At 36.4% G+C, this 106,549-nt stretch overlaps 5 protein-coding genes, 1 long non-coding RNA gene, 1 other non-coding gene and 3 pseudogenes across 8 annotated transcripts; 6 read left to right on the top strand and 4 right to left on the bottom strand.

Moving 5' to 3' along the window:
- Positions 1 to 2,871: 2,871 nt before the first annotated feature.
- LOC132642857 (pectinesterase inhibitor-like) lies at positions 2,872 to 3,492 on the bottom strand. The gene has a single exon (XM_060359884.1). It carries the CDS (start codon positions 3,482 to 3,484, stop codon positions 2,960 to 2,962), a length of 525 nt encoding a protein of 174 aa, XP_060215867.1. The 5' UTR covers positions 3,485 to 3,492; the 3' UTR covers positions 2,872 to 2,959.
- Positions 3,493 to 6,353: 2,861 nt separating this feature from the next.
- Positions 6,354 to 13,525, top strand: LOC132641964 (argininosuccinate synthase, chloroplastic-like). Its single transcript, XM_060359134.1, has 10 exons — positions 6,354 to 6,539; positions 6,805 to 6,863; positions 6,964 to 7,045; positions 8,423 to 8,564; positions 8,790 to 8,838; positions 8,981 to 9,163; positions 11,561 to 11,635; positions 11,760 to 11,945; positions 12,523 to 12,611; positions 12,712 to 13,525. The coding sequence occupies exons 1-10, from the start codon at positions 6,473 to 6,475 to the stop codon at positions 13,262 to 13,264; spliced, it is 1,485 nt and encodes a 494-aa protein (XP_060215117.1). The 5' UTR covers positions 6,354 to 6,472; the 3' UTR covers positions 13,265 to 13,525.
- A 212-nt stretch (positions 13,526 to 13,737) lies between these two features.
- LOC132641966 (wall-associated receptor kinase 3-like) lies at positions 13,738 to 42,068 on the bottom strand. 2 transcript variants are annotated; one of them, XM_060359136.1, is made up of 3 exons: positions 41,158 to 42,068; positions 15,588 to 15,644; positions 13,738 to 14,009 (listed from the first exon to the last, which is right to left on the bottom strand). In XM_060359136.1, the coding sequence occupies exons 1-3, from the start codon at positions 41,957 to 41,959 to the stop codon at positions 13,969 to 13,971; spliced, it is 900 nt and encodes a 299-aa protein (XP_060215119.1). In that variant the 5' UTR covers positions 41,960 to 42,068; the 3' UTR covers positions 13,738 to 13,968. The 2 variants fall into 2 exon arrangements, with proteins under 2 accessions (XP_060215119.1, XP_060215120.1); XM_060359137.1 differs by lacking the exons at positions 13,738 to 14,009; positions 15,588 to 15,644 and adding exons at positions 38,952 to 39,220; positions 40,847 to 40,903 and having other exon boundaries at positions 41,158 to 42,058.
- On the top strand, positions 33,703 to 38,580 carry LOC132641965 (argininosuccinate synthase, chloroplastic-like). Its single transcript, XM_060359135.1, has 7 exons — positions 33,703 to 34,037; positions 34,234 to 34,282; positions 34,425 to 34,607; positions 36,374 to 36,448; positions 36,572 to 36,757; positions 37,545 to 37,633; positions 37,734 to 38,580. The coding sequence occupies exons 1-7, from the start codon at positions 33,865 to 33,867 to the stop codon at positions 38,284 to 38,286; spliced, it is 1,308 nt and encodes a 435-aa protein (XP_060215118.1). The 5' UTR covers positions 33,703 to 33,864; the 3' UTR covers positions 38,287 to 38,580.
- Positions 37,334 to 37,468, bottom strand: LOC132642941 (U1 spliceosomal RNA; annotated as a pseudogene).
- Positions 42,069 to 43,115: 1,047 nt separating the features above from the next.
- TRNAN-GUU (transfer RNA asparagine (anticodon GUU)) lies at positions 43,116 to 43,189 on the top strand. The gene has a single exon. It is a non-coding gene; the product is annotated as a tRNA-Asn (tRNA).
- Positions 43,190 to 54,602: 11,413 nt separating this feature from the next.
- On the top strand, positions 54,603 to 55,719 carry LOC132639938 (uncharacterized). Its single transcript, XM_060356318.1, has 3 exons — positions 54,603 to 54,814; positions 54,875 to 55,021; positions 55,128 to 55,719. The coding sequence occupies exons 1-3, from the start codon at positions 54,603 to 54,605 to the stop codon at positions 55,717 to 55,719; spliced, it is 951 nt and encodes a 316-aa protein (XP_060212301.1).
- Positions 55,720 to 57,707: 1,988 nt separating this feature from the next.
- Positions 57,708 to 71,539, bottom strand: LOC132639939 (uncharacterized; annotated as a pseudogene).
- On the top strand, positions 63,644 to 67,355 carry LOC132641967 (uncharacterized). The gene is made up of 3 exons (XR_009583034.1): positions 63,644 to 63,963; positions 64,254 to 67,166; positions 67,279 to 67,355. It is a non-coding gene; the product is annotated as an uncharacterized LOC132641967 (long non-coding RNA).
- Positions 71,540 to 71,894: 355 nt separating the features above from the next.
- On the top strand, positions 71,895 to 80,944 carry LOC132641968 (protein root UVB sensitive 3-like; annotated as a pseudogene).
- Positions 80,945 to 106,549: the final 25,605 nt, after the last annotated feature.

Here is a 106,549-nt window from a genome sequence, read left to right on the forward strand (position 1 = left end):
CATATTCCTTTAATTTTGGTAATTATATTCTATATTGAGTAAATTATACTTCTAATTAATGTCGTGAAGTTTATTGCAGTGTCAATATTATCATTGATGATTTTGTTTTAAGAAAAAATAAGGAGTTCTATATTACTAAAGATCCCCCCTCCTTTTAATTAAATCATGAAAACGTGGAATATGCACATTACCACCAAAGGATGTGGTGTAGTGGATGAGACTACTTCTCCCTCAACTGAGAAGTCTCGGGTTCAAGTCCTGGGTGTGGAAAAATCCTTAGTAAGGAACGCTCCCCCCAGAAATGGGTTCTATACGGCACGAATCCGAATATTGTCGAGCTTCAATGCGGGGGTACCGGGCACCGGATTGGAAACCAGAAAAAAGAATATGCACATTAAACTTTATAAAAAACGTTAATACCCTTCTTTTTCTACTGTTTTTTTTTTTTTTTTAATTCAGGTATTAGCTAGATTAATATGACAGAGCAAGGAAGTGTTAATATACGGAATTGAACTTTAGACTTCAGAGGGTCAAGAAATATTTTGCTGCATAGGAGATTTGCCTGGCAAGGAAAAGGAGGAAGAAATGGAGCCCTAGTTATTTATGACGATTAAAAGAGGTGACATATTTTTTTTAATAATTTTTAAAAGAAAAAAGGTAAAAATGCACATAAAAAATAAACTGGAAGAGAATTAAGTTGCGGCTTTTAGAATTTTTATTTTATTTATTTAGAGCATTTAAATAAGAGGATAAAACGCAAAACTCTAAAAAAATAGATAAATTCAAATCTTGAGACGGGTCATATATATTGATTCAATTGATATTATTGATACTTTGTGAATTGTGATGAGATATTTTATTTTTTTGTCTACATCATGTTCGAACTGATAAATTTAATTTATAAGATTATTTAAATAGCTCTTTCATGCATTACACTTTTATGACGCTTGCCTGGTGGTTGATGGGTACTTTTCAAGTACTCGATCAAGCTCATTTCTGAGTTGATACTTCGAAAATTTGAGTCTGATGCAAGGCGAGCCATGCAAAGTTAGAATTATGTTGCTTTTTCATTTTTGTCATTGAATTTATTATTCTCGAATACTTGAACATAATACGTGTGAACATGATTTCGATAACTCATGCAGAAAAAGTGTTCTTTTTGTTAGAACAATGGAAAAGGAAAAAAGTATGTCACATCAAATAAAAAGGAGCGAACTAATACAGAACATGATTACTACATTGCTAAAGTTCCTCTCTAGCATATCGTGCACATTAAAGAACATGTAAAAGTATGTAGTATGAGAGGATAAACTACCAAATTTAATCAGTGCATCTACAACAAAGTTTCCTTCCCTTAGATAGTGGACAATTGTAGCATTAAGTTTCTGAATTATTTGTTGCATATCTTCCATCTCTTCTTGTACTTCCCAGGGGATAGAACAATTGCCCTTAAACAAGTTGACTACAAGGAGTGAATCCATTTCTATAGGAGAAGGTTCTGTATGTGGTTAAATTCACACTAGTGTAAACCCTTAGAAACTGCCTTGACTTCAGTTGAATTATAAGGAAAAGAAATCAATTCCTTGAGCATAAGCCATAACAAGTTTCGAGTGCTTAAAAAGAGTTATGGATGCTTATTAAACCATAACAAACGATACAGTTTATTCAAACATTGTGTTCATTAATACAGTACAACAACATACTGTATCATACCATACTGTACATTAATGAACCACGCGAAACAACCATCCAAACAGAGGGTAAGGAAACACATTAGTGTGAATTATTCTTTTATTCAAAAGCGACAAAAATACCAAGTTGTAGTACTTTGGATAAGTTATTACTATGTGTTTTCACATATTTATTCTTTAGGCATGAATTATTTTCTTATTCGAAATAATTACAAAACTACCAAGTTATAGTCTCATGATGTAGTCAGTGGCGGAGCCAGGATTTTCATCCAGGGGGTTCAAAAATTTTAAAAGGTAAATATACGAAGAAGTCAGGGGGTTCAACATCTATTATATATACATAATAAAATAATTTTAATTTTGAAAATACACTGTAATTTTTCGCCGAGGGGGTTCGGATAACCCCCTGGACATATGCTGGCTCCGCCCCTGGATGTAGTACTTTGGATAAGTTATTGCTATGAATTAAAAATCACGTTTTTTCTTGAGGCATGAATTTTTCTTTTATTCCAGATTGACAAAACTATTATATCATCGTCATTTTCTTCTTCCTCTTCTTCTCTTCCTCTCTTCCTCTTCCCTCTTAATTTGTAAAGTCTCGTAAATTTTCATTATTAATTCGTGCTAAAAACGAGCTTAAGAGAGTAATTTAATTTGCCTTGAAGATGTTGTTGACCCACACGAGGATAACAAAATCACGGGAACACTTGAATATAATTGTGACACAAATTGGATAACTGTTTGAAGCAAAGGCGAACACCTGAATATAATTATGACACAAATTGGATAAGTGTTTGATAAGAGGCGAATTCAGGATTTCAAGAGGCAGGCTGCTTAAAAATTCTTTTTTTTTTAAAAAAAAAAAGACGCAAAAGTTCATTTAGTTAGATTCAATCCCGTGACCATAAGGGATTAAACCCAGCACTTAAACAGTGCTCCACTCAGTGTTGTTTGATCATGTGTTCCTTTAATTTATATTAGAGATATTTTAAGAATTATATACATAATATATCGAGTTTAGTCAGATGACTATGGATTCACGTGATTCATTTTTTCTACATAAATTCGCAGGCGAGGCAGTGAACCGCCGCCAAGTCACCAACGGTTTGACTAAAAATATAGAAATACATAAGATCGTCTAGTCTGCCGTCAATAAAACAAACAAATTTAAGTGCTGGGAAATATAAATTTATGATTTATTAACTTTCATATTTTTCAAGTTGATTACAATACCTTGCATAAATCTATAAATTTTTATGTATCTAACCTTACAATAGATTGCTAATAACTAAAATAATACTAATAAGTCCTCGAAGCTTGTCACTAGCATCTTTGAGTTGGGGCGCTTCAGCAGGTGGTTCTGAAAAATTATCATCACAAGTAGAAGGACCATCCGAAGCAGCAGAAGCATGAATATTTAAACCGCCATAGTCTTTAGACTTCAAAAAAGCTGGCAATCCTCCAAGTTCATCAACGGCGTCATCGTAATTCTCCAAACACGAATCATATCGTGTCTTTAGTTTTGGATCTGTGGCCTGTTTAAGCAACTTATTAACAAGATCCTGTGTGGATTGTGCTTTCTTTAGTGATATGTCTATTGAGATAGTTGCAAGGCTTTTGAGATTTGCACATTTGGATCGAGGATCCGCTCTTAAAGCGGATAGACATATAGCGGGTTTTAGTGTTTTCGAGCAAACATCGTTAACCAGATCAGCTCTCACGCTTGTTGACATGGAGGAGATTAATAGTAGAGAAACTATCAGAAACAAGACAGAGTTATATGAGAGTGCCATTTTGTATATATGGTAAAATGTTTTTGTATCATAGTTTGTGATGTGATAAGCACTTTATATAGTTGTGTCTTCCATTTCAAAAAGGTATGGAATTAAAGCGTGCAGGCCTTTATAGTTTGGCCAATTCCATACACTTTCCCAACTTATTAGGCCTAATAGCATTTAAACAATTATTTTATATTTTGAGAGGAAAACGTTTAAATCGTTTACTACTATTTTCACGGAACTTGTTACTCCCTGCGTCCTAAGTTATGTGCCAAAGGTGAATTTTTGAATTCAAACTTCTAAACTTTGATCATAAATTCGGACATAGAAGTTTTAAGTTCTTTGAAATAAAATTTATATATTTAAAAATTATATAAATAGTATTATAATAAAGCACAATAATTTACAACTTAAAATATTTAAAAGAGATATCAAGAAATTCCAATTAAATTTTTTTTGATTGACTCTTAAAATTTCAACTGTGCCACATAAATTAAGACGGAGCGAGCATTAGGTAAGATCAACATAGCATGTCCAAGGAAACTGGATATTTTCAGGAACCTTTATTATTAGAGAATTTTTTTATGTTTAATTATTTGATATTCGGAACTCACAGATTCAATTAATTCAGATTTGCGTAACATTTGTTTATTTAAGGGAAGGCCCTCTCTTTGGAAAATTTCACCATTCTAAGGCTCAAGAATCTCGTTAATTTATTTCACCATATCACTTTATGATTTGGGACAAAAATAGCTTAATCCAATATAATGTAATTTATCATGCTCGTTTGATGATCGGATTTTCTTGGTGGACATTATTATTAACCTATTCGGGCAAAATAAAGAATAAGATTTTTGAAAATGACAGCCATATTTTGTCTACAACTGAACTCAAATCCTTCAATACTCCACCTAAAATAGTACTACTAATTCAAAAAAAAAAAAAAAAATCATACCACGTTTTGCTACACTTCTAAAATCATTTTATTTTAAAAATTATTTTTTCCAAAAGTGCTTTTAAAAAAAAAAGGACTTTTGGCGAAGAGCAATTTGTGTTTGCCAATATTTAAAAATCATTTTTGAGTAGCAATTAATGTTTAGCCAACATTTAAAAAAGTGCTTCTACGTGTATTTTTCTCAAAAGTGCTTTTGGGCAGAAGTTATTTTTTTAGCTTCTGAAAACTACTTCTGGTACACTCTCCAAAAGCATTTGTTTTCTGCCAAAAGCTTAGTCAAATACCTCACTTTTTTTTTATTTAAAGTAAGCACTTTTGAAAAAAAAAAAAAACTTGGCCAAACAGACTATAAACCCTAAAACCCATCTCTCTCTTTTACACGTGCAACTTGGGATACAGACAATGATTATGGCATAAATCGTGTGATTATTTCACCTCTTATTTGGTAGAAACAAGCAAATTTTAATATTGTTATATCACAATCACGTTTATTTTATACCTCTCTTTACATGAATAATAAATTTGGATATAATTTCATCATAAAATAACGTATCTATCGTTCTTCAAAGCTACCGTTCTACAAAGTGGTGGTTAGACCAACTATGTTGTATGGAGTGGAGTGTTGGCCAGTCAAAAACTCTCACGTTCAGAGATGAAAGTTGCGGAGATGCGGATGTTGCGATAGATGTGTGGACATACTAGGAGAGATATGATAATAAATGAAGATATCTGAGATAAGGTGGGAGTTGCCTCTATGGAGGATAAGATGCGGGAAGCGAGATTGAGATGGTTCGGGCATGTGCAGAGGCTCCAGTACGGAGGTGTGAGAGGCTGGCTATGGATGATTTTAGAAGAGGTAGAGGTAGGCAGAAGAAGTATCGGGGGAGAGGTGATTAGATAGGACATGACACAGGTCCGACTTACCGAAGACATAACCGTAGATAGGAGATTATAGAGGACACGAATTAGGGTAGAGGGTTAGTTAGTAGATGAATGTTTTTCTACTTATCCTTGCATACCGACAGTCGTAATATTACTCTTGTAAGCCCTTGTGTTTGATAGTAGTTTGCCATGTGTTATAATGCTTTGGATTGATTGTTTTTTTTCACTATATCGTCCTATTATCTTGAATTATTACTTATTATTATTATTGATGTTTTTTCATCTATTATTGAGCTGAGAGTCTATCGGAAACAACCTAACTACCCGTCAAAAGGTAGGGGTAAGGTCTGCATACACTCTACCATCCCCAGACCCCACTTGGTGGGATTATGCTAGGTATGTTGTTGTTTTAAAATTTAAAATTAAATTTAAAAAATAAACTAAAAGTTTATCCACATATATCGAGTATCAAAATAAAAAATAAATTATAGATTATAACCCGTATATTCATTTTTTTTGCTACAACAATAACATATTCAGTGTAATTTCACAAGTAAAATTTAGAAGGTAGGGTGTACATAAAGTCTCATAAATTAAATATCTACAAATATATAATAATCTCATAATTAGTTATTTTCATTATTATAATTCTCACATTATAATTCAGTATAACTTGCTCACATATCAAATCACTCTAATATTTTTTAGGAGAAATAATGTCGTAGCCCTTTACAAACTTGTTTTTAGTATTACGACTTTCTTACGACAGATCTTGATCTTTACGCATGAAAAAGATGTAAACAGATCACTTTTTTCGATTTCAAATAGGTCCCCATTCCTTATTTTGGACTTTCTTCCTTAAAAAAGGGGATCAATACTACTTTTCAGTCTGGAATTTTTTTGTCTCTCACAGTTTTTCCTTAAATAAATAGGAGTAGGTAGAAACGTTGCTTTATGTATATTCTTTTTTTGTTTTATTGTTTATGTTTATTTAAATAAAATAAAATCTTAATTATTTATTTATTTAAGGGTTCTTTTCCAAGTGTGACACCCTTAAACCAAACCTACTCTTTGCTCGCTGTTTTTCCCCTCATATACTCTTCTTCAGTTCTTTTCTTTTCTTTTCTTGAAAAGATTATCAATTTATAAACTAAAATACTACTCAAATGGCTCAAGTTCAAGCAATTTCTTCATGTTCTTCTATGGATCTTCTCTTCAAGGGCTCTATAAAAAGTATCATTTTTTTTTAATTTTTCACCTTTTTTTTTTTGGTGCTTGTGTTATTAAAAATGGTTTTAATCTTATAAAGATTGGTTTCTAAGCTATTAAAGTATCATTTTTTCAAATTTTTTTGGAGTTTGGTTTTTTGGAGCTATAAAAAGTATCAATTTTTTTCTACTTTTTTTTTTTTTTTTGGCTTTTGTGTTATTAAAAATGGTTTAAATCTTATAAAGATTGTTTTTTGGAGATATTTATGATGACAAATTTGCAAATGCAGGTACCCCTAGGATTCAAGATAAGTTTTGGTGTTCTAAAAAGTTGGATTCTTTACAAGAGGTGTTCTTGATATCCTTTTAATTTATTTGATGTGTTTTAATGTTTTTAGTTGAAATTTATACTGATGGGGTTTTGTTTTTTGTTGTTTTGGTTATTGCAGCTTGGTGTAAAAGCTAGTGAATTTAATGGTCTTGGGATTTCTCATAAAAGTTCTAGCTTTGCTTCACCTTGTGCCACTCATGGTATTTTTTACTAGCTTTTTATTTGGTTTCTTGATAGATTATAGGGATTTTTACATTGTATAACTGCCCATCAAATGTATATTTTGTGTATATTAATTGTAATGTACTAAAAATGTACATGTTTTAAACTAATAGTGTATGTTCTTTTGTAGATTTGGCTAGCGAATGTAATTATTTTTGGCCAACCGACTAAATGTGTAACTTGCCCTAGATTATATAGGTCTGAAACATGTCTGTTCACATGTGAGCTTGATTCTTTTTCTTGTCTTGGTTCAAGCATGTGGCGATATATTTATTGTTAATGGTTGGTGGTGAGTTTAGGTTTTAGGTCAAGATATTATATTATTTAACAGTTTTTAATGCTGTATGCATTTCTGGAGAGGCTCAATGACTTGTGCCAGTCGGTTTGAGTTGTAAGACCTTAAGTTATTGCTATTCTAAAGCAGTATTCTTTGTGAAAAATCTAATCTTTATAAGGAAATACCTCGTTTGACTACATTCATGTTCTTGTGAAGTTGGAAGTGTTTTTGTTCTGTTCGATATATCATATCGACTTCCAAGCACACATACTTTCCCAGTTTCCCAGCAATGAATCATTTCAGTCCAGCTAAAATAGGTGCTCATGCATGTAATTTTAGTGATTCTTGTTCTAACGCATTGGGCTATGGTCTTGATTAGCATTTCAATGTCTTTGTATACACCTATATTAGCATTTGAATTCTCTGTATATAATGGAATATAAGCAGCCTACATAAAGACCCTAATTAGCCATGGCAGAAAATGTTTTCCATGAGAAGTATTTTTTGTCATTTCTCAATGTTTGGTTGGATATAAAGTTGGAGGAATGTGATTGTGGTGGATGCTAGGGTAGGGTTGGGGCGTGGGAATATTGTTCGTTGATTTAATGTAGACATGTTAGTAGGAGTAGGATTTGAGTGGAAAACGACTTCTTTTAGTTGACTTCAGCTGTTTTTTCCTCTTAAAAGAAAATATTTTCAATAACTTCAGCAACCATAGAAAATAAAGAAAACATTTTACATAATGCCAAAATTATGTCCAGTATGTACTCTTTCAACATTTTACATAATGCTAAAATTGAAGTCAGTATGTTCTCTTTCCTTTTAAAATGCTTAACTGTTGTCATTTTTTAATATTGCTAGACGACTTTGAATGCTGTAGAAAGTTGAACTTTTCTGCAGACACTGCAGAGAATTACTATCGAACTCGGCCATGAGATTTTATATATTCCATTGAAAGCTCATTGTGCAAACCATTAGGGGTGCCATCAAATTGCCTGCCTGGTTATCTTTGCAATTTTGTTTGGTTGCTGATTTTCAGTGTATAGCATGATGATGAAAAATTACTCGAATATTGCAGCTATCCAGGCAGTCTTGGCCAATGAGAAAGAGACAACAAACTCCAGTGCTGTTGGGGAAAAACCTCTTCGCAAAAAATTGAACAAAGTGGTTCTAGCTTATAGTGGTGGCTTGGACACTTCAGTTATTGTACCTTGGCTAAGGTAGCTCCTTTCTGTTTTATTTTATTTTCCTTAACAATAGTTTTGGCTTAGGCCATGTTCCTTCTGTTAAATATAAATATCCATAATACTTAAAAAAAAAACCGTAATAATCAAAATAAAAGAATATGTTTCCAGAATAAGTGAACAATGTTGTTGCATGGTCTATATGCGATGTTTTCATCCCTTCGTCTATTTCTTAGTAATATTTTTTTTATCGTTTTGCAGGGAAAACTATGGCTGTGAAGTTGTCTGTTTCACTGCAGATGTTGGTCAAGTATGTTTTTCTCTCTAGTCACCTATTGGTTCTTTATGTTCTTGTTGAGAACAAATTATAGAATTGTAGTGCATAAAGAAGTCAAAGAGACAAGTTCCTTTTAGTAAGAACCTATGTGTGAGATGAATTATTTGTTTCGCAGGGGATTAAGGAATTGGAAGGCTTGGAAGCGAAGGCCAAAGCTAGTGGAGCTTGTCAATTAGTAGTGAAAGATTTGACGGAAGAATTTGTGAAAGATTACATATTTCCTTGCCTGCGTGCCGGTGCTATCTATGAAAGGAAATACTTGCTTGGGACATCAATGGCCCGCCCTGTTATTGCTAAGGTGAACTGTAACTCTTAAATAATAAATTGAACCTTTTTGGTCATTTTTCCCTTCACCTTCCTAGGAAAAGAGAGGGAAGAGAATCAGTTGGAGAAGTTCGTGCTTATTTTCCAACTAAATAGAGGTCTAACACAAGTTTAGTGATCACTCACGACTGTCTTAATCTCATTTTTGGTCTCTGGTCAGTTGTGCATTTTTATGCAAACAAGTTCCTAGATATTAGAATCATAATTAGTTTGTAGTACCCCAAGTAAATAGTCTAAGTTGTTTTGTGACAGACACTTTCTCTTGCATAATTCATTTTAAGTGGTAATGTTACCTAAAACACAAGCATAAAACAAAAGAACCAAGAAAAAGAGGAAAAATAAGAGTTGCACAGTCAGTTAGAAAAAATCACAAGTCCAACTGCTCTTTTCGTGAAAATTCATCTTGTGAGAGAATGATTTACAGCTTGTAGCTCTAGGGCCTTGATCTGTGATTCTTGGGATAGATTGAACTTGTGCAAGGATTCTATGTAATTATTACAATAATTGGACTAAGCGTGGTTTTCTTCCTCTCAGGCAACTTCTCAAGGATATTAAAATCAGAGGATCTTGGAGAAATCCCAAGATTAGGTGCTTCACTGGGTGTAGGTAGGCAATTAACAAACCTAGTCAGTTAATGAAGGTGTTGTATGCACAATAGTTGTGCATGCATTAAAGAGAGTCAAGATTTTGGAAAATATGCATCATATTGGAAAAATAATTGTCTATCTCTAGCCTCCAAGGGTGTGGCTTAGTGGTCAATGAAATGGGTTGAATACCATGAGGTCTCAGGTTCAAATCCCAACAACATAACCAGTGTAATCCCACCAGTGGGGTCTGGGGAGGGTGGTGTGTTCGCAGCCTTACCCCTACCTTGTGAAGGTAGAGAGGTTGTTTCCGATAGACCCTTGGGTCAAGTAAAGCATATCAAAATCAGTAAGAAAAGGAAATACAATAGTAAGAAGCCTGTAGAAAATAATGGAGATCAGGTTCAAATCCCAATAGAGACCAAGTACACTAGGTTATTTCTTCCCATCTGTCCTAGCCTTGGTGGACAAAGTTACCTGGTAATACAATAGTAAGAAGCCTGTAGAAAATAATGGAGAATCAGGTTCAAATCCCAATAAAGACTAAGTACACTAGGTTATTTCTTCCCATCGGTCCTAGCCTTGGTGGACAAAGTTACCTAGTACCTGTTGCTGGTGAGAAGTGGAAGTATCCCGTGGAATTAGTCGAGGTGCGCGCAAGCTGGCCCATCCACCACAGTTATCAAAACAATCAATAATATGTCCCTCTCTGGGTCACTTTAACTTTTCTTGACATTGGAGTTTGTAGAAAGAAGATGGGGCTGTTTCTTGACTTTTGGCAGTAGGTTGTTTGCCTGGAAGATGTAAACTGCACCCTAAATGAATTTCCTCTGGTTGGATTCAGGTTTGCCTCTCAAAATGCGACCTGACTGTATGAGAGGAAACATTTCTTTTGGGGGAATGTTATAGGAAGCTGTGGCTGTTTGTTGCTGGCTCCTTCAAAATTAACTGAGAAGGGTTCAACAAATTTTTTATAGGATCCAAGCAATATAGTCTGGAGACATATGCAGCACCCACGGTGAATTTCCTCTGGTTGAGTTCAGGTTGACCTCTCTGAAGAACCTGTCTATAAAGGAGGAAATATTAACTTTGGTAGACATAGTTGCGTTCTTTTCTGGTGCGAAATGCTTCTGCAATCGCATTCTCTGAAGAACTATCTTTTCTGGTTGGTCTTTCATCTACATAATTGCCTGACCTGCAGGCTGCAGAGAAACAAATAGTTTATTAACGTGTGTGGGAGAAGGCTGAAACAGCCGAGTCATGGAAGAATAAAATCGGAAACTGAAATTCTTATAATTATAAAAGGGTCAAGGAAATCAAAGGTAAGTCCAAAATGGAGAGATTAAACTTGCATTTGCAGGAATTCTGATGAAGTCATTTTTGTTTCTTCATGATTCTTGTTTGGTTATGAAAATTTCTTTTGGTGCATTTGTGAACTTTACATGTGTGCTGAAGTCATTTTTGTTTCTTCATGATTCGTGTTTGGTTATGAAAATTTCTTTTGGTGCATTTGTGAACTTTACATGTGTGCTACTAGTTTCTTTTCTTTCCCTATATTAAATGTGTTCTGTTGTCAAGCTTTTATTATCAGCACGGGCATCTTCACTATGCATAATTGGTGGGGCCAAACTTTTCGTGTTCATATATTTGTCCACTAAAACATGCCTACTAACAGTCCAGTAAGGAAGCAGATATAACAATTGATAAAATGAATGTCCGCTTTTAGCATTGTTTGCTCTCGTTGCCTTACATTCGTTTCGGACTCTGAAATTAACTGATAATTGCAGGCAATGGTTGATGTCGCCAGAGAGGTTGGAGCTGATGCTGTTTCTCATGGATGCACAGGGAAGGGAAATGATCAGGTATTATCCTGGATCTTCTTTTAACTTTTCTATGACAATTTATCAGATCATCTACTCTTCAGCATCATCTTAAACCTATTTTTCTGAGCCCAGGGCACTCAACTATGCTTCTTTACCACTACAGGTCCGTTTTGAGCTGACATTCTTTGCTCTGAATCCCGAACTTAGTGTTGTTGCCCCTTGGAGGGAATGGGAAATTACAGGAAGAGAGGATGCTATTGAATATGCTAAGAAGCACAACGTACCAGTTCCCGTGACAAAAAAATCTATCTATAGCAGAGACAGAAACTTGTGGCACCTTAGTCATGAGGTAATATTAGTTTGTTTTCTACTTTTGTAGCTTGTGATACTCATTTATTAATGCTGATCGTTCTATATCCAATTACTTGGATGAGAAGTATTGGAACTTCTTTCATCTCCTGTTTTTTCCGTTTTGTTCTTGTCGAATATCGAATTTGTCTCAACTTGAGCATCATGCTTTTCCTTCATTGCTCTTGTAACTATTTTCTTTTCACTAGGAACTTTGACCAAACGAACAATCTGATCTTTCCTTGGACCAGTAGCATATTTAATGTGTGAAACAGAGTTCTATAAAGGGTACTAGTCTTAATTGAGAATTCTATAGGACTATCATGATTGGTAAATGAATCACATACAAGATGAATCTCTTCTCTTTATAAACTTCAGTGATTTCTTTAGTAAACAAGGAGATATTCTGGAAGACACCAACCTAGGTCATGGGCCTTCCTGATTGCCCATTGACCCTATTCAGGTAAGTTTAAAGAAAAATGTTGAAGTATTCAGGTAAGTTTAAAGAAAAATGTTGAAGTATGGCTATGTGAATAACTGATTATACCCGTAAAACTCATTTCAAATTGGTATTGAAGGGAGATATTCTGGAGGACCCTGCAAATGAGCCAATGAAGGATATGTATATGATGTCAGTTGATCCCCAAGATGCACCTGATCAACCTGAGTAAGAATCTTTTGTTTCTTTTTTCCTTATTTATTCCAGTAGTAAGGTAAGATCTGATGCATTTCTTTCCGCACTTGCAAAACTACTTCTAATTGTGCAGGTATGTGAACATTGGAATAGTTGCTGGTATTCCTGTTTCAGTAAATGGAAAGGAACTCTCTCCCGCAACTCTTCTTTCTGAGCTAAATGAAATTGGTGGAAGACATGGAATTGGACGAATAGACATGGTTGAGAATCGGCTCGTTGGGATGAAGAGCCGTGGAGTTTATGAAACCCCTGGAGGAACTATCCTTTTCAAAGCTGTGCAAGAACTCGAGTCTCTTACACTTGATCGTGAAACAATCCAAGTCAAGGATTCTCTTGCCCTAAAATATGCCGAGTTAGTTTATGCTGGCAGGTGGTTTGATCCGCTTCGCGAGTCAATGGATGCTTTCATGGAGAATATTACCAAGACTACAACGGGTTCAGTTACTCTCAAACTATACAAAGGATCAGTTTCAGTGACAGGTCGTCAGAGTCCTCATAGTTTGTACCGACAAGATATCTCATCATTTGAGAGTGGGGATATCTACAATCAGGCCGATGCTGCAGGATTCATACGGTTGTACGGGCTTCCAATGAGGGTTAGGGCAATGCTTAAAAAGGGTCTTTAAATTTGGTGTAGTGTTGACAGTTCCATCGAAGGGTCAGTAGAATCTTGTATTACGTAGTTTTTATTACTCCGGAGGCTAGTTTGTCGTTCAGATTGTTTTGCAGAAATTTAATATTTGAAAGTCCGTTAGGAAAAATTGTCTTGCAGTTTTGCTTTTCCCCCTTCGATTATCTTCTTCCATTTCTAGATGGTTAAACCAGTACTCTGTAGATGGGACATGACATTTGCCTCTTCAACCTTTTATTTGTGTTTGATTGCTAAATCTTGTTTGATTGATTGACTAGAACAACAAAATGTGGCAAGACTGCTCCAGGGTTTTTGTTCAGTGGTAAAAACGCAGCGCGTGACGTGTGACTTCACGAGTTTGAATCTTGTCAGGGACAAAATGTTGATATTAAATGGAGAAGGGTCGAGGGGCAGACTTTATCATCTATCGAGTTTCAAATTGTGTGCTAGCTGGCCAAGAAGAAAAAATGTAACAAGACTTGAACATGTAATTAGTAAACACAAAATATTCTTAATGTTAAGAAGCCATTAAATTCATATTAAGAAGCTACAATAATCTAATTACAGAGCCAAATCCAGGCTTCTGATCAATTAAGTAGTTTTCAGTCTAATCTTGGTATAAATGAATTCCAGAGAATATATATGGACTGTTTGCACTTTCATTCATGGTCCTGAAACTAAAACAAGATCCCCTTTGCCTTACATGAAAAGCATCATCATCATCCAAAGGAATAAGATTCCTGACAAAAAAAAGAAAAAAAAGAAACAGTCAAATCTTCTGAAATCTGTTAATGGAATTTAGTGTGTGAAGCTCCACCATGGGTTGAACAGAAAAGGTTCAATAATGTGAAACCGCTGCAAAGACAACCTAGCAACCTGCCCAGAGCCAACTACATTGTAATAACACCGGGAGGAGGAACAATCAGGATCTCGCATATGACAGTTGTTAGAACAAACTCCAAATCCAAGATCGAGAGAGGCCCGAAAGCCCTCAAAGAATGGAAACGGTAGCCTTTCCGTTGACTCTCCATTTGAAGCTCTCTATGCACGGGGTTGGGGAGAGGGCACGAGAGTCTATTGTGTGCTGTCTTACCCTGCATTTCTGCACCAAGACTGACTCTCCATTCTCTTAATAAATAATGCTTAGACACATCTATATTACATGTGAGTGGTGGGGATTAGTGTTGATTTCTTCCATGTTTTACTTTAAACATTTGATTTCAGAAGCACCTACCAAAACTGCTATGATAAGTATTGCGTGGGGCGTGGGGGTGGGGTTATGATTATTTTTATCTTTTAGGATAAATAACAACTAAATTTCACTTTACCCCTAACATTTAAGAGTTGAGAAACGATACACTCTCCATATATTGAATGAGAATGATAACCCTCTTATGTAATATTTTCCGGTGAAAATTTGCTTTTTTTTAATAAGATTTTTTTTCTTTCTTAGAATTAAATTACAAAAATATATAACTCTTATTATTGTCCCATTCACATATTCCGTCGAAAATAATGTACTTATCTTTTAGAATATAACAACTACTTGGAATAATTTGTTAATAAATTTCAAGCTATGTGGCATTCGTTTTATCAATAATTTTTCATACCATAAGTTAATAATAAATGTTGTATCAATAATTTTTCTTAATTTTAATTGGTTGGATGTAATTCGTGTTTAAAGATTTAGAGTTTTTGGAAAAAGATTGCATGAACTAAAATTTGAAAATTTGTTGGTTTTCTCTTAAAGAGCTATGCTATTTAGGAAATCTTTCGGACATACCTTTATTTAGGACATATATAAATCTCATTCAACGTGTGCATTTTTATGCCAAATTACAAATTTTGGTACAATTCTACTCTCCATACCAATTGATATGAGAATTTGACCAGATGCGGAGTTTTAAAAAAGAATTCTTAAAATTTGTGATCTGAAATAAATTATAGGATATATGTATGACTGACTATAAATCATCTTATTAATAGTGAAATAAAAATATTAAAATTATTTTACTCCCTCCGGTTCAAAATACTAGTTCACTTAATCTTTAACACATCTTTTAAGAAAATACTAGCTCTTAGCGAGAAAAAGATCTTTACTAAAAAAAATCTCATAAAAAAATATTATATAAGGAGTTATCGTTTTAATATTTTTAATATGTGTAGGGATATCTTTTTTCATCCGGTAAAGTGGAATTGAGACACAAAAAAGTTATGCAAAACGACAATTGTCAGCAAACATTTTCAACTAAAGAAGACTTTTTGTCCAAAAAGTTTACTCTAGGACAAAGGAAACTAAAAAAAGGCTTTGCCTTTACCTCCACCGCTCATTTCTGTTTGAATCTTGTGTCTCCATGTCCCACTCGAAGCATATCCTGAACACATCACAACACATATAGTCTAGCATTCAGACTACAAGAACTTAAAAGCTTTTGACACATGCGTTTATCCCAAATTTGAATAATCAATTAAATTTATGAGTGAGGTATATAATATGTGATTGAACTTTAATCTATTTTGGTTGAGAAAAAATGGAGTAGGATCAGCTATGAACAATCTAAATAGTAATCGATGATTTATACTAAATGTGTATGCCAATATATTGAGTATCGTTTGATTGAACAAATCTAAAGAGGAACACAATAAATCCGGACCAAAATCAAATATTAAGAGGGAGAGATTTATATATTTTGCTATTACAAATGTTCTAGAACTCAAGAAGTCAACCCTTGAAAGTAAGATAATGCCCCATATTTATAGCTTTGCCTTATGGGCTTCTTACAACATAAGCCCTTTGAATTAAAGAAAAACCCTAAAAAGGATAAGGTTGGGTCATACGGTCTGACACCCGTACGATTGATAGTACAATAGGGCAGAACGGTATTGACGCGTGGCAATTGTGTAACGGATCACCCGGACCAACGGCCATGATCAGCTCGGCTACGGAGAAACCGGACCAAACGATGTCCTTCGCTTTCTTCGGATCAAGCACTCCTCCGGTCCCAAAATAAAGTCTTCATGCTTGTGCTTGTTTCTTTCTTTCCTCGGTCTCCAATCTTACCGGTCTAGCAGATATCCGATTTTTACCGTATACAGATAGTCCCCACACTTTTCGGCCGTAGTTTTATTGGTGTAACGGGAAGTGGATGAATCAAGAAATCGGTGGCTCCATTTGTCCTTTGTTATCTTTTTATTTTGGCGGGAACAGTTGCGTCACGTCCCTCTGTCATCGGCCATGTGTCTCATCCCGGATGGTCGGCTCTGACAACCGCCGTAACGCACGTCGTTTCAAGTCATTTCTCATTAATTATGAGACACGTGGCATCCCCCGGTTGGCTGGGGTTTGAAACCGCCTCGATCCCATATCTATATAACGCCGTTTTCCTCTTCATTTTTACATTTTACCTTTTTCATTTCACTTATTCTCTGCTTTTACTTCTTCATCTCATCACTTCTAATCATCCTCCATATCAAAGATGTTGCTGATTCAACCATTTATCCCCTCTGATTCATCGCTTATATTACGTGAAAGGAAAAAACTCCGCCAACTTCTTCACTAACTGTTCTTGTTTTAGAGTGTGTTGCTGCTGCTTCCTTCTCATCCTTTACCATTTTGAATTCTTTCTTGACTGTTCCTTTACTCCATTTTTTAACTTCTTTTTCGAATTCATCCAATCTCCCTTTCCATATTTTCAACTGTCTGCCAACACCGAAACCACCTCCCATGATGTTCCCTTGGTTTCTTCTCAAGGAACCGAGCCAACCTCTCAACCCAAGGGGAAGGTCACATTCGAACCCACTGCTTTGGACATTGTACCGTCCAAACCTAATTACAACAAAGATTTCGAGGTCGAGAAACCTTCTCTGGTTTCCGACAGAGAGTTTGACGTAAGGCGGTATCCCTCGTCCATTACTAGGGACAAACTCGATTTAGTCCGGACCGATTGCGGATGGGATAATCGTCCGGTTCACATTTTCGCCCCCGGACCAAATGAGTCAGTCACCGACCATCGGGAGGATTTTTGTATGTTTATACTTATCCCTTCACCCCCAAGCTCGACCCCCCGATCGATCCGGTCATTTTAGATATGTGCTGGACTTACAACGTTACCCTGGCCCAGATTGGTCCGATAGTTTGGAGGACCGTGGCTTGCCTCCGGTTGTTGGCCAATAATACGAAAAAAGAGTTCACGCTGGCCCATTTCATACGGCTATACTCCCCGAGGTTGTTCCGGGGCGGTGTAATAAAACTCGCTAAGCGTAGTCGGAATCCGAATTTTTCAAAAATGGATGAAGACAGAGACCGGGGCTGGTTGGAGCGTTATGTCCAGGTGAGGATCGAGGACATTATTCCGGCCAGTAACATGCCTTTTCCGGAGCAGTGGAATGATAATCGTAAGTCCAGTTCTTCTAATAATTGCTTTTGAATGTTTTGTCAAACTCCAGTTCTTCCCTATTCTTACTACTTGTCCTCTTATTTATACTAGCCGTGGGTTGGATACCTCCGGCTGTCCGGAAGCTCAACGAATGAGTTACTGCTCTCCTCAGCCAACATACCCACGACGATCGGACATGGGGACTCCTTTCTCGTGGCCGATGGGTCACTCAAAACCACGGTAATACTTTGCTTCTATTGGTATTCCTGACATTTTTCTACCTCTTATTTGTGTAACATCTTCAGCTTTCAGGCTTGCCCAAGGGTTCTGTGGACCCGAGACCGGAATCAGTAGCTGAACCGGTTGCGTTGGCACCTGAGTTCGACTCAGCGGGTATATCCCGTATCCTTGCTGCCGCCAACAAAAGAAAAAAGCCCTCAGACAAAAGGCAGAAACCGAAGAAAAGGGCAAGGAGCGTCGTTAGGACTTTAAGGGATGAAACAGAGCCCGAGCTGTAGCACCCCCACCCCCTTTGGGAGGACACCCTTACGAAACAAAAGGCAATTTTACACTTACATCGTTTAGAAGGAACTTACGCCAAAAGATATTCACAAATATATTTAATAGCGGAAAAAGGCCCATGCGGAAAAATTTGGAAGTACGACATTTTTTTTTTGTGCGCTCCGAAAAATTTCTTAGATAAAATACAATATCAGAGTACCATTTTAAAATAGTAATTCCCTTCTCAAATAGTCAACACCCTTAAGAACTTTGCATTGAACTTTTATTTCCAAATCGACAACATTGCGGGTCCATACGATACACAAAACCCAAACTAGAGATTTTCACAAAACTAATATCATCCTTTGTACAGACAAAATGCAAATTCAGTATATGACATGACTTGGGTTAAAAACACACCCTAAAATAGCAAAACCAATCACCAAGTTTAAGTTACAAGCACATGGTCTTGTTTTCCACAAGCCTTCAAAATTTCATACATAAGTGTCACACATGTATCATGTACAAGTCCCCAAAAGGTTTACAAAAACTAAATGCATATGCACATGTGATCTTCACTAAGGCTCCCAAAAGTATACTCCAAATGGTCATCTTCATATCTCATCTCGCACATTACCTACGATAGAAAACAACTATCGCTAAGCATAAAACTTAGTGGTGTATAAACTTTGGGCTTGGAGCCATTAAATTCTCCAATTCCCTTGTTCGCTGTAGGTGACTCAATAAGGTAACAATAAGCCCAAGTGCACAAGTATATCAAAGTATCGAATACAAACCTTGGAGCGTTTCAAAATATCATTACTAATATACTAAGGCTCAAGTATCAAGAAAGCTTATAATTCAATTCGAGAGAATTGTCAAATAATCGATTTCGCCCAATATGTACGTCATGCCATCACACTAAGCACAATCAATATCAAGACGGGCCGAAGCCCCGAAATCAAGAAGGACCGAAGCCCATATCAAGAAGGGTCGTCGCCCAATATCAAGAGAATCAAGAACCATGTTGAAAGTGTCTTTCCACTCGTACTAAAAAATGGACGAAAATCCATCGTCAAGACGAAATGTAAATCCAAAGTCAAGATGGGCAAGATCCGAATCGAGGGGCATGCCAATATCGATGACAAGTCACCGTAACAAGAAGGACAAAGTCCCAACAAGAATGCCAAATGATCAAGAAATTCGTACAAGTGGGCGATTTAGCGAAAGTTTTGCAATACTTGAGATAATAATCATACCATAATATAAGACGAAGAGTAAGGAAACAACCCATCAAGATACTTCAAACTTTCAGAAAATAAAATATTTCAAGTTCATGTTTATACACGAACCTTGGCGTTTTACCACACAACAAGTTCTACCACAACTCGAGGAGTTCAAATCATCTACGCCATAGACCGACCAAAGTCCACTTCGTCAGATAATTCCTTTTAGCTTGTACAAGAGCATATATACCTTAAATACACAATCAAATATCTACTTAAATTCAAAAGTCCCAGCACATCACAACTAAACACGAAATCAACGAAAATCAGCCCAAACTATCAAAACAGAAATTCTGGACAGCGCTACTGTCTTGTATTGTTGCTCAGTTTCGAAGGGGTAAATGGAAAAACTGGAATTTGTGTCCTCAATGAAAGTTGTAGATATATGTCTTAGGGTCTCATAGAAATTCGAATCTCTCCTACAGAAATTTTGTACAAAAAGATATGCTCAAAATACTAACAGCAATCCATGTAGGATGTTCAAAATAGAAATCTGGACAGCACCTCCCCCTGAACTTCATCACCCCTTTTCGAGTAGCTAAAGGCAAAACTGGGTTTTACGGCCTGAATTAAAGTTTTAGGTCTATGAAATAGATTTCCAGAACATCTTGAAGCACTCAAAATGGAGCTGTATACAAGGAGTTATGCTAAAAACACTAACAGCAGTCCCAATCCAAAAACGGGTTTGTATACAATATCTTCATACACTTTATTCTCCCAAATTCAAGAACAAAAACTTATCAACAACATCAATAACAATATCAATAATTATTATACATCATAACTCCATTAATTCCACCCATTTAAATCCAACAAAACATCCCCCAATCCATAAATTGCAATAAGGCCACAAACGAGTTTATAATGCTATTTTCTCCGTTCTAATCCGTTAAAACTCCAAATAAACACTTTAATAACATAAAATAAATCTTATACATACCTTAGCAGTAGTTCAACCAAGAAAATATCCTTCCCCAAGGTCAATATTTAGCTTAAAATGACGATAACAACTCGTACTACACGTTTCTCTTCACGGGCTTTGGGATTCGGAGCTCAGATTTTGATCAAATCTTGGTTTTTTTTCTCTCTACTCTCTTCTCTCTCTTTCTCTAGGAGGTTCTGGATATTCTTTGATCTGAAAATGGGGAATGGAGCTGAAAATATCCCTTAATGGGCTAAGGAGTTGGGCCTGACCTGACTTGGAATCGGGTTGGGCCGAATTTTGATGTTCAGCTTGACCGTTCTGCATTAAAATGTCCATAACTCTTTATCCAAATGTCACCTATAAGCCCATAATATATGGTTGGAAAGGTATTTCAATTATCTACAACTTTAATTTTATGAGTTTTCCCAAATTCCCAAATTCGGATGGGGTTACGACCTCCCGAAGTCAGATCGCCCGAAACATAACTAATTTTTTTTTTTCCTTCTAAAAAAATTTTGAGGTGCTACTTTCAAAAAAGAAAATTTTGGGGTGTTACTGTTATATCCCGCATTTTCAGAGCATGAGCGTGACACGTGCTTCCTCAAAAAAATTGACAATCATGTTGTTGCTACATAATTTAAAATCACGTTGATAGTGTTGTATCCCGTATTTTTGAACGTCGGATTATTTGTAAGCTGAGGTGGGGCCCACACGTCAAGATTTTTTTTTGGAACATGTGAAAAGTTATATGAATCACATATGTAAAGTTAAACACAACTCATGAAGGACCCTTGGGCCAAATCAAAGTGGGAGCCCTCCAAACGAATATTTTTAAGAAAACGTTTTCGGGTGACCTGACTTCGAGGGGAAAAAAAGGTATTATAAGTTTGGAATTTGGAAAAATACCAAGAAATAGAAGTTGTAGATAATTGAAGTAGATTTCCTACCATTGGTCGTGGGTTCCCAAGTAACGTCGGTACAAGGCGATATGGACGTTTTAAGGTCGAAAGGTCAGTGGGCTAGGCCCAACTCGGGCCCAACCGGGTTAGGCCCATGACCCATGTTATTTAAGTGATATTTCAGCCTTTCCTTCTTCATTTTAAGACCTGGAGCAACCAGAAAATTCTGGAGAGATAGAGAAAAAAGGCCTTGGAGAAGAAAAACCAATTTTGACCAAAATCCGAGCCTCGAATCCCGAAGCCCATGAAGGGAAAACTTTTGTACGCTGCGTTGTCTTCAATTTGAGCTAAAAATCAACCAAGGAGGAGGGTGATAACGTGGTGGCTGAATTCTTAAGGTATGGATAAGGTTCCTTTTAATTGCTAACAAGTTTATTTAAAGTTTTAACGGATTAGAACGGGAAAATAGCGATATAAATTCGTCCGTTGGCATTGTGAATTATGGAATGAGATTTGAAGAGAATTTTTGATGAAAATAAATGTAGTTAACTTGTAGAATGTGGAGGATGTTGTTATTGATGTTATTTAGTATCTTGATTGTGGTTGTTGTAGATTCTATACTAAAAATAAAGATTTGATGGTTTGAAAGAAAGTTGTAATTGTTGAAGGGATGTTGAAGAAGTCAATGTGACATTAGTATGAATTCTTATATTGTATGGATAATAATGTTAACATGTAAATTTGTTGGTGTAGTTTGTGAATTTGGAAGGAAAGAAAATGTGTTGTCATTGTTATTGTTGCAGCTTGAGGAGTTTTCGGGTGAATTATGGATTTTGGTGGATTTTTTGCATATTTTGTAGAATGATATGAAATACTTTCGAATTGTATTTGAATGATCTTAAATTAGTAAATGAATATGAAAACGTTGATATTGGTTTGAAAGTGTGAAGTTGGAGTAGAAGTTGTTGCATTATGTAGAAAGGAAGACTACTTATGTTAGAATGTGTTTTGTATTGATTGTTGGTGTTGTTGGTATTGCTGTGGGTGTTGTTGTTGACATTTTGGCCGAGTTAAATTCTCGGGGATGTTGAATTTATAGGGGAGATGCTGCCCAAATATTTGTAGACAAGTATGGATTTAAGATTTGATTTCTAAAGGCTTATAGTTAACATTTGGTAATTGTAATTGTAGATTTTGGAGGAAACGGGATTTGAGTTTGGACAAACGTAAAAGGCAAATAAGGTATGTAAAGCTTTACCTTTCCTTCTTTTGGCATGTCTTAGACTTAATAGGTTTGGATACGAGCCTCGGGGACAACTCTATCTCTAGAAATCCGAGTTTGAATTTACCTCTTTTTCATTCAATAGAATTGAATTAAGTACTTCATGCCTTGTTGAGACAATTGCCTAAACATCTATAATTTGCCCAAACAGAACCGGATTACACTAAAACCTTCATAAGTGGCTCCATAAAGTTTTATGTACGTAATTTGGGTGCGCCACCTCAGTTGACCCGAGGTGGGCCCACTATTCCAAATTTTCTCCTTTTGTGCTATTAATTTGTTTTCAAGCAAATATTTAAAGGAAATCTCTAGTTATTGTTCCGTCTACTAAAAGGTAATTGTTTTAATTATTCCATTAAGTCCTACGATATATTTGACATGTACAAACGATCTCAAAAGGTTTTGTTTTGACATAATCTATCGGAATATCCGAAAGGTACGTACTGCGACCCTCGCCTAATTTCTTTTCTAAATGACCTATTGTTGGGACTATTCTATCGAGTCTTCGTAAATGTTTTATGATGCATATAGTTTCTCACTACTCTACTCGTGGATGCCTCAATGCTTCCTTCACTGAGCCCGGGCCAGGATATGTTATCACGCGTATTCCACTGCATTGTTCGCCGTGCCTCGATGTGAGGGGACAGGTATACATGTACATGGGTTGTGAAGTATGCCGTGCCATGTACACATATTCTGATATATGATGATATGATATGATATGGCCATCTGATATGTTTGATATGTGCACATTCTGATATGATATGATATGCTACGGAGCTATTCCCTACTCTGGAGTTATGCTGTGTTGTGGCGCCAGTGACGGGGTGGCGACCACGTTTTATCCACCGTGTCCCATAATGGGGCCGGATATGGCATATGTTCTGACATGCATTACCTGTGTTCTGGGAGTAAGCATTTTAATATTCCGGTTATTGCACTTATTTTTCTGTATTCCCTGCTCAGATTATGATTCTGTTTATTGTATCTCATGCTTTACATACTCAGTACCTATTCCGTACTGACCCCCTTTCTTCGGGGGCTGCGTTTCATGCCGCGCAGGTACACCCAGATAATGTAGAGTTATTGTAGAGGATGTTCCAGCAGAGTTGGCAAGCTCCATTTGTCCCTGGAGTGCTGCCGAGTCAGAGTTTGTATGCTATGTTTTTTTCTGGATTGATGTTAGAGACTTTGCAGACAGAGTCGTGGGTATAGTATGTCAGTTGTGTAAGCGGCTTCATCAGCCGATATGTCATTCTGTACTATGTATTAAATTTTATATATGATCACAGATTCTGTTTGATTTGGATAGCATCGGAAAGAATATTTTGAGAATTTATTATGTATTTTATCTTTATTTGATTTAAAAGCCTAATAAGATTTTGTGTGTCCCGAAAGTCAGTGGGTTCGATCGGCTCCGGATGTGGGGCCAGGTGCCCATCACACCCTAGTGGAATTGGGGTGTGACTGTTACACGAGGGTATCACCGTTTCATCACTTCCTTCAGCCGGGGAAGGACTTTCAGCTCCGGCATTACACACTGGTGGGGAAGAAATTCATTACCTGACTCCTCTAAGGTCGATTGAATTCGTTGATATTTCAGGTGATGCTTCTTCCGAAGAAACCCCCTGCAAAGGACAAGAAGATCGGGGAAGGCACCTGCTGCCGAAGCTGGTTAAAGAACTGAGCCGGTCCCCGAGATCGAAGTTCCAACAGCCTTTGGCCCACTGCCCGACTATGAGACCGCTGCAACTCCGGAGATCCTTGTCTTTGCCGAAGTTGCCGGGGCCGCTCCGAGTTCTCCAACTCCGGCTTCAAGGTCGGATGAGTTTGATGACATGTTCTCGGACACTCCTCCTGCAACCGGCGAAGCTGCTGGCTTCAGACATCTCCCAATCCCTCGAGCCACGAGGGCAGCCAGCCGGACCACTGAGACTGGAGCTAGCGATATCCTGGTGCGTGTCTTCCCGACCCCAAGCGTGGAACCCCGGAGGACCAGATCGGCCGTAATCACCGTTCCCGAGGATTGTAGCTTTTTGTCTCGCCCGGTGGGAGTAGCAAGCTACCTTAGTCCGCTCATCTCGGACAAATGGAAGATGAATGGAGTCCCATGACAGTGTCTCATTAACGAGGGCATGCACGCGGGCAATCAAGTAAGTTAATCAGTCCATCCTTTGCATAATTCATTGAGAATTTTAGTTTCTCGCGTATCCGAGTTTTAACTTGCTTCTTTTACAGAGTGTGGTGCTTGTTAACGAAGTCTTCGTCCATGCTCAGCAAGAGGTTGACGATCTCAAGGGCCAACTGGATTCCCAAGGTCGACAAACGGAGAAGTTTCTGCACCTTTTACGGGTGAAGGAGGATGAGCTGAACCGAGCAGTTACTCTTTCTAACCTCCAACCCCTCGATGCGACGAAGGCCGAAAACCTTCGGTTAAAGGATGAGCTGTCCGAGTTGGTTGAAAAGAACGGGCTTCTAGAAGCGGACAAAGTCGGCCTTAGCCAGGACAATATTCGTTTTTCCTCAAGGCTTGGTGAGCTCGAAACCACCATCTCTCAACTCCGGGGGGAGCTGGATTCGGTCAAGTTCGATGCTTTGAGCATGGCCGAGAGGCATCGGTTGCTCGAATCTGAGAGTGCCCGGTACAAAGAGCGGATGAGGGTGTTTGAGGAGAAGGCTGAGAAAAGGGCCCGGATATGCGATGAGCTAAAAACCGAGCTCGAGGAGACAGTTGATGCTAATGACCTTCTTAAGGCCGAGCTCGAGTCGGCCACTCAAATCTAAAAGGTCCTCGAAGAAGATCGGGATGATCTGGTGGCAAAGTTAGCCCAGGCCGAGGCCGATTTGGCAGAAACCCTTAAGAGTGAGGAGGTTGCCGAGGCTCATACTACTATTGCTGTGGAGTACGAAAAGTGGAAGTCTCAAAGGATCACCCTTGAGCAAGCCGGACATGGCTTCGCGGATCTTTCGGCCTTGATACTCGAAGATAAAAGGGTCAAGGAAGAGGCTAAGGGAGCCCTCGGGACTGACTCCAACGACTCCGAGCGGACAGTTTCCGAGCACTCCGGAACCAGCCATACCGGATAGACCACGGCCTATACTTAGCCTTTTGTTTTTTGCCTTTGTAAGGGTTTCCGATGTAAAAACCTTTGTATAAATAGAACATGCATTTTTCTTGATTTTCTTTATTCTTTTGTTTGAATGTTAGTTATGACTTTTGCCCCAATTGTCGGTCCGTTTTAAGGACAAGCAGACTCGGAGTCATTATTCCGCACTTTGCCTGAATTTTGGCTTTTTCTCTTCGTCCGATACATTTTGTCCCGGAATTTGATCGAGTTTTTACCCGTGGGACTTATCTTATATTTTGTGAATTCAGACGTCTCTGAATCACTATAGGCATTTTTAGGGACACTATTTTTTTTAGGGCCGATGTTTTTCGGACACCTGGATCCCAGCCTTAGCAAAATATGATATAGCAGTCGCCACTCGAGGGAGTTTAAAGACTTTGGCTCGGTTAATTGTGACCTTGTTGCCTTTGTCAAACTTTGGTCGTAGTGCCCGAAATAGGGTATATGAATGAATTAATGTCGAAATACGGCGATAATCACCGGGGTAGGGTGTTTTAGCAGACATCCGAAATACCGTAATCCGAACTTTCGATAATTTTTGTATTACAGGTATTTGTACATACATGATATGAGAATTTTGTTGCCTTCTGCTTTTGCCGCAACAAATACTAAATGGACACGATTCATTCCGATCGTTTGGTCTTTACATCGAAACCTAATGCAGAAGGTCCGGTCTTGGTTTTGCCGTAGCAAATACTGAGTGGACATGATTCATTCTGATCGTTTGGTCCTTACATCGAAACCTAATATAGAAGGTCCGGTTTTGATTTGTTGAGCTCCTCCGTTTTCCACTAATCGGGGTAAACCTCGATGTGGGTACAATAGTCCCCTAGTGCTTGTCCGAGCTGCAAGGTCGGACAAGCGCTATTGAGCCCCCACTCGTAGGCCGTGGCCCCGTTTTTTCGGGCGTTTGTCCTTGTCTTTGTCAAGTAACATGTTGTACTTGTTGCCTCATTAAAAATCTTGTCGGAAAACCCATTTTGGGACAAAACCGTACTAAGGAAAAGAGTGCAACACGTGTTTTCAGACCTAGATTCTAACTTTATCCGGTACGTGACTTCCTGCAATAAAGAAAAGGGTTAATAATAAAACACGAGGTGCCCATACCTTAGCAGTAGTATCTCTTCAAATAGGCCACATTCCAGTTATTGCGCAACCGTTGTCCATCCATGGATTCTAGCTGATACGATCCTTTGCCCGTTACCTCGGTTATCTTGTACGGTCCCTCCCAGTTCGGACCTGGTTTTCCTTCGTTGGGATTCTTGGTGTTCAAGGTAACTTTCCGAAGCATCAAGTCCCCAACTTGGAAATGTCGAAAATTGGCTCTCCGATTATAGTATCTTTCCATTCTCTGCTTCTGGGCTGCAATATGGACCAACGCGTTTTCGCGAAGTTTATCGTGAGATCGAGTTTTACGGCCATGGCCTCGTCATTTGACTCCTCGGTGGTATACCTGAACCGGAGACTCGGTTCACCAACTTCTACGAGAATGATGGCTTTGGCCCCGTAGACCAACGAGAAAGGTGTTTCCCTCGTGCTTGATTTCGATGTGGTTCTGTAAGTCCACAATACCTCCGGTAGTATTTCCCTCCAGTGATGCTTCGACGCTTCAAGTTTTTTCCTCAGATTTTGAATTATTGTTTTATTCGTGGATTCCTCCTGTCCGTTCACACACGGTTGGCATGGAGTTGATACGATTTTCTTGATTTTCATCCCTTCGTGAAAATCATTGACTTTGCCACCCACGAACTGAGGACTATTATCACAAGTTATCTCGGCTGGGATGCCAAAACGACAAATGATGTGGTCCCATATGAAGTCGATGACTTCCTTCTCTCTAATTTTTTCGAAGGCCTGCGCTTCAACCCATTTGGAGAAGTAGTCAGTCATAAATAGAATAAAACGGGCTTTACCTGGTGCCCATGGCAGTGGACCAACAATGTCCATTCCCTACTTCATGAAAGGCCAAGGCGACACCACCAAATGCAGTAACTCTCCGGGCTGATGAATCATCGGGGCATGTCTTTGACACCCATCACACTTCCGGACAAATTTCTTCGAATCTTCCTCCATCCGGTTCCAGTAATAACCGGCTCTGATAATCTTTCGGACCAGGGCTTCAGCACCGGAGTGGTTGTCGCAGGTTCTTTCGTGCACCTCCCTCATCACATACTTCGTTTCTCCAGGACCCAAACACTTGGCCAGGGGTCCGAAGAAAAACCGTCGATACAATTGGCCGTCTACCAAGCAGAAACGCGCAACTTTTTTCCTTAGTTACCGTGATTCTTTTGGGTCACTCGGGAGCTTTACATCTCGCAAGTAGTCGATGTATTTGTCGCGCCAATCCCAAGTTAAACCCATTGAGTTTATTTCGGCATGTCCGTTCTCTATTGCTGAATTCATCAAATGCACCGTAGTCCCGGGGTTGATTCTTCCCCTTCGACCGAAGATCCTAAATTGGCCAATGCATCGGTTTCGCTGTTCTGCTCCCTCGGTACATGCTGCATGGTCCATTCTTTAAACTGGTGTAGTATTACTTAGACTCTTTCCAGATACCTTTGCATCCGTTCGTCCTTGACCTCAAAGACGCCATTCACCTGGTTAACGACCAAAAGAGAATCGCACTTCGCCTCGATTATTTCGGCCCCCATACTCCAGGCTAATTCCAAACCTGCAATCATAGCCTCATACTTGGCTTCATTGTTAGTCAATTTAACAGTTCTAATGGATTGTCGAACGGCATCCCCAGCCGGGTTTCTAAGGACGATTCCTAGCCCAGAACCTTTGAGGTTCGAGGCTCCGTCCGTGTATGACGACCAAATACCCAAAGCTTTCCCCGAGGTTAGCAGAAGTTCTTTCTCAACCTCAGGAACCATAGCCGGGGTGAAGTCCGCTACAAAATCGGCCAAAATCTGGGACTTGATGGCCATCCGAGGTTTGTATTCGATATCATATCCGCTAATTTCTACGGCCCATTTAGTTAGTCTACCCGATAATTCTGGTTTGTGCATGATGTTTTTTAGGGAGTAAGTAGTCACTACACATATCGGATGACATTGAAAGTAGGGCTTGAGTTTTCTAGAAGCAATAGGGAATTGGGTACCTGATTCTTCTAGGACCAAAACGCCACTTATCGCTACCTCGGATATAGCAAGGTAGAGAAAAAGCTGCTCGTCCGCTTTTGGTGTGTGCAACAGCGGTGGGCTGGACAAGTATCTTTTTAATGCTTGTAAAGCTCTTTGACACTCTGGTGTCCAAACGAAGTCGTTCTTCTTCCTCAGTAAGGAGAAGAAGCGGTGACTTTTGTCCTAGGACCTCGATATGAAACGACTCAGCGCCGCTATCCTTCCGGTGAGCCTCTGCACTCCTTTGACGTTATTCACCACCTCAATATCCTCGATGGCCTTGATCTTGTCCGGGTTGATTTCAATCCCTCGGTTTGACACCATGAAATCCAAAAATTTACCAGACCGGACACCGAAGGCGCATTTTTTTGGGTTGAGCTTCATGTTATACTTGCGGAGTACATCGAAGGTTTCCTACAAATGCTTTAAATGGTCCTCTGTTTCTAGGGACTTGACCACCATGTCGTCAATATAAACTTCTATTGTTTTCCTTATTTGTTCTTCGAACATCCCATAACTAGGCGTTGGTAAGTTGCTTCGGCATTTTTTAATCCAAAAGGCATGACATTGTAACAGTAAGTCCCATATCGGGTAATAAAGGATATTTTCTCTTGATCCTCCGGGTGCATCCGGATTTGGTTATACCCGGAGTAAGCATCGAGAAAACTTAACATCTCATGCCCGGCCATCGCATCGATCATTCTATCGATGTGAGGCAACGAAAATGAATCCTTCGGGCATGCTTATTTTAGATCCTTATAATCAATGCACATTCGAAATTTATTACCTTTTTTCGGCACCACTACTACGTTAGATAGCCAGTCCGGGTATTTTACCTCCCGGATAGAGCCTATTTTTAAAAGCTTTGTTACCTCGTCTTTTATGAAGGCGTGTTTTTCTTCTGCCATGGGCCTTCTCTTCTGCTTCATCGAGGGAAACCTCTCGTCTAAGCTGAGCTTGTGAGTTGTTACTTCTGGGGGTACACCTGTCATATCTATATGGGACCATGCGAAGAAATCGGCATTAGCTCGAAGAAATTCAATTAACTTGTTCCTGAGCTCCGAGGTTAACCCCGTGCCCAGGTATACCTTTATGTCCGGTAGATATTCAAACAAGATGATCTGCTCCAGCTCCTCTACTGTTGAATTGGTTGCATCCGAGTCATCAGGCATGACGAATGATTTGGGTACACCGAAATCATCTTCTTCATACCCCGGATCCAACCCAGAGTGCTTTGATTGCTATTTAGTGTCCTTTTCCCCGGTTGAATCTTCTTCCTTTTGATCCGATTTTTTGGGATGAGGTGTCGCTTCCTTGACCGCGAACATCTCCCTTGCAGCGGTTTGTTCACCTCGGATGGTTTTTATCCCCTCCGGGGTCGGGAATTTCAGCAGTTGATGCAATGTCGACGGCACGACCCTCATGCTATGTAACCAGGGTCTACCCAGTAATGCATTATACTTCATATCTCCTTCGATTACATAGAACGCCGTTTGCTGGATAGTGCCATCAATGTTTACCGGCAATGAGATCTCCCCCTTTGTAGTTTCGCTCGCCATGTTGAACCCGCTGAGTACCTGGGCTACCGGTACGATTTGATCGAGTAGCCTTAGATGTTCGACCACTCTCCACCGGATGATGTTGGCCGAGCTACCTGGGTCAATCAAAATACGTTTAATTTGAGTTTTAAAAATAAGAATAGAGACTACCAATGCATCATTGTGCGGTTGAATGATGCCTTCTGCGTCCTCGTTGCTGAAAGAGATAGAACCCTCGGGTATATAATCCCGGCTGCGCTTTTCACGCACAACAGAAACCTTGGTTCGTTTCATCACCAGCCCTCGTGGGGTATCATTACCCCCGATTATCATGTTTATTATATGCTGAGGCTCTACTGGCTCTGCCCTTTTATGAGTCTCCCTTTCCTTGTAGTGACCTTTGGCTCGTTCGCTTAGCAGTTCTCTGAGATGGCCATTCTTCAGTAACTGAGCTACCTCCTCCCTTAGCTGGCGACAATCCTCAGTTCTGTGTCCATGGGCTCCATGATATCCACACATCACGTTCGGGTCCCGTTGGCCCGGGTCTGACCTTAGTGGTCTCAGCCATCTTACATCTGCGATACGACCAATAACCGAGACGAGGTCCGAAGTGTTGACGTTAAAGTTGTACTCCGATATCCTCGGAAAGTCTTTGTTGCCGGCCGAGCTTCCGGCATCGCTCCTGAATGAGAGACCTCGACTGTTCGCTTCTGAAGCTTGATTTTTTCGAATGAGAGTATGGTCGATACCTTTCCCTCGATGATCTGGCCTCCGGTTCGTAATTCTTTCTTGGTCTCTCCAAACTTTTGTTCATATTTACGGGACCCGGGGGAAGCTCGAGTTGGTTATCCTCTACCCAAATCTTTGACTCATATCGGTTATGGACATCCGCCCAGGTCACCGCCTCGTATTCCAACAAGTTTTCCTTTAATTTGAACGAGGTCGTCGAGCTCCGAGGATTGAGCCCCTTTGTAAAAGCTTGTGCAGCCCATTCCTCCGGAACCGGAGGAAGCTCCATTCATTCCCTTTGGAATCGGTTGACAAATTCACGCAATAACTTATCATCTCTTTGGGCTATACGGAAAATATCAGCCTTACGGGCCTGCACTTTTTTGGCACCGGCGTGAGCTTTTATGAAAGCATCGACGAGCATTTCGAAAGAAGTGATCGAATGCTCGGGCAGATGGTCGTACCAAGTCAATGCTCCCTTTGACAGAGTTTCCCCAAACTTTTTCAGCAACACGGATTCAATTTCATCCTCTTCAACGTCATTGCCTTTTATAGCGCAGGTGTATGAAGTCACGTGTTCCTGAGGGTCCGTTGTGCCGTCGTATTTCTGGGTATCCGGCATTTTGAACCTCTTCGGGATCAATTTCGGAGCCGTACTCGGAGGAAAAGGCCTCTGAATATACCTCTTCAAATCCGGTCCTTGCAGAATAGGTGGAGCCCCGGTATTTGGTCCACCCGAGAGTTATATGTTTCCACTCTCTTTTCGATCGAGTCTACCCGCTTCGCCAATGTTTCGAGCATTCTCAGAACCTCGGTGGATGAACCAGCTCCGGACCCATTGCTCTGAACCATCCGTGCCTCATCCCTCCTGGGTTCAGCAACACCCTTCGTATTATCCGGGGTCATTTTATCACTTCTGTTTTGCAACTGGGCTATTGCGATTCCTTGTTCGGCAATCGTTGCTCTCTGTTCCTGCAACATTTTAAAAATTAAACGTAAGTCAATATTATAAACTGGGGTATCCGGTTCTTTCTGGCCTTGTGTCCGGGACAAAGTAATTGAATTGTGAGTATTTAAAGGATCGGTGGCCGGCGGGGCGGCGTTCTCCTGATTCACGATGTTTTGCCGGTTGAGGCCTCCCTCGAATTAACGGGGTTCGGGTCAACCGGGTTCGCTGGTAATCCTCGTGGTCCACTGTCTTCATTTTTGGCTACAATCTCGTTATTGTTGACGTGACCAGATTGTCCATTATTAGCCATTTGGTCCGTTTTTACAGAGACGAACAAAAGATATTTTTGATTCTGACGGGTAAAGATAGAAATCAAGATCAAAGATCACTATTATCCTAGCTCCACGGTGGGCGTCAAACTGTTTACCCCGAATTTGGATAATCAATTAAATTTATGAGTGGGGTATAGGATATGTGGTTGAACTTTAATCTATTTTGGTTGAGAGAAAATGGAGTAGGATCAGCTATGAATAATCTAAATAGTAATTGATGATTTATACTAAACGTGAATGCCAATATATTGAGTATCGTTTGATTGAACAAATCTAAAGAGGAACACAATAAATCCGGACCAAAATCAGATATTAAGAGGGAGAGATTTATATATTTTTGTTATTACAAATGTTCTAGAACTCAAGAAGTCAACCCTGAAAGTAAGATAATGCCTCCTATTTATAGCTTTGCCTTATGGGCCTCTTACAACATAAGCCCTTTTGAATTAAAGAAAAACCCTAAAAAGGATAAGGTTGGGTCGTACGGTCTGACACCCGTACGATTGGTAGCACAATGTGGCAAAACTGTATTGACGCGTGGAAATTGTGAAACGGATCACCCGGACCAACGGCCACGATCAACCGGACCAACGGCCACGATCAGCTCGGTTGCGGAGAAACCGGACCAAACGATGTCCTTCGCTTTCTTTGGATCAAGCACTCCTCGGGTCCTAAAAGAAAGCCTTTCATGCTCGTGCTTGTTTCTTTCTTCCCTCGGTCTCCGGTCTCACCGGTCTAGCAGATATTCGATTTTTACCGTATACAGATAGTCCCCACACTTTCCGGACCGTAGTTTTATCGGAGTAACGGGAAGTGGATGAATCAAGAAACCGGTGGCTCCATTTGCCCGTTGTTATCTTTTCATTTTGGCGGGAACAGTTGCGTCACGTCCCTCTGTCATCGGCCATGTGTCTCATCCCGGATGGTCGGCTCTGACAACCGCCGTAACGCACGTCGTTTCAAGTCATTTCTCATTAATTATGAGACACGTGGCATCCCCCGGTTGGCTGGGGTTTGAAACCGCCTCGATCCCATATCTATATAACGCCCTTCTCCTCTTATTTTTACATTTTACCTCTTTCATTTCACTTATTCTCTGCTTTCACTTCTTCATCTCATCACTTCTAATCATCCTCCATATCAAAGCTTGTTGCTGATTCAACCATTTTCAATAACTTCAGCAACCAAATATTTAGAAAATAAAGAAAACATTTTACATAATGCCAAAATTATGGCCAGTATGTACTCTTTCAACATTTTACATAATGCTAAAATTGAGGTCAGTATGTTCTCTTTCCTTTTAAAATGCTTAACTGTTGTCATTTTTTAATATTGCTAGACGACTTTGAATGCTGTAGAAAGTTGAACTTTTCTGCAGATACTGCAGAGAATTACTATCGAACTCGGCCATGAGATTTTATATATTCCATAGAAAGCTCATTGTGCAAACCATTAGGGGTGCCATCAAATTGCCTGCCTGGTTATCTTTGCAATTTTGGTTGGTTGCTGATTTTCAGTGTATAGCATGATGATGAAAAATTACTCGAATATTGCAGCTATCCAGGCAGTCTTGGCCAATGAGAAAGAGACAACAAACTCCAGTGCTGTTGGGGAAAAACCTCTTCGCAAAAAATTGAACAAAGTGGTTCTAGCTTATAGTGGTGGCTTGGACACTTCAGTTATTGTACCTTGGCTAAGGTAGCTCCTTTCTGTTTTATTATTCCCATAATACTTTTGGCTTAGGCCATGTTCCTTTTGTTAAATATGAATATCCATGATAATCAGAATAAAAGAATATGTTTCCAGAATAAGTGAACAATTTTGTTGCACGGTCTGTATGCGATGTTTTCATCCGTTCGTCTATTTCTTAGTAATATTTTTTTTCACTTTGCAGGGAAAACTATGGCTGTGAAGTTGTCTGTTTCACTGCAGATGTTGGTCAAGTATGTTTTTCTTTCTAGTCACCAATTGGTTCTTTATGTTCTTGTTGAGAACAAATTATAGAATTGTAGTGCATAAAGAAGTCAAAGAGACAAGTTTCTTTTAGTAAGAACCTATGTGTGAGATGAATTATTTGTTTCACAGGGGATTAAGGAATTGGAAGGCTTGGAAGCGAAGGCCAAAGCTAGTGGAGCTTGTCAATTAGTAGTGAAAGATTTGACAGAAGAATTTGTGAAAGATTACATATTTCCTTGTCTGCGAGCCGGTGCTATATATGAAAGAAAGTACTTGCTTGGGACATCAATGGCCCGCCCTGTTATTGCTAAGGTAAACTGCAAATCTTAAATAATATATCGAACCTTTTTTGGTCTTTTTTCCCATCCGTGAACACCCCTCTCACCTTCCCAGGGAAAGAGAGGAAAGATTCAGTTGGAGAATTTCATGTTTATTATTCAACTAAATAGAGGTCTAACACAACTTTAGCGACCACTCATGACTGTCTTAATCTCATTTTTGGTCTCTGGTCAGTTGTGCATTATTATGCAAACAAGTTCCTAGATATTAGAATTATAATTAGTTTGTAGTACCCCAAGTAAATAATCTAAGTTGTTTTGTGACAGACTTTCTCCTGCATAATTTATTTTAAGTGGTAATGTTACCTAAAACACAAGCGTAAAACAAAAGAACCAAGAAAAAAAGGGAAAATAAGACACAGTCACGCAGTCAGTTAGAAAAAATCACAGGTCCAACTGCTCTTTTCCTGAAAATTCATCTTGTGATAGAATGATTTACAGCTTGCTAGGGCCTTGATCTGTGATTCTTGGGACAGATTGAACTTGCGAGGATTCTATGCAATTATTACAATAATTGGACTAAGTGTGGTTTTATTCCGTTCAAGCAATTTCTCAAGGTTATTAAAATCGGAGGATCTTGGGGATTCCCAAGATTAGGTGCTTCACTGGGTGTAGATAGGCAATTAACAAACCTAGTCAGTTAATGAAGGTGTCGTATGCACAATATTTGTGCATGCATTAAAGAGAGTCAAGATTCTGGAAAATAGGCACTGTTTGGGGAAAAAATATGTCTGTCTCTGAGTCACTTTAACTTTTCTTGACATTGGAGGTTATAGAAACAAGATGGGGCTGTTTGTTGACTTCTGGCAGTAGGTTGTTTGCCTGAGAGACGTATACAGCACCCTAGATTAATTTCCTCTGGTTGGATTCAGGTTTGCCTCTCAACATGCAATCTGACTGTATGAGAAGAAACATTACTTTTGGGAAAATGTTATGGAAAGCTGTGGCTGTTTGCTGGCTCCTCCTAGGTTGATCAATACGGGTTCAACCAAATTTTTATAGGATCCAAGCAACATAACGGGGGAGACATGCAGCATCCACAATGAATTTCCTCTCAGAAGCAACTTGTCTATAAAGGAGGAAATATTAACTTTGGTAGGCATAGTTGCCTTTTTTTTTCTGGTGCAAAATGCTTTTACAGTAGCGTTTTCTGGAAACTATTTGTAAAGAAGTTCAGGCTGGTCTATCCTCTATATAATTGCCTGACCTGCAGGCTGCAGCCAAACAAATAATTTATTAACATGTATGGGAGAAGGCTGAAGAATTTGCCAGTATTTACAGGTGGAACAAAATCAGAAACTGAAATTCTTAAAAACATAAAATGATCAAGGAAATCAAGGGGACACCTAAAATGGGGAAATGATGAAACTTGCATCTGCAGGAGTTCTGATGAAGTTATTTTTGTTTCTTCATGATTCGTGTTTGGTTATGAAAATTTCTTGTTGTGTATTTGTGATCTTTAAATGTCTGCTACTATTTTCTCCTTTTTTCCCCCTATATTTTGTGTTTTGTACATCAAGTTTTTACATTTCCAGAAAGATGAAACTGCTACTAATCGGTGGGGCCAAGCTTTTAGTGTTCATATATTGGTCCACTAAAACTGACCTACTACAGTCCAGTTCGGAAGCAGATATAACAATTGATAAACTGAATGTCCGCATTTTAGAATTGGTGCACTGAGCAGTGAGCTCTCAGTGCCTTACATTTGTTTTGGACTCTGAAATTAACTGATAACTGCAGGCAATGGTTGATGTTGCCAGAGAGGTTGGAGCTGATGCTGTTTCTCATGGATGCACAGGGAAGGGAAATGATCAGGTATTATCCTGGATCTTCTTATAACTTTATATGGCAATTTATCAGATCATCTACTCTTCAGTATCATCTTAAACCTATTTTTGTGAGCCCAGGGGACTCAACTATGCTTCTTTACCACTACAGGTCCGTTTTGAGCTGACATTCTTTGCTCTGAATCCTGAACTTAGTGTTGTTGCCCCTTGGAGGGAATGGGAAATTACAGGAAGAGAGGATGCTATTGAATATGCTAAGAAGCACAACGTACCAGTTCCTGTGACCAAAAAATCTATCTATAGCAGAGACAGAAACTTGTGGCACCTTAGTCATGAGGTAATATTAGTTTATTTTGTACTTTGTAGCTTATGATACTCATTTATTAATGCTGATCGTCCTCTATCCAATGACTTGGTTGAGAAGTATTGGAACTACTTTTTTTTTTTTTTTTTTTTGGTTCTTGTCGAAATATCGAATTTGTCTCAAATTCAGCATCATGCTTTTCCTTCATTGTTGTTGTAATTGTTTTCTTTTCTCTAGGAACTTTGACCAAATGAACAAGCTCGTCTTTCCTTGGATCAGTAGTATATGTAATGTTTCTCCTGTTTTTGTCGTTTTGTTCTTGTCAAAATATTGAATTTGTCTCGACTTCAGCATCATGCTTTTCCTTCATTGCTGTTGTAACTGTTTTCTTTTCGCTAGGAACTTTGACCAAACGAACAAGCTCATCTTTCCTTGGACCTGTAGTATATTTAATGTGTAAAACATAGTGCTATAAAGGGTATCAGTCTTAATTGAGATTTGTATAGGACTATCATGATTGGTAAATGAATCACGTAGAAGATGAATCTCTTCTCTTAGTAAATTCTAGTGATTTCTTTAGTAAACAAGGAATAAGCTAAAACAATAGAAATTAAGAAAATGTTATGACGTAGGCTCTGCCACTTGGGCCGAACTTAGACGGGCACCCCTCCAAAATGGAATGGAGCCCACCAACCTAGGTCATGGGCCTTCCTGATCGCCCATTGACCCTGTTCAGGTAAGTTTGAAAAAAATATATTGAAGTATGGCTATGTGAATTACTCATTATACCCGTAAAACTCATTTCAAAATGGTATTGAAGGGAGATATTCTGGAGGACCCTGCAAATGAGCCAATGAAGGATATGTATATGATGTCAGTTGATCCCCAAGATGCACCTGATCAGCCTGAGTAAGAATCTTTTGTTTCTTTTTTTCTCATTTATTCCAGTAGTAAGGTAAGATTTGATGCATTTCTTTCCGCAATTTCAAAACTACTTCTAACTGTGCAGGTATGTGAACATTGGAATAGTTGCTGGTATTCCTGTTTCAGTAAATGGAAAGGAACTCTCTCCCGCCACTCTTCTTTCTGAGCTAAATGAAATTGGTGGAAGACATGGAATTGGACGAATAGACATGGTTGAGAATCGGCTCGTTGGGATGAAGAGCCGTGGAGTTTATGAAACCCCTGGAGGAACTATCCTTTTCAAAGCTGTGCAAGAACTCGAGTCTCTTACACTTGATCGTGAAACAATCCAAGTCAAGGATTCTCTTGCCCTAAAATATGCCGAATTAGTTTATGCTGGCAGGTGGTTTGATCCGCTTCGCGAGTCAATGGATGCTTTCATGGAGAATATTACCAAGACTACAACGGGTTCAGTTACTCTCAAACTATACAAAGGATCAGTTTCAGTGACAGGTCGTCAGAGTCCTCATAGTTTGTACCGACAAGATATCTCATCATTTGAGAGTGGGGATATCTACAATCAGGCCGATGCTGCAGGATTCATACGGTTGTACGGGCTTCCAATGAGGGTTAGGGCAATGCTTGAAAAGGGTCTTTAAATTTGGTGTAGTGTCGACAGTTCCATCAAAGGGTCAGTAGAATCTTGTATTACGTAGTTTTTATTGCTCCGGAGGCTAGTTTGTCGTTCAGATTGTTTTGCAGAAATTTAATATTTGAAAGTCCGTCAAGAAAAATTGTTGAATCTTGCAGTTTTGCTTTTCCCCCTTCTGATTATCTTCTTCCATTTCTAGATGGTTAAACCAGTCTTATTCTTAAGGGCTGACACTATTGTACTCTGTAGATGGGACATGACATTTGCCTCTTCAACCTTTTATTTGTGTTTGATTGCTAAATCTTGTCTTGATTGATTGACTAGAACAACAAAATGTGGCAAGACTGCTCCAGGGCTTTTGTTCAGTGGTAAAAACGCAGCGCGTGACGTGTGACTTTGTCACGAGTTTGAATCTTGTCACGGACAAAATGTTGATATTAAATGGAGAAGGGTCAAGGGGCAGACTTATCATCCATCGAGTTTCAATTTGTGTGCTAGCTGGCCAAGAAGAAAAAATGTAACAAGACTTGAACATGTAATTAATAAACACAAAATATTCTTAATGAATCTTGCCAGGGACAAAATGTTGATATTAAATGGAGAAGGGTCGAGGGGCAGACTTATCATCTATCGAGTTTCAAATTGTGTGCTAGCTGGCTAAGAAGAAAAAAATGTAACAAGACTTGAACATGTAATTAGTAAACACAAAATATTCTTAATGTTAAGAAGCCATTAAATTCATATTAAGAAGCTACAATAATCTAATGACAGAGCCAAATCCAGGCTTCTGATCAATTAAGTAGTTTTCAGTGTAATCTTGGTATAAATGAATTCCAGAGAATATATATGGACTGTTTGCACTTTCATTCATGGTCCTGAAGCTAAAGCAAGATCCCCTCTGCCTTACATGAAAAGCATCATCATCCAAAGGAATAAGATTCCTGAAAAAAAAAAAAAAAAAAAAAAACAGAAGAAAAGAAACAGTGAAATCTTCTGAAATCTGTTAATGGTATTTAGCATGTGAAGCTCCACCATGGGTTGAACAGAAAATGTTCAATAAGGTGAAACCGCTGCAAAGACAACCTAGCAACCTACCCAGAGCCAACAACAATGTAATAACACCCGGAGGAGGAACAATCAGGATCTCACATATGACAGTTGTTAGAACAAACTCCAAATCCAAGATCGAGAGAGCCCGAAAGCCCTCAAAGAACGGAAACGGTAGCCTTTCCATTGACTCTCCATTTGAAGCTCTCTATGCACAGGGTTGGGGAGAGGGCACGAGAGTTTATTGTGCGCAGCCTTATCCCTATATTTCTGCGAGAGGCTGACTCTCCATTCTCTTAAATAAATAAAGCTTAGACATATCTTATGTTACATGTGAGTGGTGGGAAGTGTTGATTTCTTCCATGTTTTACCTTAAACATTTGATTTCAGAAGCACCAACCAATACTGTTATGTAAGTATTGGGTGGGGCGTGGGGGTGGGGTTATGATTAGTTTTTATCTTTTAGGACAAAAAATAAGTAAATTCCACTTTACCCCTAACATTTAAGGGATGGGAAACGATATCTCCTTCATATATTGAATGAGAACGATAACCTCCTTATGTAATATTCTCCGGTGAGAATTTGCTTTTTTCTGAATAAGATTTTTTTTTTCTTTTTAGAATTAAATTACAAAAATATATAACTCTTATTGTTGTCCCACTCACCTATTCCGTCGAAAATAATGTACTTATCTTTTAGAATATAACAACTACTTGGAATAATTTGTTAATAAATTTCAAGCTATGTGGCATTCGTTATCAATAATTTTTCATACCCATAAGTTAATATATCAATAATTTTTCTTCCTTAATTTTAATTTGTTGGATGTAAATCGTGTTTAAAGATTTAGAGTTTTTGAAAAAAGATTGCATGAACTAAAATTTGAAAATTTGTTGGTTTTCCCTTAAAGAGCTGTGCTATTTAGGACATCTTTTGGACCATTCGATACTTCTATATATAAATCTCATTCAACGTGTGAGTTTTATGCTAAATTACAAATTTTGGTACAATTCTACTCTCTATACCAATTGATATGAGAATTTGACTAGATGCGGAGTTTTAAAAAAGAACTCTTAAAATTTGTGATCTAAAATAAATTATAAGATATGTGTATGACAGACTATAAATCATCTTATTAATAGTGAAATAAAAATATTAAAATTATTTTACTCCCTCCGGTTCAAAACACTAGTTCACTTAACCTTTAACACATCCTCTAAGAAAATACTAACTCCTAGCGTGAAATTTATTAACAAATTATTCTAAGTAGTTATATTTTAAAAGATAATTACATTATTTTCAGTCTCACAAGAAAATATCACATAAGAGGTTATCGTTTCAATTATGTGAAGCGATATCTTTTTTCACCCCTTAAATGTTTTGGGTAAAGTGGGATTGACACACAAAAAAAAAGTTATGCAAAATGACAATCTGTCAACAAACATTTTCAACTAAAGAAGACTTTTGTCCAAAAAGTTTCTCTAGACAAAGGAAACTAAAAAAAAGGCTTTGCCTTTACCTCCACCGCTCATTTCTGTTTGGATCTTGTGTCTCCATGTCCCACTCGAAGCATATCCTGAACACATCACAACACATAGTCTAGCATTCAGACTACAAGAACTTAAAAGCTTTTTACACAATGAGGGTCATTAAAAAGGTAATTGCAGGCAACTATATATAATCAGTAGAATTAGTAATTCAAAAAATAAGACTATTAACATTCTATAGGAGGTTAAATTGTACTGATAGTGTAAAAAGTTAATTATACTATCAGCAGCGTATATAAGTTAAGTAGACACTCCAAACAAATAACTTCAAATTTCAACAAACCTCTTCCATAGCAATTAATAGTAGTGTTAACACCATTCCTACAAATGCAAGCAAAAGACTCATCTGAACCAGAAAAACCACAGAATCCACCACTGTCCTCACAGTTCTTGCAAGAATCATCAGGATAATATGAATTATTATACTGCAAAGAAATCCCATATTGCCATTTCATAGGATCTCCTTCATTTCCTCCAAAGCCATATATCGACGAATACGAAGAACACTGAAGCCTAGGCAAGTTCAAACCATAACCTGAACCAATAGGAACTGGTGGATCATAAACACAACAAGTTGAAATTGGACCATTTGGTGTTAATCCAATCCCTGTCAACCCTTTGCAAGAATAAAGTCCCTTACAAACATTTGAACCCGAACCGGTGTCACACAAATCTTGTTTTGGATCAAACACAGCAGATGTTGTGGAACATCCAAGTAAAACAAAGATGTTTTGTTTCATAATGCTGAATGGAGTTGAATGGTCCAATGTAAAACTGCCTGAGTTTTGCATTGAGGAACATGTTGACATAAAGGGGTCAGTAAGAACAAGAGTGTTGGTTGAGTAATCTAGTGAGGATATAGTGTAAATGCCAGTGCCAGTGGAAAACTGAAGAACACCAGAAGTGCATTTTATGAATCTTGAAAATGCTGGATGTCCACAACCAAATCCGGAACCAAAGGGATATTTTAGGACAATGCTGCCACATCTGTCAGTACAAGAACCATTTAGTGGAATGATACTTGGAATAGCTTCAAGTGGATGAATTAGAAGAAAAACTAGAAAGATTTTTGTAGAAAATGACATGATGAAAGGTCTTGAAGAGAGTGATTTGAGTTACTGATGAATGTGGAAAATGAACCTCTCAAGTGTGACAGACAAATATCTGAGTCAGTGGGGTATGCTCTTTTCGGTGGAGGACTAATATTTTCAATTCTCCTCAAAAGAAGAGCCAGATTTTTATCATGTCATTTAATTAAGCTATAAAAATAGTGAAAAAAACTAAAGTGTTCATGTATAATGGGTCTATTATAGAAACAAGGCTTCTAGCAGGTGACTACCGTATTCAGACAAGTTTCCAAAGGTTGCACAGAAAGAGCAGTATATGATTAAATAGAAGAAATTCTTTAAGTATTTTTTCATCCATAACCAGAGATCTCAGTTTCGAGACCTGTTGGGTATGAAGTTGTCTTTGTTCTGAAGCGCTTGGGATTTTGTGGTGCGAATCTAAATTTAATTGGGTCTCAATACGAGTGTCGAACATCAGGTAGAAAACCAAAAAAGAAAGAAAATATTCTAACTGGAGTCATGGCTTTCCAATAGCCAGGGGGAGCAAATATACTTGTTCATCTAGGAGTTATTTGGACACAGGCAAACCAATTATCACTGTAATGTTTCAATTGTGTCTTGGTTGAATTTTAGCAAAATATCTCTTTACTGATGTCAGAGTATCTGTTTCAAAAATCCAAGTGACATAAATGTAAGGATAGTTACACAATTAATCGGATGGATTCACTATTTATTTTTTCTAACCGGTATACATAGTTATACATGGTTATAAACACATTACGCTTGGGTTATATACACACACATTCGCCGGCTATTTTTAGTATGAGCGATTGAGTAAGCTTGCTATTTAGGTTAATCATTCGTACATCATATAATGTACTAGGGATGAAACACCTATAGATTTAATAAACTATTGAAAAGTCTCTTTGCATTGTGTAACTCGTAAATTACTTAGCATGGACCATGGTACACACCAAAATAGAAAAGAGGCTTCTACAAGTTAATCTTGAAAAGAACAATCTTCACCCAAGTTTTAAATGCTTCCAAAAATTTAAGGTGTTGAAGCTAGTCAGCTACCAATTTCTAGTTTCTTATGCAGAAGCATTTAGCTTTTCCATTTACTTATATCAGCATTAACTGATGAAAATCTATGCTTTCGATAGTTTCGACCAAAGCTGGAATAGCTCAGTTGGTTAGAGCGTGTGGCTGTTAACCACAAGGTCGGAGGTTCGACCCCTCCTTCTAGCGTTTCTTTTCCTTTTGTTTCTACCAAATCTTCACAAAATGAGTATAGAGAAATACAATCCACCTTCATAGATATTTAGGGGTGTTCATGGTCTGGTTTGACTAAATTTTTTGTTAAAACCAAACCAATTAAGCCGATTTTTTCTAATATTTAAACCAAACCAAATCATTATAGTATAAATTCTAGCGGTTTCGGTCTGTCTATTAGATTTGATGAGAACTATGAAAAAAAAAGAAAAAATTAGCGAGAACTCACATTTAGAAGTACACATACTAAAGAAAAGGCCAAATATGAACAAAATAGACAGATTCATTATAGGGAAAAAACCAACAAAATAGTAATATCAGAAAATAGTGTCTCGAAACACAAAGACCGGCGGACTCTGTGGATTTTTTTTTTTTTTTTTTGAAAAGCATTTTTTTTTATTCCATTAGCATTAAGTAACATTTACAATACATTCATGGAAGAATTATAAGGATCAAACAAGACATCGAATTGCATGTTCTCGACCCTAGCTCCACGCGTCATGAAAGACTTGACGAATCATGTTCCTTTGCCGTAGTCTAAAGCCTCTGCATTTGATTCTTGCTTGTTTTGTAATCTCCATTATTCTGTCTTCTCTATGTTTCGATTGAAAAGCTTGGCTGAGCAAATATGTATCTTCCTCTTTGTGATTTAACCCATATAAAATTGACTTTTGTCCATTCGATTGAGCACAACCTGGTGCTAATATCACGAATTGAACATCGATCAACCTTATATTAATTAAAATCCCCTTTGAGGCTTTCCTGAGTTGGATCTTGATCATATTTGCTATGCATCTGTATTCTTTTTTGTTTTTTCTGTTTCCTGTATCCTGATTACACTGTGTTTCACTGCTTGTTGGTATTCCTTTAGTGTGGTTGTTCTGTGGTACCTGTTGAATTAAAAATCCTCCATTTATGTTAGATTGTGTACCTGCAAATTAGCAAACAGTTAGTGTAAACCAAATCCTTCACATTCTCCTCCCAAAGGATTTGAGTGTGAGGACCTCCTTTTCTCCCACCTTCCCCTATATTCAGTCTCCTTAACATGATCTGATTCTTAGATAGGGCAACTGTAATTTGTCACTGTTCACAATTCTTTTACAGTGGCTCTCCATATCATGAAAGGAATTGAATTGTATGTCCCCTGTGTCCAAAGCTAAATTAGCCAAGTGATCTGCTAATTTGTTTCCTTCCCTATAAGTATGCTCTATCACCACCACTTTTTCCTCAATTATTCTCCAGATTTCTTCCACCATAGTAATGGTTTGCCAAGGAATTTCCCATGTCCTTTGAATAATGTTCTTCAGCAATAGTGAATTTGTCTCTATCATTATTTGATCCCACTGATTGTCTTTTAAATACCTGAGAGCCTGTAAAATGGCCAGGGCCTCTGCCTCGGTGTTGGTGCTTTGAAGATCCTCTATTTCTCTGGCCTGTGCTTGTATCACATCTCCCCTTTCATCCCTTACACAAAAGGCCCATGAACTCCTACCCGGGTTTCCTCTTGAGGCTCCATCAGTATTGACTTTTATCCATCCAATATCTGGACTTCTCCAAGTCACTGGTGTTACTCTTATCTTTGGAGAATATCTTTGTAATGACTCTACAATCACACTCCAATTATATGGTGCATATCTAAAAATTTTCCTTCTCACCTTCATGAATTGAATCAAAGTATGCATCACTCATGTCTCATAGTGTTTCTCCTCTTCCAAAGTTCCCAAATAATAATGGCAGAGAAAGCTTGGTTGATGCATTTGACATGTAGTCTACTAGGCATATCCCACCATCTGTTAATTATTTGGGTAACTTGCAAATTCTCAATATTTATTCCCACTGTTCCACAAAAATACTTCCAGATGGCTTGAGCTGTTGGTGAGTGTAAAAAGACATGGGAGGTATCTTCCACTTCTGGATGTTGACAACAATAGCATCTGGAAGGGAATTGGTGTCCCCATTTCTTCAACTTATCATCCAGTGGTAGCTTGAACTTCCAAAATCTCCACATAAAAAAGGATATCTTTATTGGTAGTCCTTTAATCCACATCTGCTTATACAAATTGCTAGAATCTTTTCTTTGTCTGAGCAATTGAAATGCAGACCCAACTGTGAATTTCCCCCTTAAATGTAACTTCCAGAAAGCCTTATCTGATTGGCCATTTTCATTTGGTGGATTAATGTGCTGCACAATATGATTAAAACTTTTAATTTTCACTCCTTTTTCTTTTCCTTATTATTTAGTGTTTTTGTTAGAGGACGCCTTTGAGTTTGACTTGGCCGGTAAACATAATGGAGGCAATGGTGATGGAAGAATGGAACGGGACTTCATCAACAAAACTTACAAAAACAGCCACCATAACTGCTACATCTAATTCTTCCATCTCAATTCAAAGATCAAGTAATGCATTTACTCATATCTCTCAAAGAATTCTCCAAGCTTTTGTTCCTGAGGCAAGTGAAACCCTCAAACACCCTCTCTGAAATAATTAAGAAGCATATATTTATATTAAGACTGCACACATCGTTACAAAGTAGCTAAGTACTTGGGGGGGGGGGGGGGGGGGGGGACAAGATTATGAAACCATTAACATCCAATTGTTTGTGTTAAGGGAAGAAAAATCAGTTTTGAAAGTATTTGGCTGAATGGTATTTTAAAAAGAATGAAAAAGATTTGATTTTTGAGAAAAACAATTCCCACTATGTCTACTGGGAGAAAGTATTTACGTCAGGTAGCCCATATTATTACCCAATTTAGCACATATTTGTGTATAAACACCTCTTATACAAGGTTGATACATTATGTATAATGCTTTCTCCCCAGGTATAATGTGTATAACGTTGTATAATATTGTATATTGGGCTACATGGAGTGTATATTTTATGTTAGATTGTATACTTTTGAAAAAAATTCTCAAAATTTATATTATGTCTGTAGTCTGCACACATGGTTACAAAGTAGCTAAGTACTAATGGGGAAAGAGAATATGGACCAATAATGTACAATTGTTTGTATAAGGATATTCTAGGGAAGCAAAGTTAGTTTTGAAAGTATTTTAGTTGAGTGGTATTTAAAAAAGAATGAAAAAGATTTGATCTTCTTGGTGTTTTAAGGAAAAGATTTACATGAAACAGTTCTGAGATATTTGGTTGAATGGAGGTTACATTTCTTGGGAAATGATGCATAAGGTTTGATAAACAGTTATGCAATATTTGGTTTAATGGAGTAAAAGCAAAATATTTGAAAAGATTTATCTTTTATTGATTTTTAAAGGAAAGATTTATAAAGTTTGCTTCTTTTTCTTTGTAGCAAGTTTTTCACTCTCTCTTCGACTCAAACTATACTCGCGCAGTTTAAAATTAAAAAAATATAGTATTTGTATTAAGTTTGCAAACATTGTTACAAAGTAGTAATGAGGCAAGAATATGAACCCACAAACCTCCAGATTGTTTGTGTAAAAGTATTCAGGGAAAGTAAAATCAGTTTTTGGAATATTTAGGTGAATGGTGTTTTAGAAAAATGAAAAAGATTTGATTTTTTTGGTGTTTTAAGGAAAAGATTTACAAAAGATGAAACAGTTCTGAGATATTTGGTTGAATGGAGGTAAAGAAAGAACGTCGAAAGATTTGATTTTAATTATGTTTTTAGGGAATGCATGCATAAGGTTAGATAAACAGTTATGCAATAATTGGTTACAAAAAGAAGCCACTACACGAAAAAATATATGTGGCAACAATTGTTTTTTTGTTGCTATAGATTGATTATTGTTGCAAAAAGTACTTTTGGCAACAAAAAATAATATTTTGTTGCATGAACTTTTCCCAACGGCTGTTTTGACAACAACTTATTTGATCAATAGGTTTCCTACTAAATTCCTAAACATGAAAACACCCTATGAGCTTTTATTTGGTCAACCCCCAAACTATTCCCTTTTAAGAAACTTTGGTTGCCTTTGTTATGTTTCAACCCTACCAGTCCATAGATCCAAATTGGACCCTAGATCAGTCAAATGTGCATTCCTATGTTACCCTTTTGGAAAGAAGGGATACAAAGTGTTAGACCTGAACACAAACAAGATATTTGTCTCCAGGGATTTACATTTCTATGAGGACATATTCCATTTTTCTTCTTCATCTCCTACTCCTTCTACTTTTCGCTTGACACAACATTCCTTTGAATCTGCAGAAACATCCTTGCCAAATATAGAACCTATGGAAACTTATTCACCTGATGTTTCAGGAACTCCTTTTGCTCCTTCCAGTCCACTCACTTCCTCACCTTCATTTCATCCTCTTTCACCTTCTAACAATGATCTATCTCTCACTACTGATTCCACACAATCACCTACTAATTCTACTTCTTCACCTACTTTACCTAACATCACATTCTCCTTACCTCAAGCTACTCCCACAGTACCCACTAGACAATCCACTAGAACACACAACATACCTCAATATCTAGATGACTACATCTGTAACTCAGTAATACTCACAGATCTCACTCAGCACTATTTTTCCTCTTCTGTTTCCCCTGTTTCTCTTCCTTTCTCTGCTTTCTCAGTTTCAAACCAGCCCCTACTCAACTCAATTTGCTATGTCACTGAACCAGCACATTATTCACAAGCTAGTTTACATCCTGGTTGGAAGGAAGCAATGGCTAAGGAATTTGAGGCTCTTGAATCAAATAACACATGGGATGTAGTTGTTTTACCCAAGAACAAGAAAGCCTTGCCTTGTAAGTGGGTATACAAAATAAAATACAAGCAAGATGGATCAGTGGAGAGATACAAAGCAAGGTTAGTAGTGCGAGGAGACATTCAAGGAGAATGCATTGACTTCACAGAAACTTACTCTCTAGTTGTGAAAATGACAACAATCCGATGCCTTCTAGTTGTGGCAGTCAAAAGGAACTGGCACATTTCACAACTAGATGTAAATAATGCATTCCTACACGGTGATTTGCAGGAAGAAGTTTATATGAAGTTCCCTGTTGGTATGCAACTCCTAGTCCACTACATGTGTGCAAATTAAATAAATCTTTGTATGGTTTACGACAAGCTTCAAGGCAGTGGTATGCATGACTCACTGGTGCCTTGAATTTTAAGGGATATTCACATTCTCTAAATGACTATTCATTATTCTACAAGAAAGTTGATGGAAGAGTATCTATTCTGGCAATCTATCAGGGGATAATCCTTCAGAAATTGAGTCTCTCAAATCTTTTCTCAATTCTGAATTTAAGATAAAGGATTTAGGTGCAGCCCATTATCTTTTGGGCATGGAGATTCTCAGGAACCACAAGGAATATCCTAAGCCAACGAAAATTTACCTTGGATCTGCTAAATGAGTTTGAGTGCACCGACTTGAAACCAGTCTTATCTCCTTTAGATCCTACCACAAAACTTCGCATTGATGATAGGCAACCCATTTCGAATCCTACTTCCTATCGCACGTTACTTGGGAAATTGAATTTCCTCACTCACACTAGTCCAGATCTCTCATTTGCCGTCCAGCATCAGAGTCAATTCATGCATAATCCTTGTCAACCTCATTATGATGCAGCTTTTCGATGTCTTTTGTCACACCCTAACCTTACTAGGGTGTGATGGGCATCCGACCCTTACTTAGGGCCGAGCGAACCCTCTGACCCTTGATACACATATAATCTTTTCGGACCTTTAAATTAGATAAACATGAAATACATAATAAAGCTTTCAGAAATATTCTTTTTCTTTGTCCTCAAATCAAACAAAATCTGTAATTATGTAGAACTTATATCATAACACAAAATGACACATCGGCTGATGGAGCCGCTTACAGACTGACTCCCAACACCCACGACTCTGTCTGCAAAGTCTCTAACATCAAACCAGAAATTAGAACATACATATACTCTGACTCGGCAACACTCCAGGAACAAGTGGAGTCTACCAACTCCGCTGGAACATCTTCTATGCTAGCTTCAACTCATCTGGGTGTACCTGCGCGACATGAAACGCAGCCCCCGAAGAAAAGGGGGTCAGTACGGAATATGTACTGAGTATGTAAGGCATAAAATACAGAAAACCGAACCACAATCGAAACAGACAGTACAAACAATAAGTACGTTATCCAGAATACCAAAACGCTTATTTTTCAAACACAAATCGTGTATGCCGATGTCATATGTCAGAAGGAGTACAGAAAATGAGTAAATCGTCCAGAGTATCAGATTACCTACTTTCCAACCACAGATCATACGTGTTGACCTCATGTGTCATCATATACATATACGTATAACAGATCCCGACCCTCTAATAAGGGACGCGGTGGATGGACTCATTATGTATACTGACGTCATATATCACAGATGCATATAACAGAACCCAGCCCTCTAGTAAGGGACGCGGTGAACAGAATCATCAATGCATGTCAGAATCATATATCATATGTGCATATAACGTGCCCCGGCCCTCCATTGAGAGACGCGGTAAATCATATATCATGTATGCATATAACGTGCCCCGGCCCTCCAGTGAGGGACGCGATAAATCATATATCATGTATGCATATAACGTGCCCCGGCCCTCCAGTGAGGGACGCGATGAATGAAGTCATGTATGCCAATGTCATGTATCATATATGCACGTAACGTGCCCCGGCCCTCTTTTGCGGGACGCGGTGAATAGAGTCATCATATGCCATCCTGGCCACCACCCCGTCATCATATCATAATGTCATCATATCATATATAACATGCCCCGGCCCGCAAGTGAGAGGGACGCGGTGAACAATGCAGAGAAGTACGCACGAGAACATACCCTGGCCCGGGACGCAGTGGAGGACATACTGAGACTTGCACGAACAGAGTAATGCGAAACCATATGCACATAAATCAAGACTCGATAGATACATACACTTACCGACATTTGAAGGATCATAAACATGTTTCGGGTCAATCCGAGTTAGTATGAGAAAGTTACGGACATTTTTATCACAGAACTTTTACGAACGTTTCAAAGCAAATCCAAGATCCTTTACGAAAGTTAGGGACATTAAAACTTACAGAACTCATTTAGAAATAGAATTCTTTATGCTCGTCTCGTTATTCAATCATGTAATAAGCTCAACTATATTGAGCGTACTCATATCAAAAGTGAATAAGAATCATAGACAAACTCGGAAACATATCAAACGGAGCTTCGGAATCATGGATACATATCCAAACCCTATGAAGTAGCTTATTCATTTATTAATCATACAATAGACTCAACCATATGAAACATGCTCATGACAAAAGAGAATAAGCATCATAACCAAGCTCGTAATCAAAGAGTAGAGTTACCCCAAAGTGCGTGTCATGTCATACCTTACTGAGCTCTAGGACATGCCAAAATAAAGAAAGGGTAAGCCTTACATACCTGTCCCACGACCAACTAGCTACGCTTATTCGCCCAAACTTGCTAATCTACATTCAAGGGAATTGACATAATCATTAGATTCATCGACATATACTCGTCTTAGTCTTTCAAATGAATTCATTTATATTCTACCGAAATTTCGGCAGCATTTCCCCTGTAAATACAGCATCCCCGAGATTCTAACTCGGTCAAGTTTATCAACAACAATCTGAGAATTTAACTCGGCCAAATTATCAACAACATTGCCAACAATCATACTAACAACTTCAACAATCAATCCCAAAACATATTCTAACATCAACAACTCTTGTCACACAATTCACGGCATTTCATTTATCCAATTTAATCACATATTTTCAAGCTAACACCAATGATCCCACATTCAAGTATTAATCCAAAATCTTTCCAACATGATTCAAGAATACTTCTAACAATTCACATAATATTCCAACAACCCAATCAACATATTACATCACCCAAAACCCTCCGAATGCAACAAAAACCACAATACATTTTCTTCTTCCCAATCCATGAACTAAACCAACATTTCACATGCTAACAACATTATTTTCCATAAATATAAAAAGTAATATTATAGTCCTATTAGCTTCTAAAATGACTTTCCAACACTTATAACTTCAACTTGAATCATTAATCCTTCATTTGCATTATAGAATCCACAACAACACAACTAACATACTAAGTAAAATTAATTCATCTTCCCTATACAACACAACACACACATACGGCCAAGCTCTACACCACACGGCCACCACTCCAACACACTAAATTTATGGTTTTCATTCATTTTACATCATGGAATCCACAACGCAACAATCAAACTACTAAATAAAATCATTTCATCTTCTCTACACAACACACCCTATTCGGCCATGACATACATATACATATCTCATGAATTTTATCCCTTTCTACATACCACAACATGCACAAATCATCCATAACATATAAAAGAAGATTAATTCTTACCTTTCTCCTTGATTTTCCTTTGGTCTAGAATTATGAACTTGCAACAAATAGTGGTTCTCTTGCTCCAACAATTATACCACGTTAAAGAGGACCTTCAAACTAGTAGGAACACTAGAAGAAAATATTTTTTTGGATCAAAATTGAAGGCTCTAATTTTTCTCCTCTCTTGGCCGAATATGGCTTTGTTTGGAGTCTTCTCCAAGCTTCTTCTATTTCCAAATATTAAGAATGAAAATTGTGACTAATTAGTCATCTTTTGGGAATATATATTAGGCCTCCATGTGGGCCTTGGGACACCCCACATGGCCGGCCACCTTGGGCCCAAATTAGTCAAGCCCACTTTTTTTTTTTTTTTTTTTTTTGTAATTCATGAAAATTTATTTTTCAAATTCCAAATTTGCCCTTAGCCTTCCGCAATGTTTTTATGAGTCATCTTGCGAATTTCCCCTTTTACCCTTAGCCTTCCTCAATATTTCCATACTAGTAAACAACTTGTTCATTGAAATAATTTTGGAAAATGGTCTTGCCTTTGACTTTTCGCAATTATATCTAATTATCCGAAAGTACAAAATACGGGTTATAACATCTTTGATATCTTCTTTTTGATCCAGGTTTGGGGATTTTTCTATCTTCAAGTTCATATTTTGACCTCATTGCTTTTTGTGACTCCGATTGGGGAAGATGTCCAGACTCCCGTCGGCCAATTAGTGGTTATTATATCACTTTTGGTGGTTCACCCATTTCTTGGAAGTCCAAGAAACAGTCCTTAGTCTCCCTTTCTTCTGCAGAAGCGAAGTACCGCTCCATGCGCAGAGTTACAGCTGAGATAACATGGCTAGTTCGTCTCCTTGATGATTTCTCTGTTCCTTCACCACTGCCTGTTCCTCTTCTCTCCGACAGCCAAGCCGTAATCCATATAGCTAAAAACCTTGTCTTTCATGAACGCACTAAGCATGTAGATCTTGATTGTCACTTTGTGCGTCAACAATACCTTGCCGGCTTGATTTCTCTCAATTATGTCCCTTCATATTCACAACTTGCCGATATCCTCACTAAACCACTTTCCGGTCCAGTTCATCGATCCCTTCTAAACCAGTTGGGGCTTGTTTCACCACCCTCCAACTTGAGGGGGGTGTTGGGATCTATGATTCAAATCACTCATCTCTCATTCAAAAAGAACCTCGACAAACTGATTTGGTCAAACATTCACTCAGTCAAGAACAAATGAAGAAGACAAGTAAATTGGGCCTAATAGACACACGAACAAAAGATCAAGAGGAATTGGGCTCAAGCACACAATAGGAAGATTTGGCAACACTGGGCCCAATTAATAACAACACCTTGGGCCTAAAGAAATAAAGCTGAGCATTGCATTTTTATATAGGGTGTACGTGTATATTGTTGTATAGGATAGAAACAGATTTATTCCTCATTTTTGTCTTATACTAGGTTGTTAAAATATTGATAATGATAGGTAATGGGATAGATGACAAGTGTATGCATAGGATTAGTTTTGATTTCATCACTCTTGTATTTATACACATGTACAGTGTTTATGAGAAATACACAGAAAATTTCCATATTTCTCTCCATTGTTTAACATAAGGTCTACTCCATATATCCCCAACTATATATATAGGGAGAGATATAGAGTGCATTCGTTTAAAGAAAGAAAAGAAGCAAATTAGTAATGGCTGGCTATAGGTTGTTCGGTAAAGAAAGGAAAGCAAGGAGAGCGCCAAGAGATCAAAGCCGCCGTGTAGACGATGAAATAACAGTTGCAACACTAATTTATTTAGTTTTTTTTTTTAATTTTCATCATCTTTATCCTCTACGTTGTTTTCCATGTTCTCTAAATTCTGTGTTTTAGTATCTCACTTAGCAATAGTAACTTTCTACAGTACTTTTTTTGTTCTGTGTATTAGTCTCTTGTTTTCTACTCTTTTTTAGTCTCTTTTCTACATACTCTTTTTGTTTTGTGTTTTAGTCTCTACTTTTTTACTTCATACTCAAGTTCTGGAATGGAACATCTCATCATCAAAACACTTTTGATTCTCTTTTTCCTAAGACATTTGAACGTTCAATATTGTTTTCAAAATGTGTATTTGGCTGTTGAAGTTAGCACTACGATATTTCTGCTCATGTTTCCACCAGGTAATTTTTGGCGTATGATTCTTTTTTTTTTTTTATGTGTCATATGAAACTGCCCTTTATAACTCAGTTTGAACCCACTCAACAAGTTACTCTTCAAACAGATCTGGTAACATTTCCTTTCTTTTGGTACATGCATGCATCTTTTAAGTTTTTTCATCTAATCGAGATTCTGAATTTCTAGCGAGCATGACTTTTTTGTAATATAAACCCTAATTAAGAATAGGGTGAATGATAACTCTGGATCATGTGCTAAATGCAGGCGAGGGATGGAACCAAAGGAAATCATGTGATGATCAACTTTGACAAAATACGAGTAAACTATCTGCCTTAATTGTGTTTATGCTATACAGTGACGTACGCAGAATTTTTTGCAAGCCGTATCAATAATTAAAGAATTTTAATTAAAAAAAAAGGTACTTTTAATAAGAGGCCTATACGTTTTTTCATACTTTTGTTTATAGTGTATATCTTTAACAACATAAAGTCTTTAATTTCACTTAATAATATTATTGCTATCATTTATATTAGTAAGTATTAATTCAAGTTAATAAGATGTTAACCATGCGTTAGCAATAAAATCTGTAGGATATTGTCGTATAAAATTTATTTACTAATATGAAGATATAAGTAGTCTAATGCAAAATTCTAAAATATTTTTACAATAAAAGTAGACTTCTTTTTCTTTTTTTTTTTTGTTTATTTTTTTATATTTTTACAAACTACAATATTGTTTAGGCGAACCTCAAATCATGAATGTTAAATGTTCTACTTGGAGCATGATAAAAATTGATCTTCAAAAAGCGTACAATTCCATAGAGTGGATCTACTTGGAGCAGGTAATGACCGAAATGGGGTTTCCTACAACCTATACTCAATGGGTTATGGAGTGTGTTAAAACTGTAAGCTACAACATTAAGATAAATGGAGAGCCCACCATGCCTTTTGATGCTGCCCGAGGATTAAGGCAAGGTGACCCTATGTCAGCTTTCCTGTTTGCAATTGGCATGGAATACCTTAGTAGAATGTTAAATGCTCTTAAGGAGTTCCATTTTCACCCAAGGTGTGCTAAGTTTGGCCTAAGTCACCTATGCTTTGCTGATGATTTGCTCTTGTTCTCTAGGGGTGATTTAGCTTCTGTAATTGTCCTACAAGCATGCTTTGCTAGGTTTTCTCAGTCTTCAGGTTTGCAGGCTAACCTTGGGAAAAGTTCAGTGTATTTTGGTGGAGTCTCACAAGCTGTTCAAGAGAGCATCCTGCATAAGTTGGGGTACTCTTGTGGGGAATTACCTTTCAAATTCTTAGGGATTCCCCTTGCTACTCAGAAAATATCCCTTATTCAATGGCAACCCCTTATTACAAAAATTACTGCAAAGATCTCATCTTGGACAGCCAGGAAGTTATCGTACGCAGGCAGAGAGAGCTCAACTCATAAAATCAGTTCTCTTTGGTATTCAAGCATTTTGGGCACAGATCTATATCCTTCATACAAAGGTCTTGAAACTCATTAAAGCTCACTGCATGAGCTACTTATGGTCAGGAAGTAGTACTATAACTAAAAAAGCTTTAGTGGCATGGGACAACGTGTGTACCCCCAAGAGTGTTGGGGGACTGAACCTCACCAATATGTATCTATGGAATAGGGCAGCTATTGCCAAACACTGGTGGGATATTGCCCACAAACAGAACAAGATGTGGATTAGGTGGATCCACTCATACTATAGTAAACAACAACACATGGACAGTGTACCAGTACCAAAGCAAGCCAACTGGATGGTAAGAAAGATGTTCGAGGCACGACCTTTAGTAGCCAACATGCAAATTCAGCCTACAGGTAAAAACACGATTAGACAGATCTACTATCAAGCTCTTACTGCTAGATCTAAAATGCCATGGAAGTGTATCATGTACAAAAATGCTGCAAGGCCCAAAACAGCTTTTACTATGTGGCTATGGACAGATTACTAACTGCAGAGAGACTAAGTAAATGGGGGATAGAAGTGGATACGAAATGCTGTTTCTGCCAGGAATACGACGAAACAAGGGAGCACCTCTTTGTACAGTGTGAGTTTGCTAGAAAGGTGTGGACAAGAGTGGGGAAATGGATGCACATACAAAACTTTCCTCCTACCAACTGGATTCAACACCAGCAGTGGCTCATAATCAATTCCAAGGGAAAGTCGCAGAATGCTCAAGTATTTAAAATGGTCAGCACTGAAGGTACATACGCCATATGGAGATGAACTCGAGGTTGTTTGAGAAACAAAGTAGGTCCTGGGAAGCAATAGCGAAAGAGAAAGTATATGTTGTCTGCGTTAGAGCTAATCCTAGAATTCTCGATGTAATTCATAGCTTTATATTCTAGTTAGGCTGATGTGATGTGTAGTGAGAAGTTAGCTTGCTACGTTTAGCAGCTACTGGTTTGTAATTATACACTTTGGTGATTAGTAAAAGTCCTTAATTACCAAAAAAAAAAAACCTCAAATCATGAAATTGACACTTAATTAAAAAAATTGGGGCCTCAAATTTTTAGGGGCCTAAAGCGAAGGCGTCACTAGTCTCCCCCCTTGAGCCACTTCTGAAGTGAACAAATGAATAAGTTACTATAACGACAACGTAATTTATAAAAATACAATTAAGGTGTTAAACTACAACTCTCCTCGATGAGCTTTTATTTTTTGAAATGTATCCGTAATAAACTCATTACAAATATTACTGAATACTTTTTTTTTTTACAAGTCACAAAATCACTACTTAGAAGCTCAGCAAAGACAATATCTTATAAATCACTATAATGACATCATAGTTTAGAAAAACACAATTCAGGTATAAAATTACAACTCTCCTCGATGAGCTTTTATTTTTTAAACGTATCTATAATACACTCATTGAAAACATTACTAAATAATTTTTTTTATACAAGTCATAAAACACCTACTCATAAGCTCATCAAAGGCAATAACTTATTTTTGGCAGCAATATGAATTTGATGGATGTTGGTTTACTTGGTTTAGAAACTTTATTTTTGGGTAGACGTCAAATGATCAAGACCTGACTTCAGTAAATTTTCTAAACAATGCTAATATTTTTTTAAAGTCATTAGGGTTGACCAAATTCGAACACTCGACCACGATAGTAAAACTAAAGGCCTAAACCAGCGCGCGGACGGAAGCACTTTTATCGAGCAGTGTCATTTTATTTATATATAACCAGTATATGTTTTGGTTCGCCAGATTATTTATATATATATAAATAAAAATATTTCCGTCCAAGCGATGTCGGGTGACACCGCTTGGCGTCATATGCCTCCGCCCCTGATGCTATATATAATTATATGCATGCAGGAATTAATGCATTGTCATCCACAACACCCTGCAGGCTAGCATAGGATTAAGCTGTCCTTTAACTGTTTCTGGTTTTAATCTGCTGAATCATGCTTTCCTTACTTAGAGATGCTCTATTTCCACGCTTAAAATCCATGATGATATGCCTTGTAAGGGCAGGAGTTGACTTGATTACTTACATTCTCCGGGGTTCTAAAGCAAAAAATCACAAAGTTAATTTAACCGACATTATTGTTAATATTTTGATTTTATTTAAGTTTATAAATAAGTGGATTACAATTAATGTAAACATTTTATATTTTTAGAAAGCATGTATACAACTAATTGTAAAGATGTTTTCATTTTTACAAAGTTGTTATCCAACACGAATTTTTTCTTGAGAAAATTTATCCAAATATTTTATCAATATCCAAATATATATATATATATATATATATATATATATATATATAAAATAATTCTTCTCATCCCAAACTGTAAGTTAAGTTACATTGCCAAAAGGACAGCAATAATTCCTGAAGAAACATTTAATTAAAATGCTTTAACAAGAAATAAAAATTATGAATCTGATTTTGGTTGTGTTCCTGTAAATCGTTATTCTAGAACACAGGGTTATTCTGAAATATCACTTTCTGGCATCCATACGCGAAGGAGCTGGTCATAAAATGAGCAAGTAGCGTTAATGACATTCTTCTTCGTCATAGTATTCTTCCCTAAACATCCTCTTTGCCAATCTGCTCCATATGCAAGCGAACCATGTTTATTAAATGTTTCAAGTACTTCAGTTTTATCGTCTTTAACTTTGACAACTGCAAATCCGTTGTGCATACAAGCAGTCAAGACTAGGCCAGGTACAGAAGGATGGTACTTAATTCTCCAAACCCCTCCACCCAAGGAGATTGATGTCTCATGTACAGGTTTTGCTATTGATCTTACATCCCATACTCTTAGGTGTTCATCATAGCTACCGGTGAGTAAGGTATAAGGATCACTTGGGCTCATAGTAATGCACACTATAACAAATGTGATATTTAGCTACGAAATTATTAACTACAACACAAAATTCGTCACTAATTGTGCACTTTTTATGACAAAAATTAAATTTCGTGGTTAAATACATAAGCCACATACTTTTAGTGACAAAACACTAAATTTCGTAGCAAAATTTTGTCTACTAAAGTTTCCCACCAAAAAATAAGTTGGCGCCATTTATTGAGTTACATTAGCCACGAATTTTATCTTTTTAGCGACATGTTATTTTGTCACTAATAATGTACCCAATTTGTGACAAACCGTTATGTCTTAAAATTAGTTAAATGTTAGACACGAAAAAAATTTCGTCACAAAAAGTATGTTCTTACAATAGCGACAAATTAGAGTTCATAGTTAAATGTTGTAAGCTTTAGCTATAAAATTTTATGTTTAATTGTGACCTTAGTTTTTGTCACTAAAAATATAAACAATTAGTGACGAACAATTTACGACCTTAGTTTTTGTCACTAAAAATATAAACAATTAGTGACGAACAATTTATTATCTCTAATCAGCATGCGACTTAGTGACAACAAATTTGGTCACAAAATATGCAATGTTTTAGATAGCGACGATTTGAAATTTGTAGTTGAATGATTTAACTATTGGCGACGATAAAAAATCGTAGCTAATTATAAATGATCTTTGGCAACAATTATTTATGGTGACAAGTTATCGATGTTTGAGTGTCTACTGATAGCAAACATTTTCTAAATAGCCATGAGATAATGTTCCAAGAAGGAAATTCAACCAAATTTGGGCGCTTAAAATATGATAATAATCATATTTAAATTTTGGCCACTTTATTGCAATTATTGTCAAATCTGCTGAAATCAAATTCAAATACTATTTAAAATTTAACCAAATTGAAGTAGAATTTGAGATAAATTAATTATCTAATTAAATTATTAAGCTACTTGAAGTTGAACAATAAAATATATTTGCAAAAAATAGACTAAATATAATAATTAGTCCATATATATAATCAGGCATCTATTTTGAAATAATTTTATTTTCAAATTACTAAATATTTATTGTATTTTAGAAATTAATATGTATTTAATTTATATAAGCAAAATAAATACCTTAATTATTTTAAAAATATATACAATATATCTAGGATATTTTGCTAAATGATATGGCAGAATAGCACAAAAGTAATAGAAAAATATTTTTGACTTTTATAAATAATTATTTTACTCCGTTCAAAATTCAGGAAGCTTAACAAACTAATTAAAAATGGGGTTAGCCAAAAATGGATGTCAACACACACATACACGCACACAAAATTACTGGAACTTTGTAGTTGAATAATTTAACTATTTGTTACAAAAATATTCATAGTTAAATATGAAATGATATTTGGCTACGCTTGTTTTTGGAAAATATTTTTTCAAGCGCTTTCTATAGAAAATAACAAGACAAAAATCATAGAATGATATGTGATAACACCGACCTGTATTTTATGAAAAGGCAAGTGTCAATGCAAACATAAAATCTATTGTGCGTTGGGTCCGTGATTTCACAGATAGCAATTATACAGAGATTATCAACTTGCAAGCCAAGACTTTGCAAAGGTGCTAAATTTTTTGTTGATTTTCTATTAACTATGTACCACCAATCTAAAAATTGAAATAAACTAAAAAAATGAAAGCACTAAAGGAAGAAATTAACCAACTAGAAGTTCAAATATATTATGATAAGACACTATAATTGTCAAAAATTGTACATACTCGTAACATGTATGGACACATGATATCCAGACCTAATCCAAAGATAACCATCACGCCTAAACACAAGCGACCCACACGGAATGACACCGGCCTGTGGTCAGACTTGCATACGATCAAATCCAGGCTTCTAGCCGAAGGCTGTGCGATATATGGGTAAATCCCCTGCATTTCTAGCCCCGTACAAGCCATGATCAGGTCCACCTCAACTTGTGTCAATTCCCACTGATCAAGTTTAAAGGGATAAGACGCACGTCCAACAATTTTCACAATTAACGGCCTTTGTGAGATCAAAAGAGCATATGTCGACCCTAATAGGTAATTTAGTTTAACGGACTAACCGAATACCTTCAAGTCAGTCGTGGACTCCAAGCATCTGGACAACTATTAATACAAGACGAATGACCAACTAGTGGGGCATCGAACACTATCATACATGACTATATTTTTATTTCCTTGTCTTACTGTTACACCTCACACTTTTCAGAGGATGAACATGTCACGTATTTCACCGTATTAATGGATCATCGGAGACATCCCGTGAAGCTTTGAAAGGTACAAGCCACGGGAAGTACGTAACAATGAAGTAAAGGATGAATTATGATCTCGTAAGTCGTAACTAGGAAGGACAACCTTGGAACCAAAGGACATGACCTTTATCAAGTATAATTAATGATAAATATCATGTATGGAACGTTTCGGAAGATTTCGGGATCAAGCAAATCGAAGAAAATAAGTTTGTCAAAAATTTGGCAGAATTTTGGGTCAACTTTAGAGAGGTATATCTCCTGGTATATCAGGAGTTTTGAGGTCTTTCAAGAGCCTAAAATGAAGTTTGTCGAGTGTAGTTTCCAACGCAATAAACTGTTCATCAATACAACATTGGAGGAGGGATTTATGGGCATTTTAAAATGGGCCGCTAGAAGCCCGCGAACCTACACGGAAATTCTAGCAGCCACTTAAAAAGGCCCACCAATTTTGGCCCATCAGCCCAAACCGAATTGGACTACTATATATACCCTCTTAAGTCATCTAAATCACCTTATTTTTCACCATTTCTCATCTCCACACTTCTCTAGAAGCTCCCACAACATTCATCCAATATTCTTACACTAAAATATAGCAAATTTAAGAGTTCCTACATCAAATTAAGCTCGAGTTTGTAAAATTAACAATGAATCTCGACGAATCAAAGAAGGGCCACGACTTTGGGGCTTATGTTTTCACAAAAACCAAACCTTCTAGACCCCATGAGCTCTCTCTAAGACTCTAAACCGTTCCAAATCAAATCAAGAGAAGATCAAGCCATAAAATCCTTAACTAGTTTATGAAAGGAGCGTGTTCGTACTTCTAATTGAAGTTGTGGTGGATAAGATTTAGGGTGAATGGTGTGAGGTGAAGATCTTAAAGTTATAAGGTATGTTTTTCATCTTGAGTTTGATATTAAGTCATTTCTTTTGAGGATTTTAATGGTTTAAAGTAAGAAAACATGGCATAAAGGTCGTAGATAGATATGTTGATGTTATTGGCTTATGGATTAATTTTCAAAGGAAGTTTCAAACGGATTTGTATACGTTTGTCATGTAGTATCTTGACTACATTATGGTTGATGTTGTTAATGATGTTAGGGAGTTGTTTTGAAGATTAGAGGGAGTAGAAGATATGGGAGAAATGCTGCCCGAATTTCAGCAGATTCTAAAAAGGGTTAATATAAGCATATGACGATAAGCCTAACAACAGTATGAATGGTTTTATATGTAGATTGCAAGACCTGAGATAGGTTGGAAAGTCGAGAAGTGAACTTCCAGGCATGTTAAGGTTGTTCCTTCGTTTCTTGGCATGATTCCATATATGGTAGGAGCGTAAAGAACCTTATGACTAGAGATTTGTCAAAGTAGAGCTTGTCAGATTGTGGCATGGTTTCCGAGTGTTATGTTATTCTTTCTGAGGGGCCATATTCCCTCCCTATGTCCTTGAGTTTATAGAGAGACAGAACAGACATGTTACAGTATTAGTGTTTTTCAGTATATACATGATATACTGCATGGTATGCATATATATTTTTTTCTTTAGCCTGTCCACTTGGTCAGTGGGGAATTTTCTTTAGCATGGCCACTTGGTTAGTGAGACAGATTGCCTGGCTTATGGGTCAGTGAAACAGATTGCTTGGCCGACGGGTCTGTGAGATTTTCCAGTTGCCTGACTACTTAGTCAGTGAGATATATAATAGCATTATATTATATTTCATATGAGACAGGTCAGGTGAGATATTCAGGGCATTCTGGCCTCCAGATTGTATTGCTTTCAGTTCAGTTTTAGTTATCCTTTGTCTTACATACTCAGTACATTATTTCGTACTGACATCCCTTTTGCCGGGAAAGGGGGACAGGGGCTGCGTTCATGTCCGCAGGTTTAGGTAGCCAGACAGGCGATCCAGCTCAGTAGGCCTTCCGCTTAGCTACAGACGGTGTGCTCCACTTGGCCCTGAGCTGCAGTCCCTTTTGGTATGCCATTTTGACATGTATATATGGGTATGACGGGCCTTGTCCTGTTTTTTCTACAGCTCGTACTCCATGGAGGTCTGTAGACAGTCGTGTGTAGTTGAGATGTTATGTAGCCTTGTCGGTTCTTATTTTGTTGTACATCATATGTAGCGGCCTAGTCGACTTGTATTATTATCCTCAGCACGTATGTATATGTATATATATACTGGTTGTGAGTTCTTGATGCATACAGGAGTTAGTATAGCTCAGTTATAAATTATATGGGTCACTATGTTGCTCAGGGAGATGCAAGTACGAGTTTAGTCATGCTTGGTTAGTAGTGGTCGGGCACTCGTCACGGCTCATTGGCTTGGGTCGTGACACTTACACTTGGTACTCTCACAAAATAGCATTGTGTATTTTCCTTTAACTTCATCTGAAGGACTAGATTAGTCAACATATTGACTACACTTCATACATGATCCTGACTATACTATTCTATATGTAGTTAGTTACCAATAATATAGATATGCTTTCTTATCCCTTTTACTTTAATTTTCACCATTTCAATGTCGTTACATCATTATAAGCTTTATTCCGTAATCAATCACGAAGTGATTCTTATGCTTTACAATTTGACGCCCATCGTGGGGCCTTAATGATGATTTCAAAATTATCTCACTAATTACTTACATGATTATGATCTTTCAGCATCGAAATATAGGAATTTCAATTATCCACTATGAATTTCAACATTCCTTAAGTAATTGTTTAACATTTGTATATTTACCAATAGATTCATAAATTATCGATAAATGTGCCCTATGTTGAGGCCACTACCAGGGGTAGAAACAGGCCGGGTGGATGGGTTGGGATTGCAGGACTCATACAGTGACACATAGAAAAATCAGAACATCTATTGTTGTTGCCTGCTGGGGGTCATGCTAGAACTGTTGGTGCCATCACGACATAAGTAATTAGACTGTGACATTTAAAGACCTAAAAAATTCTTTGAATACTGAACACGTTGTCTCAACCCTTTTTCATAACATATCATATATCGAAACTTTGAAAGAGAACACCTATAGATACTAGCATAACTCAATCCATAATATGAGGTCCAATATAGATATTGGCTAGATTGAATAAGTCATGACACCATGTTTTTATCTTTTATTTTTATTAAATTATGTATTTTATACACACTATATGTACTTGATTTTGATGAGTTAGTTCTATTTATAAATTTAATTCAAATTTTTTCTTATTTTACATAGTTCCTAAAAAAGAGAAAAAGGGGAACACAGAGAAAAATTACAAAGAAATTAAAATGTCATAGCCAAATTCCCCCTCCCGCTCGCCCAAATTCTCCTCCCGCTTTCTCCCAAATACCGGTTCCCTCCAAATTCTATTTTTTCATTAAATCATATTCCCTCGCATTCATGCCCATTTCTCCTCAGGCCTCTCGTCTCTCCCTCTTGTTTCTTCTGTGAACTATTTTCTAGGGTTTAGTTTCGTTCTTTCGCTTTCTTTGTATCTCTATTACTTACGTTGTTTTAATCTTTTGTGAAGTATCCAACTGCAAAATGCGAGAATCAGCAGGCAATTGCTATTTTGCAAATTGTAAGTCTCTCTCTCTCTTTTGTCTTTGTTACAGTTTTAATTTGGTGATTATATCTCTGTATTTCTGCTAATGAAATCAAAATAATTAGATATATGTAATCCTACCAGCTTAATTTTGAGAAATTGGGAGTGATTAGAGTAACAGAGTCGCAGAGGTCCTTAAACTGTCACCATATGCTTTGTCTTATTGTTTAGTTCCCTGACTTATTAGTTTTATCTTATTTGCTTACGAATGAACTATTCTTAAGATCCATTTTATTTATTAAAATATTCTGACTTCCTGGCAGCAGACATTCAACATTCCAAAATTCATTCAAAACTCCTTCAGCAGGTATGTGAAAATTGCACTTAGATTTTGTTCATGATCCTTGAATTTGTGTGTTTGATTCTGATATTGTGTTTTTGCCATCAATGTATTTCCCTCGCTCAACCTTAGGTTCAAACTAGCTGAAAAATAAGACTTCTCATTCAAACTCATTAAGGAGATATGGATAAGTGAATGTTCTTATTGTAGAAACGTTATCATGGAAAGAAATATTCATTAGTTAACCAATAAAAAATGAAACCTTTTATCTGTAAAGAGATGGCAGTACCAAATGCAACAGATCAAGACAATTGCATATATATTTCTCATTGACTCAGAAATCTACCTTCTAATGTACCAATCAGTTATAGGTAAGTGTCTTCATAGCTGAGTAGTAGATCTACTAATTTTTCTAAAGATCACTTGGTAATTTCAATTTACGTTGTACTCTCCAGTACTTATTTTGATAAAAAAATTAAAAAAAAAAAACAGATTTTAACTTAGCAGAAAGTGGGAACTACTCCTTATAAGTTTTATTTAAAGAGGACTTGGTTCTTTGTGTTGTGACGTGAGTCCATATTTAAAGGGCTGCATAAAATTCATATCGGCTTATCCAGATGCTCTGTTTGAAGTGCTTCACATATAGTCTCGCACACTGGCGGACCTATGTAGTGTACTATGGGTGCTTAAGCACCCATTGCTTTTTGTGACAAACACTATTATTTACATACAAAATCTTGTAATTAATTCAAATATATTAAATGAACACCCACTCTATGTAGCAATTTCCAAACTAAAAATAATTAAGAACCCATTATATAAAATTTCTGGATCCGCCACTGGTCTCGCACCCTCGCTTACGTGTCCTAGTCCAATGTTTTTGCTAAACTGCAGAACTATGTCATCAGATTTTGGGATTTATAATGGAATCTTTCATTTTGATGGTGTACATTATGACTGAGATAGTTACATACACATTTTGACTCTTATTTATTTAATATAAACAACTTTTCTAGCTTATAGTGTGCTATGACTAATTTGGGAAGTGGACTAAAATTGAGTTAAATTTACGAGTGCTTTGTGAACTAGTTGAAATTGGATAAAACAAATATTTAAATTGGTCTAGCCATTTTAATTGAAAGCTAACTGGGAATCAACTTGTATGCTAATGTTGCTAGTGTTACTGTACTACAGTTGTACGGGTGTCTTTCTACTTCTCATCTGGTGTCGTTTTTTAGAGGCTTAGCATGAGACATTGAATTGATGTTCATTTGACATACTTCTATTTATGATATGATATTTTTGGGGTCCAATATATCAGTTATCAATATTGGTTAAGCAAGGAAAATATCAATTGAGTTGAATGACCAGAAGATAACAATTGTGTTGAATGGCCAGTCTTCCAATGTGGAGAGCTTCACCATCTGTAAGTTGGAAGCTTATTACATAACAGTTGAGCCTCCTCTCAAACTGCAACTATCCATACGGAAAGGCGAAGAAAACAATGGAAGATATAATTCTAGATTTTCATAAGAACTCAAATATGGGTGTCATGATTTTGAGGTAGATTGTTCTTGTACTCCTTTCTTTTTAGTTTGTGTTTTTCATGTTGGTGTGAATTGATCCTTACCTTTCCCTTCATTTTTTGGTTGTTTCTATCTATTTTTATTTTCACATGCTTGTTCATGATATCTGGTACATTATTTGTTATGTCAACCCGCTTAGTTTATTTTCTGGTCATCTATCTTCTAATTCAAAAGGCTAGCTAACTATTTAACTTTCCTATTACTGAAGTCTCATGATGATGTTGTGAACTAACTGATCGAAGTATCTCTTCAGTTGTAAATATTTACCTTCTCAAAGAAATGCTCTCTTCAATTGTTTTCCATGCCTTTTCATTGTTCTTTACCAACTAAACTATAGGCTTGCACTTCTTTGATGTCTGTAAATTCATGTATTTTCTTGTGTTACTTTTTTTGTTGTATGCCGATAAAATTACCTTCACTTTATTTATTTGTGAAATCAGAACTATTATATTAGATATTTATTGCTATTTAGAAATTTTAATTATATATCTCAGGTAGATATGATGTCATAAAGCTAAATCACTGTCTGAATTGTTGGGCCCGGTGCTTGGCAACAAATCATCTTGTATTACTAAATATGCATTGATTTGCAGGCCAAGTTTGTTAATGTATTGATTTCTCTCTTTCTTTTGAAGCAGATTGGCTGTATTACTTGAATTTTGGCAGCAATTTAGTTTGTTAACTCTTTGGGTAAGCTATGTTGTGTAAGTCTAAGTCATAGGATTAGGTGTATTGATTGGGAACAATGAACATAGCTGGCTCAGTGACATCTTCCTATGTGACTACAGCTAGATGGAATACATATCTGGAATCATAACTTACATAAATAGATGATGGTTTTCTTGACAAACTGATTGCACGTGGATTTTCCTTATCCCCGGAACTACTTTTTACAGAAACTGACAACAATATCTAGGAACAAAAAAAGGTCCCTGTCATTCTTATTGTGAGAACTGATTCGGCAGTCTACTTTTCCAACTCCAATTGCATGAAAGGCAGGTACTAGTTATTAAACTGAAAGAAACTAATCAAGCAAAGTTACCCGCAAGGGTGGTTCAGTTGGTTGAGCATGGGGCTTTTATAACGGAGGTCTCAGGTTTGAAATCCCCTGCCTACAACAGTAGGGGATTTGCTTTCTGGGTCGAGCTCGTCGCACGGGGCTTGTCGAGTGCGGGTTATCTCTTCTGTGTGTTTTGCGAGCTATTGCACAGGAGCTGGGTTTACCCTGTGTCCACCCGAAAGGTAACGGCTGCGGGTTCCCATGTCATAAAAAAAAAACTAATCAAGCAAAGGTTCGATAGATGAGATGTCAAGTAAGTTATCTCCCGAAGCTTAAAGTGTTTTTACTTCTTTTCCCCATGTTACATTAATTACCTGGGAGTAATTTTTTGTTTTTTGTTTTTTGTTTTTTTTTTGTTTTTGCAGTTACTAGTACATACTAGTGAAATTCATGCCTGAAAAGATTTATTCAAATCCCCTGATCAAGAAATGATATGTTGAAGTGAGTTGATTGTTTATAAATTCTATTTTTTCTGGTTCAAGTTTTGGTAACTTTTTTGTTGCTTCTCTTTTGTCTGAAGTTAGCTTCAAATGATTTTGACACTGGCTTAATTTGCTTAAACCACACAAAATAAGCATTTTCTTGTAGTGTCTCTTCCACTCAATCTTTCTTCTTCTTAAGTAATGTTCACTAGATTTTTATTTTAACTCTTAACATGATATCCTATCTTTTTTTCTTTGGAATGGCCAGCTTGTGGGCTGGTTGTATCGTATTCTTAGTACACCTACCTTTTCTTGCTGCCACAATATATCACCATTTAGGCTCTCAATATCATTCAATTCTTGGCAAAATGCCTGTTTATTTTAACAAACAAATTGAGATAGACCACAAGTTGTTGGTGTTCTGTAGTAATTGTTACTGCAAGTCTTATATAAGGTTCTGATTTATTTTTGGGTTCATTCTCACTGCTGCTACTGTTAATTTACTTCTTCAAAGTGAAATAGGATTCAGGAACCTACTGAATCAATGTCCTCTTGCTTTGGGGATTCTTGGAACCACATTAATATTCAATTACTTCAGGCCTTAGGTTCACAAATGCCAAAACAAATCCAACCCTGCTAATTTTACAAATAGCTTTATCTTGAGGACATGAATTTAAGGCTTCCTCTGTTTTCGCTTGTGCTCCACTGTGTGTAAAGAATGTTAATGATGACATACTCTAGCCAGAGGAGTTTGTTGGCATCTTGAGAGGGGTTGCTCTTTATTTCATATTGACAGTAACTATTTTAGAGTTACTTTACCATATAGATCATGATACTATTATCTTGCTATAATCCTCAGACTAGATTGCGTGTGTGTTTGCTTTACATGTATGCATGCATCACTATTACAAATATTCTTATATCTAACATTTTTTTTATCAGTAACCAATAAAGGAATTGAATATTTACCATAATTAGAGAAGAGAATACATCAAGTGGTTGCAAAATCTTTTTACATTTGAAGTTGTTAATACGAACTCTTCATTACTTCATTGAGGACATGCAAGGGTAATTACTTGGACCCTTTTCAATTTCATGTATTGGTGTGGTTAAAGAGTGTTTTATTTGGAGTTGGTTGCTACATTCGTCCCTGGAATGAACTTAATAAGTGCTTTGGTAATTCTATACATGAAAGGAATTGCCAGTGAAGTGATTAGGATTCATGAGTTACGACCATGCGTACAACTTTATTTGGATGTTTGCTTACTCATCTTTCAAGTCTTCAAGCAGCTGTACTCTTTTTTCCTTGCCCTTTTTTGGGTTTGAATTAAAAATAAAAGCAGACGTGCGAGTCCACCATGTTTTGATTTCTATATAAACATTCCATATAGGTGCTACATCTTGAACGTAGTTTGTTTCTTATTCGAACATTCACATGTATTTCTTTCAGCGTATCTGTTACGATCTTGTAAGATGGTTGGAGGTTGACTACTTTCTTTTTGTATGTTATATTCCTATACTGTTGTTATCATTAGCTTACTGTTTTTATTTTTTAAAATTGTAGGACAAAATACAATTAGACGCAATAGATGACGGTTAAGCTAATCAAGAGCTGTTGTCTCAAACTTCAATCAAGGTATCTTCTCATTTCACTCTACTTACTTCGTTGCTTCATAGTAACTACTACCACTGTTTTTAGATAGAGAGAGCATTTTTTTATGTTGAATCTTTTAGGAAGTTTAGTCCATCGCCCTAGGGAATTGATTAGTTCTTGTAAATTTCCTCTCTAGTATCCATGTCCTAATTCAATATTATTTAGAATGTAATAAATTAGTTTGAAAATGTCCTAACTTTAAAATTGGGCAAATATTATTTGATACCGATGCCTGCTTGTTACACCATTTAGCATTTGTGTCTCTATATTCTGGTAAAGAGGATGTTGTTTGGATTATATATATGTTGACCCTCTGGTTACCGAACCATCCTTTTTAGCAGTAGCTTCGACTAATTCTAATCATTGATGGTTACTTGAATTTCTATGTTATTCAAGTCTCAAGGCATCGTTGAAATTATTATCAAATCTGGTTTCCATTGTATGCAGCACTGCCTTCTCCGAATTTGATGATTTTGAGAAATTCTAATTGGATTGCTATCAAAATTTACTAATTTACTTCTATCTTTGTCCATTGCTATTTGAGGATTTTATATAGGAAGGATGAATTTCTTCAACAACTGGAAATAAAGGCAGCGCAACTAAGAGTTTGAAGACAAAGTAAAAGTTTGGAGACATATTATGTTATTTTTTTGGGTTATGCATATATACAAAGAAAATGTATTATAATGTGTACTTTGTATATATTATGTTTGACTTTTTAGCAATGAGATATTCTTATATAATTCTATTTTCCAGAATCACCTGCTTATTGTATTAATTATGACAATTTGCAGTGACAATTTTATTTTGTCAGTAAAAGCAATATTTTTGGTGACATGATAATTTTACCTACAAATTCGTCACTAATTTATACATTTAGGGACGGATTATTTTGTGTATAAAAGGCAGCCTTTAATGACAAAATTATGCTTGTCGTCATTGATTAATCTATATAGTTAGTGACAAGATAATTTTGTCGGCATTAGTAACCTTTTTAGTGACAAAAACACACTATCAATTACGAAAATCTATCCTTTTTATGACAAATATGTTTGTTACAAATACTATGCATTTGGGGACGAAAGGAAGATTTCGTAGTTAATAAACTTTATTTAGCGACGAAACATTAAGTTGTCTTTGTATACTTTTAGCGACCCGCTTTTAAGGACGAATGCTTGACGAAATTTTTTTCGTCACACAAGATTTTTGGTGACGAAATATGACTTACAAGTGACGAAATTATTTGTCCCTGATAATTGAATTTGTTGTAGTGGCAGCAAATCCCCATTGTGTGAACTTTCCTATTTTGGAATGCTAAGTTAGAGGGATAGTAAATCCCAACAACTAAATTTGCAGTCATCTGAACCTGTGTACACTAGTTGTGGTTGGTGGATGTCAAAAGAGGCAGCCCAAAGTTCAAAATCATGCGCTTTCCAGTCTCTAGAAATGCTCAGTTGAGACTCAAGGAGTGAAATTATTGAGACTGATCCATCTGAAAGCCCCACAGCGAGGGATGTAGCTGATGGAATCCAGTCTATACACAAGCACACAGAGGAACTGACATGTTCGTTGCTTACCTCCAGTAAATTATTCCCTATAATGACAAGAAGAAGATGTCGTCATTATATGTCATATGAAGCAAGACTACAAGTACCACCAATGCTAAATGAAAACGGAAAGAAAAAGGTCGATGGGAACATATATAAATATGAAAAGCATAACAAAAAGTCCATGGATGAATGAAAACAAAATTGTAATACTTGTAGACGTTACTGGACCTGGCAAGTAGTTAAAATTCATATAGCATGAATGTTTTCAGCCTCCTACCCAACATCCCTTGTAAGCAAGTAAAAGTTGAGGTACCGATTATTACCCTCCTGAGAAATAACTTAATTTTACTTGCTTGACAAAAGTTATATGTCAAATGTGTACACCTTTTGGGCACTTTCAATTAATATGATTAATCTTCACAGATCTAATTTATTAAGTATTAAATCATTTTATTTCTTCTTAAATGCTTATTTAGCTTTTCTACCTTATTTTAATGTATTTTTTTAAGAAATAAAAAAGATATATTTTGAGAATTTCTAGAAATTACTTCAAACGGAATGAAGGGAATAAATACACAACAATACTCTTGTAACATATAGATAGACAGTTAGACACCCTAACTTGCTTTAACTTACAAGTAAATATCTCAATTTTGAGAATGCACATCTTGACACCACAACTTGATTTAAGTTGGCTCCATAAACGCATCCGGCCTACATGACATTTTGCATCAGCTATATGACCACTTAAATCAATCGGGAGAAATGGTTATTTGGTCCTTTACAAATTTTTTTTAGACCATTTTATAAGAGATGTTAAACAGATAAGAGATCGAAAAAGTCATTTTATTTTATTCAAATTACAAGAGGCCAAGAGATTTTATTTACTTAATCAAGTTGAGGTGTCATAGACGTGGCCAAATTAAAGTATCAATGTACTATTACTTATGCTTTTAAAATAACCCTCTGCTTTGGAAAAAGGGCTAAAAATACCATCCATTACAAATTTGGATAAAAAATATCGCTCCCGTGATTAAAGTTTTCAAATATACCCCTATCTTAATGGAAATTCCCAACATAACTCGATTTTATTTTTAAACCTGACCCAACTGCATAAAAAATTCATATGCAACCAACTTATTCCGAGTACTACATCTGAAGCCACCCGACACAAAAGCGGGTAACCATATGGATTTGTTATTTAGTTGAGTTGGGTTTAACTGGAGCTGATTTAAAACTAAAATCGGGTTATATTAGAAATCTCCGTTAAAATAGAAATATATTTGAAAACTTTAACGACGGCAGAGGGTACTTTTTGACCCTTTTCCCTTTATTTTTCACTGCTTTTTAATGGTGATGGAAGAATGGAACGGAACTTCATCAACAAAACTCACAAAAACAGCCACCATAACTGCCAATTCTTCTTCTTTGATCTCAATACAAACATCAAGTAATGCATTCACTTATGTCTCTCAAAGAATTCTCCAAGCTTTTGTTCCTGAGGCAAGTGAAACACCCACTCTCTCTATTCCACCCTAATTAAGAAACATATATTTAGTGTAATGAGGCCATTACTATCCTCTGTTGAATTGTTAGTGTAAGAATATTATGGGAAAGAACAAAATCAGTTTTGAAAGTATTTAGTTGAGTGATGAACAATTTAAGTGTATTAGTTTGATCGGACACGTAGTTTAAGAAATATAGGGGGATATTTCAATCTCGTGGTTTTAAATTAAAGAGGTGTCTATATGTCCTTTGAAGTTTGTGGTTTTAAAAGTGTCATTGTCAACTTACTAAATATAGAAAGATGCTCTCTTTCAAACCAAAAAAGAAAAGTAAGACACTTAAATTGAGACGGAGGAAGTAGTTAAGTACTAATGGCGAAAGATCATGAATCCATTAACGTTCAATTTTTTTTGTTAAGAGTTTAAGAATATTAGTTTTGAAAGTTTTTGGCTGAATGGGGTTTTAAAAAAAGAATGAAAAAGATTTGTTTTTTTTTTTTTTTTTTGGTGTTTTAAGGAGAAGATTTACAAAAGATGAAACAGTTGTGAGATATTTGGTTAAGTGGCTGTGGAGGTAAAGAAAGAATGTCAAAAGATTTGATTTTTATTATATTTCTAAGGAAATGATGCATAAGGTTAGATAAACAGTTATGCAATATTTGGTTGAATGGAGGTAAAGAAAGAAGTCAAGAACGTCAAAAGATTTGATTTTTATTATGTTTCAAGGGAAACAATGCATAAGGTTAGATAAACAGTTATGCGGTGTTTGGTTGAATGGAGTATAAGCAAAAAAAGATCAAAAGGATTTACCTTTTATTGTTTTATAAGGAAAAGATTCATAAAGTTTGTTTTTTTCTTCTTTGGATCAAGATTTGTTGAGGACGTTTCACTAGTATCCTTTATTCTGTCTGATTTTTCTAGTCGTTTTTACATTTTATCTATAGGGGTTTCCAAGTAGTGTTACTCCAGACTATGTCCCTTTTCAAGTGTGGGACTCATTGCAGGTTAGGCTTTGTCGCCCATTAAACTACTTTTCAGTTTCTCAATCGGCGTTGAGCGCTGTCTGATCTTTCTGTTTTTCATGCTATTGTTACTGATTTAGATTACTGCAAGGGCTTTCTACGTATGTGCGGATGATGCTCTCTACACAGGTAAGAGAACATCAGTTATAAAGAACATCAGTATTAATGTGAGTAACTTGTGATATTAAAGGCTAATTCACCTGCTCAAACAAATGTAGGCTCTTCTAAGTGCTATAGGCGTTGGTGAGAAATCCGCTACTGTTATTGGGGCAACGTTTCAGGTGCAGTTTACATCATCTTTGTCCATTGTACTTTACATTGTATACTAGTGTGATGATAAATTCAAAAATGTTTCAGTAGTTCTTGCGAGATTTAACTGGAATGCTTGGAGGTGTCTTGTTCACTTGTTACCAGGTTTCTTTCTTTCCCTTCTGGCTTAGTTTTCCAGTATCGTATTGGTCCTGTGGTATCAAACAATGCATGTATTGATTCCTTTTATAAACTGAAGCCACAGAAGCATCTCATTTCTTAAAGGATAAATGACTTCTCATCAGACTTGCATTTGTAACAGTTTCATTCACTGTTTCTACTTGAAACATATGCCAGACAAATGCTCCTTTCCTTAAAGGAAATGATGATTTCTTTCCACTAAGATAGTTACCATGGCAGCATAGTATGGGGCGAAATAGAACATTCCTTGGGACATTTTTCTTTGACCTGCCTCCCATACCAAGCCTACTTTTAATGATTATTGAATCGTAAATACTTATTGGAAAATGGTTGCTTTCTTTTCAGGGTTCTAATTTAGACAGTAATGCTAAAATGTGGCGTTTGGTGGCAGATCTCATGAATGATCTCGGTATGCTCTTTCACCTGTATGTTGTGTTAACTCTGGTCATTTTTGTGCTTCGTATCTAATTACATGAAAGAAATACTTCCTATGTTGGTCTATCCCATTATTATATGTTGGTCTATCCCATTATTATATGATGGTGTTTGACTGGCCATGGCCATGGTGTTTACCATGTCCTTTGACTTGCATTTGGTTTTAGTGACAGTAGAAGAACATAGTAAAGTAATGGTAGTAAGTAATGGTAGAAGAGTTCGTTCGATTGAGAAAATATCACATCAAAATTTATTTGAATAGTTTAGTGAATTTGAATTGTTGAATGTTAAAAGTTGTGTAGAAATGGAATGGTGCAAAACATTTTAAGACATTCTGAAAGGGAAAGAGTGTCATATAAATTAGGCTAGAGGTCACAAAGAGTATAAGTAACAAGGCACTGGTTATTCTAAGTTTAGAAATGCAGCAAAAGTGTATTTGATATTCAGAAACAGTTTCTGGAAGGTTTGAGACATTGCTTTGTGCATTCGTTGTCATTCCTGAAACGGGTCCTATGACGATAAAATCATTTGCATTTCTTGCAGGAATGTTGATGGATCTTGTGTCTCCTTTATTTCCATCAGCTTTGTGTTAATCATCTGCATAGGGAGTTTATCAAGGTCATTCAGTAAGTGAAATATCTGCTCTTTGAAATGCCAATATCATTCACTTATCTTCTAATTAAAGAAGTGCAGAGTCTGCCTGTGTCTAGCACTCGACTTTTTTGTCTAATGTCTCTTGTTTTTCTTGTGTTGGGGCTGTTAGCATGAATTGTCTGATGTATCAGATCCTTCACCTTGCCGACAGTACTAATGTGCTTTGTAATTCAATGTAAAGATGCTTTCCTTTACTGTCTTGATCTGTCGTGTCTAGATTTATTACATGGGTGAATCTTATAGTATATATTTAAAATGATACAAAAGTTTTGAAAAGATACTATTTTGTTTAGATGCTCTTACTGCAAGTCCCTTGTTCCAAGAGTCACACAAAATAGATATAAAGGTATCATACTTTCTTTTCCTAAAAACTAGTCTACTCCCTTTCTCCAAGAGTCATACAAAATAGATATGAAGCTATCAGACTTTCTTTTTTCCAAAAAACCTAGTCTATAGCAGCATGTGAATCCAACATTTTGGGAGAGGTTCATAATCTCCTGTATCACGACCATATCTCTTTTAAAGTGCCTAAATCATTTAAAAGATCATTGTACTATTTCTTTCACCTAGATAGTGGAAATTAGAATCAGCTACTGATCAGTTTCCTGGTTCCTCGTCATCATGAGCGAACTTTTCACCTTCACGCGTGGCTTCAATTACTGAAGATTGTAAACTCCTTTTCCTTGTTGAATAAGTAGATTGATCTTACTGACAGTGAGGACAAATCCCATGTGCAAGAGTTCCATTCTGCGAACAGTACACACTCATCTATATAGGTTGGAGAGTCCTTACCAGTAAAATATACAAATTGCAGTGCATAGTAACTTACCAGTTTTCAAAACAAAACTAGTCCACAAATTGCTTGTGGAGTCGCTTCCCGTCCCCTGTTGACTTCCAGCTTCCAAGTAGTGCTAAAATAGAGCTTGCATAATGCAACTGATAGATAGCAGGTTAAGTATCAAACTCTGCATGTCAGTAACGACTTCGCAAATGAAAAATGTTTAACGCCCTTTCCCGATCTCTTGCACATATATCGTGTGGTCTATTGGTCTTCAACTTTGCGTCAGAAGTTTGTAAATCTTATGGCCTTAAGCTTCCGAACTGTTCTACCTGCTGAATACTTTTAAGGTTTAGGTTACTTAATAATTACTTATTGCTCTGGTGTTAATGTTTACTTTCTTCTTCTTGAATGCTTTCATTGTTTGTCCGTCTGACTAGACGACAACAACAACAACAACATACCCAGTAAAATCCCACAGTGGAGGGTCTGGAGAGGGTAAAATGTACGCAGACCTTACCTCCATCTCGGAAGATAGAGAGGTTGTTTCCGGAAGACCCTCGGCTCAAGAGAAAACATGATGACAAAAGGTCAGATAAGCAGAAATAGTTCAAAGCAATATGGAAATGAAACTAACGAAAGCGAAAAAGCCATGATAAAGCAATATGAGCAAACAGAAACAATAACTACCACAGATAAATACGATAATTGTGGTACACGGACCAACATATAGTTGCACTCCGTCTGACTAGAATATTATGAGATTTCAATTGCAGTAGCTTTATGATCTACAGGTTTTCATGAAATTCATCCCCATTTTAGACGCTGGTAATTTTCTGGCAACAATTTTAAGAAGTCTGAAGCATGTTCTTAACCTTGGTGGCTGGCCTTTAAGATTTAATTTTTCTTGTTAATGATGCCAAATATGCTGCACCGATGGGAATGATTCTCTAAATCTCATCTATTTGTACTCATTTAGCTGGTGTTGCTAGTGGAGCCACTAGAGCAGCTTTGACGCAGCACTTTGCCCTTGAAAACAATGTGGCAGATATAGCTGCAAAGGTATTGTGATAGATATTAAGCTGGCACAAGAGCTGCAAATCTTTTACTCAGTTTTGATATCCAATTGCCCTGTTTCTGATAGGAAGGAAGCCAAGAAACTCTTGCTACGATGATTGGGATGGCTTTAGGAATGTTTCTTGCACGCATCAGAATTGGCCACTCATTTGCCATTTGGATATCCTTTTTGTCTCTTACTATGTTCCATATGTATGGTCAGTTATGCTTTGCTTTGATTCCCTGTTTCCATGAGTTGTAAAATGGAAAGCTGAAGCTTTCTAAAATGCAACGCATACTAACTCCATGCATCTGGCAGCAAACTACAAGGCTGTCTGTTGTCTTTCGCTGAATACTCTGAACTGTGAAAGATGCTCCATTGTTTTATCACATTTCCTCAAGACAGGCCAGGGTGAGTTGAAACATTGTAATTTTAGCATAGTCATCAGAAGGGATAACTCTATCCGTGTCCTAGAATATCGTCTGAGTAGGAATATCTCATGACATTATGAGGCTAAAATGACCCAAATTTTCTGTTGCTTTTGCCTTTTGCGATAGAATCATATCATTAGAGTTCCTCTGTCTCTGTGTGCTGAATGTTGCACACGAGTCTTTGAATATGCATGCAGAAAAAAATATGTGAATCCTGAGCTTTATGTCTAATAAAGTTTGCTTATCTAGATGTTTCATGCATTGGTTCCAGTTCTCTCTCCAAAGCAGGTCTCCTCCATGGAGCATGTTCTACCTTTATGGATGAGCTCATGGAGCTTAAAGGGCGGTGACTCTCTATACAAGTAAGTACATTTAGGTATCAGAGTTTCTTCGATTGACGGCCTTGCTATGTGAGTTCATGTTTCTTATTACTAATTTGCACCCATATCTGTTGAACATGGTAGTAGCAGAGAAGAAACATAATTTTCTTCTTAACTTGTTAACAAATAAATTTGCTTCTCATTGTCTAAAAGGCCGAAAGATATAGAAAGAGTATAGAGTGTCGTAATCTAGAGATGATAAGAAACTTATATTTAAACGTATATGTTTTTTCTTTTCCTCAAGACTTTCTTTCAATGTTTCCTGTATATATTAAAAGTTGGATAACCTAATTTTGTTACAAAAGGAAAATGACAACATCCACTGGATGTTTCATCATGGGATACTTTTTACAAGTGGATTCTGAACTAGATTTCACAAAAGAGAGTGAATATTGGAGTGTTGTCTTTTTGCTATTTTTATTTCAGTCCTTATCTTCACAAGTCGATTTTAAAAAGTATATTTTCTGTTTTCTTCGAATGCCTTGATCACTTTCGCCTTGGTTTTCTGTTGAATATTAAAAAGTTCACAATTTGATTGTAAGGCTGCGTACGATAGGCCCTTGCGGTCCAGTACTTTCCCGGACCCCGCGCATAGCGGGAGCTTATTGCACTGGGTTGGCCTTTTACGATTTGATTTTTCTGTCTCTTGAAAGTGAATATTTTTTTAACTGTTTACATGTTTCTCTCTATTTTTGAAGTAGCAAAATAAAATTTTCTTTTTAGTTACTCTTCCAATTTCTTTCTCTTTCTAAAAAAGTTATATAGTTGGTTGATTACTTCATTTTAACCACAAATTAAGCAAAGGGGGATACAAACGAATTTCAAACAAGTTTAATAGCATGTTGTTAACTTCGGGTTTTCTTCTTATTCTGTTTTCTCGTTGCCTTTCTATTATTACTAAATTTTTCTTTTCATTCAAAAATTTGTTTGATCAGCTAGTATGAGGATAGAAGAAGTAGCACTAGAAATGAAAAGCAATCCATAAGTCTTTGTGCGTCAGTTTGACTTGATGAGAAGATTTGCATTTTGAAAATAGGTACTCAATTACACTTCTAAATTTTTTATCATTTGTTCATTAATACTAACGATCAATTAGCACACAAAAGAATCTTCCTTTAAAACGCAAAATATTAGATAATCTTATACATTGTGTATATGATTTCTTTCTTCTTCTGTATTTTATAAGCCTAAGATACGTCTTTCCGTTTTTACCTAGATGTTAATTCGCTCCTTTTCGCTTCTTTTGATTCGAAAAATAAAAAAGACAATACAGTTAACGAAGCCATGCTGTTTCTAAAATTCGTTTCTCCAACATGATCCCCAAATTTCCGAAAAGGAACATATCCATCCTTTTCTTTTATTTCCTTTTTTTTTTTTCTGGATTTACAAAAATCATGACCGTAAAGTTAATGTCGTATCTTTTCAAAAAATCCTATCCCTTTTATTTTGCATTTGATAGGAGGCTTAAATGATAATCATTCTTGACCATGTAATCTTATGAGAATAACTAAAATTTTAAGGTGTAATGTTGACATGCAAAAACTTAGGGGGGAACCATTATGGAATACTTGTATTAGTTGTAGAGGTATATTGCTGCAGCTTCAAATAGCATGTTGTGTTAAATGGTACCTTGGTATGCTTCCCATAGTCAAACTTTATGGTCAATGCATTTTTCTCTGAAGTGGCTCTTTAATGCTCTTCTAATGGATTACTGCTCCTAGATTGTTAAAAAGCAGTGTGTTGAATATTTGGGCAGTTGAGTAACGAATTGTCTTTGATGGACAGGGTCAACCTCTTACAATCTGCTAAATCGCATTACAAGAAAGGTTGATAGATATATTAAACGTTTTTCAAGCTAAACTATTTGAGCTATGAATTTTGCTTATATCTTCTCTCTTGTCTTTTTAGAGAAGTATTTACTTCAACAAAAAAGCGGTATTATCAGGATTATCCCTCATTAGAATTCAACGGCAGCTGATATATTGCAATCGTTCATCCATGCTCTTGTCATGGCAAAACTAAGTGATCAAGATAGATCCATGTCTTCCGAAAGCCAACCATGGATGGATAAACATTATGAAGTCTTTCTTTTGAAGGTATTCGTCTACATCAGAAGCTCTTTCTATGGAGGAAATTTCATGATATATTCACTACATTTACAATTATCGAAGCATTGTAAACCAATCTGTATCAATTTTTTGCAAAAACAGCTTATTAATTTAAACAAACACCACCCAAATACTGTTACCCTCTTTAAAAAAAAAAAAAAAAAAAAAACCCACACAAATAGGTTGACGTTCCATTATGTGTCATTGCGGAAAAGTTCATAAGCTAATATTTGTATCTGAAAGTTAAAGCTGGCAAATGGTGTAGAAGAGAAGGACTTGTGCAAATGCAGATATGAAGTTGCCCATATTTTTTTATAACGGTGGTGTCTGGGTCCAGATCAGCTTGCACGCACCTCGACTATTCTACCGGGTAACCAAGTAACTCCGCCCACCATGACTTAGGCAGATGGGAAGAAATCACCTAGTGTTTTTTGTCTCCCCTGAGATTTGAACCTGAGACTTCATGTTTTCTCACTCCCTCCCAGTTCATTGACCGTGCCACACCCTTGCACTCAAAAAAGTTACCCACATAAAAAGCCCATTTTGTCATGCCAAATTTCCATTAACTATGCTAGCTGTGCATTTGGTGGTTTAGATTGAGCTAAGTATCTTGTTTCTTTCACAGCTTCAGTCATCAGGATGGAAGACTGAGCGGCTGCTGTCGTCATCAGTTGTTTGGAGAGCACATTGGCTGGTAGATTAGTCAGATAGCAAGCATGACTAGAATGTTTCAATACGGACTGAAAGTCATCTAGTTTTGGTCAGATGTAACTTTTGGAACTACAAAAAAGCATGTGCTTTCAAGTTCCTACTTGGGGCGATTTCAAGTCATCATCCGGTATGTCTTGGATCTTTCAGTGATCATTGAGATGGTAAACCTAAAAAAAGAAGGAAGAGTGCTATCTAGTTACGTGTTAAATATCAGAACCCGTCAGTTTAGTCTGGCTCACATGGTGTACTTATCACTAATGAATTTGTTTGTGAAAAATATTAATAAATTCAGTTTAACTTTTAAAATGTGAACAAATCCATCACGTTATATATTCTACTATGGGTCTACTATTGAATTTGCTAACCATCCCCGTTTGTCTAGGTGTAGTGGCATTTAACTGCTCCTAGCTAATTACTTATTTGTATCAAATTTGGATTCCTACCCGTCTGGGATTTCCTTCTTATAAACAGATCATACGTAGTTGGTCTTGATCGTCCACCAAAAAAAAAAAAAAAGGACCAAGTTCGGCTAGGGGTTTTCAACTCGGAAGTTTGAAAGACATAGAGCTTGCGATTGGGTTGGGTTCACCCGTAAGGGCTATTAATTAGCAGGGGCGGATTTAGAGGCTGCCCAGGGTGTTCACCCGAACACCCTCGGCGAAAAATTACAGTGTATGTATAAGGTAGATTTTTTGTGTTTATGTACATATATTAACTTCTTAACACCCTGAACAAATGCAAAAGTTAGCTCAAGTGGTTCAGGGTGTTCAAATTGAATCTAGCATCCTAGGTTTGATTCCCAGTAACAACATTATTTTTTATATTTAGCTTTTGTTGTTTTTTCCGAACCCCTTGAGTCAAAATTCTGGATTCGCCACTGTTAATTAGCCCGTTAACCCATTAGTTTTTAGTCCTCTAAAAACCCTGGTACTAGCCTAACGGCAAGGGTTTTTATATACCAAAAGATCATATCTCTTCATGGAAGGGATTTTTAGATTGTGAAAACAAGGGAATTTATCCCTCTTGTGAGGATTCCGACGACCAAGTAATTTGAGTCGTGGTTACTACATACGATCCACTTTTAGTACTACACAATTTAATGGCCCTTAGCAGCAAATGGCAAGAAGACATCCTGAAAGAAATCATGGGGATGATAGTGAAAAAAGTAAGCATTTGTGACTACGTACGGATGACTGCCGTTTGCAAGTCATGGAGATCAATGCTTGTTCATCATAAGCCATCACATGATGTTGAAGTCCCTTGGCTTTCGCAGATCAAAGATTGTACGTATAACGATCATATAGGATTCAACTTCTATTGCTTGTCGGAGAGCCGGTTTTACTCTTTTAAACTGCCTAATCGTATCTTGAATAAATACCCTAAAGTAGCTCACGGCGCTACATTTTGTTGTGCCACTTCTAATGGTTGGTTGGTTCTTGTTGCTGGACCTAGCGATAACCCTGACATGTTCCTTTTCGACCCTATTTTCGAAATCGATGTCAAACTTCCACCATTAACCACATTACCATCCTACCAATATTTTGAGCACAATAGAATCCCAACCGCATTAATGGTCAATATGGTACACGTATTTTCAATCTTGGATGATTCGACCAGAAATCTCATAGTCTCTCGACTTTTATGGACGGATTGAATGATGAAATCTTGGCATTCTGTAATTGTGACATTGGAGTTACAGAAGAAGAGAGATCATGGGAAATATTTGATGCTAATAGAGGAATCTGCTATGAAACCATGTTATTTCACAATGGCGTGTTATACACTTGTGTTTCATGTGGCATTGATGACGATTTTAACATTTTTAAGGACAAGCGAATTAATGACGAGATCAATCATGTTGTCGTTCTCAAGACTGGTTGTTGCGAGGTGAAGATGAAATTAATCAATATAGTAAAACGCAACACCGCTCATCATTTTCGGCCTGATTGTGATAGTGATGTATATTTGGCTAAGTCAATCACGGGAGAGCTGCTATCATTTGGGAGAAGTCAGTTCCACTTTTTGAACATGACGATGAACATGATGACGATGAGCATGATCTCAAAATCTATCATGTTAGTAAATTAATGATCGTGCAATATGAAGGTTTCTACAAAACAGGTAAAGAGTTTGAATCTATCACTAGTTTGGGCAATCAAACACTATTTGTGTCACCAAATGGCAATTCCTTCTCAGTTCCTGCAAGATGTGGCAATGAATGCCAAGCAAATTGCATCTATTTTACTGTGCAGGCTCTCTCCATGAAATTGCTAGCCATGTATCGCCAATCAGGTATTTACTGTATGCAAGAAGGATCGATCAAACGACCTTTTCCTAACCCGCCATTGTGGTTTCAACCACGACTTCGCAATTAAATTACCACCTTTTCGCTCTTGGTACACTCATTCGTACGCAATTGTGACTTGTGAGTTGCTTAGTACTGTTGATGCCATGTTATAGATGTTATCAAGTTTTGGATGTTCAGAAATACTCATGAACTGTTAAGTTAGGTCCAACTCATATTATATGTATGCGGTACGGAGGAAACTAAAACAGAAAATATTTTCGAATTTTTTCATCCAAATTAATACCCATACTCATGAAATTAAAACAAGTTCCACAGGTCCTCCCACACCCTCCAATACATTTCATCTTCACCCAGCTCCGTGGCCTCCACTTCTACCTCCCATAATCTTTGTCTAGATTATACATACAAATGCTTTTGAGATAATATTTTTTGGTGACATACCGAACACAATACAATAAGTAAGAAACTCACTTATTTTTCATGGAAAACATTTTCCTCCGTGCCGAACACACCCATAATGTTTTTTGATTTTCTCCTTCTGCTTTGTGGTCTTTCACTACGACTTATATTCGTGCATTTTTTTTTTCCCGTTCTTTGCCGACTATATATATATATAAGTGCTTATGTCAAGATGAAGTTGAAACTACTTAATATTAAACAAAAAGCCAAGTGTTGTTGAGTTGTTTTAAAGACAGTGCAGCAACACATATTTTATAGTAGTTATTATTGATTGGTCCAGTTTGACATTGAGTTGAGTTCAAATTGATATTGAGAATATTATCGATCTTGGCCAGGCTAAATACATATATAGGTGTCCAAACAAATGTATACGCAAAATCTCTTGGCCGTGAAGTGGTGTTTTCAAAACGGTTTGGGAAGATTTCCTAGAAACGGATTCAAGATAAGTACTAAATAAAGCGAAAGAAAAATCAGGGACCACACGGTTTCACAAAATTCACGGTATATGTTTCACTAGTCATTAAAGTAATATATGCTTCAGTAACAAAAAAATCGAGTAATGCCAAAAGATAAAACTTGCGACAATCTTAATTCCTATAACCAGCTTTAAGCACAAAATTTGGCTAAAGTCGATTGTATATTTTTCGAGCTATAAGTATCCATAGGCATATCATTTTCTCAAATGTAATTCCAGGCACTACTCACCGTAAATTTTCCATGGTGTGTTCATTCATACTTGTCCAATGAGTTCTTTGTTGTCTATAACTGTATTGCATTCAGCCATTCACACGTCCTTCAATTGGATATACACTAATATTAAATGACTATGATGGTGTAAAACATGACGTTTTGGTGGCTAACTTCAAGCAAACATCAATTCTGCGACATGATGTCAGTCCTAATCTTGATTGCAAAACTGAGATTTACTTCACGGTGTTTGTCAAAAAGAATCATATGGCACTGCTCGATTCTGTTATTGGCCTTCAAAACTATGATGCTCGTTTTTATATACTCAAAAGTGGCATCCCTGGCCCTTTGAAAATAGTTGGAAGAAATGGTGATGAACATTTAGTTAAATCCGTGTCTGTCTACAACTGGTCCGTCAATATTTGTTTGCAAGGACTTATTCATCAATTGTTTGCTGGAAGAAATTGTTGGTACTGTTACAAATGGTGCTGTTGGGGTAGCAAGGATATTGTGGACTATGGAAAATTTAGTCAAACTACAAGGATTTTCTTATCACAGTCATGTCCAACGTGAAGTAATAGACAGAGCTTGGTATGCCGTTCCTGATTTTGCTCGCAAGGAAATTGCAGGTGCTTGTCATCAAGTCCACTTCTCACATCTTGAGGTTAATGTAACTACACCGAGATTATTGATGACTTTGTTGGCGAGATTTCTTGATCTGAACCTTGAGGACAAGGTTCTTATTGAGAACGGGAGAATTGTTATGAATCAATCCCAGCCCACTTTAACAGTTATTGGGCCAAGAAGTAATAGGGTCAAAAGGCTTTCACAGAGGCTAATTTGGAATCCAGGCCCATTTAGCAACTAGTTATAAAAAAGGGAAAACTACATAAATGATAAAGATTTGGGCTTAACTTAAGCCACATAGCATATGTTTCACTAATTATATTTTATAGCAACAATCAGGATCCATGTGCGTGTATACAAAATTCTGATTTGTATACAACAATTTTTTTTCTGTTTTTTCACGGTATTCATAAAAATGACTATATGTATTCATAAATTAACTTGTTGTATTCATAAATACAGCGAGTAACAAATGAATACAAAAAAGCATATATACACAAAAAATTAACAAATTCATATTTTCCGGTATGTATACAACAAATACAAGGCATACAACATAGATACACCAAAAAATTAACATTGTATACAATATAGGTACACCAAAAAATTAATGAATGCATTCAAATACTAAATACAAGAAATAAAATTGACTGTATTCATTTGTATACACTTCAAATTCACTGTATTAATTTGTATACAACAAAGATCTTTCCAAAAAATATTGTATACCAGTGTATCACTGTATGTATACACAGATCTGGAAAAATTTCGGGTCAGATCTGAAAAATTCCGGTATGTCTACGACAACTACAAGCGAAAAAAACGTTGTATGCAAGGTAAATACAACAAAAATACAGCGAAAAATCCGGACTGAGCTTTTTTCCGGTGTAGATATGAGCTTTTTCCGGCGTAGATTTGAGTTTTTTTTTTCTTCTTTTTGCTTCTTAGATCCGTCGGCTACGACGGTGGCAGTGGAGGCTACAGTGGTGGAAGACGTGAAGTTGGCGACGGTGGAAGACGTGAAGGAGGCAGTGGTACTTAGGCTGCGCATCCATGGCGGCGTCAATGTTCTCATTAGCTCTGTGATTAAAGGCCACTTCCATTTCGTCGGAGCTCCGGCAGTGGTGGCCGGCGGCGGAACAGTGGGGAAGAGGGGAGAGAGAGATGGGAGGGTTGGGTTGGGTTGAAAGTGAATAATGTGATGGGTATTCTATTTTGTGTGTGTCTATATATATATATTTACTAAATGCCATTAATATACAAATGTTTGCTATGAGAAGTAATTAATTTAAACTATAACTACTAAATGTCAATAACCACTATATGTTTGTTATGTCATGTAGTTTTCCCTAAAAAAATGAGGAGTTAGAAGAGTGGTTATGCGTATTGTGAAAACATGTTTGTTACTCTCATCTCCTTTCTCAGGGTCTAAGATCCTCATCCCCATTCTTACTCTACCCTTAGTTACTTGTTAATTCAAGTATTTCCATTGTAATTTAGTACTTAGTAGTTTTAGGTGTTGCAATTACCATTCGAGGGCTACAATCGTGTTCCAGATCTTATTAATACGTTGAGAAGTTTGGGTTTCTCATCCCCATTCTTACTCTACCCTTAGTTACTTGTTAATTCAAGTATTTCCATTGTAATTTAGTACTTAGTAGTTTTACGTGTTGCAATTACTATTCGAGTGCTACAATCGTGTTCTAATCCTATTAATACGTTGAGAAGTTTGAGTTTGTTACACTTGTTGGAACAAAACATCATAGGAGTTTTAGGTTGCGGGTATTTCTAAGCTTATGGCATTTGACTTCTCTATTGAATATAAGAAGGGCAATTAAATTAAATTTGGTTACTCAATTTAGTTAGTCTTTATGGTTCGTATATTTTGCAAAGGACACTGCGATTTTTCGTAGTGAGTCTCCATATTTTTTTCCTTTTCCTCTTATTTGTTGTTGTTGTTGTTGTGTTCGCCCCTCTTGGACACTTATATATATTAGAAATTTTTAGTAATGTGGTCAACTAATATAAGACGGAGGGAGTACTTCATTTATTAATTCTTAAGGAACGTGAAAAATCAAAAGTGAACAAGTAAAAGTGCACGGAGGAAATAAATGTGTCAGAGAATTAAAATTGAAGTGCATACGTGTATACATGGAACAAGTAAAAGTGCACGGAGGAAATAAATGTGTGTCGGAGAATTAAAATTGAAGTGCATACGTGTATACATGAGAAGAGAATAAATATTTAGTACTATGACATATATCCATGTGGAATTTATTAATTCTTAAAGAACGTAAAAAGTCAAAAGTGATCAAGTAAAAGTGCACGGAGGAAAATAAATTTGTGCAGGAGAATTAAAATTGAACTGCATACGTCTATACATGAAAAAAGAATAAATATTTAGCAAGAATTTGAAAAGTCAAAAGTGAACAAGTAAAAGTGAACGGAGGAAATAAATATGTCGGAGAATTAAAATTAAAGTGCACACGTGTATACATGAGAAGAGAATAAATATTAAGTACTATGACATATGTAAATATTCAGCAAGAACGTGAAAAGTCAAAAGTGAACAAGTAAAAGTGCACAGAGGAAATAAATATGTGTTGGAGAATTAAAATTGAATTGCATTCGTGTATACATGAGAAGAGAATAAACATTCAGTACTATGATATATGTTCACGTGAGATTTATTAATTCTTAAAGAACGTGAAAAGTCAAACGTAAACAAGTAAAAGTGCACGGAGGAAAAGAAATTTGTGTAAGAAAATTAAAATTTAACTGCATGCGTCTATATATGAGAAGAGAATAAATATTCAGCAAGAACGTAAAAAGTCAAAAGTGAACAAGTAAAAGTGCACGGAGGAAATAAATGTGTCGGAGAATTAAAATTGAAGTGCATACGTCTATATATGAGAAGGGAATAAATATTAAGTACTATGACATATGTCCACGTGGGATAAAAAATCAGTTGATTAAAGTGTACAAGTTATATACCTTTTGGTGCAACCATTCATTGCGTGTACAATTTGTAAAACTTTGGCTATAAATAGGTATTGCGATGTCCATCCCTCTCAGCCACTTATATATAATAGAAAAATTGCCATTACCTATAACTAAACATTACTTAATCATCAAGAATATTTTTTCCCTAGGCTCTTCAACAAAAAATCATTAATAGGCTAGGGCCTACACACTAGGCTCTGCAGAATGGAATGATGGATAATCGTTTCTGTTATGGTGCTTTGCGTGTGATCATTGTTAGTTTTAATCTGTAGCTATAGTTTTAATTATTGTTATTGTTGATTCTTCCACTGAATCTCCCTCTTATCTCATGTATACTATGAGCCCGTTTGGATGGGCTTATGCCAATAAGCTATTTGCAGCTTATAAGTTAAAAAAAATAAGTTAGGGTAGTCTAACTTTTTTTTTTTTTGGCTTATAAGCTGCTTTAGATAAGTTAAGTCAAATGGGCTCAATTATTTTTTTAGCTTATTTTAAGCACAAAATGACTTTAAGCTGACCAGTCAAACACGCAAAAAAGCTGAAAACAACTTATAAGCAACTTATAAGCCAATTCAAATGGGTAGTATGTCCTCTTTGTCTCATGTACTATGCCTCTCTTTCTCCTATCTATGTTTCAGTGACATAGATACCTTTGAATTTCAAACTTCAAGCAATATTATTGACATTGTTAGTTTCTCAGAGTGAAGAACTTAGCAGTAGTTTTTTTTTTTAAAATAAATTATTATCCATTAGGCAGTGCCTAATGGCTTATTTCATCAATAAATACTAAATGGAAATTACAAGGTTATTTCGTGTTGCAGGGTGATCCGCAAAGCGCAATTTGACAAGAAAGCAATGTTAACTTTTGAAATTGTAGACCCTGAAATACATGTGTACATTCCATATGTTTTTGTTCTCATTTGTTATAATAGCGATAGGACTACCATATGTTTGTAAAATCATAGCAACAATATTAGAAATTTATTAGTATTTGGAAGTTTCAAACATATACCGCAGGTAGATATTAATTAATGGGAAAAGGGTCAAATATATCCCTCTACTTTAGTATAATAGTTAAATATACCCTCTGTTATTCAAAGTAGATAAATATACCCTTTCCGTTAGTCAAAGTAGATAAATATATCCCTTCCGTTAAAAAAATACACAAATATACCCCTCAGTTGACAGAATCCCCAATTCCACTAGTAATTACCCGATTTAACTTAAAAAACCCATGCCAGCCCCGACCCAACCCGCAAATTAAATTCTTCCCACCCAAATATACCACCCACCACTACAACCGACCCAACACAACCACCATTTACCACCACAACCACAACGCTCCTCCTATACACAGCCGCTCATCATTTTTAATCAGTTGTAGCGAGCCAAAAGATGGTAACAATGATTCATCTCATTCCCTTGGCATCACAAAACTTGATGTAGAATTGATATGGCAGAGGTAAAAGGTAATAATCGTGATAACAACTATGGTATTTTTTGACGTGGCTGAAGCGTTGGGAGTGTGTTAGTGGGCTACTGTAATTTCAAATGCTTACTTAACAATTGATTATATATAATGCAGTCTGCTCATAACTTGAAGTCGCAAAATTAGAAACTATAAATTAAATTAAAGTTCAACACTAATTTTAGCCTATCTTAGAGACAACATCCCAATTCATGAGTAGTGGTGGTGGTTGTGTTAGGTCGTTGTAGTGGTGGTGGATATATTTGGGTGGAAAGAATTTAATTTGCGGGTCGGGTCGGGGCGGGCAAGGTTTTTTTAAAGTTAAATCGGATAATTAATGGTGGAATTGGGAATTATGTCAACTGAGGGGCATATTTGTATACTTTCTTAACGGATGAGGTATATTTATCTACTTTGACTAACGAAAAAGTTATATTTATCTAATTTGATTAACGAAAGATATATTTAATTATTAAACTAAAGTAGAGGGATATATTTGATCATTTTCCCTTAATTATAAGTACTATATAAGGGAGGATTACTCCCTTTTATCATCCTCATAGGAATTAAGTACACGTGGACATTTGTAATTTGGCTATTCCTTACATGATGCTCATTCATTTTTGAAGACTAGCCCATGTACTTTTATAATTATGGGATTGTGAAACTCTTAAAGGGATTTCCTCTTGCAGTGGGTCCCACGTCCTATTCCCCTTTATGCTGCGGTGGATGTGTGGGCACACTAGGAGGGATAGAATTAGGAATGAAGATATCCGAGACAAGGTGGGAGTGGCATCAGTGGAAGACAAGATGCGGGAAACGACGCTGAGATGGTTTGGGCATGTGAAGAGGAGAGACACAGATGCCCCAGTGCGGAGGTGTGAGAGGTTGGCTATGGACGGTTTCAGGAGAGGCAAAGGGAGGCCAAAGAAGTATTGGGGAGAGGTGATTAGACAGGATATGGCACAGTTTCAGCTCACCAAGGACATGACCTTAGATAGGAGGTTGTGGATGACTCAGATTAGGATAGAAGGCTAGGTGGCCAATCCTTTCACCTTAGTAGTTGTAGTTTTGCTCATTTGTTTATTGTCATTTGATTGCTACTTATATTTGCTGGGCCGTTGTACTTTGGTGGCCTTAGTTATCTATAGTAGTTAATGCTCCTTTCTTTTCGGACTGTTCTACCATGACTTTCTCGCTTTTGTTATTCCTTGCTTTCATATTGTTTTCGATATGCTTGATCCTATCTAACCTTTTGTCTTGTTTTTCTCTCTTGTTCTCCTCTCTTGAGCCGAGGGTCTTTCGGAAACAGCCGCCCTACCTTTCAAGGTGGGGGTTAGGTCTGCGTACACTCTACCCTCCCTAGACCCCGCATGGTGGGATTATACTGGGTTTGTTGTTATTGTTGTTGTTGCCTGTCTTTGTATATTTTTGTAAATAAGACCACTTTACATGCCTTTCTATGTAGGCTTAACTGACAAATTAGAGATGACAATGCAATCAAAATCACATATGGGGATTTCGCACAACGGTATCGTTGAAGGCCTTCTCTTAAATTGTTTGACCGTAGAGGCAATAGCAACCTTAAATTTCTGTTTCTAAAGTATTATTTATCTAAATATAGCATAAATTTTATTATCAACAATTTTAGAATTACAATTAAAAGTTTAAAAGCAATTCTAATCCGTCACAAATTTGCTGTAGTCTTATTTTTCATCTACTCAGGTATAAGTTTACTTAGAGTATGTGGCATTTTAACTTTTCCCCTAGGCTCATCATGGCTAGGCTAGGGCCTATACTACACTAGGCTTTGTTACTATCACTAGGTTATGCTACTAACAAACTTAATTTTATTATTATATTATTATTAGATTACTGTTTATATTATTTATTATTATAAAGTGGACTCCATCCCCAACTCCTATATATATATATGTAGGGAGGGATATAGTGTGCATTCGTTTACAGGAGAAAAAAAAAAGGAAATTAGTAATGGCTGGCTATAGGTTACACGGTAAAGACTTGAAAGCAAGGCGAGCACCAAGAAATCAAAGACGCCAAGTAGACGATGAAATAACATTTTCAACACTAATTGCTATAGTTTTTTGTTTGTTTTTCATCATTTTTATTCTCTACATTGTTTTTCGTGTTCTCTAGAATTTAGAATCTCATTTAGAAATAGTAGTTTTCTATAGTAATTTTTTTTGTTTTGTGTTTTCGTCTCTTTTTTAGTACTCTTTTTGTTTTGTGTTCTAGTCACTTATTTTCTACTCTTTTTTAGTCTCTTTTTGTTTTGTGTTCTAGTCTTTTTTTTTTTTTTTTACTTCATATATACTCAAGTTGAATGAAACATCTCATCATGATCAAAACACTTTCGATAAGACATTTGAATTATGGGGTCAATACATGGATATACACCATGTTTGGTCAGGTAAGAATTTTCTTGGCCTCTATAGACCGATTATCTGCCAGTTTCTGTCCTAGTAAATGTTAAGTTTAAAGTCCACAAATGCATTAAGTGAGATACTTTAAAGGTGAAGTATGAATTGGGAAATGGAGGAAAACAAAAGTGGAGGGAAATGAAAGGTTGAAAAACAACATTTCAAGTGAACACTTCTCCCACATTGGTGGTTGAAAGTGTTATGTGTGTGCTTATATTAAGCAACACATTCTCTAGCTCATAAAGGGTTGAGAAGAGGACCACCCCTCGCGCCGTCGTCGCTCGGCTCGGCTTTGGATTTGGATTTGAAAATTTTATTATTATATTATTATTAGATTACTGTTTATATTATTTATTATTATAAAGTGGACTCCATCCCCAACTCCTATATATATATGTAGGGAGAGATATAGCCAAGTAGACGATGAAATAACATTTTCAACACTAATTGCTATAGTTTTTTGTTTGTTTTTCATCATTTTTATTCTCTACATTGTTTTTCGTGATCTCTAGAATTTAGAATCTCATTTAGAAATAGTAGTTTTCTATAGTAACTTTTTTTGTTTTGTGTTTTCGTCTCTTTTTAGCCTCTTTTCTAGTACTCTTTTTGTTTTGTGTTCTAGTCACTTATTTTCTACTCTTTTTTAGTCTCTTTTTGTTTTGTGTTCTAGTCTTTTTTTTTTTTTTACTTCATATATACTCAAGTTGAATGAAACATCTCATCATGATCAAAACACTTTCGATAAGACATTTTAATTATGGGGTCAAATCGGTCAATACATGGATATACCACATGTTTGGTCAGATAAGAATTTTCTTGGCCTCTATAGACCGATTATCTGCCAGTTTCTGTCCTAGTAAATGTTAAGTTTAAAGTCCACAATTGCATTAAGTGAGAGACTTTAAAGGTGAAGTATGAATTGGGAAATGGAGGGAAACAAAAGTGGAGGGAAATGAAAGGTTGAAAAACAACATTTCAAGTGAACACTTCTCCCACATTTACTAGGTTGAAAGTGTTATGTGTGTGCTTATATTAAGCAACACATTCTCTAGCTCATAAAGGCTTGAGAAGAGGACCACCCCTCGCGCCGTCGTCGTCGCTCGGCTCGGCTTCGGATTTGGATTTGAAAATTTTATTATTATATTATTATTAGATTACTGTTTATATTATTTATTATTATAAAGTGGACTCCATCCCCAACTCCTATATATATATGTAGGGAGAGATATAGTGTGCATTCGTTTACAGGAAAAAAAAGAAAAGGAAATTAGTAATGGCTGGCTATAGGTTACACGGTAAAGACTTGAAAGCAAGGCGAGCACCAAGAAATCAAAGACGCCAAGTGGACGATGAAATAACATTTTCAACACTAATTGCTATAGTTTTTTGTTTGTTTTTCATCATTTTTATTCTCTACATTGTTTTTCGTGTTCTCTAGAATTTAGAATCTCATTTAGAAATAGTAGTTTTCTACAGTAACTTTTTTTGTTTTGTGTTTTCGTCTCTTTTTTAGTCTCTTTTCTAGTACTCTTTTTGTTTTGTGTTCTAGTCACTTATTTTCTACTCTTTTTTAGTCTCATTTTGTTTTGTGTTCCAGTGTCTTTTTTTTTTTACTTCATATATACTCAAGTTGATTGGAACATCTCATCATGATCAAAACACTTTCGATAAGACATTTGAATTATGGGGTCAAATCGGTCTCTTTTTGTTTTGTGTTCTAGTCTTTTTTTTTTTTTACTTCATATATACTCAAGTTGAATGGAACATCTCATCATGATCAAAACACTTTTTGTTTTGTGTTCTAGTCTCTTTTTGTTTTTTTTTTACTTCATATATACTCAAGTTGAATGGAACCTCCAATCATGATCAAAACACTTTCGATAAGACATTTGAATTATGGGGTCAATACATGGATATACAACATGTTTAGTTAGGTAAGAATTTTCTTGGCCTCTATAGACCGATTATCTGCCAGTTTCTGTCCTAGTAAATGTTAAGTTTAAAATCTACAAATGCATTAAGTGAGGGACTTTAAAAGTGCAGTATGAATTGGGAAATGGAGGGAAACAAAAGTGGAGGGAAATGAAAGTTTGAAAAACAACCTTTCAAGTGAACACTTCTCCTACATTGGTGGTTGAAAGTGTTATGTGTGTGCTTATAAGCAACACATTCTCTAGCTCATAAAGGGTTGAGAAGAGGACCACCCCTCGCGCCGTCGTCGTCTCTCAGCTCGGCTTCGGATTTGGATTTGAAAATTTTATTATTATATTATCATTAGATTACTATTTATATTATTTATTATTATAAAGTGGACTCCATCCCCAACTCCTATATATATATGTATGTAGGGAGAGATATAGTGTGCATTCGTTTACAGAAAAAAAAAAAAAAAAAAAAAAAAAAAGGAAATTAGTAATGGCTGGCGATAGGTTACACGGTAAAGACTTGAAAGCAAGGCGAGCACCATGAAATCAAAAACGCCAAGTAGACGATGAAATAACATTTTCAACACTAATTGCTATAGTTTTTTGTTTGTTTTTCATCATTTTTATTTTCTACATTGTTTTCCGTGTTCTCTAGAATTTAGAATCTCATTTAGAAATAGTAGTTTTCTACAGTAACTTTTTTTGTTTTGTGTTTTCGTCTCTTTTTTAATCTCTTTTCTAGAACTCTTTTTGTTTTGTGTTCTAGTCACTTATTTTCTACTCTTTTTTAGTCTCTTTTTGTTTTGTGTTCTAGTCTTTATTTTTTTATTTTTTTTCATATATACTCAAGTTGAATGGAACATCTCATCATGATCAAAACACTTTCGATAAGACATTTGAATTATGGGGTCAATACATGGATATACAACATGTTTGGTCAGGTAAGAATTTTCCTGGCCTCTATAGGCCGATTATCTGCCAGTTTCTGTCCTAGTAAATGTTAAGTTTAAAGTCCACAAATGCATTAAGTGAGAGACTTTAAAGGTGAAGTATGAAGAGGGAAATGGAGGGAAACAAAAGTGGAGGGAAATGAAAGGTTGAAAAACAACCTTTCAAGTGAACACTTCTCCCACATTGGTAGTTGAAAGTGTTATGTGTGTGCTTTTATTAAGCAACACATTCTCTAGCTCATAAAGGGTTGAGAAAAGGACCACTCCTCGCGTCGTCGTCGTCGCTCGGCTCGGCTTCGGATTAGGATTTGAAAATTTTATTATTATATTATTATTAGATTACTGTTTATATTATTTATTATTATAAAGTGGACTCCATCCCCAACTCCTATATATATACATATATGTAGGGAGAGATATAGTGTGCATTCGTTTACAGGAAAAAAAAGAAAAGGAAATTAGTAATGGCTGGCTATAGGTTACACGGTAAAGACTTGAAAGCAAGGCGAGCACCAAGAAATCAAAGACGCCAAGTAGACGATGAAATAACATTTTCAACACTAATTGCTATAGTTTTTTGTTTGTTTTTCATCATTTTTATTCTCTACATTGTTTTTCGTGTTCTCTAGAATTTAGAATCTCATTTAGAAATAGTAGTTTTCTACAGTAACTTTTTTTGTTTTGTGTTTTCGTCTCTTTTTAGTCTCTTTTCTAGTACTCTTTTTGTTTTGTGTTCTAGTCACTTATTTTCTACTCTTTTTTAGTCTCTTTTTGTTTTTTTTTATTTCATATATACTCAAGTTGAATGGAACATCTCATCATTATCAAAACACTTTCGATAAGACATTTGAATTATGGGGTCAATACATGGATATACAACATGTTTGGTCAGGTAAAAATTTTTTTGGCCTCTATAGACCGATTATCTGCAAGTTTCTATCCTAGTAAATGTTAAGTTTAAAGTCCACAAATGCATTAAGTGAGAGACTTTAAAGGTGAAGTATGAATTGGGAAATGGAGAGAAACAAAAGTGGAGGGAAATGAAAGGTTGAAAAACAACCTTTCAAGTGAACACTTCTTCCACATTGGTGGTTGAAAGTGGTATGTGTGTTCTTATATTAAGAAACACATTCTCTAGCTCATAAAGGGTTGAGAAAAGGACCACTCCTCGCGCCGTCGTCGTCGCTCGGCTCGGCTTCGGATTAGGATTTGAAAATTTTATTATTATATTATTATTAGATTACTGTTTGTATTATTTATTATTATAAAGTGGACTCCATCCCCAACTCCTATATATATATGTAGGGAGAGATATAGTGTGCATTCGTTTACAGGAAAAAAAAAACGAAATTTGTAATGGCTGGCTATAGGTTACACGGTAAAGACTTGAATGCAAGGCGAGCACCAAGAAATTAAAGACGCCAAGTAGACGATGAAATAACATTTTCAACACTAATTGCTATAGTTTTTTGTTTGTTTTTCATCATTTTTATTCTCTACATTGTTTTCCGTGTTCTCTAGAATTTAGAATCTCATTTAGAAATAGTAATTTTCTACAGTAACATTTTTTGTTTTGTGTTTTCGTCTCTTTTTTAGTCTCTTTCTAGTACTCTTTTTGTTTTGTGTTCTAGTCACTTATTTTCTACTCTTTTTTAGTCTCTTTTTGTTTTGTGTTCCAGTGTCTTTTTTTTTTTTTTTTTTACTTCATATATACTCAAGTTGATTGGAACATCTCATCATGATCAAAACACTTTCGATAAGACATTTGAATTATGGGGTCAAATCGGTCAATACATGGATATACCACATGTTTGGTCAGGTAAGAATTTTCTTGGCCTCTATAGACCGATTATATGCCAGTTTCTGTCCTAGTAAATGTTAAGTTTAAAGTCCACAAATGCATTAAGTGAGAGACTTTAAAGGTGCAGTATGAATTGGGAAATGGAGGGAAACAAAAGTGGAGGGAAATGAAAGTTTGAAAAACAACCTTTCAAGTGAACACTTCTCTCACATTGGTGGTTGAAAGTGTTATGTGTGTGCTTATATTAAGCAACACATTCTCTAGCTCATAAAGGGTTGAGAAGAGGACCACCCCTCACGCCGTCGTCGTCGCTCGGCTCGGCTTCGAATTTGGATTTGAAAATTTTATTATTATATTATTATTAGATTACTGTTTATATTATTTATTATTATAAAGTGGACTCCATCCCAACTCCTATATATATATATATGTGTGTGTGTGTGTGTGTGTAGGGAGAGATATAGTGTGCATTCGTTTACAGAAAAAAAAAAAAAAAAAAAAAAAAAGGAAATTAGTAATGGCTGGCTATAGGTTACACGCTAAAGACTTGAAAGCAAGGCGAGCACCAAGAAATCAAAGACGCCAAGTAGACGATGAAATAACATTTTCAACACTAATTGCTATAGTTTTTTGTTTGTTTTTCATCATTTTTATTCTCTACATTGTTTTCCGTGTTCTCTAGAATTTAGAATCTCATTTAGAAATGGTAGTTTTCTACAGTAACTTTTTTTGTTTTGTGTTTTCGTCTCTTTTTTAGTCTCTTTTCTAGTACTGTTTTTGTTTTGTGTTCTAGTCACTTATTTTCTACTCTTTTTTAGTCTCTTTTTGTTTTGTATTCCAGTGTCTTTTTTTTTTTTTACTTCATATATACTCAAGTTTATTGGAACATCTCATTATGATCAAAATACTTTCGATAAGACATTTGAATTATGGGGTCAAATCGGTCTCTTTTTGTTTTGTGTTCTAGTCTTTTTTTTTTTTTTACTTCATATATACTCAAGTTGAATGGAACATCTCATCATGATCAAAACACTTTTTGTTTTGTGTTCTAGTCTCTTTTTGTTTTGTGTTCTAGTCTTTTTTTTTTTTTACTTCATATATACTCAAGTTGAATGGAACATCTCATCATGATCAAAACACTTTCGATAAGACATTTGAATTATGGGGTCAATACATGGATATACAACATGTTTGGTCAGCTAAGAATTTTCTTGGCCTCTATAGATCGATTATCTGCCAGTTTCTGTCCTACTAAATGTTAAGGTTAAAGTCCACAAATGCATTAAGTGGGGGACTTTAAAGGTGAAGTATGAATTGGGAAATGGAGGGAAACAAAAGTGGAGGGAAATGAAAGCTTGAAAAACAACCTTTCAAGTGAACACTTCTCCCACATTGGTGGTTGAAAGTGTTATGTGTGTGCTTATATTTAGGGCTGCTTATCGGGCGGATCGGACGGATCGTTATGCTTAGCGGTTCGGCTTAACGGTTATCAGCTTTTAAAAGTACTAATCCGCTAGCCAACCTATAAGATATCGGTTGGTTCGGTATCGGATTAGCAATTATCTGACGGTTATCGGGAGGTGTATCGGCTAAATATAAGAGAAAATGAAAGAAGTGAAAGAAGATCCGACACTAAAAATAATGACCCAACACATTCTCACTTTGTTTTATGGATTGCGTTGCTCATTGAAAGTGCAAAAATGAAAGTCACATTTGAGAAGTTTTCACAGATGTGCTTCTAGCCCATGTACTTGGATGTTGGAAGATATTGATAGTTGTTCTCTTCTGATATATATAGCACAAATGTATTAATTGGTGCCTATGTGGGAACTTGCTAATTTTAGAAATTTCAGCAAGGTTGCATAAAGCAGCACTAACTCCATTGAAACTCACAGTAACTGCAAGTGCTAAAGGTCTGTTCAAAGGGAAATTCTTTATGCACAGAACCAAGTGATGCTGCATTAGCTAACAAGCAAAGTAAAAATACTTGTCAACAAAGTGAGCACATTTTAGAATATAGAGTCAGTATAGTATCAGATTCTCAGTAGAGCATCACATTGTTGGAAGAACTAACAAGAACCAAAATTCAATTAAACAACATAAAATATAAAGTACTATATTGTTGACACCCAATTTTGTCCCTCTTTTATTTAATTTACCCGGGTTTTAAATTTACTGACAAGCTAAATACTTTATTTTTCACAATATTTTATCGCTACTACTATTAACATCGCCACTTTTATTTTCAACATTATGAGCATTACTTTATCACAAATTTTAAATGGTTAGTCATCGTTTTCGTTTCAGGTTCGGATTCGTTAAATTAATTACTAGACAACACTTTCTAAAATCCTTATTTTTCTACATATTAATTACTATTTATCTTCGCATAATAAATATTGTACTAGTTACTGAATTAGAAACCCAAAAATAATTAAAATAGCGGAGGAAGGACCAACAATTTTCAGCCAAATTAATGGCCCAAAATACAAATACAATATTATTTTCCTACCCAAATAAACAACCCACATTTTTATACCCAACCCACATTTTTCAACCCATATTTAAATTAATGGGCCAGCCCAAACGGACCAGCACAATTCTAGTTTTTACCCGACCCGGTCCGCTTCCTCTCCTCTTCAACCCATCTTCCCTTTATTCTCTTCCCTCTAACCCTAATCTCTTTCTCTCCCTTTCCTTCACGCTTCCTTTCCCCTCTCTCCTCTCTCACCTCACGTTCCCTCCACCACACCTGCCCTGCCACTTCCACCACGCCTCTGTCTCCTCTGTCTCCCTTGTCCCCCACGCCTATCTCTCCTACGCTCCACTCCGCTCCTCCTTCTCCTTTTCTGAAAACCGAATGGAAAACCCTATAAATGGGTGTGCTAGGAGTCGTCAAAAGGGGGGGATTTTGGAACGAGCAAGAAACGGGGTAAGATCGAGAAACGAAATATTGAATCCCAAAACTCCTCCAACGTTCGAATCTCCAACAAGTCTTGACCAGATTTCGATTTTTTCTAAAGGTCTTGGATTTTGTTTTAATTTTTTTTAGAATCTGATCCTGAACCCTCTTTCTTTTCTTAAATCAGAAAGTGATTAAGTTTATGAGTTTTGTGTTGAGAAGTTAAGTTTTCACAATTCAAATCGACGGTCGTCGCCGCTCGGCAAAAGAACTTTAAATTATAACAAAGACATTTTAATTTTTGACTCGAAGTTTCGAATTCGTCAATACGAGAGTAGATTCGACGCGGTCGACGCCCCATTTCACTGCACCCAACAAAGGGAGTTTCGAATCCCAAATATCCTCGAGTTGTTTCGATGACTTTGCTGCCACATTCACGAGACAACGTTGCTTATTGCTGCTATTCTCTGTGACGAGCGCTGCGTCTCTTATGCAAAATTTGACGAGTTTATGGTTTAAGCCAACTGCTGGTCATGAGCTGCTGATCACGCCTCTATCTTCGTTTTTTTTCCTTTCCAAGTTTGAACTGCCTTGGTTATACAGAAGCCTTGTACCTTGGCTGGATGTCCCATTAATTTGTTCCGTTTTGTTTACTTGTTTGTTCTATTTGCATGTGTGATATTTGTCGAATATTAAGACTAATAATCAACTTTAGTCACACTAATTTCATCTATAACTCGCAATTCAGGGAGCTTAATCTAATGGGGATGTAGGTAAAAAAGGATGAAGAAGAGTCATGGTAAACGTTGTTGAGTTTGAAGGCAAAAGGAGGAAGAACTTAAAAAAAAAAAAAAAAAAAAAAAAACCTGGGAGTTCAGTTGGGTCACATTGAAGAAGCACTTTTTCAGCTATCATTTACAAGAACTTAGGATAATTATTAGATTCAATGGAGAGGAGGTTTGTTTACAATCCCACGGTACATTTTTTTTAAAGGATATCAATAGGTTTTAAAATACAAACTTAGTCATTGCCTTTCACTGGTAAGCCTTTTCACTGGTAAGTATTAATCCCCACTCCTCTTAGCTTAAATCAATTACATTATAGGTTAACCCATAATTTTTTCAACTTACCCTTAGCCTAATTAATCATAAAGTCCGGTCGGTTAACCATGGTTAATGGGTCTTAAAGGATGCCTAATACCTTCCCTTTAGACTAATTGAACCCTTACCTAGAATCTTAAGTTTCGCAGACCTTAAACAGAGTTAACTTTAAACATGACTTTAATAAACTTTAGGTGTCCTAATTCACCGTAAATAATTAGGTGGCGACTCCTTAAAATAAAACAAAAAATAGGAATCACCAATATGTCGTACTTCTAACTTTAATCTGCGGGTTAAAATGGGGTGTGACTAAAGGTCTGTTCAAAGGGAAATTATTTATGCACAGAACCAAGTGATGCTGCATTAGCTAACAAGCAAAGTAAAAATACTTGTCAACAAAGTGAGCACATTTTAGAATATAGAGTCAGTATAGTATCATATTCTCAGTAGAGCATCACATTGTTGGAAGAACTAACAAGAACCAAAATTCAATTAAACAACATAAAATATAAAGTACTATATTATGCCACTCAAATAGATCACTAATCAGTTGTGTTAAAAATAATCAGTTCTTTTTCACACCTAATTAGTCTACTTTTGCACAATATAATCCAATAGCATATTTGCTTTTCCTTGCACAACTTCTTTCGCACAACTGCTGGTGTTTTTTCTATTGCAGCAACCAGCAAGTATCCTACAATAAAAAACAGAATTGTTAATATGTAAAATTTTAAGTGCATTCAAACAAACAACGAGAAGATAACAGAACATTATGAAAGTCACCTTGTACTATATGTCAACTACAGTAGGGTCTTTCCCAGCGCTGGTTAAGTCTGAAGATAAAATTATCATAATGAGTCATGTAACAAGTATAAACCATTTACAACAATAATATACAACAAATATAATAAAAAGTATTATTACCTTGTTCAAGCTGCTCGAGATTATCAAGATCTTCCTCAACGCTAACAGGTTGTTTTAATTTTTCACTTCGAAGCCAATCTTGAAGACACACTAGAGCTTGCACTAATTTAGGAGTCAATGAACGCCTAAATGAATCAAGAAGAAGTCCTCCCATACTAAATGTAGATTCAGATGCCACACTTGAAACTGGTACAGCTAATACATCACGAGCCATCTCAGCAAGAATAGGAAATCTAGCTGAGTTCATTTTCCACCAGTCTAGGATGTTAAATTCTTTACTATCATCCTCAGTTTCTTCACCAAAATATTTATCTAACTCCGTTCTAGCATCCACACCTCCACTCGCTGTTTTATAGTTCTTTAGATCTTTCATGAGTGATTCTAAAAGTCCTGTACTTTGGGTACTTACTTGACTGCTAGAAAGCCCGGAAGTAGAAGTGTCCAGTGAAGAGAAAGGTGAAGATTCAGCAAGCACGCTGCCTTTTGAGTTGGATTTTACATACTCGCTAAATAATGAAGTCATGTACTTCTTTACTTCTGCTTGTATAGATGGCCCTTTTTCCCCCAAACATCTTTACAAGTGCATAGCTAACTGATTCAAGCTTGTAACGAGGATCCAAAATACACGAAATGAAAATTATCTTGTTCATTTTTGCTGGATCTCCCCAATACTTATTAAATTTTTCTTTCATATTTTTTGTCATATCGCTTAAACCAGTGTCTTCGCTTGCCATCAATTGATTCAAATAAACAGCAACCGCACAAATTTCAAGGAAATGAATATTTGATGTAACATAACGTGATCCACATATTTTCAAAGTAAGAAGATAAATATCTCAAGAAATCTCGTAATTCTTTTCACATGGACCCAATCACTACTCAAAAGTTCACCGGCAGTGATTCCAATTTCAACATAAGAATTTTCAAGATAATGTCTCAGGCCAATTTCACGGGAAGCATAATTTGAAAATGCATTCTCAAATTCAACAGCCCTACTCAACATCAGATAGGTGGAATTCCACCTAGTTGGAACATCTAAACATAAAGATTTTTTGCAACTGAGTTGTTCATCGTCACAACTTTCTTGAAATCTTTTCAACCTCGCAGGAGATTGCCTAACATATCTAACTGCATGTCTAACACGTTCAATAGACAAAGAGCATTCTTTTAAACCATCCTGGACAACAAAATTCATGATATGAGCCATACACCTCACGTGAAGGTGATTACCGTTCATCAAATTAGTTCCCATTTTTGTTAATTGCTTAGACAATTCTTTTACTGTCACATCATTTGAGCTTGCATTATCAACTGTGACAGTAAAGATCTTATTTATCCCCCACTCACGTAAGCACCTACTAATACCATTTGCCATATCTTCACCTTTATGGCTAATAATAGGACAAAAATTAAGTATTTTCTTGCGCATGTTCCAATCACTATCGATCCAATGGGCAGTGATACACATGCAATTGATTCTTTGTATAGAAGTCCATGTGTCAGTGGTAATACAAATTCTCTGTTTTGTTTCTATAAAATACCTCCTCAACTTTTGCTTTTCTTCATTAAACAAATTAAAACAGTCCCTAGTTACAGTACTACGGGAAGGGATCCAAAAATGAGGTTGAGCCATTTTCATAAATTCTTTAAAACCTTCTTTTTCGACAAAGCTAAAAGGAAGCTCATCAACTATTACCATACGACATAAAGCCTTCCTACACTCTTCTTGGTCAAATTTCCAAGAGACAACAGCTACATCACCTTGACTACCCCCCGGAATAGATTTAAAGCCTATGGTTGATTGTTTTTTATCAACAAGAGGAGTAGGAAGTTTAGGACATGTCAACAAATGACCAAGAAGAGTCGACGTGCCATATCTTGACTTAAAATAGTACAACTTATAGCAATGGCTACATTTTGCTTTCGTACCTTCGGAAGTTTCAACTTATGTAAAATGATCCCAAGCAACAGACCTTTTTCTCCTTTTTTTTAGCACTAGTTGACTGAGTTATCTCAGCATGACTTGCTGCATTTGAAGCCTCACTTTCCCCTATCTCCTTATCACTTTGTTCAGCCATGCTATGAGTTTAAGACTTTGAGTCCCTGTAATAACAAAAAACAATTCAATAAACAACCAAAATTAGAACAGGCAAAATATGATCGGCACAACAAATAGTAACGGAAAATACACATAGCACAGAAAAATAGAGAATTTGTTAATCCAAATACAACACAGACACATTATGGTAGTGGAAGAAAAAATGAAAATAGAAACAGAGCAAAAAATGCAACACCTTTACATCACAGGGCTGGAAATAGATGAACAGATAGTCAAGCCAAATGAAACTCTTGCAAAAATAAATCGATCACACAAGACCTTGCAGTTCATGTATTGAGCCCAATAAATCGATTTGTAGTTTTTGATTTTATTGAGCTTCAATTTTACTTTATTCTAGAAATTGTTCAATTATCTAAGATTGCTTGTTCACGTATACTACTGCTTCAAATATGGTAGTGCTAGAAACTGAATGTGGATTATGCTCTAAAAGAACTCTCTTAAAGGCATCTTACTTTATTTTGTGGATGCTTAATCAACTGTGAGTCTGTGAAGCATATTTGAACTTACAATTAAGTTGAAGAAAACTTGAATACAAGTACCTGATGAAATCGAACAGTGGTGTGAACTTGAAGTTGCTAATCCTAGGAAATATGTGTCTTTATGGAGTATTGACTAGGGAGAATTCTAAAAGTTGCAAAAAAGAAGAAACCCCATGGATCAGAAGGGGAAAACCCATTACGATCATAAGTGGGAAAGAAAAAAAAAACTCAAAATTTACCTTGCGTGTAGTAGCAGACTAGCAGTTGCTGAGTTGTTGTGGACTTGTGGTTTACCCTTTAGGTAAAATTAGGGTTATTTTCTAATCTATAGTTGATGTCTTATTTACTAAATGGGTTGTCTTATTAACTAAATGGGCTTGGCCTACTGAGGCTTATCTTTAGGTTTACAAATTATAATTACCATACATATTTTATATGTTTAGGGATAAAAATATAATAAATTCTTAACGGACCAACGGTTTACCCAATAAGAAAATTGAGTAATCCATCCCCCGCACCGATAAGCCGTTAATTATAAAATTTAAATTAATTCCCCACCCACTAATCCGATAACCCAATACCAATAAGCCAATTTTGCGGTTGGGTTATCGGTAGCGGTCGGTAAAGACTTGAAAGCAAGGCGAGCACCAAGAAATCAAAGACGCCAAGTAGACGATGAAATAACATTTTCAACACTAATTGCTATAGTTTTTGTTTGTTTTCATCATTTTTATTCTCTACATTGTTTTCCGTGTTCTCTAGAATTTAGAATCTCATTTAGAAATAGTAGTTTTCTACAGTAACTTTTTTTGTTTTGTGTTTTCGTCTCATTTTTAGTCTCTTTTCTACTACTCTTTTTGTTTTGTGTTCTAGTCACTTATTTTCTACTCTTTTTTAGTCTCTTTTTGTTTTGTGTTCTAGTCTTTTTTTTTTTACTTCATATATACTCAAGTTGAATGGAACATCTCATCATGATCAAAACACTTTCGATAAGACATTTGAATTATGGGGTCAATACATGGATATACACCATGTTTGGTCAGGTAAGAATTTTCTTAGCCTCTATAGACCGATTATCTGCCAGTTTCTGTCCTAGTAAATGTTAAGTTTAAAGTCCACAAATGCATTAAGTGAGATACTTTAAAGGTGAAGTATGAATTGGGAAATGGAGGGAAAACAAAGTGGAGGGAAATGAAAGTTTGAAAAACAACATTTCAAGTGAACACTTCTCCTACATTGGTGGTTGAAAGTGTTATGTGTGTGCTTATATTAAGCAACACATTCTATAGCTCATAAAGGGTTGAGAAGAGGACCACCCCTCTCGCCGTCGTCGTCGCTCGGCTCGTCTTCGGATTTGGATTTAAAAATTTTATTATTATATTATTATTAGATTACTGTTTATATTATTTATTATTATAAAGTGGACTCCATCCCCAACTCCTATATATATATATATATATATATGTATGTAGGGAGAGATATAGTGTGCATTCGTTTACAGAAAAAAAAAATTAGTAATGGCTGGCGATAGGTTACACGGTAAAGACTTGAAAGCAAGGCGAGCACTATGAAATCAAAGACGCCAAGTAGACGATGAAATAACATTTTCAACACTAATTGCTATAGTTTTTTGTTTGTTTTTCATCATTTTTATTCTCTACATTGTTTTCCGTGTTCTCTAGAATTTAGAATCTCATTTAGAAATAGTAGTTTTCTACAGTAACTTTTTTTGTTTTGTGTTTTCGTCTCTTTTTTAGTCTCTTTTCGAGTACTCTTTTTGTTTTGTGTTCTAGTCACTTATTTTCTACTCTTTTTTAGTCTCTTTTTGTTTTGTGTTCCAGTGTCTTTTTTTGTTTTTTTTACTTCATATATACTCAAGTTGATTGGAACATCTCATCATGATCAAAACACTTTCGATAAGACATTTGAATTATGGGGTCAATACATGGATATACAGCATGTTTGGTCAGGTAAGAATTTTCCTGGCCTCTATAGGCCGATTATCTGCCAGTTTCTGTCCTAGTAAATGTTAAGTTTAAAGTCCACAAATGCATTAAGTGAAGGACTTTAAAGGTGAAGTATGAATTGGGAAATGGAGGGAAACAAAAGTGGAGGGAAATGAATGTTTGAAAAACAACCTTTTAAGTGAACACTTCTCCCACATTGGTGGTTGAAAGTATTATGTGTGTGCTTATATTAAGCAACACATTCTCTAGCTCATAAAGGGTTGAGAAGAGGATCACCCCTCCCGTCGTCGTCGTCGCTCGGCTTCGGATTTGGATTTGGTCAAATGATTTGATTGATTGATAATTTTTTGGACCAAATTTATTTTATTTCCATTTTCGTTACTTAATGTTTCTAGTCCGGATATTAATTAATTCGCGCGAAATTAACTTAATTCATTAAATTCGAGGAATTATTTTTTTCCAACAGATTTGTTTTTCCAATGGACATAACGATGACCAACGGTCATCTCCTTCACTGAACAGGCACTTTCATACCTGTTCAGATCAAAATAACAGGTTATAGATTTTCAGAGGCTTTGCCTCATTTGTTTACACACTGAAAAACTGAAAACATTTTTGTTCATTGAAAAACGCAATTTCCTTTCCCCTCATACTGCATTCTTTTCGAAGCCAAAAATCAGTAAGTGTCGTGTGTTTACTACCATTCGTTGAGTTCGCTGAAATTCTGCGAGTTCCATTGCCGGTATTGCAGAATAGAATTTCGTTCTATCCTGGGAAGAGTTAATCCAAACCTTTGGCAACTGTGGGGGGATTAAAATTTTAAGGAAACACAGTTTTCTGTGGGCTCGAAATAAACACAATGTTCTTTAGTTTATGTAACCAGATTACAATTTGATTAACAGGAATCACAAACTTAAAGAATTTAATTAATTATACTTCTGTTTCATCTAATATTCTGTTCTGGTTGGAGATTAAAATCCTCGGATTTTCTACTCCAGTAATCTACTCGATTCGAAGATATAAAAACTTCATCGAGATTATTACTTTGTGTGTTCGATTAGAAGAATATAAAAACTTCATTGACGTTATTACTTTGTGCGTTCTATTTATTGATTCTGGTTCTGTTATTTTGTCAAACAGAAAAATGGTTGATATCACTGTCGAGAACGCTACTGGTTCTGGTGCAAAGACTGTCGCCTCTTCCAGTCGCACCACAACTGTCCCTGCGATGGCTGCGGCAGAGAAGCCCGAAAAGTTTTCTAGCATAGACTTTAAAAGCTGGCAACAGAAAATGTTATTCTATTTAACAACCCTCAGTC

This window comes from Lycium barbarum, chromosome 5 (genome assembly GCF_019175385.1).
Source record: "Lycium barbarum isolate Lr01 chromosome 5, ASM1917538v2, whole genome shotgun sequence".
In the NCBI taxonomy this organism is placed as follows: Eukaryota; Viridiplantae; Streptophyta; class Magnoliopsida; order Solanales; family Solanaceae; genus Lycium; species Lycium barbarum.

What these genes read in the sequence shown, in the direction of transcription:
- LOC132642857 (XM_060359884.1), bottom strand. Translation starts at nt 3,484, where the DNA reads ATGGCACTCTCATATAACTCTGTCTTGTTTCTGATAGTTTCTCTACTA.
- LOC132641964 (XM_060359134.1), top strand. Translation starts at nt 6,473, where the DNA reads ATGGCTCAAGTTCAAGCAATTTCTTCATGTTCTTCTATGGATCTTCTC. An exon ending in CTTCAAGGGCTCTATAAAAA is followed by an intron (nt 6,540 to 6,804) that starts GTATCATTTTTT and finishes TTGCAAATGCAG; the next exon opens with GTACCCCTAGGATTCAAGAT. An exon ending in GATGCACCTGATCAACCTGA is followed by an intron (nt 12,612 to 12,711) that starts GTAAGAATCTTT and finishes CTAATTGTGCAG; the next exon opens with GTATGTGAACATTGGAATAG.
- LOC132641965 (XM_060359135.1), top strand. Translation starts at nt 33,865, where the DNA reads ATGATGATGAAAAATTACTCGAATATTGCAGCTATCCAGGCAGTCTTG. An exon ending in TGTGGCACCTTAGTCATGAG is followed by an intron (nt 36,758 to 37,544) that starts GTAATATTAGTT and finishes ATGGTATTGAAG; the next exon opens with GGAGATATTCTGGAGGACCC. An exon ending in GATGCACCTGATCAGCCTGA is followed by an intron (nt 37,634 to 37,733) that starts GTAAGAATCTTT and finishes CTAACTGTGCAG; the next exon opens with GTATGTGAACATTGGAATAG.
- LOC132641966 (XM_060359136.1), bottom strand. Translation starts at nt 41,959, where the DNA reads ATGTCATTTTCTACAAAAATCTTTCTAGTTTTTCTTCTAATTCATCCA. An exon ending in TATTAATTGCTATGGAAGAG is followed by an intron (nt 15,645 to 41,157) that starts GTTTGTTGAAAT and finishes TGATGTGTTCAG; the next exon opens with GATATGCTTCGAGTGGGACA. An exon ending in AACAGAAATGAGCGGTGGAG is followed by an intron (nt 14,010 to 15,587) that starts GTAAAGGCAAAG and finishes TTTTTTTGTCAG; the next exon opens with GAATCTTATTCCTTTGGATG.
- LOC132639938 (XM_060356318.1), top strand. Translation starts at nt 54,603, where the DNA reads ATGGGGTTTCCTACAACCTATACTCAATGGGTTATGGAGTGTGTTAAA. An exon ending in GAGTTCCATTTTCACCCAAG is followed by an intron (nt 54,815 to 54,874) that starts GTGTGCTAAGTT and finishes CTTGTTCTCTAG; the next exon opens with GGGTGATTTAGCTTCTGTAA. An exon ending in AGCATCCTGCATAAGTTGGG is followed by an intron (nt 55,022 to 55,127) that starts GTACTCTTGTGG and finishes ATTACTGCAAAG; the next exon opens with ATCTCATCTTGGACAGCCAG.